The sequence below is a fragment of the Tachypleus tridentatus genome, chromosome 6, assembly GCF_004210375.1.
Source record: "Tachypleus tridentatus isolate NWPU-2018 chromosome 6, ASM421037v1, whole genome shotgun sequence".
Taxonomy (NCBI): domain Eukaryota; kingdom Metazoa; phylum Arthropoda; class Merostomata; order Xiphosura; family Limulidae; genus Tachypleus; species Tachypleus tridentatus.
Genome location: NC_134830.1, coordinates 123,332,245 through 123,467,478, shown reverse-complemented (window position 1 = coordinate 123,467,478; position 135,234 = coordinate 123,332,245). Strand labels below are relative to the sequence as shown.

Below are 135,234 nucleotides of genomic sequence, written 5' to 3'. Positions count from 1 at the left end.
ATTTTTAACCAATATACATGTTAAGGAATGAAGAAAAACTGGATCGGGTTCGTTTATCTGTATTAATACATGGCGGCGATAATTTAATACAAATTATATAAAACAATTAAATATATTAAAGATTCTAGTATTACAGAATTAATAATATGTACATTTTATAAACACGACTGTTATTATGATGGCTGGAATTCAAGTTACAATTTTGATAATATCCAAACACAAAATAATATAACAAAAAAAAAAACATTTAAGGTTATTTATGACAGTAATAGCATGTTACTCGTATGTAACATATGACAAGTGCATTGTATACAATAAAACAATTTTCGTTAAGGCATCATATGTTTATTCAATAGTACAAACAATCTCTTACGCAGTGGTGGATCCGATGATAAATTAGGCTTCATAAATTTATTCTATGTTAATATTTTTTTGTTTCTACGGCAGTTTGATAAAAATAAGTATGTGGAGGTTTTATATTAGAAGTCAATAACAACTGAAAATGTAACGGCTAACGTTCTGTGTAGTTTTTAAGGCTTAACTTTCAATTTTATTTAAAATGAAAAGTAATGAAAACTTCAAATATTTTAACCAAACCAAAAAAACTAGTACTGTTTAATTTATTAGGTAATCTCTCAATGCGTGAAAGTTCCATGTAAAGGAGTTAATTTTGTTTTTAACCATGTAAAAACATTTATTTAACCAATATTGCCATCTTAATATTCAAAATATTTCAACACAAACTGTTATACGGTTATCATATTTTAATTCGTAGCATCTTTACCATGACGACTTCAGAAACATCTGACGTGCTTCTTCTGTACCTGATCGTTTATTAGAGAAATATTTTGATCAGGAAGGGAAGAGTAAAATAACAAGTACAATACAGAAAGAAAATACACCAGAGAACGATTTAATTAAAACTGTTGTTTAGTGATAAGAAATGATTTTTAAAATAATACACTTTATTTTACTATAATTTGAATGTTCAGATATAATACATGTTTAATCCATGTGTATTTAAAGATTTCAACATTAACTACATGAAAATATCACTATTTTGTGTAATACATTCTGAGAAACACTACCTATGTTTGTTGGCCCATGACCTCTTTAAATTACATTTATGTTTTCTTTTGTTTGAAGTATATTGACCAATGTTATCTTAAAACAGTGTAGTCGATTCTTAAGAGTTCTATTTAACTAAAAACTTAATTCCAAGATATAACAAAAAGAAAAATATTTCCATGATGTATAAAAAGTTCAGCATAGAACAATTAAAAACATACTTCAAAAATACACCACACCTGAGAATACTTATAATTATCTACTATCAGAATGTTAGTTATTCTACTGATATAACTGTACATGACATAAACAACAATAACTGAAAGATGGTTAATCAATGTCTGTGCATTAGTACAGCAAAACAATCAGTTAATCCATGGTACACCATTCTCATTTCTCTAATGGACTGTTACCTACTACAGACATGGTAGGTGAATGTTTAACTACATCTCTGTTATTCATGAGACTTGAAATGGGCCAGTGTGTAACTTATGCAGGAATATTAATCCATCAACATAGATTTCAGTTTTGAAAACACAGCATCTGATGCATCATTTTCCATTTGAAGGAAACCTAGGAAGAAAATAGTAAATTTCAAAGCTGATACTTTCTGATAGGTATTGTCTCACACAGCTGTTGGCAATTATATAGGAATTTTAATGTTCTGGTCCATTCACACATTAGACGTATAAGTTTAAAACAAAAGTTGATACAAACTTATTTAATTCTCCAATTCTTAACTCATGTAAACTCAGTCGTGTAGGTGTGGCCGCTGTTGGTCTTTTATACCCTAAGTTTAACATTATCAAGTGTACATTAATGGTAATTGACCATGTAATTACCAACCAGAATTCTTTCCTTATAGCTAGTTATCTAGTATCAAACATACAGATCAATCATGTTATACCACCCATAATCCTTTCCTTACAGCTGGTTTTCTAGTATCAAACATACATATCAATCATATAATACCACTCATAACTCTTTCCTTACAACTTTTTTGTACTACGGCAATGGTTTGTAAGATTCCCTTACAGCTTGATAGTAATATTCTAAAAAAATGTAGCAGCTGGAAATCTTGTAAAGACATGACAAACTAATAGAGAACATTTTAAAATTTTCTTAAAGTCATCTGGATGTATGGGATTTCAAAGTTTCAGTTGGTCTCCAGAACCATGTTGAATCTAGGAACCCATGGAATTCTTGGAAAATTCCTGCAAAACCATATCAACAGCTGTTTTACCATCATGTTTGAAATTACATACTAATGTTTGTTCTGTGGACATAGTAAGTAATAATGGTTGTAACTAAAGAGATACAGAAAAAACCAACTACTTACCTGAATCTAGCAAGTTGGACAGGCTTGTGTGTATCATTATTAACCCTCATTTTATTTCCCTTTGTATTTTTTTTTTACAAGTTAGTTTAGATGTTGCTAATTAAAGAAAGAATTAGTATAGAAGATAAAACATAATTCCAATCTACAAGTAGCCAAATATTTATTTGAAATACGTGAAAACTCAGTAAAAAATAAATTATATATAATGGTATCTGAAAAAACAGAACTTAATTGCTATTATATATTTTATCTTTTGGGAATCAAAGAGATAGGTCCTTTTGTATTGGACATACAAAATTTGTGATTCACCCCAACATTATGAAACTTTTGCAGGATGTAGCATATAGTGAGATACAATTACAGTTTACAAACTTACTTCAATCAACATATTTTGTGTTATATACTATTACTTATATCTCAGTCAACAGGTTTTGTGTTATACAGTACTACCTATACATCAATCAACAGGTTTTGTGTTATATAATAATTCCTACATATTAATCAACAGGTTTTGTGTTACATAATATTATCTACACATCAGTCAACAGATTTTATGTTATATTATATTACCTACATATCAGTCAACATATTTTGTATTATATGATATTACCTACATATCAATCAACATATTTTGTGTTACATAACATTACCTACACATCAAACAACATATTTTGTGTTATGTGATATTATCTACATGTTAATCAACATGTTTTGTGTTATATAATATTATCCATATTTCAAACAATATATTGCACATCATTCTAACCAATTATTTGCTAAAGTAAATAAACAGCCATCTTTACTAAAGTATAAATGTTCACATCACCCTACTATATTTCAGTAGTTTTGATCTATAAATAACAGATTACACCAGCATATATAAAGTAAACAAACCTGGTGATGTAGGGTCTGTTGGACCTGTTTGTGAACAGTGTAACATCTTGATGTTGAACCATGGTCCAATGTGGTAAGAAATTGTAACATTCTAATTTAATATTATCGTAAGTTACATTAAGATACAAAACTTCTTCCATGATTACTTATTTGTCTGCTTTAAGTAATAAAAATAAATAAGCAAGAACATGCATAAGAATTTACTTTAGAATCAAACCCTATCTTTATACTGGCTGGAAATGTAAATATTTCTTCAAAACAGACTTACAGTTGTTGATCAGTGGAAACTTAAGACTGAATTTTTAATTTATCAAATTTATACATATATGTCCGTCATGTTGATGTTATTTTGTAACTTAACAAATTACTATTATCATACAAAGATGACCCATATTTAGTTTATTATCAACAGTGGGAACAAACCTTTTACAGTTTAATGCAATTTGGTAAATGTATAATTTTCTTTGTTTTCCTCAGTTCCATAATTTACAGCTTTAATAATCAGTTTATGAACAAGCTTTTGTATTGATACACCACATTAATCAGATTATAAACAAAAAGTTTGTACCCATATGCAATGTTAACTAGTTTGTATACAAATGTGTGTACCGATACATTACATTAACCAGTTTATGTACAAAGAGTATGTACTGGTACACTACACTACATTAACCACTTTTTGAACAAATGTGTGCATGGATACACTCCATTAACCAGTTTATTAACAAATGTGTGCACTGATACACTATATTAACCAGTTAATGAACAAATGGGTGTACTGATACACTACACTAATCAGTTTATGAACAAATATGTGCACTGATACACTACGTTATGTACAAAGACTATGTACTGATATGCCACATTAACCAATATATGAACAAAAGTGTGTACCAATACACTACATGTTATCATGTTTGTCTTATAGTTTAATTTAACAGTTTGAGTAACATACTAACTCTAACTTTTCAGCCTTCTGAAGCAAATACCTTCTTGGCATTTACTCACTGTTCCTGTTCATTTATTCTAAATGTGTCTAGTCTCAGTACTTTATAAGATTTTTCTTTTTAACAGAATTGTCCTTTAGAGGTTGTTCAGGTGATATCTGGAGGTTACTCTCTCATTTATGTTGTAATGAAATGACCAGTCATGTGGGTAGCACATATCACTCTTGAAAAATGGTATGCTTTTTCAGAATTGAGGAATGTTATACTGTAGTTAGACAGGTACCTGAACAGAGAACAGCCACCTTAATGAAAATCATTATTTTATATTTGTTTGATACTTCTGTCCACTCTTCTAGCATATTTTAGTCATAAAGTTAAAATTTAAAGTTTAAAAGAGAACTTTCATTTTAACAGATGTTTTGCATTTGTGGCTTCTTCAAGGCTAGTCTGGTGTGTAAAGGTTTTTTCTTACATTTACTATCAAAATGTGTACAGTTCTTCAATATGCCCTACAAATTCTGAAATACTGTTTCATTTTATGTTAATGCTGTTAATAAAACAATGAAGAATTATTCCTTATTTGATATCTTGATCAAATCTCCAGTTATATCTGGTTTAAACTGTGGTTATTTCTGTCTCACCACAAAAGTACTGGACATCTTTTTAAAGAAAATAATAATAAGTTCACCCTGAAGAAATAACTTGTACCTAGTGAAAGACTTAGGATATAGGGATCTTTCTTAACAGGAAACATTAGGCTATGGGGACATTTCTTATTCAGTGATTTGATCTAAGTTTTGATTTCCATGATTTTTTTGCATTGTGAAATTTCTAAGTACATAAGCTGTAACTGTTAGATTTGAGCATTTATGTTATTAATAGTGACAATGAATTCTACCAAGTAGCTTTGAAAAGAATGCCACATGTGTGAAGTTGAATGGGAGTTTCTGTCATTGAACTAAATGACTGATCTTCTGATCAAAGAGTAATTAAAAAAATTTAATCTTATTTATTTTGACAAATTTATTTTAAAAAAAGACGTTTGTAGCATACATATGAAACAGCATTTGATTTGGATTTAATATCTGTAATTCTCGAGAGGATATTAATGCTCAAATTTACATCACCAGATAGATTGTTTTATTTTACATTAATATACATCTCTAGGTAGAATGCTCCATTTGATATTGATATACACCCATAGTTAGAAGTTTTTATTTTACATTAATATATGTCAAAAGTTAGAATGCTTTATTTTATAAGAATATACATCCCTAGTTAGAATGTTTTATTTCATATTAATATACATCACTAGGTAGATTGTTTTATTCTATATTTATATACATTCATGGTTAGAATATTCCATTTTATATTAATATACATCCATAGTTAAAATGCCCAGTTTTATATTAATATACTTCCATAGTTAGTATGTTTTATTTTACGTTAATATATATCCCTTGTTAGAATGTTCTATTTTCCTCTTGTTAGAATGTTCTATTTTATATTAATCCCTAGTTATAATGTTTTATTTGATAACAATACGTATCCCTAGTTAGATTGTTTTAGATTAAAGTGTTCCATTATATATTAATATATGTCTTAGAATGCTCCATTGTATATAATATACATCAATACTTACATTGCTAAGTTTGATATTAATATGCATTCATAGTTAAAATGTTGTATTTTGTATCAATGTACATCTCTAGTAAGATTATTTTACTTTATATCAATATACATCTATAGTTAGAATGTTCTTTTTATATTAATATACTTCCATACTTAGAATGTTGTACTTCACATGAATATAATCCTTAGTTAGAATGATTTATTTTATATTAGTATACATACATAGTAAGAATGGTTTATTTTATATTAATATACATCCGTAGTTAGAATGTTTATTTTATATTATTATTCATCGATACTCAGAATGTTCTACTTTAGATTTATATACATCCCTAATTATGTTTTATTTCATATTAATATATGTTTCTAGTAAGATTGTTTTATTTCATATTAATATATGTCTCTAGTAAGATTGTTTTATTTTATATTAATATACATAAATAATTATAATTCCCTATTTTATATTAATATACAGCCATAGATAAATTGATTTATTTTATGTTAATACACATCTATAATTACAATGTTTATTTCATAGTGAAATACATATTTAATTAGAATGTTTTATTTCATATCAATATACATCCCTAGGTAGATTGTTTTATTTTATATTAATATTCATCCACAGTTGGAATTTTTTATTTGATATTAACATACATTCTGAGTTAGTATTATCTATTTTATATTAATATACTTCCATGGTCAGAATGTTTTACTGAATATTAATATAATCCATAGTTTGAATGTATAATTTTATAAAAATATACATTCACAGTTAGAATGTTCCGTTTTATATTAATTTACATCCCTAGTTATAATGCTGTATTTTATTTTAATATACAATTATAGCTAGAATGTTTTAATATATTAATATACATCCATAGTTAGAAGGTTCCATTTTAAGTTAATATACATCCATAGTAATAATGTTTTATTTTACATTAATATATATCTGTAGTTAGAATGTTTATTTTATATTATTATACATCGATACTTAGAATGTTCTACTATATTAATATACATCTCTAGTTATAATGCCTTATTTGATATTAATATATATCCCTAGTTAGAATGTTTTATTTTATATTAATATTCATCCACGATTAAATTTTTTTATTTCATATTAATATACATTCAGAGTTAGAATTATCCATTTTATATTAATATACTTCCATGTTAGAATGTTTTATTTTATACTAATATACATCTCTAATTTTGGCTCGGCATGGCCAAGCGTGTTAAGGCGTGCGACTCGTAATCCGAGGGTCGGGGGTTCTAACTATTAATATGAAAAGTTGTTACATTAAATCCTCATAAAAACTATTAACAGAAAAACACGGTTATATGGAAGATTATTGATATAACAATAATTATTATGGTAAATCGCTGGTTTTAATTAACACTTTTTACAGTACTCATAGTCCGAGGGTTGCGAGTTCGAATCCCTGTTATACCAAACATGTTCTCCCTTTCAGTCGTGAGGACGTTATAATGTTACGGTCAATCCCATTATTCGTTGGTAAAAGAGTAGCCCAAGAGTTGGCGGTGGGTCGTGATGACTAGCTGCCTTCCCTCTAGTCTTACACTGCTAAATTAGCCCTCGTGTAGTTAGAATGTTTCATTTTATATTAATGTACATCCATGGTAAGAATGTTTTATTTCACATTTATGTACATCCCCCGTTAGAATGTTTTAGTCTATATAAATATACATCTATAGTTAGAATGTTTTATTTTATATTAGTATACATTCATAGTTAGAATGTTTTTAATTTATATTAATATACATTCACAGTTACATGTTCCCTTTTATATTAATATGGCGCAGATAGCCTAGCTGTTTGTGCTATAAAACACAAAATTAACCAACCAATCAACTTATATTAATGTAATCCCTAGATGGAACATATTATTTTATATTGCTATACATCCATAGTTAAGTTAGAATGCTTTATACAATATAATAATATACATCCCTAGTTAGATTGTTTTGTTTTATATTAATATGCATTCATATGATAGTGTACTTGAAATTTTGTTTCAAAACTTTTGTTTTATCAGGAAGAGTTAAATTATCTGTTTAACTTCCATCAAGCGAATTTAGCGACAAAGAACTTGTTTCATGACAAGCGCGTCCCGAAGCACATGAGCCAAGAAGTTAGCCCTAATGTAGATCTCAGTTCGAAGTGTAGAATCATTTTGCCTAGTGCACAAATGTACTTTTTATGTGAGTGATGCAGCTGCTTAATTTGGAGATTGGATTTTTTGTGCATAAATTATATATTTTGTTAGGCCACTCTGATGTGTAGGAATGAGTGACCTGATAAAGTTTATCTTCATACACTTCTCATACTCTCAAACTGTAGACAGTATATTTTCATTAACTTCTACCACGCATTTTAGTAAAATTACAGAACACCAAACACGCAATAATTGTATCGTGCAGCCAAAACTAACTTGAGACACGCGGCACACAGCGTGTTATTTACAGGAACTAGCGAACTGAGATTTTCAGCAATTTATTTTTACTTTTATTTTTCCTTCCATGTATTGTTTTAATTTTTTCGTGTAAATTTCCTCTCAGTTTACTTACCTGACGTTCCAAATTTCAGAAACATCTGAAGTTCTTCAGGTTTTTCATCTTCCACGAATCAATTTGAACAGAATTTTGAAAAAAATAATAATAATTAAACTTCGATTTTTCATGAAACTTGGTAAACATTTAACATACGATTTTTGTCTGTAGAAACTTTTGTGCAAACCAAACACGTTTATCTGTTACATTGAAATAAAAACGGCAATTGTCATACAATAAATGCCGCCCCGACCTGCACGACAAACAGTTTTGAAAATACTTACAGATATTCCCCTGACCTCAACTTAAAAAAAAACAAAAAAAAAACGGCTGTTATCCAGCTTTTAAAGAATCTCGATTCTGGGAATTACAAATGAAATAAATATCAACTCTCACGCGATTTTGATCGATCTCAATTGAGTGCTGGACATTTCCTTCTACAACCTAAATCCTGTCTTTTCACGACGTCACTTTACATATCTGTAAATAACGTATTTATTGTACTATATCACTTTGAATATATATATTCTTCATATAGGTTTCGTTGATCACGGAACAATGTAAACGTATCCATAACAACCACTTGCGTATTCAGCTTTTTTAAAACGTAGTGATATCTAAACCAAAAACAGTTGAGCTGTAAAGAAAAAGACGGCAACTAAAAGATGTGAAAAACATGGCAACCAAGCCAGTGTACTTATGTTTTGGATACAAGTAAAGATTTCTAACAATGACAGTTGAAGCAGGGTTGCCAGATGATTTTCTTAGATTTTACCAAGTTAAATAAAAACATATAACTAACTTCATCTTACTAAAAACTTCGTGTTTTTTTCTTCTTCATTGATATACTATTTAGTTTCCTTCATTCTTTTGCACAGTTTTTCAGACGGTTGTCATTCTTTACACGTATTTTCTAAAAGAATTCTGCCATATAACAAGGCATTTACTGTTTTCATAGTTAGCCGGGAATGATTTTTTACCTGAAGAATGAGGCAATTACGGTAAGTTTATCATTAATTTGTAGATAATTGGGAAACGAAATTTATCTCCACATTTTTCTTGAGAAATATAATACCAATATTTCTCTGGTTCTGAAATTTCATTCTCTTGCAAAGTTAACTCTCGACATTCTCTTTTAATATCTTCATACTCTTTTTTTCCTCAGTAATATTAGGAAAATTAATGGCGAATGGGATAATTGAATGTGGTTGTCGTTGAGATACATTTTTGGATCTAAAGCTTCAAATAGCTGTAAATACGTGGACGTACCAGATGATACAAACCGTTTGTACATTTCCTTGATTTGTTTGACATAAAAATTCAATGTCTTAAGCTGAAATTCTTCGAGTTCTTTGGTTTGGAAGAATATTCTAGAAAGATACTTTCAGTTCTTGCTCTACGATATAGTTCACTTAAGGGAAAGTAAATTCAAGGATCATTAATGTTAACCTTCGATATATCTCAACTTTCAGTACTTCTCTTTTAATAAAATTACCAAGGATACTTTTCGCACTATTGTTGATGAAGGCACGTAGCCTATGAATTCTGAAGCTATCAGCTTAAAACTCTAAATTTATTTACATACGGCATAAGAAGTTAGAAATGCGAAGTACATTGTCACAATTGGATTCTGTAAACCTTCTAGTATTTTAGATGCCAAAGTCATCCTATCTTCTAATGCCGCTGAAATAAAAAAAAATATGACAAGTGTTGGCCACTGATTCAGTAGTCTTTCTACCATTTGCTGAAGTGATAACCATCGAGTACAGCTATGATGTGAAATCTTTTTAAGATCAGTCTGGATAAATTCCTGAAATTATACATATTCAGATAATCACTTCAGGCTGTTTAACAAATATGAATAAATATTTCTTGTCAGCTCCTCTAAGGAAGTTGGAAGTTCAGAACATGCACATAAATGCATTGAATGGCATACACAACCTTGTACAAAGAGATGTGGCACTTTCTGTTTTAAGACTTTGAACACCACTTTTTGACCCCACCATTACACTTGCATTATCACTTATATAGCCTATCAATTTTTTTAATGGGATTCCTTTTTTATTTAAATTTACTATAGAATTGTAAATGTCTTGGGTAGTACAGCAATTGATTTCCAAAAGAGTTAAAACTTGTCAACTGTTTTTGAATATGGTTATCATAAAATCTAGCTGTTAGAACAATTTTTTGTACTTTCATCAATAATTAATGAAAATTTAATGTTATTTAATTGTGCAATAATAATTTCCAAGTATTCCTCACCAATGACATTGCAAAAATTAACTGTTCCTTCTGTTCTTACACATCTAATTCCCTTAGCAATTTTAGAATCAGGACATGCATTAGATAGAAAGCCTTGAAGGTGATCTAGTATTAAAATAAGAAGATTGTGTTCTGCCACAAAGCACACATGTTCAATTCAGTAGAAGCCACTTGAGACATGCTATATGAAGTAGAAGGCCGTAAGAAATCAGTTACTTTAGAAGTCTGGGCACTTGCTTTAATATTTTTCACTGTAAAGATGTTTCTCAAGTATGAAAACACTCCCAGATAAGTCACAACTCCATATTTTACAAAATGACTTATTTAAGTTTTTCGAACTTGACTAAAACAACTAAAATTAGGATCATTAAGCCTATTTTGTGGCAACTGTCGTTTCTGTTCGTAACTAGGCTTATGCAGGCTTACTTTCTTGCATGGACTTTCTACAAAATCACTATCCTCATCGCTCCTTTTCTCAGCCATTATGATCTGTGAGTTAGGTTAAATGTAAATTAAATAAAGTTATAAAAGGTAAGCCAAATACAAATTTAAAATTCAATAATGCATTACACTGTAAACAGATACTGATACTTACGAGTCACAACTCATGAATCATAACAATAGATACAGTATATGAAAACAAGACTAAAAGAGCCACCGGTGGATCATCATTGTCTGAAATTATCTTGCGCCTACGCAATGAACCCTTATAAAGAATATTCAAACATTTAGACACAAAACTCGCCATTATAAAACATTCTCACAAGATCAAATTTCACGTAAAGGAGACAAGAAATTTGAAAATCTTTTATTAGCAAAATTTACCATATTTCATAAAGGTTTTACCAAACAGGAGTCTAACACATTGTTTACCTCAATTCAATTTGGCTCTAAGTGAAACATTGAGGATGTTTTACCTCAATTTAATACTTTCAGTCTTATGAACAACATTACTACACTGGCAAAACCTATAAGTTTTCGTTTCTTTTTTTCCTTGGCCAACTTTTTACAGCTGATATGTTTTTCGTTTAGAAACTTTAGATAGTTATCAAACTCGCGAGTTGTTATTGTTTATACGGAGGCTTTGTTTGGATGAAAGCGTATCAAATATACTCGACCTAGTGGGTAATCCAAGTCTTGAACGTCAGATTCATGTGGAGGAATATCGCGAAATTTCTTGTTTTTAGTAGTAACTTATCTTTTCACATTACATGTAGGTTTGTTTCTAGTTTTGTGAATGTGTTGCTACGGAGAAAAATTGATCAAGTGATTGAAATACAAAGTTATGATGGAACAAACTCACAAATAAATTTTTATTTAATAAAATTCGCTATACAAAATGTCTTCTGTTAACGGATATATATATATATATATATATATACTGTACATGGAAAATAGTTTTTACTTTTATGTTACATTTTTACAGAAAGCATTTGTATAGTAGACTGCCTTACGATGGGTGAAACTTTATGGCCCAGTTACCTTACATCTATGTATTCGTAACTTATCTTACATCACATTATGTAGGAATAAAGTCGATTTCCTTAAATAAAATACTGGTTAAATCATGTTGAAGTAACTTACTAAGTATACTTGGCAAGCCACAGGAAAGATCTTATTAAGCCTACAATTCGTTATGTTTCTTTCCAGTTTTACGTAAGGTTAATAAAATATTCTAGGAAAAAAAAACACTTTCTAAATTTCAAAAAACAAATGATGTATCGTATAATTAACAGGTCTAGACAATTAATATAACAGAAACTTGATAATATGATAATTGCTACTTGACACAGGAAAAAGTTAGTCTTCCTAGGTATTGTTTTTATATATTTTCTAATACGCGTTAACAATTAGTTATTTTCAAATACTAACATCTATACAATACTTAAGACCGATTTTTGATTAATAAATGGAGTTCTCAGACATACTACTATGTGATTCTTAGGCCTAGCTTCAGTATGTTCCTATTAAGAAAAATTACCTTGTATTAAACCACAGATATAATGGTTCGTTAAAATTCCAAGAAAACCTTCATCTGTAGGAATAAAAACTAAAACACTATCACTTGATCATGCATGGTGTGCTTGTTTTACTATTATTAAAACATAAACAGAACAGTTAACGAGTCAAGATGTCGTAATGCTGGTACTAACTGCGTCAGCAAGTGCTGAACTACGCCCTAATCACATGAATTGTTTTCCTCGCATCGCAGTTCGAGAAAGAAAAGGCAGTGATTTTACAGCTACATAGGCAGCCATATACATTGTATATTAAGTACAAATATCAAGATTTAGAATGTTATCCTCTCCACATTGGTCGCAGTTCGTGTACTTGCTGACGCAATCTTCAACCATTAGTTGAGCATATAAACGATTTTTTTTTAACTATACTAAAATTACCTGTTGAATCATATTACAATGAACAATCCTGACAATATTTAGTTCCTGGGTCGTTATCACAAATGTAAGTGCAGTCTGTTTAAATATGGAAATTGATGATTTTATAACGGTTTGTACGATTAATGGTCCCTAATTCCAAAACTTTTACTCTAGGCCAATTTCTAAACTCAACGAATTTTGTCATTCACTTCCTGGAAGCTTACCACAAAATCTTATTGAACTAGGCTTAGCTTTCCATTTAGAAATGAGGGATCATCATAAAATATAATGCAATTCTAACTTCACTCGCTTGAAGTAGACCTGCATTTAACTGGAGACAAAAGCTGTTAAATGTTCGAATCCAAGGTATGAGTACCGAGGATCCATAACAAAACTTTCCCATCCTATTCTATCTACACGAGAGACAGTTTCTTTACAACCTCCGCGCAACAACCGAGGGATATTTTCAATAAATGAATGATGACGTGGAAAGTCGAAGTGGTCACAGCTGTCATTCCCGTAACTTTCTGCCGTACAGCTGACGTCAGCATCCGACAAAAAATACTGTTGGTTTTCTACCCCACAGCTGTCGTCAGAGTCCGACAAAAACTCCTGATTCTTTCCATCATATAAAACACAAATACTTCCGTTCTCACCAATTCGGTAAGACACTTCACCTGGGTCAACCCACATAGTAAGCTCGTAGGGAAAGAGGTTTTTCAGACTATTTTCTTTAAGACCACATGACATACCCGCTTTACCAATCACCGGGTCCATTTTGTGGTTGATCCGCAAGCATCGATAGCCTGAACCCTTGAAAGCGTTATTTGGAAACCAATGTTGTTGATAGTGTTCGGTTAGCAGCTTCTCCATTTGAATGTTAAATAAACGAAGTTGACTGGCATCCAGAATCTTTCCCAGCCGGAGAAGATTAGTTAAAAATTCTGCAGCAGTCTGGACTTCCCTCTTCATGGTTTACACTTTTGCAAATACTAGACAACGTGAAGTAACTTGGTATATGACAGTACAACTTGATATCACAGAACCCAAAATAGAATCTTAATCGAGATGTGACTTCCCAATCCTCTTCTTCCCTCTCTCACGATCACCTACACACAACAGAGGTTATTCTAAGCTTCGGTTTATCTGCTCTCTTGAACGTATATTGACGTCAGAGATGGGAATTTTTTCCTATGACGTTAAAGTAAGTCAACCAATCAATGTTTGGGTAGCTTACCCTCACTGAGCGCTAAATAAACTCTATGTTATGATTGGTTAGAATGATCACGCGAGATATTGTACAAGTTTTCTTTGTGAGGGAACTTACGTAATCAAATTTCAGGAATAGTGATCAGACACACAGTAGAAGTGGTGAGTGACGGAAGGTGAAGGAAATTTCAACCACTTGAAATAGAAAATAACGAACAAATATATCATGGATGAAAAAGTAACAAAACACACCTTATATTATTGTAACTATAATCAGAAATTTAGAATTTCGAAAAAGTATATACAATATATATCAGAGTGAGAAATAAGTACTAAAAATAATATATCATTGAATAGTACAGATGATATACAATGTGGATTAATAAGTTTCAATCTGTAATACTGTTGATGATATCCAATACGGCTTCATAAGCTTCAAACTGCAATAGTATAGACGATATCCTACGTTATTTCAAACTAGTAATACTGTGGATTATATCCAACATAGTTTCATAAGCTTCAAACTAGTAATAATATGGATGATATCCAATATGGCTTCATAAGCTTCAAACTAGTAATAGTGTGGATGATATCCAACATAGTTTCATAAGCTTCAAACTAGTAATAGTGTGGATAATATCCAACATAGTTTCATAAGCTTGAAACTAGTAATAGCATGGATGGTATCCAACATAGTTTCATAAACTTCATACCAGTAACAGCATGGATGATATCCAACATAATTTCATAAGCTTCAAACAATTAATAGTATGGATGATATCCAACATAGTTTCATAAGCTTCAAACTGTAATAATATGGATGATATCCAACATGACTTCATGAGCTTTAAACTAGTAATAGTGTGGATGATATCCTACCTTATTTCATAAGTTTAAAACTGTAGTAATATAGATGATATCCAACATGGCTTCATAAGCTTCAAACTAGTAATAGTGTGGATGATATTAAACATAGTTTCATAAGCTTCAAACTGTAATAATATGGATGATATCCAACATGACTTCATGAGCTTGAAACTGTAATAATATAGATGATATCCAACATGACTTCATGAGCTTGAAACTGTAATAATATAGATGATATCCAACATGACTTCATGAGCTTCAAACTGTAATAGTATGGATGATATCAAACATAGTTTCATAAGTTTGAAACTAGTAAGAGTATGGATGATATCCAACATAATTTCATAAGCTTCAAAGTGTAATAATATGGATGATATCCAACATGACTTCATGAGCTTTAAACTAGTAATAGTGTGAATGATATCCTACCTTATTTCATAAGTTTAAAACTGTAATAATATAGATGATATCCAACATGGCTTCATAAGCTTCAAACTAGTAATATTGTGGATGATATCCAACACAGTTTCATAAGTTTGAAACTAGTAAGAGTATGGATTATATCCAATACAGTTTCATAAGCTTCAAACTGTAATAGTATGGATGATATCCAACATAGTTTCATAAGTTTGAATTTAGTAAGAGTATGGATGATATCCAACATAGTTTCATAAGCTTGAAACTAGTAATAGTGTGGATGATATCCAACATAGTTTCATAAGCTTCAAACTGTAATAATATGGATGATATCCAACATGACTTCATGAGCTTTAAACTAGTAATAGTGTGGATGATATCCTACCTTATTTCATAAGTTTAAAACTGTAGTAATATAGATGATATCCAACATGGCTTCATAAGCTTCAAACTGTAATGGTATGGATGATATCGAACATAGTTTCATAAGTTTGAAACTAGTAATGGTATGGATGATATTCAGCATAGTTTCATAAGCTTGAAACTAGTAATAATGTGGAGGATATGCAATATAGTTTCATAAACTTCAAACTAGTAATAGCATGGATGATATCCAACATAATTTCATAAGCTTCAAACGCTAATAGTATGGATGATATCCAACATAGTTTCATAAATTGTATAGGTCTATTTTGCCGATTCGTAGCATGTTTGTGTAGCTAGCATATATTTCCCAGTGTTTTTCGTTGCAGTTAATTCGTTATTATAAGCGAGTTCTACTCATTAAGATACTTTCTTTCTACGCATAAAATAATTTAAACATATATTTTATTCTCGCTCAAATCCACACTAAAATTAGGAAAAACCGAAAATCCTGGCTACAAATAGTTGTTAAATGTGTGTAGTTATAGTGGATGAAAAAGAAACATTTTAATTAAAGATGAGTCAAGGTTTCCCCTGTCCTTCTGATACTGCACAAATGATGAAAGTGTTTTTGTCATTTTTATGTTTTGTCATGCCTTCGTTTTCAACACGTTAAGGTGTCTTATTATTTTGTTTCTCCAGCATGCAGCTGTTTAAATCTAAATACACGAGGAACAGAACGTGTTTACAACCAGATGGTTAAATATAGCCGTATCGAATGGTAACTATGCTACCAACTACCTGGCCTCTATAAGTGAAGAAACACCAGAACTCGTATGCCTGGATAATACAATCGATCACAAGTCACACTAAATCACAAAAGAACAACAGCACTAATTGACATCAGACTTCGATCGCCTGTGAGACTTTTCGGTGTAATCATCTCGTCACCGAAGAACAACTTTATCAGAATGTCTGATGATGTAACATAAGTCCGCTTACTAGAGTTGTTAGTAACACAGATAACACAAGAAAGTATATAACAGTGTAAATAACAGATAACACAAGAAAGTATATAACAGTGTAAATAGCACAGATAACACTAGGAAGTATATAACAGTGTAAATAACAGATAACACTAGAAAGTATATAACAGTGTAAATAACACAGATAACACTAGGAAGTATATAACAGTGTAAATAACACAGATAACACTAGGAAGTATATAACAGTGTAAATAACACAGATAACACTAGGAAGTATATAACAGTGTAAATAACACAGATAACACTAGGAAGTATATAACAGTGTAAATAACAGATAACACTAGGAAGTATATAACAGTGTAAATAACACAGATAACACTAGGAAGTATATAACAGTGCAAATAACACAGATAACACTAGGAAGTATATAACAGTGTAAATAACACAGATAACACTAGGAAGTATATAACAGTGCAAATAACACAGATAACACTAGGAAGTATATAACAGTGTAAATAACACAGATAACACTAGGAAGTATATAACAGTGTAAATAACACAGATAACACTAGGAAGTATATAACAGTGTAAATAACACAGATAACACTAGGAAGTATATAACAGTGTAAATAACAGATAACACTAGGAAGTATATAACAATGTAAATAACACAGATAACACTAGGAAGTATATAACAGTGCAAATAACACAGATAACACTACGAAGTATATAACAGTGTAAATAACACAGATAACACTAGGAAGTATATAACAGTGTAAATAACACAGATAACACTAGGAAGTATATAACAGTGTAAGAAAAATAAATTATTTCAATTTATACCCAAATTGTAGACACGACCCCCATCATGTGGACATATGGCTTTATGTCACCAATAAGACCAATAGCTCTGTTTTGACCCCATCGTGTAGACATGTTGATTTATGTCACCATTAACAGCAATAACTCTGTTTTGACCCCCATCATATGACTTAATGTTACCGTTAATAAAAAATAATCCTGTTTTGATACCCATCATGTGGACATGTCAACACTAACAACGTTAACTTTCTTCACGACGAGAAACCCACATGAAATAAAAATATGGTATGAGTATTAACACTTTTATAGATAAGCAGAGAACAACGTTTCGAACCCCCTAGGTCATGTAACAACTATGTTATGTCAGTTTACAAAATGCACTTCAAGAATTGTTACATGTAACAACTATACATTATAGCAGTTTACAATATACACTTTAAGAATTCTTCCATGTAACCAGTATACATTATATCAGTTTAGAAGATACACTTTAACAATTGTTACGTGTAACATATGTATGTTATGTCAATTTAAAAGATGCACTTCAAGAATTGTTACATGTAACAATTATGTCTCATAGCAGTTTACAAAATACAATTCAAGAATTCTTACACGTGACAACTATAAGTTACAGCAGTTTACAAGATACACTGGAATAATTGTTATATGTAACAACTGTATGTTGTATCAGTTTACAAGATACACTTCAAGAATTGTTACCTGTACCAACTATATGTTATGTTACTTTATAAGATACACTTCAAGAATTGTTACCTGTAACAACTATATGTCACGTTAGGTTACAAGATACAGTTCAAAAATTGGTACATGCAACAAATATATGTCATGTCAGTTTACAAGATACAGTTCAATAATTGGTTCATGTAACAACTATATGTTATCGTAGTTTACAAGATATCCTTCAAGAATTCTTATATGTGACAACTATAAATTATAGCGGTTTACAAGATACACTGGAAGAATTGTTACATATAACAACTATATGTTATGCTAGTTTACAAAATACACTTCAAGAATTGCTATAAATATACGTTATAGCACTTTACAAGATACATTTTAAGAAATGTTACATGTAACAACTGTGTGTTATATCAGTTTGTAAAATACACTTCAAGAATTGTTAAATGTAACAACTATACATTATATCAGTTTACAAGATATACTTCAAGAATTGTTACATGTAACAATTATATATTATATCAGTTTACAAGATACTCTTCTAGAATTGATAAATGTAACAACTATATGATATAGCAGTTTACAAGATACACTTCAATAATTGTTACATGTAACAACTACATGTTACATCATTTTACAAGGTACACTCCAAAAAGTGTTAAATGTAACAGCTATGTGTTATATCAGTTTATAAGAAATTCTTCAGTAACTGTTACTACTAAGAACTATATGTTGTAGAAGATCAGATACACTTGAAGAATATTTAGATGTGACATCAATACGTTATATCGGTTTACAAGATATATTTAGAGAATTGTTACATGTAACAACTACATGTTACATGATTTTACCCGATACACTTCAAAAATTGTTACATGTCACAACTATACGTTATAGAAGTTTACAAGATACATTTCAAGAATTGTCAGGCAACAACTGTATTTTATGTCAGTTTAGTGATGGAGATTCTTAAATTTTAGAATGGTTATAGAGATATCCTTTTAATAGAGAATTATTTATGTGTATTTAATACAACTTAGGTGATGTAATAAATCAAAGATTTGAAGTTCGACAAAAAGCGTTTCTTGAACTACAAAATGGATTCCTAAGTATCTTTGGTGAAGCGTTGAAGTTAATAGGTCATGAACTTTAACAAACATCTTCAGAGGTTTCATAGTTTCTTCCCTGAATCTGTAAACGAGAATCTTTTTTGAAGATAAGCTTTATCTCATTTGTTTAACCAACAAAGAGATAATACGTAGATCATTTCCATGGAAAAAGGAAGAATGATATTCCCAGGGTAGAATGGCTACATTTTGTCATTGTTTTCACTGATCTGAAACATGCCCCAAGGAAATGATGACGTCAAAGGTTCATTTATTTCTGAGTATGTAGGACTGACAGAGAAGTTGTACGTTTTATTCAAAAGGTGAATACAAAAGCGTAATACATAGAAAGACGTTTTAGAAAGTGATTTACATATAGATATGTAGCGATTAGGCTTAACTCTCTTCATGAAGTGTCTCTGCGTGGGTAACAGATAAATAACTCCACCACTTATCTCACTAGTTAACTGTACAAAAGTTTATTCTTATTAATGTTTTGACGGAACCATTTATTTTCTAAATTTCAATTGAAAGCATTTTGGAGCTAACTTGTTTTTATATACAAACAATGAAACACTTAAATTACACAGTTGAGTGTCTATGTATAACAATGTTGTACAACTTGAATTGCAAGAGAAGGTTCCTTATGTGATAGTTTAAGCTAGGCCTAGGTTTCATCTGAAGGATAAGAAAATGCTCCTTCACCTGTGAAATAATTTTACCAATTAGCTTGAACTACTGGGGTTGACATCACATTGCATTCACTTAACCGAACAATGCTTGAAATGTCCAAAAAACTGGAGTTGAAGTGTTCCTTACTGAACAATGATTAACCTTCCCATAAAGTTAGGATTAGAATGTTCTTTTCATAAACGATCTCTACTTTTCTAATACTCGATTCAACTTAATCGCCCTCACATAAAGGGCAGCGGAATTAATAAATAACACGTAGACTGTTGAGAAAACTGGTCACGATCTACCGGGTGTTCAGAAAGTCACTGTGCACTTAACACTGTACACTTATTAACATACAAAACTGCACACTGACTTTCAGTGACCTGAAATATTCTTAATTCTTAGTAAATGCGTGAACATAAACTGGCGGTGGATAGAGTCAGTTGGTTATGGTGTTTAGTTTTATCTTGAACATTTGTGAACCTGTGTACGTTAGATCATCACTTGTGGCTTCGTGACGTCTTAGTTCAGTGGCCTGAGTTGACGTCGTTGCTGACGGTTTTATTGGCAGTAGAATCAATAAAGCTGGTCAAGTATAAATTATGTTTTTAAACTGATTTTAGTTTTAACTCTCTGATGATATGACATTAGATATTTCTCAAGGTTTTCTTTACAATGAAAAGAAATAAAACTGTTCACGTGGATATATAATCCGGTGTAGGAGGAGTTTCTCTCTGCTGACAAAAAACATAAAGAGAAGAGAAAGAGTTGATGGTGTATTAAAGACCAACAAATTTAAATTCAATATTTGATAAATTTATCTAATTGTTCTTAAGTTGGTGAATATTACAAATATAGTATCAACATAACGAATGTGAAAAAGAAACGGTTTGAACTCAATAGGACTATTACTCAGCGAATTATTTTCATGAAAATGGCAGTCATTACTGGCACTAAGCTGATTCTACCAATTTGTTCATAAAATTCATCAATAAACTGAAAAATAAGGTTTTATGGTATAACGTTTCTAGCCAAAACATTCAACGTCTTTGAAAAAAAGATTAACAGCGTCGTCTAGTGGAAAGTTACAAAACAGAGATTCAATATCTTGACTGGCTAAATAAACATCTTCATGAAACCATAAATTCATTATATTATGAGAAAATTCAAAGCTATATCTCACTGTTTAACTATTAAATTAATTAAAACTTATTTCTAAATCTTAGGTAATATGCGCGTACACAGTGGGGGCGACTCCCACTTTTTCGTAATACAAAACATTGTACAAAAAAGCTATTTTATGGTAATAAACGTGTTTTTTTTTATTACAAAACATTAGCATTATTTGACTCTTATATGATGGCCAATGATTAATATATCTAATATCCTATTGCTCTACATAGTTATTTAAATTAGTGATATAATGTAACAGTTATTAACTAATTTATATATGTAAATAGTATAGTACGTTACTATAATAAAACATTGGTTCTTTCATCGGATGTTGTGTTATGTGAATAATTATGCAACTGTTTAAAGCCACATTTTATGCAAAATTATTTCCAGACAGTTTATTTGTCGCTTAATTTACATAAACATTTATGTAGATGTGTGTTAATATAATATTTATAATATACTATACTTCTATTAGCCTAATCATGATGCTTTTTAAGTTATGAGCAAAAAACCGCTCGGGATGCAGGGGTACGAACACTTTCTGTCATAACTGTATTAGTCAACTCTAGATTATGAAGTTCATAAGTGTTTAGGCGTCGCTTACTGAACAAAGTACATAATTTTGTCATCTTTTCAATTTTCAACCTTAGCGACCAAGACCAAATATAAGTCCAAGATGCAGCAAAAAGCAAAGAAACAAAGTTACAAGTGACAGTGAGAATAAACAAGCCAAATTTTATAATTTTTAAGCCTAACTGGCAACTTTCATAATACAACTTGCCAGTATTATTCAGTAACTCCCTGATAAAGCCCATCACAGAATGTTTGAAAAACACTTTTTTTCACAAAGAACAGTCAACATGCTGGTCTGGGGTCCTCACAAGAATTATGAAAAATATATGCTATGAGACTGAATCTGGAAATAATTATGCAACTGTTTAAAGCCACATTTTATGCAAAATTTCAGTAAATAGGCTAATAACAATATCAGGTTATACTATTGTTGTTAGGCAACATTACATAAAGCCCAGTGTTGTAATGTATGTTACCAAAATATATATATATATATATATAAGAAGTTAATATAAGTAATTTTTACAAATAATTATTATATGAATATACTACCATTTATTTCATGAATAATCTTAATTTTGATTGGCTCACAAAGAAAATTAATGATTTGACTGCTTCGATCGCACTTTTGAGCCTCTTTGTGATCAAAATTGATATAACAAAAAATATTTATTTCAGTTAGTAGCATCATGATAGTATGATGAACAGACAAACACTTTGAAAGGAACTACAACCATAATATTTTGCTAGGCTTGATGCACATTATCTATCAATGTGTTTTAAACGACTACTGAATACCTCTGTGTATCGTCTGGAGATTTCCGTACTTCTTGTGTTTGTTCAATGAACAGTTACCTTCCATTTCAAATCAGTTTTCGAAGACTTAACGCTTTAAGGGTGCAGGAAATACTTGATATTTAACCAATATACATGTTAAGGAATGAAGAAAAACTGGATCGGGTTCGTTTATCTGTATTAATACATGGCGGCGATAATTTAATACAAATTATATAAAACAATTAAATATATTAAAGATTCTAGTATTACAGAATTAATAATATGTACATTTTATAAACACGACTGTTATTATGATGGCTGGAATTCAAGTTACAATTTTCATAATATCCAAACACAAAATAATATAACAAAAAAAAAAACATTTAAGGTTATTTATGACAGTAATAGCATGTTACTCGTATGTAACATATGACAAGTGCATTGTATACAATAAAACAATTTTCGTTAAGGCATCATATGTTTATTCAATAGTACAAACAATCTCTTACGCAGTGGTGGATCCGATGATAAATTAGGCTTTATAAATTTATTCCATGTTATTATTTTTTTGTTTCTACGGCAGTTTGATAAAAATAGGTATGTGGAGGTTTTATATTAGAAGTCAATAACAACTGAAAATGTAACGGCTAACGTTCTGTGTAGTTTTTAAGGCTTAACTTTCAATTTTATTTAAAATGAAAAAATAATGAAAACTTCAAATATTTTAACCAAACCAAAAAAACTAGTACTGTTTAATTTATTAAGTAATCTCTCAATGCGTGAAAGTTCCATGTAAAGGAGTTAATTTTGTTTTTAACCATGTAAAAACATTTATTTGACCAATATTGCCATTCCAGAGCTGATATAACCATCTTAATATTCAAAATATTTCAACACAAACTGTTATATGGTTATCATTTTTAATTCGTAGCATCTTTACCATGACGACTTCAGAAACATCTGACGTGCTTTTTCTGTACCTGATCGTTTATTAGAGAAATATTTTGATCAGGAAGGGAAGAGTAAAATAACAAGTACAATACAGAAAGAAAATACACCAGAGAACGATTTAATTAAAACTGTTGTTTAGTGATAAGAAATGATTTTTAAAATAATACACTTTATTTTACTATAATTTGAATGTTCAGATATAATACATGCTTAATCCATGTGTATTTAAAGATTTCAACATTAACTACATGAAAATATCACTATTTTGTGCAATACATTCTGAGAAACACTGTACCTATGTTTGTTGGCCCATGACCTCTTTAAATTACATTTATGTTTTCTTGTGTTTAAAGTATATTGACCAATTTTATCTTAAAAACAGTGTAGTAGATTCTTAAGATTTCTATATAACTAAAAACTTAATTCCAAGATATAACAAAAAGAAAAAATATTTCCATGATTTATAAAATGTTTAGTATAGAACAAGTAAAAACACACTTTTAAGATATACCAGACATTCTGTACAGAACAATTAAAAACACACTTTTAAGATATACCAGACATTCTGTACAGAACAATTAAAAACATACTTTAACGATATACCAGACATTCTGTACAGAACAATTAAAAACATACTTTAAAGATATACCAGACATTCTGTACAGAACAATTAAAAACATACTTTAAAGATATACCAGACATTCTGTACAGAACAATTAAAAACATACTTTAAAGATATACCAGACATTCTGTACAGAACAATTAAAAACATACTTTAAAGATATACCAGACATTCCGTACAGAACAATTAAAAACATACTTTAAAGATATACCAGACATCCTGTACAGTACAATTAAAAACATACTTTAAAGATATACCAGACATCCTGTACAGTACAATTAAAAACATACTTTAACGATATACCAGACATCCTGTACAGTACAATTAAAAACATACTTTAACGATATACCAGACATTCTGTACAGAACAATTAAAAACATACTTTAAAGATATACCAGACATTCTGTACAGAACAATTAAAAACATACTTTAAAGATATACCAGACATCCTGTACAGTACAATTAAAAACATACTTTAAAGATATACTACACTTCCATTAAAGAACAATTAGAAACACACTTCCAGTACACAACAATTAAAACCACACTTCCATTACACAATTAAAACTATACTTTCATTCACAAGAATTAAAATCACACTTCTGTTACACAACAATTAAAACCATACTTCCCTTACACAACGACACAGTTTCATTCACAAGAATTAAATCCATACTTCCTTTCAAATATAATGAAAAATGTATTTCCTTGATTATTTAAAAACAAAATATATTCATCTTAATGTAAAGTAGAAACAGGTCAGTAAAAAACATTTATTCTTTAATGTTGTCACCAACAGGAAGTTTACTTTTATACCAAATTTTATACTATTACTTAAGAAATAGAATGTGAACTTTAGTAGTTACATTAGTAAATAGTTGTCACCATGTGGGTTGCACAATATCTTTCTTATTACTTCAATTCTGCTATTGATTAGACAGTAAAAACACTTCAGTAATGTGAGCAATTGTGTTATCAATTAGACAATAGTAACACTTCAATAACAAGTGATAATCAACTGTTATCAATTAGACTGTAGTAACACTTCAGTAACAAGTGATAGTCAACTGTTATGAATTAGACTGTAGCAACACTGCAGTAACAAGTGATGATCAACTGGTATTGATTAGATTGTAGTTACACTTCAGTAGTAAGAGGTAATCAATTGTCTTATCAATTAGACTGTAGTAACATTTCAGTAACAAGAGATTATCAACTGTGTTACCAATTAGACTGTAGTAACATTTCAGTAACAAGTGATAATCAACTGTTATGAATTAAATTGTAGTAACACTGCAGTAATAAGATATTCAACTGTCTTATGAATTAGACTGTAGTAACTTCAGTAATAAGAGATAATCAACTGTCTTATCAATTTGACTGTAGTAACATTTCAGTAATAAGAGATAATCAACTGTTATCAATTGGACTGTAGTAACATTTCAGTAATAAGAGATAATCTTATCAGTTATATATAGTGTTTCTGTTATAAAAAAAATTAAAACTCTTTAATAGTTAAATTTAGTAAATGCATCATTTATAAAAACACCTGAGAATACTTATAATTATCTACTATCAGAATGTTAGTTATTCTACTGATATAACTGTACATGACATAAAAAACAATAACTGAAAGATGGTTAATCAATGTTTGTGCATTAGTACAGCAAAACAATCAGTTAATCCATGTTACACCATTCTCATTTCTCTAATGGACTGTTACATGCTACAGACATGGTAGGTGAAAGTTTAACTACATCTCTGTTATTCATGAGACTTGTAATGGGCCAGTGTGTAACTTATGCAGGAATATTAATCCATCAACATAGATTTCAGTTTTGAAAACACAGCATCTAATGCATCATGTTCCATTTGAAGGGAACCTAGGAAGAAAATAGTAAATTTCAAAGCTGTTACTTTCTGATAGGTATTGTCTCACACAGCTGTTGGCAATTATATAGGAATTTTAATGTTCTGGTCCATTCACACATTAGACATATAAGTTTAAAACAAAAGTTGATACAAACTTATTTAATTCTCCAATTCTTAACTCAATCATGTAGGTGTGGCTGCTGTTGGTCTTTTTGCACTCTAAGTTTAACTTGTGCTTAATAAAAAACCCTCACAAGATAATAAATATAATATGAACTTAAATAAACAACACTAACAACACTGAAACATTGTCAAATGTGCATTAACAGTATTTAGCTAAACAATACTGAAACAATATCAAGTGTACATTAATAGTATTTAACTAAACAACACTGAAATATTATCCAGTGTACATTAATGGTACTTAATTAAACAACACTGAAACATTATCAAACATGCATTAATGGTAATTGACCATGTAATACCAACCAGAATTCTTTCCTTACAGCTGGTTATCTAGTATAAAAATTACATAACCATGTAATACCACCCACAATGTTTTCCTTATAACTAGTTATCTGGTATCAAACATACATATCAACCATGTAATAACATCCACAATATTTTCCTTAGAGCTAGTTTTCTAGTATCAAACGTACATATCAACCATGTAATACTACCCACCACCCTTCCTTACAGCTGGTTTTCTAGTATCAAACATACATATCAACCATGTAATAAATATCACCCATAATTCTTTTCTTACAACTGTTTTGTACTATGGTAACGGTTTGTAAGGTTCCCTTACAGCTTGATAGTAATATTCTAAAAAAGTGTAGCAGCTGGAAACTTTGTGAAGACCTCACAAACTAATAGAGAACTTTTGAAAATTTTCTTACTGTCATCTGGATGTATGGCATTCCAAAGTTTCAGTTGGTCCCTACTGTCACTGACCTATAAAAGGTTAATAATGAATAAGAAACATAAACTTCAGCATGTTTTCAAATATTTTTTTATTGTGTATATTGTATTTAGAATACAAAGTACAGAAATTAATTTTATCTACAAATTAATAACATGAAACACATTTAAGTTTTCTATAACAATAAAAAAATCATAGAAAACCTTACTAGAAAATCTGTTTTGCACTTACTGCTGTTTGTACTTTAAATCGTTTGAATTATAAAAGCAGTGCACAATACAAGATATTTTGTTTATAGCACAATAAAGTATTATTAATCATAATAGATATACCTCACCTCCATTACTACTGAATAAGTAAATAAATGAACATATTTGCTATGGAGATATGTATCAACATATGCACATATTAAATGGACAAATATAAATAGACCCATCTACACTGAAAACAGATAAACCTCAGATGCACTTCTGTCTGTTTTATACACAGACAAACATTTAATGAGTCAATATGTCAGGAATGTGAAGTTTTGATGAAGGATATTTATTAGTTACAGAAATGATAACTATATTTATGAAGTTATTCATAACATCATTAATAATAATTATTTGTACATTGAGAAAGCTAATTTCATGTTGTAGGTAATTTATATAAACTACCTTGTCTTTATCTATGTTGTAGATAATTTATAAAGTGTACCTTGCTTTTATCTCGTGTTGTAGGTAATTTATAACTCTACCTTGTCTTTATCTATGTTGTAGGTAATTTATAAAGTCTACCTTGTCTTTATCTATGTTACAGGTAATTTATAAAGTCTACCTTGTCTTTATCTCATGTAGGTAATTTATAAAGTCTCCCTTGTAAGTGATGTCGAGAAAACCCAAACGAGCCGTTTTTGCATATATAAAAGTCTACCTTGTCTTTATCTATTTTGTAGGTAATTTATAAAGTCTACCTTGTCTTTATCTATTTTGTAGGTAATTTATAAAGTATACCTTGTCTTTATCTATGCTGTAGGTAATTTATAAAGTCTACCTTGTTTTTATCTATGTTGTAGGTAATTTATAAAGTCTACCTTTACTTTATCTATGTTACAGCTAATTTATAAAGTCTACCTTGTCTTTATTTATGTTACAGGTAATTTATAAAAAAAATCTGGTTCTGTAAAACTTCTGTCAGTAGGTACTGTATGCAGGTACTGAAACTTTAGTATCTGGTTCTGCAAACCTTTTGTTACCAAGTACTATATGTAGGTATTCAAAGCTTTAGGATCTGGTTCTGCAAACTTTCCATCACCAGATTCTGTAAACCTTTTGTCAATAGATACAGTACGTAGGTACTGAAATTTTAGGTTTTGGCCATGTAAACCTTCTGTCATTAGATACTGTAGGTAGGTACTGAAACTTTAGCATCTGCTTCTGTAAACCTTCTGTCAATAGATACTGTATGTATGTAGACACGGACACTTTAGGATCTAGTTCTATAAACCTTCTGTCAGGAGATACTGTATGTGGAAGATTAGATTTATCATTTTCAAAAGTAACACAATCAAGATGGATTACTAAGAATAAATCTTTTTTTTTACCAAGTTTTTCATATGATACTAAATCATCAGCAACAAAGTCACACATATCTGATATTTTAACACACTAATTAAGTCTTTCCTCGATCAATGTAAAAAATGTGATAAAAATTCCTTACACCTTTTGTTGTCATTGTTTTCATATTTATCTTCAACTTCCAAGTTATCAACTAATGGTAACAAACCATCAGTATAAGAAAATGACTTATTTTTAATGATGGAGTTTGATGGAGTTCCTGTATCAATAATAGCCTTCATATTAATAAAAATATTTTTTTTTATTTCCTTCAAACGTCCTGTTAAAGGGGTAGATTATGGATATGTTAATGTATTATATAATATTAATGTGTAATGTGATGTTAATGTATGATACAATGATAATATATAACAGATTTACATGTCACAAAATATCATTAACTGTTATTCGATAACTCAGTTATTTACATAAAAGATATCCTTACCAGTTCTTTGACAACTGATTTTGTGAGGTTTCTGAGCTCTTCTTGGGTAGTGATTCCCTGTTGATATTTAGAAAATTAATATTTAGATAATGCTGAGACAAATATCTAGTTGCTTACAGATAAATTTCTGTGGGATTTCCAGAAATGTTAATTATATAACGTATATTAATTACACATATTTATACAGACTTGACTGAGCAATCATCCATAAAGAAATATAACAATTTATGTTTCAAATAGTATTTATCAGTGTAAGTAGGATATTGTTTTATATTGACATTTATGATTATGTTGTTCACACAGGTATGTCACTCTGTGTAAGTTTTGTAGAAATAAGATCTGTATCAATAATATCAGTTTAGGTTTTTTTGTTAAGATTTCCTAAAAACTGTTGTTGTTTTAAAATTGTCACTCTATATCTTCTGTTGAGATATTCCATTAATTTTTTGAATAGAGAGGAATAAATCAAAGACAAACTAATTACAAAATCTTCCATTCTATAATTATATTTACTATCATCATTAATAACTATTATAAAATGTACAAAAATACATTCACCTTTCTTGCAAGAGAAGGTGCTATACAGTCCAAGTTCAGATCTTCTAGAAACTCCAGGAGTGAAGAGTCAACTCCATAGAACTGGACTCCATGGAGTGAAGTGAAAGAGGCTCCATAATTGTCTTTGATAAATAATCTCCAGAACTGTGCTGAATCTAGGAACCCATGGAATTCTTGGAGAATTCCTGCAAAACCATATCAACTGCTGTTTTACCATTGTGTTTGAAATCACATTCTAATGTGTTTGTTCTGTGGACATAGTAAGTAATGATGGGTGTAACTAAAGAGACACAGAAAAACCAACTACTTACTGGTTAACTAAATCTAGCAAGTTGGACAGGCTTGTGTGTATCATTATTAACTCTCATTTGTTTTTTTTATATATATATTACAAGTTAGCTTAGGTGTTGCTGCTATTTAAAGAAGGAATTAGTACAGAAGATAAAACATAATTCCAATCTAAAACAAGCCAAATATTAATTTGAAATACACAAAGACTCTGTAAAAAATAAATTATACGTAATAGTATAAAAAAAACAGAACTTAATGTTAATCATTATTACATATTTTATCTTTTCAGAATAAAAGAGATAGGTCATTTTCTATTTGACATACAAAATTTATGATCCACCCCAACATTATAAAACTTTTGCAGGATGTAACATATAGTGAGATACAATTACAGTTTACAAACTTACTTCAATCAACAGATTTTGTGTTATATACTATTACTTATACCTCAGTCAACAGGTTTTGTGTTATATAATACTACCTTACACATCAATCAACATATTTTGTGTTATATAACATTACCTTCACATCAATCAACAGGTTTTGTGTTAGAAAATATTACACATCAATCAACAGATTTTATGTTATATAATATTACCTACATATCAATCAACATATTTTGTGTTACATAATATTACCTACACATCAATTAATATATTTTGTGTTATATGACATTACCTACACATCAATCAATATATTTTGTGTTATATGACATTACCTACACATCAACCAACATGTTTTGTATTATATAATATTATCCATATTTCAAATGATAAATTGCACATGATTCTAACAAATTATTTGCTAAAGTAAATGAACAGCCATCTTTACTAAAGTGTGAATGTTCACATCATCCTACTATATTTCAGTAGTTTTAATCTATAAATAACAGATTACACCAGCTTATATAAAGTAAACAAACCTGGTGATGTAGGGTCTGTTGGACCTGTTCGTGAACAGTGTAACATCTTTATGTTGAACCATGGTCCCCTGTGGTAAGAAAATGCAACATTCTAATCTCACACCATCATAAGTTACATTAAGATACAAAACTTCATCCATGGTTATTTATTTGTCTGCTTTAAATAGTAAAAATAAATAAGCAACAACATGCATAAGAGTTTACTTTGGAATCAAACCCTATACTGGCTGTGAACGTAAATATTTCTTCAAAACACTGACAATTGTTGATCAGTGGAAACTTAAGACTGAATTTTTAATTTATCAAATTTATACATACATGTCCGTCATGTTGATGTTATTTTGTAACTTAACAAATTACTATTATCATACAAAGATGACCCATATTTAGTTTATCATCAACAGTGGGAACAAACCTTTTACAGTTCAATGCAATTTGGTAAATGTACAATTTTCTTTGTTTTCCTCAGTTCCATAATTTACAGCTTTAATAATCAGTTTATGAACAAGCTTTTGTATTGATACACCACATTAATCAGATTATAAACAAAAAGTTTGTACCCATATGCAATGTTAACCAGTTTGTATACAAATGTGTGTACTGATACACTACATTAACCAGTTTATGTACAAAGAGTATGTACTGATACACTACACTACATTGACCACTTTATGAACAAATGTGTGCACTGATACACTACATTAACCAGTTTATGAACAAATGTGTGTACTGATACACTACATTAACCAGTTTATGTACAAGGAGTGTACTGATACATTATGTTAACCAGTCTATGAACAAAAGTGTGTACTGATACACTAACCAGTTTATGAATAAAAGTGTGTACTGATACACTAACCAGTTTATGAATAAGTGTGTACTGATACACTACAGTACTCAGTTTATGAAAAAATATGTACACTGATACAATACATTAACCAGTTTGTGAACAAATGTGTGTACTGATACACTACACTAATCAGTTTATAAACAAATGTGTGTACCGATACACTACATTACCCAGATTATGAACAAATGTGTGTACTGATACACTACATTAACCAGTTTATGAATAAAAGTGTGTGCCAATACACTACATACTGTTATGTTTGTCTTATAGTTTAATTTAACAGTTTGAGTAACATACTTACTCTAACTTTTCAGCCTTCTGAAGCAAACACCTTCTTGGCATTTGTTCACTGTTCCTGTGAAGAAAGAAATCTTTAATATTTTCTAAGAGGAAGAAAATGTTCTAAATTAAAGTATTCAGAAGAACAAAACTTCATCTCAACGTTTCTCACAGGAATTTGTTAAATGGAAAACTGATGGATCAGGCTGTATGCAACTATGGGAATGAGAACTCAATCATTAATGGAGAAAACTAACTGCAAGGGCAGTGCAGGATGTGACACATTCTGGCAGACAGCTATTAACTTCAGCTGTGAGTGAATTACCATTGCTGTTAAAGTATTGTAGAAGTTGAGTAAAGGTAAATGTTTTTATATTGATATGATAAGTACCTTTGTTCAGGACTATAACTTTGAGCAATGGAAAATAATTTCTTTATTTCAGCTAAAATTCTTGAAGCATTTAGTGAAGGATAGGATGTTTTTAAGTTAATCTGAGAATGTTGAGTGATGGTGCTGCAATTCATGAATTAAACTAATTATTTTTGAAGCTTGACACACTTAAAAGATGTTGTAAATTATAACTAATATATTTATATTTTACAAGTAATACTAACATAAATATTAGGGACTGTCCCAATTTATTTAAAAAGATAGTTTAAAACGAGAAGACTGCAATCAAGAAATAAACGTCAACTTTTAAATGCCCAAATCTTTGGTAATCATCAGATGGAGAATAACTTTTCAATGTCCTAATCTTTGGTAATCATTATACTTAGAGTAATCATAACACTGTTTATAGTGGTTATAACATGAAGTGTAACAAAAGCTTCAAACTCTTTATCAAGGTTGTTTTATCTCTCTGTGACATTTACCTAAGTTTATCTTTCATATGTATAATGAAAGTTATTACATGTCATATTCTCTACTGGTATAATAACAACCAGTATTTGTTGATGAAAAATATTTCTTTAAAGTGTGACAACTAGGCATTCTTTGTATAACTGTGATTTATCAAAACACAAACACATACATGGTGTAATAATTGGTTAATGAAAGGAAGAGAAAAGTGCACACATGTTACCTTATTAACACAAATCAATGCAAACATATGGAAAACGTACCAACCAAATATGCCAATACCAGAAAGTGTAAATGGTCGACCTAAGTCAAAAACAACCCACGAGGAGTGTGTGCTTGGTGTAATCCACATAGAGGAAGAATTATCTAGGAAAACATACCTATTGTGAATACAAAATTCTTCAATAAAATGTAATTACATAAACTAACAGCTTAAATGAAAACACAAATAAATAAAAATAAACTTAAAGGTTTAAGCACCCTTGTAAAAGAAACAAACTACATTCTTTAGAGTTTCAATTATATTTTTTCTTTCTTTTCCATATACATTTTTAGGTCAACAAGATATTTTTTTCATAAATATTTTTATATAAACACGGAATCTCTCTGTCAACCATGTACTAAGAAGTATTTTTGGGTAGCAGGACAAGAAAAGATAAATTACAGTAACTGTTTATGGAGGTGTTGCATACACCATTGAAAAGTCCCAAATCTACTGTATCTAAGTACATAATCCACAAAATACTAACCTATTTCAACTGGAAATTATAAAAGACAAAGGATTTGAAGGGGTTACACCACTTTACTAGTAACAGTCATACATACAAGTTGATAATTCTTGTTTTGTTTGAGGTGACAGTCTTTGACTTTCTGATATCTCAGATGGCTAGTGCTACTATTATTCTTGTTATCACCAAACCTACTGCTACTGCCTGTGATGTCACAGCACTTAATATATAGTTTTCAGATGATGTTTTTATTACTTAACGGCTGTTTCTGTATGTTTCTTTTTCAGGAAGCAATAAATGAAACACTTCTTGGGCAAATTGACAGACAAATCTGTTTCAAGAAGAGCTGTATAATTACATAAGCCATGGCTGCATTTTACATATTCATTGATGTTCACGTGCTTGTTGACAATGACTTGGAGTTACCTGCTGAAGACATACTGGGCTCTGATAGATGAAACAATTGCCAAAGAATAAAGTTCACATAGCAGACCCATTAGCTACAAAACAATGGATAAAGTTCATTAACTATGGGGTTTCTGTTAATTATGTGGCCAGCATTGTTCTGGTCAATTTGTAAACTGTAATTATATCTCACTATATGTTAAACCCTACAAAGATTTCACAAAGTCTGGTAAATTATAGATTTTGTACATCCAATGCAGAGAAACCTATCTCTCTGGTTCCCAAAAGAAAAAAATATTTAAGCTATAGCTTAGTTTTCAGTCCCAAAACATTGAACAGCAAAACATTAACATAGCCACACAAGATGGAGGAACTTTGACAAATTAAGTTAATAATGCAATAATCTATAACACTAGAGATTACAAAAATAACAGTAACTAAGTTACCATAGAAGATCTTGACAGCAATAACAACAAATAAGTTTGACAGTGAGGAGAGTCAATGCAGCAGTGACAGTAACTAAGGTTCAACAGTAAAGAGAAGCAAGACAGAATTGGCAGTAACTAAGGTTCAACAGTAAGGAGAGTCAAGACAGCAGTGACAGTTACTAAGGTTCGACAGTAAGGACAGTCAAGACAGCAGTTAAAGTAACTAAAGCTTGACAGTAAGGAGGGTCAAGGCAGCAGTGACAATAACTGAGATTTGTCAGTAAGGAGAGGCAAGACAGCATTGACAGTAATTAAGGTTCAACAGTTAAGACAGTCAAGGCAGCAGAGGTAGTTACTAAAGTTTGACAGTAAGGAGAAGCAAGACAGCATTGGCAGTAACCAAGGTTTGACAGAAAGGAGAGTCAAGGCAGCATTGACAGTAACTGAGGTTTGACAGTATGGAGAGTCAAGGCAGCATTGACAGTAACTGAGGTTTGACAGTATGGAGAGTCAAGGCAGCATTGACAGTAACTAAGGTTTGACAGTAAGGAGAGTCAAGGCAGCATTGACAGTAGCTGTGGTTTGATTGTAAGGAGAGGCAAGACAGCATTGACAATAACTATGGTTTGATAGTAAGAAGAGTCAAAGCAGCTGTGACAGTAACTAAGGTTTGACAGTTAGAAGAGAGAGTAATATACATAATACAGTGTTTTACCATCAAGAAGGTTCGTGTGAGGATAAGCTGATGACCAAACACTGCAGTAACTAGGATGACACAGAGTCCACTCTTGTTGGGTCTTCAGTAAAGGGTATAAACCTAAGGAAGAAAACAAAAGTATCAGCAGGATTTATTGTAGCAACAAAAAAAAAGTTTTTGATAACCAAATACGTGTTCTTTTGACAATATACTGTAAAGATGTATTTGATGTCTTTCTACTGGTCTAGCAACTTTCTTGATTGTTAAATATCTAATCTATGTTACTATGGCTACATTTTTACCTTTATTCAATTAATAAACAAATATTAATCTAATCATCTAACACATGATACTCTTGTAAGTTTTCCTCATTGTTCAAACATTCAACTCATTGTAATCTAACGTTTCCTCTTTGATTGATCATTCAACCCATAGAAGTCTATAAGCTTTTTGTCTTTGTTTGATCATTTGGCCCATGGTAACTTAGTAACCATTTTCTCTTTGGCTATTTGTCCATTCCATGTTGATTACTTTTACTATGATGTAGTGATAAATATGTGCACTATACAGTGATAATGAAGGATTAAGGGGATATATGACATAGGGAAGTAATTAAATTATGGTAAAGCTGTAAGCATTTCATTAAAGCAGTGTCTTTTTACATTTTCTACAAAGGTAAAGTGGTAATTTTGCTCTAATAGGAGAGATGGTCAATAACATTTAATCTAATTTCTTGATGACCTCAAATCAAAACTGTATTCTTCTAAGGGTACCATTTCTTAGTACTATTCAAACATATTTCTTGATATTCTGAAGTAGAGAATATCCTAAATGTATCTAGTTTCAATACTAATTAAACTTACTTCTTGATACCAGGTAGTGGGGACCTTATTCTAAGTGTATCTAGTCTCAGTACTATATAAGCATATTTCTTTTTAACAGAATTGTCCTTCAGTGGTTGTTCAGGTGATATCTAGAGGTTACTTTCTCATTTATGTTGTAATGAAACAACCAGTCATGTGGGTAGCACATATTACTCTTGAAAAATGGTATGCTTTTCCAGAATTGAGGAATGTTATACTGTAGTTAGACAGGTACCTGAACAGAGAACACCCACCTTAATGAAAATCATTATTTTATATTTGTTTGATACTTCTGTCCACTCTTCTAGCATATTTTAGTCATAAAGTTAAAATTTAAAGTTTAAAAGAGAACTTTCATTTTAACAGATGTTTTGCATTTGTGGCTTCTTCAAGGCTAGTCTGGTGTGTAAAGGTTTTTTCTTACATTTACTATCAAAATGTGTACAGTTCTTCAATATGCCCTACAAATTCTGAAATACTGTTTCATTTTATGTTAATGCTGTTAATAAAACAATGAAGAATTATTCCTTATTTGATATCTTGATCAAATCTCCAGTTATCTGGCAGATATATCTGGTTTAAACTGTGGTTGGTTCAGTTTCACCACAAAAGTACTGGATATCTTTTTAAAAGAAAATAATAATAAGTTAACTCTGAAAAAATAACTTGTACCTAGTGAAAGACTTAGGATATAGGGATCTTTCTTAACAGGAAACATTAGGCTATGGGGACATTTCTTATTCTGTGATTTGATCTAAGTTTTGATTTCCATGATTTTTTTGCATTGTGAAATTTCTAAGTACATAAGCTGTAACTGTTAGATTTGAGCATTTATGTTATTAATAGTGACAATGAATTCTACCAAGTAGCTTTGAAAAGAATGCCACATGTGTGAAGTTGAATGGGAGTTTCTGTCATTGAACTAAATGACTGATCTTCTGACCAAAGAGTAATTTAAAAAAATCGTAATCTTACTTTTACAACCTTAACAAATTTATTTAAAAAAAAGGCGTTTATAACATACATATGAAACAATTACTTGATTTAGATTTAAGATCAGTAATTCTTGAGAAGATATTAATGCTCAAATGCATAATTATTGTGATCTTACATACAGCCTGTTAGCACCACACTAGAAAGTAAACATGAAGCATTTAATATTAAAAATTATCTAGTTAGAAACACATGACACACTGAAGAAGAACAATGTATAAATAAAATTAAACTGACCTTTTTCATTTGCTGATATTATATCAAGATATTTAGGTTTCAGTTTTGGTTTATCTTTCCACTCTGAGAAAATAAGAAGACAGGTTCTAAGTCTACAATATACTACAATAATTAATATTATTAAATATTCTGGTCTACAAAACACTACATAATAATTAGTATTATTAAATCTCCTGGTCTACAATCCACCACAAACTGAGATAGAATTGTTAATATTATTTCTTCATTTATAAAAGACCTTTATTTTCAGTAAAAAATAAAAACATTTCTGATTCTGAAGTTTCCATCAAACTGTATAAAGACAGTGGTTGTTCTAATTTTAATAAAACATTGTTACCATCAAAAAACTTCAAAAAGTGATCTGTTCTGTTTGCAGGATAACTGGCCAAAATAGATTTGGGAGTCTGAAAAGAAGAAACAAAACAGAAATAAATTTTTACATACTAAACTAAATTTATACAAGTCATTTTACAAAAGTTTTACCTTGTATGTAAAACTACTGGAGCAAATAGTTATATTTATGTATTACACTTTCATACATTAACATCAGATTCCTTTCTTATATATCTCAGACTCTTGAACCAGATTGTTATGTCTATATATTACACTCTCATCCATGGATTTCCATCAGTCATAGTAGAATGTTTTTTATATTAATATAATCCATAGTTAGAATGTTTTATTTGATATTAATATTTATTCATAGTTAGAATTATCCATTTTATATTGATATACTTCTTTAGTTAGAATGTTTTATTATATATCAATATAATCCATATCATCCATGATTTACATCAGTTATAGTAAAATGACAGAAGTAAATAATGAACTTTCACAGGTTGATTTTAAAGTGATTATAATTATAATGATCAATCAAAAAATCCTTACTAATAATGCTATACTAAATACTGGTTAAGGCTAATCTTTTGTTCCTATTTCTCCTTCATACTTCTCTTATATAGCTATTTATTGCCATTAGAATTTAATCTTAAGTTACAATTAATGTTGAGTGCTCTCTGAGATGTTAGGGAAAAGAATATCTGCCACACGAATATGATTACATTTCAATTATGTCACTCCTGCTATAACAGAACCATAACTTACCTCCAGGTTGTTGTTAAGTCTGACTGTATCTCCATCATATTGAATCAGTAAAGAAGTTACATCATATCTTCACACATAAAAAATAGTAATTCTTTGTGAAAGTAATACTTCATTTTCTATTAGTTAGATATAAAGCAGATTTTAATAATAAGAGAGTTTTATATAAATTTGAAGTAGATTCCTACAGTACGACAATTTTATACAAATTTAGTTAGACTAAAGCAGATTCTTACAATAAGACAGTTTTATACATATTTAGTTAGATTAAAGCAGATTCCTACAAGAAGATAGTTTTATACAAATTTTGTTAGATTAAAGCAAAATCGAACAATGCGACAGTTTTATTCACATTTAGTTAAATTAATGCATTTTTATACAATAATATATGCAGAACTATTTATTTAATGTTTTCATTCATCTGCTACTTGACAGAACTCTTTGTTTAATGTTTTCAACCACCATTTATTTTACAAAAATAATTTTTAATGTTTTCATTCATCTGTTACTTCACAAAATGTTTGAAGTCACAAACCTTGTTCATTCTCACCTCAAGTATCTACATGATTCATGAAGCCCTGAAGTTCCAACATATGGATCAACGTGGCTGGGATCCATACCATAATCCAGCATTAGCTGCACTGTGTCCTTGTGACCACGGATGCAAGCATCAACAAATGCACGGTTAGCTTTACGAAAGGATGGTTCATAGTCAAGCAGTAAAGCAACAGCATCTATGTTAGCAGAACCATATTCTGATAGTTAGCACATGGTAACAAACTAAAAACAAAGAACAGTAAAGTGTGATTATCTTACAAAAAGTGTTAGTGCTACTAAAATATTAGAACTCAACAAACACAACAAAGAGACCTGTGAACCAATATGAAACATTAGCCTAACTAAAATAAAATTTATAAAGTAACTGAAAAAATACAACAAAAAGACCACTAAGACAGCAAGTGTTTAATAATATCCTGCAGCTGTATTTATGCAAGATAAATATTGAAGAAAGATGATGGACAGCAGGTTTTTAATAATATTCTGCAGCTGCAGCTGTATTTATGGAAAATAAATATTGAAAACATATAACGGACAACAGGTTTTCATAATATTCTTTAGCTGTATTTATATAAGATAAATATTGAAGAAAGATGATGGATAGAAGGTTTTTATGATATTCTATAGCTATGTATCTTACATTTATCTTACCTGCTGTCCATCATCTTTCTTCAATATTTATCTTAAAGAAATACAGCTAAAGAATATTATAAAAACCTGCTGTCCATCATCTTTTTATAATATTCTTTAGCTGTATTTATTTAAGATAAATATTGAAGAAAGATGATGGACAGCAGGCTTTTATAATATTCTTTAGTTGTATTTATGTAAGATAAGTATTGAAGAAAGATGATGGACAGCAGGTTTTAACATTATTCTTTAGCTGTATTTATGTAAGATAAATATTGAAGAAAGATGATGGATAGAAGGTTTTTATAATATTCTATAGCTGTATTTATGTAAGATAAATATTGAAGAAAGATGATGGACAGCAGGTTTCAATAATATTCTTTAGTTGTATTTATGTAAGATAAGTATTGAAGAAAGATGATGGATAGAAGGTTTTTATAATATTCTATAGCTGTATTTATGTAAGATAAATATTGAAGAAAGATGATGGATAGAAGGTTTTTATGATATTCTATAGCTGTATTTATGTAAGATAAATATTGAAGAAAGATGATGGACAGCAGGTTTTAACATTATTCTTTAGCTGTATTTATGTAAGATAAATATTGAAGAAAGATGATGGATAGAAGGTTTTTATGATATTCTATAGCTGTATTTATGTAAGATAAATATTGAAGAAAGATGATGGACAGCAGGTTTTCATAATATTCTTTAGCTGTGTTTATGGAAGGTAAATATTGAAGAAAGATGATGTACAGCAGGTTTGTATTGTATTCTTTAGCTGTATTTATATAAGAGATATATCGAAGAAATGTGAGGGACAGCTGTTTTTTCATAGAAATGGATATTTTATTCCCACTTTTTAGAGTACTTTATAACTATTCCTACTGTATTTGAGTTGGGCCTTCATTAACCATCTATGAGATTTGAAAATAAAATAATTCTAACTTTTATAATATCTTTGTGTTATCTGTGTTATTCAAATCATATAAATACTACGCTAATGAAACACCAAACAATCCCACGTATGTACATTTAAAAACAGTGAAGTTATACTTCAACAGAGATTTCTATAATGGTAAGAACAGTAGAGACTCAGAGTCTAGCAGTCAAGGGAAGAATAAAGTAAGATTTCTATTGCACAAGTGCCTTACCAATTCTGTTATACTGAGCTGCCAAGTCAAAGGGTGTCTGTCCTTCCTTGTTTCTGAGAAGAACGTCGGGAGCTGCCTAATTAAACAATAGATGTTTTGGACATTTGTTTCTTTAGTTAACACTCACTTTTAACTTGGATCAATTTATTTAACACTATATATACTAGTCTGGGTCTTCCTTACACACTTGATAAATAAACATCACAATACCACAGAATTCAGTAAATAACAAGTTTTATTACTTGAAAGAAAGCAGCACTCTGTGATTTCTAAAACTAAATGTGAAGAGAGTATGTGAATAAGCTCAAAATTATGAATAAGTTGCATCAGAAAACATCAGCTGTAGAAATAAACTTTGGTAAAAATCAGCTGTCAAATGAATCTTTATTGATCCAATAACTAAACGTCTGTAAAGAAATCAGCTAAGAATAAAATTTAAAAGAAATTATGAAGCAAACTGTGATGCATAGCATAGAAATAGACCTGTGTATTTAATAAAGATCAAAATAAACCTGTATATCTAAGAGAGATCAAAATAAACTTGTCTGTTTAATAAAGGTCAAACAAAACTAGTATCTTTAATATGGGTAAAAGTGAACCTATCTATTTATTAAAGATAAAATAAACTTGACTGTTTAATAAAGATCAAAATAAACTAATCTATTTAATAAAGAACAAAATAAACCTGTCTATCTGATAAAGGCCAAAATAAATTTGTCTGTTTAATAAAGATCAAAATAAACTAATCTATTTAACAAAGGCCAAATAAATTATTCTATTTACTAAGGATCAAAATAACCTTGTCTGTCAAATAAAGGTCAAAATAAATTTGTTGTAAAATAAAGAACAAAATAAACTTGCCTGTCTAATAAAGGTCAAAATAAATTTTCGAGATTAATAAAGGTCAAATAATTTTGTCTATTTAATATAATAAATATAAAAATGAACTTGTCTGTCTAATAAAGGCCAAAATAGATTTGTCACTTTATTAAAGATCAAAATAAGTCTGTCTGTTTAATAATAAAGGTCAAAATAAACTTGTCTGTCTAATAAAGGTCAAAATAAATTTATTTAATAAAGATCAAAATAAATTTGTCTAATAAAGGCATGCAACAATGGATACGTTTATATCTGGTGGACTATTTCGAAAACACCTGGAACGGTAGACCTCATCGACGACGCGCAGGTGGGCGGAAAACCCACCCTTCCCGATTCGCCACTGGAACGTGCGCGAAAGGACAATCGACGCACGAACTATATAATAGAAGGGTGGCATCAAAAAATGAACAAGCTAGTAGGAATCCGAGCTCTTAACCTCTTATAGATTGAACATCTGAAAAAAGAATACCAAATGAATCTAAACCTGGAACAAATGATTGCAGGGCATGAACCGCCAAGGAAGAAGGCAAAGTACGAGACTGTAAATCAAAGAATCCAACGTATACTTAACGAATATCAAGAAAAGGATCTTATTCAATTCCTTCAAGGAATTAGCTACTGTTTTAAACTGTGAACAGATGTGGCAGCATGGCTGTATGATTTTGACTGTGAAAAATGTGGCTACATGGCTGTATGATATACGAGTCTTTTTACTTAAACTGTTATGTTGATATAAATACTTGGCTGGGTAATCATCCGCTGCCAATTTTCCTGAGTGCGAAATTGTCCGCTGCCAACGAGCTCGGCTGTCAAACTGTTGGCTGCCAAGAGTGGGATGTGAAATTGCGGCTGCGAAATGTCGGGATGCCGATGAAAATAAACCTGTCTATTTAATAAAGGTCAAAATAAATTAATCTGTTTAATAAAGGTCAAAATAAGCTTGTCTGTCTAATAAAGGTGAAAATAAATTGTCTGTTTAATAAAGATCAAAATAAATTTGTCTGTTTAATAAAGGTCAAAATAAATTTGTTTAATGAATATAAAAATATACTTCTCTGTCTAATAAAGGTCAAAATAAATTTGCCTCTTTATTAAAGATTAAAATAAAACTGTCTATTTAATAAAGATCAAAATAAACCTGTCTATTTAATAAAAGTCAAAATAAATTTGTCTGTGTAATAAGGATCGAAATAAACTCATCTATCTAATAAAGGTCAAAATAAACTAGTCTGTTTAATAGAAGTCAAAATAAATTTCTCTATTTAATAAAGATGAAAATAAACTTGTGTGTCGAATAAAGGTCAAAATAAATTTGTCCGTCTAATAAAGGTCAAAGTAAATTTGTTTGTCTTATAAAGGTAAAAAAAACGTGTCTATTTAATAAATATCAAAATAAACTTGTCTGTCTAATAAAGGTCAAAATAAATTTATCTATTTAATAAAGATGAAAATAAACTTGTTTGTCGAATAAAGGTGGAAATAAACTAGTCTGTTTGATAAAGATCAAAGTAGAAGTAATATCTACATTTTGTAAGCCTCAACTGTCTGAGTAACTGCATACGTAAGATTATTAGCTCATAAACAATAATACCACACTAATACACACCTTTAACAACTTCAAGAGAACAAACTTGTTTCCATCTGTGCAATTCTGACAGGCAATGTGTGTGGGAGTATTCTTATCATTATTAACGCCATCTACCTGAAAATGTAGCAATAAATCTTGATACAATTCACACTTATTACGGTTGGAATTAAAGAAAACTGATAGCTCATAGTTAAGATGTCTGCTAAACAAACTTAAAGCATTTAAACTTAGGAAATGTTATTAGATTATTTTTGTCTCTTTGGTCCATATTTCAGTGATGATGAAAATATATCCATTTTATGTTCAGCTCAAAGCTTCTTGAGATATAGTTCATACCTTCAGTAATTTAATATATTGTTACATTTAATGATTTTCATAAAACCTCCAACCAAATGTTTAGTATTTTCATAATTTTCTAACATATACTTCACTAAGTAGACAAGATAATGAATTACTTCTGCTCCATTTTCAATCAGTAACTCAAGGAGTTCCGACTTGCCACTGAATGCAGCGATATGAAGAGCTGTGTTTCTACAAGAAAATATGCTGTATATTAAAATATAATGAATATAAAATAACACAGAAAAACACAAATGTGCTTCCTCTAACCAGTCACTAAGTAATAAATTCTACAAAACTAAGCTATTTGAAACAGTTTACCATATCTCTTCCATTAAAACAGGAACTGCCATTTCCTATAATCTGGAAACAGAAATATATATCTACTAGTAAGCTATACCCTCACTGCTTGGAACACATATACATCCTTATACAACAGTTACAATAAAATTTATGTCGTTTATAAGAATGTCTACTCACTATATGAAGACTATTGTTTCACCGGTCACCAATCTGTATGTTTCTGTGTGTGGATACCACTATAATCTATGTATTTGTGATCACATGAAAAGTATTTCTTATACACACAAGCACTGTTAGTTTGGAATTAAGCGCAAAGCTACACAATGGGCTATCTGTGCTCTGCCCACCACAAGTTTTTAGTGGTGTAAGTCCACAGACATACCACTGTGCCACTAGGGAGCCACACACACTGTCTTAAAGGCACACACTCTGGTGACCTTATATCAAATGTCTATTATTTATAAAACCGACAGGACCATTTGGTACTGATTTACCCTCCCATTGGAAGATGTATAAAAGTGCACTTGTTGATGGTGATGTAGCTTCCCAGTGGTTTTAATGGGCTGTACCTTATTGACAGATTCTGTCAACTGTGGTCCAAACAAATATCAGACTGAAGCCTCATTGAGTGATTCTGTCAACTATGGCTTCAACACATCACACTATACCCTAACTGATGGATTCTGTAAACTGCGTTTTCAACAGACATCTCACTGTATCCTAATTGATGGATTCTGTCAACTGTGGTCCAAACAAATATCAGACTGTTCTCTAATTGATGGATTCTGTCAACTGTGGTACAAACAAATACCAAACTGTAGCCTAATTAATATATTCTGTCAACTGTGGTTAAAACAGACATCACAGTATATCTTAATTGACAGATTCTGTCAACTGTTGTCCAAAGTGATATCATATCGTACCCTAATTAATGGATTCTGTCAACTGTTCTCCAGTTAGGTCCTTAAAAATGGACAGTTAATGTATTTCAAAACAGATAAATTCAATCATTACAATATGTAACAAAATTTTTACTTTTTCTTGTTCCTGGGCAGAAAGTTTTATCTCCCAATTGCTTATGCATAAAGGAAATGGAAAAGACCTATTTTTCTCTTCAAACTTTGCTTTTGTGACCTGGGAAATGAAATTTTCAAATTTACCAATTCTCCAGAACATTCCAGGTAGATTCAGTGTTGAGTAGCTGATAGAGAACTTTCTCGAACTTACAATAATTTTCTAGAATGTTGTAAAACTTACAAACTTTTTCTAGAATGTGGTAGAACTTACAAGAATTTTCTAGAATTTGTAGAACTTAAGAGAATTTCCAAGAACCTTTTAGAATTTTCTAGAACTTTCCATAGTATACAGGGGCTCACCACATTAGTTTAGTTCCAGCTACCTAAGTGAACACACAGACCTATCTGATTTTATCAGAGATGGCATCAAGAAGCTTCAAGCATTCTCCATACGCATCCAAAAGCCTCAAAAGCTGTGCTGCTCCATAATGGGAATAAGTGTCCGTCTCTTCCCCTGGCTCATTCAGTGCACCTCAAAGAGGAATGCAACAGCGTGAAGATCTTGCTAGAAGCCTTGAAGTATGAGTGTGACTGGGAGGTTATCGGAGACTTCAAAATGATGGCATTCCTGATGGGTCTCCAAGGAGGCTTTACCAAGTTTCCCTGTTATCTTTGCCTCTGGGACAGCAGGGACACCGCAGCACACTACAACAGGAAGCACTGGCCATAACGGACCTCCAGAAGGTGTTCTTCCCAAAATTGCACATAAAATTTGTTCTTATGAAAAAAATTTGTCACAGCTCTTGATAAGGAGTCTGCAGCCTTCAATTACCTTTGAGACTTCTTCCGTAAGCTGTCTGAGGCAAAGGTCAAAGCTGGTGTCGTCATTGGACCACAAATAAAAAAGATCCTGGAGTGCACAGAATTCCCCAAGAAGCTCAGTAAGAAGGAAAAAAGCTTGGGGCAGCTTTGTCGCAGTGGTTTGGGGCAAAATGGGCCGCAGAATGTCCCTGAAAGTCTGTATCCTTGATGCACATCTTTATAAATTCAAGGAGAACATGGAAGCATACTAAGAGGAGTAAGGCGAGCGTTTCCACCAAGATAAACTGGACTACCAAGGAGCGTATAACGAAAACATAATGGGGACTATATTTGGAGACTGAAACGTGAAAGTGATTTACATTACAGTCGCAAATCGTGAAAAAAAAAACTCACTTCTGAACATTTTTGTACAACTTTAGTATAAATACATGTAAATCTTGATTCATATGTTGTTTTATTCAGACCTTAGGTAAATGAAAACGTGCAAATTTGCCAGTTTTTAAATTGAAAATAGGATAATTTTTAAATGTCATTATCCAGGTCACAAAAGCAAAGTTTGAAGGGAAAAATGGTCATTTTTTGTACTTTTACAACATAAGCAATTAAGAAATAACACATGCTATCCAGGAACAAAATTTGTGTTACATAGTGTTATTCTTCATTTTCCTTACTAAATCCAATGTGTAATAACATATAAGCAATTTAATCACATATAAGTTAGAAAGTTTCATTTTACATTAAAGTACCTAAAAGGTGAACATAACAAAATGTTTAAGGACAGGAAGGGACCTGTTGGTCCATTCGGATGTCCCACTCTCTAAACTAAACTATTAACTTTCAAAAATATTAAAGCCAGATTTTATCATTAATTCACACATCTATCAATCTTTCTTTAAAACTCATTCAAATTCACTGAGTCTACATCTGAAGGCAAACCATTCCATCCATAAACCACCCTATTTGAAACATTAAATTGCCTAAATCTACATTTGTGTCCCCTAGCTCTATGACGTTCAATGTTAAGTACAAAACTTTTGATACATCAACATTATCATTTTTTTTTTACAATTTTAAATACTTCAATCAGGTCCCTTCTAACTTTTCTTCATTCAAGATGAAACAATCTCTCCTCCTATGACAACCCATAAATCCAGGAGCCATTCTAATAACTATCCTCTAAACCCTTTCCAAACATTCAACGTCTTTACCAGGGAAAGGAGCCCAAGACTGAGCACAGTACCACAAACGTGGCCTAACCAGTGCCCTGTACATATAAATTATAACCTCTTTAGATTTTTATTCAATATTTCTATAAATACAACCTAAAATTTTATTTCTCCTACCACAAGCAACATTAATGTAACTTACAGATTAGAATGTTCCATTTTATATTAATATACATCCATAGTTACAATGTTCCATTTTAGATTAATATACACCCATGGTCAGAATGTTCCATTTTATATTAATAAACATCAATAGTTAGAATGTTTTATTTTATATTAATATACATCCATACCTTAAACGTTTTATTCTATATCAATATAGATCCATAGTTAGAATATACAATTTATATTAATACGCCAACCTAGTTAAAACGTTTTATTGTATATTAATATACATACATAGTTAGAAAGTTTTATTTTATATTAAGATACATTCTTAGTTAGGATGTTACATTTTACATTAATATACATCCATACTTAGAATATTTTATTCTATATCAATATAGATCCATAGTTACACCCTTGTGCAAATTAATTGACACAAATGGTCATTTTACAATATTTTCAGCATGGCGGCCGGTGTAGGCTCGCTGGACCCGCTGATTTCCTTTAATAGTCATTTTTTCACAAAGACGACGTCATTAGCTGTGTTTTGCAGTACGGTCTATTTTTGGGATATATGACGAAATTTTGAGGAATATTACGTCATTCAAAATTGCGTTAGAAGGACGAGGAGACCAGTCAAAAAACAATTTCTTACCAACTCAATGAAGAAAAAACGGTATCAGTGGGGTCTGAAATACAAGAACTGGAAGCAAGAACAATGGAGGAAGGTGTTATTCAGTGACGAGACTCATTTCTTCGTACAGGGTCAAAGAAGTCTGCATGTTAGCAGATCTCCAGGTAAGAAACTTCGAGAATTTCACACCAGTCAGTTCGTTAAACATCCCTTGAAGAACATGTTTTAGGACTTTTTCAGCTACTATGGCGTCGGAAGCTTACATATCGTAGAAGGTATGATGCGAGGACCACAGTACATCGAAGTTTTGCAGAAAAGAGTCGTTCCAGAATTGAAAAAGAGATTTCCAGATGGATCTGGCATTTTTCAGCAAGATCTGGCTCCGTGCCACACATCAAAACTTGTGAAGAATTTTATGACTACAACGTGAATAAAGGTGCTGGACTGGACTGGAAACTCTCCGGATTTAAATCCTATTAAAAATCTTTGGGCGATTTGTAAAGAAAGACTTCGGGGAAAGACTGTACTACGAAAGATAAGCTAATTGAGGCCACAATTGAGGTGTGGTAACGCGATCCAAAAATTAGTAAAGATTGCAGTCAACTCGTGGACTCGATGCCAAAGAATTAATGCTCTTCTGAAAAATAAAGGCGGTCATATCATGTATTAATTTGAGAGTAATTTCTGGATTCTCAGAAATAAAATGCAAAAAATTGAAAAAATCGTAATTTTCTGTGTTGTTTGAATTAATTTGCACAAGGGTGTAGAATGTTTTCTTTTCTATTAATATACATCCATCATGAGAATGATTCATTATATATTAATATAAACCCCTAGTTACATTATTTTATTTTATATTAATATAAATCTATAGTTAGAATGTTTGATTTTATATTAATATACGGTCCTAGATGGAATGTTTTATTTTATGTTAACATATATCCCTAGTTAAAAATATTTAATTTTATATTAATATATATTCATAGTTAGAATTTTCCATTTTACATTAATATACATCCACAGCCAGAATGCTCCATACTATATTAATATACATCCATAGTTAGAATGTTTATATCATATTTATATACATCCCTAGTTAGATGGTTTTTATATGCATTTATAGTTAGAATGTTTTACTTTATATTAATATACATCCAGAGTTAGAATATTTTATTTTATATTAATATATTATCAATAGTTAGAATGTTTCATTTTACGCTAATAAACTTTGATAGCTAGAATGTTTTAATTTATCTTAATATACATCCATAGTTACAATGCTTTATTTTACATTAATATACATTCATGAATAAAATTTTCTATTTTATATTAATATACATTCATAGATAGAATGCTCTACCTTATAATAATACAATCCATAGTTACATTGTTTTATATTACATTAATATACATTCATAGTTAAAATGTTTTAATTTATGTTAATATTTATTCAGAGTTAAAATGTTCTATTTTATATTAATATACATCCATAGTTACATTGTTTTTTATACTAATATACATTCATAGTTAGAATGTTATATTTCCTATTAATATAGAGCAATAGTAAGAATGTTTAATTATAAATTAATAAAAACCACTAGTTAGATTGTCCTGTTTTATATTAATATATACCCCTAATTAAAATATTTTATATTAATATACAACCACAGCAAGAACGTTTAATTCGATATTAAAATACACCCTTAGTTAGAATGTTTAATTTTTTATTAATTTACATCCATAGTTCGAATGTTATATTTTATATCAATATACATTCATAGTTAGAATATTCCATTTTATATTAATATACATCCATAGTTAGAATGCTTTATGGAAAATTAATATAATCCTATAGTTAGAATGTTTTATTTGGTAATAATATACCTTCACAAATAAAAATTCTAATTTATATTAATATACCACCCTAGTTAAAACTTTTTATTTTATATTAATATACATCCATAGTAGGAATGTTTTATTGTATATTAATATACACATTCCATGTTCTAAAGTTTTGTTTTATGCTGATATACATACATAGAAAGTTTTATTTTTTATTAAGATACATTTATAGTTAGAATGTTACCTTTTACATTAATATACATCCATACTTAGAATGTTTTATTCTATATCTGTATAGATCCATAGTGAAAATGTTTCCTTTTCTATAAATATAATCCACAGTGAGAATGTTTCATTATATATTAATATAAACCCCGAGTTAATGTTTTTTATTTTATATTAATATAAACCTATAGTTAGAGTGTTTGATTTTATATTAATATACATCCTTGGATAAAATGTTTTATTTTATGTAAACATATATCCCTAGTTAGAATGTTTAAGTTTATATTAATATACATTCATTGTTAAAATTTTCCATTTTATATTAATACATATCCATAGTTAGAATGCTCCATATTATACTAATATACATCCAAAGTTAGAATGTTTTATTTTATGTTAATATACACCCCTACTACGAATATTTAATTGTATATTAACATACACAACTAGTTAGAATGTTTTATTATATATTAACACACACACATCATTGGAATATTTTATTAAATATTAACACACATACATCGTTAGAATATTTTATTAAATAGTAATACACATTCATAGTTAGAAAGATACATTTTATATCCATATACATCTATACTTAGAATGCTTTATTCCTTATCAAAATACATCTACAGATAAAATGTTTTATTTTATATTGATATACACTTCTAGTTAGAAATGTTTATTTTATATTAATTTGTTTGTTTTGGAATTTCGCACAAAGCTACTCGAGGGCTATCTGTGCTAGCCGTGTAATTTAGCCGTGTAAGACTAGAGGGAAGGCAGCTAGTCATCACCACCCACCGCCAACTCTTGGGCTACTCTTGTATCAACGAATAGTGGGATTGACCGCACATTATAACGCCCCCACGGCTGGGAGGGCGAACATATTTGGCGTGACTCGGGCGCGAACCCGGGACCCTCAGATTACGAAGCGCACGCCTTAACGCGCTAGGCCATGTCGGGCCTTTTATATTAGTATAAATCAATATTTATAATGTTCCATTTTACATTAATACGCATCCATAATTGTACTGTTTTATTATATATTAATATACATCCATAGTTAGAATGTTTTATTTGATATTCATATACATCCACATTTTCTTTCATGTTAATATACATCCATAGCTAGAATGTTTTATGGGAAATTAATAGTTAGAATTTCTTATTTTATACTAATATATCTTCACAGTGAGAAATATTTAATTTATATTAATATATCACCCTACTTAAAACGTTTTATTTTATATTAATATACATCCATAGTAAGAATGTTTCATTGTATATCAATATACACCCCAAGTAAGAATGTTTTGTTTATCTACTAACATACATACATTGTTAGAAAGTTTTATTTTATATTAAGATACATTAATATTTAAAATATTACTTTTTATATTAATATACATCCATACTTAGAATGTTTTGTTCTATATCAATATAGATCCGTAGTTGAAACGTGTTATTTTCTATTAATATGCATCCATAGTGAGAATGCTTTATTTTATATTAATATACATGTATAGTTGGAATGTTTTAACTTTATATTAATATATATCCAGAGTTAGAATGTTTTATTTTATATTAATATACATCCCCAATTACAATATTTTATTCTATATCAAAATACATCTATAATTAATATGTTTTATTTTAAGCTAATTTACTTTGATAGTTAGAATGTTTTAATTTATATTAATGTACATCCATAGTTAGAATATTTTATTCCATTTCAATATACATCTTTAGATAAAATGTTTTCTTTTACGCTAACATACTTTAATATTTAGAATTTTTTATTATACTCTAATATGCACTGATAGTTAAAATGTATTAGCTTATATTAATATACATCCATACTTATATATATTTTATTCTATATTAAAATACATTCATATTTGGAATGTTCCATTTTATAGTAATATACATTAATAGTTAGAATGTTCCATTTTATTTGAATATATATTCATAACGCGAATGTTTTATTTTATATTAATATACATCTCCAGTTAGAATATTTTATTCAATATCAATATACACCTATAGTTAGAATGTTTTAATTTTTATCTAATATACATCCATAATTAGAATAGTTTATTCCATATCAATATATATAGTTAGAATAATTTATTTTACGCTAATATACTTTATTAGTTAGAATACTTTAATTTATGTTTACATACATCCATAGCTAGAATACTTTATTTTCTCTAATATACATTCATAGTTAAAATGTTCTATGTTATATAAATATAATCCATTGTTATAATGTCTTATTTTATATTAATATACATTCATAGTTAAAATGTTGTATTTTATAATTTTTTTATTTATTTAGTAGTTTTATTTCATACTAATACAGAATCATAATTAGATGGTTTTATTTTACATTAATATACATCCAATATAAAACATTTTCTTTCATATTAATATACCTCCCTAGTTAGAATGTTTTAAGGGAAATTAATATACTCCTATAGTTAAAATGTTTTATTTGATACTTATATACCTTCACAGTTACAGTGTTAATTTATATTAATATACCACATTAGTTAAAACGTTTTATTTTATATAAATATATATCCATAACAAGAATGTTTTATTGTGTATTAATATACACCATCAGTTCGAAAATTTTGTTTTTACTGATATACATACTTAGTTAGAAAGTTATACTTTATATTAAGATACATCCATACTTATAATGTTTTATTCCAATGCAATATACATCTATAGTTCGAATGTTTTATTTTATTCTAATATTGTTTAATAGTTAAAATGTTTTAATTTATATTAATATACATACCTAGATAGAATGTTTTATTTTATACCAATATACTTCCATAGTTAAAATGCCTTATTTTACACTAATATACATTCGTAGTTAAAACGTTTTATTTTATATTAATATACCTTCATAGATAGAATGTTCTATCTTATATTAATATAATGAATACTTACATTGTTTTATTTCATATTAATATACATCCCTAGTTAAATGATTGTTTTATATTAATATGCATTCACAGATAGAATGCTTTATTTTATATTAATATACATCCATAGGTAGAAGGTTTTATTTTATACTAATACACAATAATAATTAGATTGTTTTACTATAAATTAATATAATTCATAGTTAGAATATTTTCTGTCATATTAATATACCTCCCAAACAGAATGTTTTATGGGAAATTAATATACTCCTTTTGTTAGAATGTTTAATTTTATGTTAATATACATTGATAGTTAGAATATTCCAATTTATATTAATATACATCCATAATCAGAAGGCTTCATATTATATTAATATACATCCATCGTTAGAATGTTTATATCATATTAATATACATCTCTAGTCACATGGTTTTGTTTTATATTAATATGCATTCATAGTTAGAATATTTTACTTTATATTAATATTGATCAATAGATAGAATGTCTTATTTTATATAAATATGTATCCATAATTAAAATAGTTTATTCTATATTAATATGGATCTATAGTTAAAATGTTTTATTTTACGCTAATATGTTTTGATAGTTAGGATGTTTTAATTTATATAAATATACATCCATAGTTAGAATGCTTTATTTTACTCTAATATACATTCATAGTTAAAATGTGCTATCTTATATTAATATAATCCATAGCTATATTGTTTTATTTTAGATTAATATACGTTCATAGTTAAAATGTCTTAATTTATAATAATATACATTCATAGTCAGAAGGCTCCATTTTATGTTAATATATATCCATAGTTATAATGTTTTATTTTATATTAATACTCATCCATACTTAGTTTGTTTTATGATATATTAATCCACATAAATAGCTAGAATATTTTATTAGATATTAATATATATCCATTCTGAGAATATTTTCTTTCATATTAATATACATCGTTAGCTAGAATGCTTTTTACTAATATACTTTCACAGTTAGAAAATTTAAATTTATATTAGTATACAATCCTAGTTCAATCATTTTATTTTATATCAATATAAATCTATAGTTAGAATGTTTGATTTTATATTAATATATCTCCCTAGATAGAATGATTTATTTCATGATAATATACATCCCTAGTTGAAATGTTTTATTTTATATTAATATGCATTCATAATTAGAATGTTTTAATTTATATTAATATACATCCCCAGTTAGTATATTTTATTCTATATCAATATACATCTATAGTTAGAATGTTTTATTTTATGCTAATATACTTTAATAGTTAGAACGTTTTATTTTAAGCTAATATACATTGATAGTTAGAGTATGTGTGTTTTTCTTATTGCAAAGCCACATTAGGCTATCTGCTGATGATAGTTAGAATGTTCTATCTTATATTAATACAATCCATAGTTATATTATTTTTTTGATATTAATATACATTCATAATTAGAATATTATATTTTATCATAATATACATCTCTAGTTACAATGTTTTATTTACATTAATATGTATCCATAGTTAGAATAGTTTATTCTATATTAATATAGATCTACTGTTAGAATGTTTTATTTTACGCTAATATACTTTAAGAGTTAGAATGTTTTAATTTATATAAATATAGATGCATAGTTAGAAAGTAACATTTTATATTCATATACATCCATACTTAGAATGCTTTATTCTCTATCAATATACATCTACAGAAAGAATGTTTTATTTTATATTAATATGCACTTCTAGTTAGAATTTTTTATTAATATACAACCACAGTAAAAATATGTTTAAATCTATATTAATATACTTTGACAGTGAGAATATTCCATTTCATATTACTATAAATCAATATTTATAATGTTCCATTTTACATTAATATATATCCATAATTACATTGTTTTATTATATATTAATATAATCCATAGTTAGAATGTTTTATTTGATATTCATATACATCTATATTTTCTTTCATGTTAATATACATCCGTAGCTAGAATGTTGTATGGGAAATTAATATACTCCTATAGTTAGAATTTTTTATTTTACACTAATATATCTTCACAATGAGAAATTTTTAATTTATATCAATATACCACCCAAGTTAAAACGCTTTATTTCATATTAATATACATCCACAGTAAGAATGTTTCATTGTATATTCATATACAACCCAAGTAAGAATGTTTTGTTTTCTACTGATATACATACATTGCTAGAATGTTTTAGTTTATATTAAGATACATTCATACTTAGAATGTTACCTTGCATATTAATATACACATTCCAAGTTCTAAAGTTTTGTTTTCTACTGATATACCTACATAGTTAGAAAGGTTTATTTTATACTGAGACACATTCATAGTAAGAATATTACATTTTATATTAATATACATCCATACTTAGAATGTTTGATTCTTTATCAATATATATCCAGAGTGAGAATGTTTTATTACATATTGATATAAACCCCTAGTTAGGTTGTTTTATTTTATATTAATACAAATGTACAGTTAGAATGTTTGATTTTATATTAATATACGTCTCTAGATAGAATGTTTAATTTTATATTAATACACATTCATAGATAGAATATTCCATTTGATATTAATATACATCCGTAATCAAAATGCTCCATATTATATTAATATGTTTTCGTAGTTAGAATGTTTTACTTTATATTAATATACACCCCTAGTAAGAATGTTTTATTGTATATTAATATACATCCCCAGTTAGAATATTTCATTGTATGTCAATATACATCTATAGTTAGAATGTTTTATTTTACGCTAATATACTTTGATTTTTGTTTGTTTGTTTTGAATTAAGCACAAAGCTACACAATGGGCTATCTGTGCTCTGCCCACCACGGTTTTTAGTATGTAAGTCTGCAGACATACCAGTGTGCCACTGGGGGTATATACTTTGATAGTTAGAATGCTTTAATTTATATTAATATACATCCATAGTTAGAATATTTTATTCCATATCAATATACATCTATAGTTAGAATGTTTTAATTGACATTAATATACATTCCTCGATAGAATGTTTCATTTTATATTAATATACGTCCATAGTTAGAATGCTTTATTTTACTCAAATATACATTCATAGTTATGTTGTTTTATGTAATATTAATATACTCCTATAATAAAAATGTTTTGTTTTATACTATTCTACTTTCACAGTTAGATATTTTTAATTTATATTAATATACAACCCTAGTTAAAACGTTTTATTTTATATGAATATATGTCCATAGTTAGAATGTTTTATTCTATATTAATATACATCCATAGTTAGAATGTATATTTTCTATTAATATAGATCCATAGTTAGAATGTTTTATTTTCTATTAATATAGATCCATAGTTAGAATGTTTTATTTTCTATTAATATAGATCCATAGTTAGAATGTTTGATTTTATATTAATATACGTACCCAGATAGAATGCTTCATTTCATGTTATTATACACCCATAGTTAAAATGTTTTACTTTATATTAATATGCATTAATAGTTTGAATGTTTGAACTTTATATCAATATACAATCATAATTTGAATGTTTTATTTTATATTAATATACATCCCCAGTCAGAATATTTTATTCTATATCAATATACATCTATAGTTGAAATGTTTTATTTTATGCTAATATACTTTGATAGTTAGAATATTTTAATTTATATTAATATACATCGCTAGTTAGAATGTTTTATATTATATAATATACGTTCATAGTTAGAATATTTTATTCTACATTAATATACATCTATAGTTAGAATGTTTTAATTTATATTAATATACATCCCTAGTTAGTATGTTTTAATTTATATCAATATACATTTCTAGTTAGAGTGTTATTTTATACTAATATACTTTCAGGATTAGAATGTTTTAATTTATATCAATATACATTTCTAGTTAGAGTGTTATTTTATACTAATATACTTTCAGGGTTAGAATGTTTTAATTTATATTAATATACATTCAGAGTCGGAATGTTTTAATTGATGTTAAGGTACATCCATAGTAAGAATTTTCTATTTTATATTTATACACATCCATAGTCATAATGTTTTATTTTATATTAATATACATTCATACTCAGAATGTTTTCTTTCATATTAAGATACATACCTAGTTAGAATGTTTTATTTTATATTAATATGCATCCATAGTTAGAATGTTTTATTTTATACTAATATACACACGTAGTTAGTTTGTTTTATTTTATATTAATATATCTCATACGTTAGTATGTTGTATGCTATATTAATATACACCCTTACTATAAATGTTGCATTTTACATAACGTAACTCACAGATTAGAATGTTTGAGTTGAGTTTTATATTTTTAGGTATTTTAGTAAGACACGTACTTAATATATTATTGTTGTTGTTTTTTACTTTGCTGTCCTAGTTTTATAATCAGGTCACGATTTTCAGTGAACTTCCATTACCTCACGTGGCCAAGTTATGATGTCATTGATTTTATTTCAATATTGAAGTAGTGCTCTTTTCCCAAAAAAAGAAAAATGTCTCAGTCGAACACCGGGTTTTAATAATATCGCTGATAATTTCGTGGTAGGGAAACAAATATATAACAGCATGTACCAGCCATTCCTATTAACCGTAATTTCTTATGCCTTACATGAAAAGTGATAATAGCTGTGCACGTGATATACACACTATTATTTATTGCAGGTATTTGATAGCTATCCAGCTTCATGTGGCACGTGCTAACGCATATTTTATTAAGATATTTCATAAATAAAGTGTACCGCACGAATTAGGGATATTTCCTCGTTAGCTTGTGTTTAACAACTCCGAAAGATACATAGGCGTTCTTAAGAAAGGGCAAGAGCGGAGGAGTATATGCCCACCTTTACACTTCACAAAAATTACGCGTACAATGAGGTAAACTTAACATCGTAGTTAAACAAAGTATTTTTGTAACTTTTATTAAAACTTTACATATTTCTGTGTTTAAGTACACGTAACATGTATGTTTGGTCTGTTGACTTTAAGTATATAACCTGATGTCCTAGACACACGTTTTGTTCTGTGATGGATTTAAGGCTGTGTGGGCACAAGGGCTAATAAATTTGTGGACTCTACATCCCATGTCAATTTACTTAGAATAAAATGATCAATGGGTCCCCATTAGGACTTAGGCCCTGAGGCTGAGCCTCCTCTAACCCCTACCTAAAGATATCACTGGTTTTGCCCTCTCTACCAGTTAAAATATCTCCGTGAACGCCTTCGGAAACATACATATTATTATGTCACTATCTTCGTGTCAGGACAATAGGTCCCAGCACGGCCAGGTGGTTAAGGCACTCCACTCGTAATTCGAGGGTCACGGGTTCGAACCTCTGTCACAGCAAACATGCTTGCCTTTCCTGCCATGGGGGCATTTAATGTGAAGGTGAATCCCACTATTCGTTGGTAAAAGAACAGCCCAAGAGTCGGCGGTGGGTGGTGATGACTAGCTGCCTTACCTCTTTTCTTACACTGCTAAATTAGCCCTCGTGTAGCTTTCCGCGGCCCCCCGCTAGTACAGCGGTATGTCTCCGGATTTACAACGCTAAAATCAGGGGTTCGATTCCCCTCGGTGGGCTGAGCAGATAGCCCTTTGTGGCTTTGCTATATGAAAAACACACACACAGCTTTCCGCGAAATTCAAAAATGATCTCGAGATAATAAACTCCATTACTGAAAGCAGTCTCTGTTAGCTGCTTATTGGATGTACTAATTCGATTTCTTTCGATCAATAGAAAAGCTAATGTCGTGTAACATCATCATATCACACCAGTTTAAAAGTATTTACTATAAATAGCAATATCTTTAACATGACGTTTTTTTAAACACATAGATTGCCCTCTGCTGTTGAATTCCGCAGTTCTAAATAATTTATGAGAGGTTACTTTTTAAATGATATAACAGTTTCAGATATTGTTAGTAAAATCATTGCATTAACTTACCCTTTTGAATCTGTAGCATTTACATTAGCTTCAAAGTGAAGAAGTAATAAACACAAGTCTTGACTCCCTGTATAAATATACATTATATATAGCGACATTGTAGAATAAATAAACACAGGTCCTTTCTGCCGGTAGAAATATACGTTATATATAATGACACCATAGAAGTAATAAACACAGATATTGACTGCATGTAGAAATATACATTATATAAAATAACATCGTAGAAGTACTAAACAGAGGTCTTGACAACCTCTAGAAATATACATTATATGTAATGACATCGTAAAAGTAATAAACACTGGTCTTGACTGCCTTTAGAAATATGCATAATATATAATGAGAATGATGAAGTAGTAAACTCAGATTCTGACTGCCTGTAGAAATATATAAAACATATAATGACATCGTAAAAGAAATAAACACAGGTCTTGACTGTCTCTAGATATATACATTATATATAATGACGTCGTAAAAGTAATAAACACTGGTCTTAACTGCCTTTAGAAATATACATTATATATAATGACATCCTAAAAGTAATAACCACAGATCCTAACTGCTTGTTGAAATATACATAATACAAAATGACATCGTAAAAGTAATAAATAGAGGTCTTGACTGCCTGTAGAAATATACATTATATATAATGACATCGAATATTGGTGTATATCTTGATCGTTCAACAATCTTTAGTAGTATGTTTAAATTTTACAAGTTAGAATGATTTATTTTATATTATTAAAAATCACAATTTAATTTTAAACTCTTTTTAACAGTCAAAATGTAATAGATTTTTGCATTAGTTACAGATAAACTTATAGATCTTAGACTAACATTTACATTCAACAGACCGCCTAATAAGTCCTGGTATTGTGTTAATAGCCTTGTCGGCAGTGGATAATTCAAGTATAGTGTGGTTTAAATATTATCTATATAAATAATATACTGTCAGGAACTTTCCTCGTAAATTTCTCAATGAAGCATTAGAGATCTTTATATCATTTGAAAGGCCTTTGTCTAAGAAGTTTGGTTTGCATATTGACCTTTATATTCAGAATTATCGTACCTGAATTTTGCTCAATCAAACTTTTGAATATAACGGATATGATAACAATGTTGTTGTCACTATATAAAGGTTTGCTTCCATTTCAAATTTTGATTTTTATCGAAGAAGTATTTCACACAAAACACTTTACTTGCTTGTAATTTCCTTAAAATATTAAAATTACTCTGCATACAATTTATAAAGGCCTTTTCGACTTAAGTCTACAATACGCATGCGCAGTTAGTTCCTAAACAAGAAGTTCATTAAGTTGTGAACTCACATTCAGAAGTTTCTGCATATTCAGCTAAGTTTGCTATCATTATAAATTTACATTTTCTTTACTTTACAATAATATAGCTTGCTTCGTTTTAGAGGCTGCTAAACTATCTTTTCGCTACTTTTCTCTTTACCACTGGTTTTACTCTTCGTGCTTGTGAGTTTCTTTGTTTGATCTCATTAAACTATATTATAAATTGAATACTCAAAACTGTTTCATAATCTGTAAACTATTATAAATACCATTACTCTATCGTATACGTTATGTGTAGTTTTATTAAATAAAATTAGATTTATGTGATTTTGTTTGTCTCACCGTGTAAAATTATTTCAAACAGACCAGGATATATCAATCTAACACATAATGCCTACAAAAACATAGCTTAAATGGCGTGCGTGAAAGTGATAAAATAAGGAACACTAAAAAACAAAAAAAACTATTTTAAAACGATATACAATGAATAATCTTATAGTCCATGAATGAAGTAAACTCAGTACTGTAATATCATTCTCACTACTTAGCTCACTAACCATTTAACGTAGCTAGAATAAGAGGTGTTGACCCCGTGTTTGGCTCGTGACAGTTGATGTCCACGTGGGAAACACTTTCTTTCTTTTGTATGTCAAGCAACATATCTTGTTTCTTTTGAAGAGTTTCGTTGTCACCTTTAACTGTAGTATGATGATGGCGCTTGTTGTTGCAAGTTAATAGTTTCTATAAGTAAATAACGTTAATAATTCACGTTGTATTAAGTTTCCATGACAACCAGGCTGTTAAGCCTATTTAGGTTACAGCAATGCATTCGTCAGTGTAAATTTATGAATAAACTAAAATTAATTTAGTAAAAAGGGGTAGAAGAAAGCAAAATTGCTTTAATACAAGAACTGAATACGATAATACATTTTTTTAATTGAATCGTTAACGGAAATATGTTATTAAACTGGAGTAAACTTATAGTTTGAGGAGATGAAAGTATTGAAAATGGAAGACGTTAACTTTTTCTAAAGTCACTCGTCGCACAAGTACAAAACATTTCGATCATTCACTGTAAAAAAAAGAAAAAGTGATTCTTTTGTCTATGACATCTGATAGTCACAAAACAAATGCAGTAAATCCTACTACTAAATTATCAGATCAAATGCCAAATTAATTGTAATTTGAATTCAAAGAAGAAAATATAGGTACGAATATGGATCCTGGTACCCGCTGTGAAATATACTCTGGAAATCGGGTGTTGTTTGGGTAAAAATAAATTTGGAAAAAAAACACAAACTTTTATTAGATTGATCACAGATATTAATATTCTAAGTACATGCGTTGCGTTTCTTCATATCTTACTGACTTGTGTAACTTATTTTAGTATTGAAAACAACGAAATAATATTAAAAACAAAACCTCTTAGACCGAATAGCGTTATTTATGTTCCCACTTTCCCCTGTTACGCAGGCACGATACATGCTGTAATATTTAAAAAAAAAATTCTTTAACATCTTTTATGAATTATTTTGTACGTAAATACTAAAAAGAGGACCTAGATTTTCAAGTCCTGCGGCCTCTAGCAAAAATATAGGTACCGGTCTCTCTACACATACCACGATCTGAATAAATTATATTCTGTAGTTCGGCGCTTCACGCGTGCTAGACAATTATAATTGGAAAACTTGTCAAGTAAGATATTTGTTCTATTTCAAACTTTATTCTTTCGTATAAATCCAAAGTTCTTGCTATAAAAATCAGCTTAGAGCTATTAGTACTCATGAATGTGAGGAATTAGATACATTTCGAGTAAAAATCACAAACGTTTAAATTGACCAATTACTTGGCAGGCTGTGACCAGTACCATCACAGGTTTTGTTTAGTATCCATGGCAGGTTGGGACTAGTATGATCTATTTTTGATTAGTATTCATAGTAGGTTGCGACTAGTACCATCTAATTTTTAATAGTATCCACGGTAGACTGTGACTAGAACCAACCAGGTTTTATTAGTATCCATGGTAGGCTGTGACGAGTATAGTCTAGTTTTGATTAGCATTCATAACAGGCTGTGACTAGTACCATCTAGTTTTGATTAGTACCCACGGTAGGCTGTGATTAATAACATGTTTAAAATAAAAAAATGAAGAGAACAAAAAACAGTAGTTACAACTAAGAAAAATAAGGTAAAAACCAGAAAGATATAAGTCTAGGAGGTTATTTATTAGACATCCACTGTTGAAATATCACCTAACGAAGACCTTAGGTTTGAAACTTAAATAAATAGCATTTTAAGATGGTTGGTTGATTTAGTGTTTTATGGCACAAAGCATCTAGGCTATCTGCGCCAATTCTAGGTTAACAACTTTCTAGTGTTTCCTTTTCTTTTTAATTGAAGCTAATACCTTATCGAATTTTGAGAATTAATCACTTTAGACTGTGACTGGTATTTCGTGGCATGCTCTAACTGGTATTATCTCAACGTTTTCATTATTGTTTATGGTACGCTGTGATTATACGAAATATCCGTAACTAGTATCCAAACTTAAACTTTTTTTAAAACGAGACTGGTTTAACCTTTATTTAAAATAACACAATTACTATGATGAATAAACTGAAATGATGGAAACTGTCTTTTATAAAAAACACAAATATAAAGAACCTGAAGATGAAAGTTTTGTAACCTTGTGCTCTACACTTACGTTTTTTTTTTGCTAAAAGACAGTAGCTGTCCATTTCAGTTTACTTATGAATGCTCTGCCTAAGTAATACATGAAAACACTCAACTGCTAATCAACCTAACAGTTTTTAATTGCATATGTTACATACACCAACTGTATATAATAAACAATTCAGACCCACTGTTTTCACCTTTTACTGAATCTTCATTTTCAACCTTAGCAGTTATCTTTCTCTAACCCTAAATATTAACTTCGTCTAGCCTCCAGACTTAACACTAGCATTTTTCATTTCCTAACCATAAGGCTCACATTATTTTAATACTAACGATTTTCTCCTAACATTAAGATTACGCCATGGTTCTGTTTCATGTAATCTGACGCTTCACCTTTCTTCAAAGCGAAAAAGAAAAAAGATATACACTAGAAAGTTGTACGTTATTGAATTTGTAATATTGATAGATAAAAGACTACATTTGTAAGTTAAGCCCTGAAAAGTATTATTGTCAAACTGTTATTTGATTACAATAGTTATGAACTGCAGTTTTATGGTGCTATTGTATTTTTATTTCGTTTCAGTATGAAGTATTATACTGCTATTTTGATATCATTATGAATCGCATTAATGTCTTTTAACATGTTTAATAGTTGAAGAATGTTTAATAAAAAAAAGCAGCCATTTTCGTAGAGACGGGAACTGTTTATTTAAAAATTCAACTATGAGATGGAAAGTAAGCTGTGTTAGGTGCCAAGTAATTTATTTCTCACCATATAATTGGATTTGGAGGTCACCTTGCAAGTTGAACCTCTACTTGAAATAATATGAAGTCCAATCTATTATTCAGTTCGCCACATATCACCGACTTTTACCGGTTTCTGGGAATTCTTAATATTTTGCTTAAATAACAGGTTAACTGTACACAGTAAAAAAATTAACTCGAAACGCCAGAAATATAATAATCCTCTGTCTTAGACTGAGCGTAACATAGAGTAATCTGTGATGATCTAATAATGTCTAATTACATCGGTAGAAGAAAGACCGACATTAAGAAAGACATTAAAGAAGACTGACGTTTAGAGCTAGCACTCTTTATAATATCGTATAATTTACAATAACAGTGCATGCGCAGAATTAAAAGAACTTACGTGATTAGTATTTAGAAATTTGAACGTAAAAATTTTAAGCAAAATTATCCCTATTACATAAAAAGTACAAGTCATGAAAAGATAAATAGATTGCGATTAACATTTAAACAAAAATGAAAAATAGAAATCTACAAGAAAGAAAAGTATTAAAACCAGTTGGTTGTAGGGTTCACAGATTGTATGTTAATATCCTTTATAGTCGTTATATTTTGTGAATGTATGTTGGAGCACTAATATAAGTCCAAGAACCGAAAAGTCCTCATGTGCCTGGTTGTTGATGATGAAATGTTTGGCTATGTGTTTGTTTTGGAATTTAATATGGTTTAGATGTTTACGTGCTCGATCTCCGAGTCAAGGGCTTGTTTACCCAACGTATAAACTATAATTCTTTTGCAATTTTTACAATAAACGATACACTGAGTAGTACATGTATTGTCTTATTTCGAAAGTTGTGTTCTTTTCTCATGTGTTGGTAATGCTGTTTATTTGTGACCACGTGACACATCTGTTTTCATGTGTGTCTGGAGTATCATTTGTTTTTGTTTAAGGCTTTTGTGCATGAACTTTATTTTAAGTTTTCTCGTGTATGTAATAAAGAATAGGTTAGTCCTTGAATGGTAGGGTTTTCAGTAAGTACTGTGTAAATATTTGGTACAATATCTTCTTGTTAGTCGGATGGCATGCTAGCACAAGTGAAAAATGAACTATGTAATGATGAAAACGATTGTTTAACCTGTTATTTAATTTTGATATTTTCCTCTCCTATGTTAAGTTGCAAGGGCGTATCTAAGCTATACCACGTTTTCACACACAGTTCAGTTCAGGTTTTTATCCAGTTTGCTCTACAATTTAATCCACCTGTATAACAGTACACTTATTTCTAAAAATCGTTGTATTCCGTACTTAATTTCTAGAGAACACGACATCAGACAACTGTTCATTCTATATGTGGGTGGAAGGAGAGCTTATTGAATTTTAGAAATTAAAAATTCAACAGATAGGGCTGAGGAGAGAGTAATATAGTCGAATACATCATGCAATATACCAATTTGCAAGGCAACAGGTACGCTCATAAAACTAATGCTAACATGTTCCTACACAGCTTCACACGAGATGGCCGACACTGATGGCACGTTGCCAACTAACTTGTTTAGGTCGTCTGGACAAATACCAGGAACTAGAGCTGGCGCGGATAGACATAATACAATTAAATATTAATGTCGACAAATCTGCTTAACAAACTTCCTCACTTCACGAACCTTCGTTTATTAAACATTACAACCCTGTGGTATCATGTCAAATCATTTCGTTTGTTAAACAATACAACACTGTAGTATGAAGTAGAACCCCTTCGTTTGTTAAATGTTACAAAACTGTGGTATCATGTCGACTCCCTTTGTTTGTTATACAATACAGTGAATGACTAACTGAGACATAAGAACGTGCTTTTCAAGGAAAGAACTTATGAGTTGACTAAGTTAGAAACAAACTAAACTTAGATACTCATAATATCTTGTTCAATTTGGATGAAAGTGAAATGTTGATGTCAATATGCTATATTTGCTATGTGAGTATTATGTCATTCCAATGAAGGTGATACGTCTAGGAAAATAAACAATGGTATTTGTTTTAGATGGTATGATGACTGATCACCATGGTGAAGGCGAAACGTCGAGGATAATAAATAATAATACTTACTTTATAGTGTAAAAATTGTGTCATTTTGAGCAAGACAAATGTTGACGGCAAGTAACTATTATCTTAGATAAATAATTTAATGTTTGAAAATGTAACGGGTCTAATTGTTTGCATAATAATTGGTTTTAGTTGATTATCCAGTGCAGCTGTGCTGGACTTGAAATTAATTTCTACTTAATACCACATGAACAATAAATAAACATTTAGACAACTTATGTAAGAGTAATATCATCACGTGATAGCTAAAAATATTCTCTTTTCACCTCAGTCTTGTTTCCAAACAGCTGAATTACTTTGAGACACGAGTCGGACGTTTGTGTCTCAACCTTTAACCGAATCAACACGTTTAGCGTAAAAACCAGGTTTCTCACATGAAAATACAGAACACACATTTAATCGACTGGAAATGTAAATTATAATCTTAATGGAAGATTGTACACTTCCTACACTTATATTTTTTTTAGTAATCAGTGAAGTCACTGAAAAGAAAGTCATTCTTATCGAACTTACGGCAAGGCCTAAAGAAACCTCATAAATAAAATGTTTCTACTATTCACAACAATTCCACTTACTTAGTAACTTTATTGAACCTATATTTCTTTTATCTCTAGTGCCTCTATTCCAGTTTAGCTTAATTTGTGTCTAATGCTCTTGAAACTCCCTCAAACCAAATAATATATATAACTAGAACAAAACAAAAACAAACTGAAACACTGCTCCCTCCATGGATTGTAAAATCCGTTGAACAATCAGTCCTAGTGGGAGTTTCCTAGTTGTAAACTGTAAAAATGTTTGAAGCAAGTCTAATCACACACACACTCACAGATGTTTATTTCCAACACAATATTCTTCGATGTTGATTACTTGCACATGATGTTATGTAGGTTTTCATAGTCAGGATAACTTCTAACATTTCTCTTGCTGAAACTATGTCCATTTGTTGTTTGCATTAATCCAGTTCCTTACCTTTTATCTCTGGAGATAATTTCCAATATTTTAATATTATATTGAATCAGATAGTTGTAGCAGTAGAATCAGTGTCAATTAACATGTCACAAGGTTTCTCATCAATGTATTAATGACTCGTGGACTGGTTTCTTTAAGAGATTACATCGTATTTCAATTGGGACAGCGTGGCTATTCTCACCACGAGGACACTATCTCTTAGGCTTGTAATGAATGGTTGGTTTATCAGTATTAAATTTAATGACCATGTTTCCAAATTAATAAAAATTCCTTGTAAGAACAGTTTTCAACTTCTTACAAACTTTTGCCCAGCTATATATGCATTTTTTAAGTTCACCACTTTCCCTATTGTTTTTGCTTCAGTAACCAGTTGTCTAATTAATCCATTGATTTACTCCAGACCCTCATCAGAGAGGATTGATGTTTTCACACTAATTTATTTATAATGATCTTTTAGTTATTTATTTGTAGTTTTAATTGATTCAAGTCCCATCAACAACTGATTAGATTGCCGTATTTATATACACCTACTTTTGGTTAGCCTAATTCGCATGTCCTCCTTCAGTTTTACAGCTATGATTTGGTCGTGTGCCCAAATATTCATAACTTCGTCTGTCTAATCTGATAAGAGCGGATTAGGCCTTTCCATGTCTTCATATTAGACTTCGTTCTTTCTCCTCACTCTGCTCGAGAAACCCTACTTTGATGTGACATTCTAAATCTGTTTGGAAATTTACTTAATATTGTTAAGGCTGATTTTATGAAATCATTTCAAACTATGCCTTATTTACCTCCCATCAAATTCCATTGTTTTCTTGGTTGGGTCTTGTTGTTGTATTGGATTGCTAACTTCTTTAACTTGATAAAGTACTGTCGTGCCTAAAAAAACCCAAGAAGATTCCGCACTTAAAGGTGGGTAGAGCAGTAACAGTAACAGATGTAAACAAGGTGAGTTCTATTTCACACTGGATGGTGGTTTAGGTTTAATTTTTTTATCAAATACAAAGAGAGGTTTTGCTGATTTGATCCTTCCCTATGCCAGTTCAGTTTCTAGATAATTCTTTCTAGCTTTGATGTTTTTTTGTACTTCACTAATTTTGCTGAAATATTTCCGTACATTTGTAATGGCTTTTTCGATCTTGCTGTTATAACCCTCTGAATGTTTCGTGTGGTAGTTTCAACTTCACTCTGTATATTCTCTATGGTTTATTTAGTCTTGGTTCCAGTTAAATTTATATTATTGTAACTTCTGGAATCCATTTTATGTTTACCAAAATAATCCCACTCTTATAACGGTTTGTGTTATCACGTGTGCATCTTTAGATTATTCAGCAAATGTTAGTCTAGTTCTCTTGAATTTCAATTTAGCTTTTCTAATGTTTCCCGGAAGACTGAAGTTCATTGTAGAAACCAACACAGTGGTTTAACTTGGCAATTTTATTGTAGATATCATACATCAATAACTTCTTTGAAACAAACTCAAAACTCACAAAACTGAATTGATTTAACTTGACGACGTACAAGGAAGCAGTAGACAAAATTTACTAAATCAGTAATTAACGATCTGCTTGTAACCAACTCGCAAATCAAATGCGTAATTTACTCTAGCCTCTTCAAACTGTTTATTTTGTAAAAAGTTTTCTAGGTATTTAACCACGCCTATCGCATTAAGTTACACTTCCTCCCAGACAAACAATACAAAGATCTAAATGAAAAACAAACCATAGCCCACAAAAATATATTCTAACATTTCCAGGCTATGACTATTATTAAAGAAAATTAGGCTCTATGGTGTTATGGCTTGAAAACTAGTTTTATAGGTAACTTCGAGCAATATGACTATATCCTTATTTAATACTGTAATATATTTTTTAAATCATTTTATTGTTCGAAATAGAAGCAGTGGAAACCATTACCTGAACTTTATCAATGTCGTTGTGTTTGACGTGTTTCAGAAGATCGTGATGTCTTCCCATATTTGGCTTTCAACAAGTAATGTGTTTTATCAGAGACCGTAACTTCAGTTAGTACTGTTCATTACTGTCGACGTAGCGTGAATAACACAACCACGTAACGCATTTCGTTACTAAATCAACGAGCACAGTTCAACATCCATCAGTCCAGTCAAAATATAGTTAATCCAACTTACAGTCTAGCCCAAGTTTTTATAATGCAGTTCAAATTTACAGTTCAGCCCAAGTGTTCCTAATAAATAATTTACAGTACTATTATATTCACTATTTTAGTTACTTCACTCTCAAACCAATTATGCACATCACGTGAACCACATCCTAGCAGATTTCCGGCAGGGCAACCTAATCTATAATTCCGGTGATTATATTGTACTTTAATTCAGTATAGGCACAATTATCTAGAGAATACTTCGACATTTGCCCTCACTACATTTCCGCTTGTAGTAAAAGTAACAGTCATTAATATGAGCGCTCGTCACTACCGAAGAACAAACTATTAGTTAGAATATTTTCCAAAGCAAACAGTTTTATCGACTCGTCTATTAAGCTAAAAGTTTCTTCACACACTGGTTATGCACAAAAAAACGTGGACATGTATCAGCAACTGTCACTGTGGTAACGTGTGGGATAAACCAGGAACTTAATATATTCATTTAAAATATCATGTGCTGTCCTCTTTCGTTCAAGTTAGGAACTGAAAGTTTCATGCGTAAATGCTGTGGACATGACAAAATTAACCGCTTAATAATTATTGGGTTGAGGAATAATTCGTGAGCGTTTTTTCAAGTTAAACAAATATATTCATAAATGAAACGCTTTCACAAAATGTTTCATGTCATTTGGTAGATAATTTTTTGCTCTAATAGATGGTGTGTTTGATTTTCATATGTCTTTAATTTTTGCTTTCATTTTCAGCTCATTAAATGGAATGTCAAGTGGACAAAATCGAGCATTTTCGACACCATCTGCTTTTCGCATTTAATTTCTTGCAATTTCGTTTAAAACAATGCATACTATATACCTAGGTATTACATGAAATAAAGTATCATAATAAATGTTTTGGGTGTAATGTGTTCATGTATTGAAGTATTGTATAGTCTTGCATGTAATGCTTGAATTAAATTATTTAAAAACGCTCACGAATTATTCCTCAACCTAATACTAAACTTAGAAGTAGATGACTTTGGAAACGCGAATATTTGCCAATGCTTTTATTCAAACAATTCTTCAATAGTGAGACTAAACAAAGTTGTAGCTACTTACCGCTACGGGTCCAGGTTCAGTTTGCTATGCTGTCATTCATATCTGTTCTCTGCAATATAAACTACTACGCCAGAATAAGTATCATACTATTTGTGAACGAACCAATGCATGACATTAAAATCGTTTTGATCTAACTTCAATGTACGTATTTATACTGAGATCGAATTACTATGACGGACAATTGGGGAAATAAAAGTCCCCTTTCCACTTAACGTTGAGGATAAATCACTGCACATAGAGAGCAATGCCACACACCCGCTCCTTGTCTGATCACAATAAAACACTGTAGTTTCAACATCACTCACAGTGTAATTAAAGTTGTCATGTAGTAAACCATTAACAAGGTAATACCTAGGCTGTAGGGATAGCTCTCTATATCATGGAAAATATGTCCCAATGTGGACACTTCATTGTAAAGCCTTTTAGCCGCTGATTGAAAATACTGACGATTTGTCTGTCTTCCATCAGAAGAGTCAATATTTGTGTAGTTGAGCTAGAAGTTTCTATTCGTATATTCTTATTGTGTTGGATGGAATATTTTTTTCCATCCTAGAAGTCTGGCACTTCAGCATGGCTTGTAGTCAAAGACGTTCTTAGTTAGGTCACCAAGGGCAGTGCAGAGTTTGTTGAGGTCTTTGTAAAGAATGGTTAACAGGGATAATGACATAATAGTTGAAATTTCTGTAAATTGTAGTAAACACATTGTACACCTCACACAACATTAACACCATCAACCACCACCATGTACACTTTACACATTAGATTCACACATCAATGAGCCAATAAAATTGTATGTATTCTTGATTCATGTTACCTAATAATTGAAATCACTATTGACATTAAAGATGTTTTTAACAATTGTTAAGACGTAAAGTTATACATACTTATTATAATTTCGTGGCCCAAAAATATTAAAATTTGAAAAGTCTATTTCCACATGCTGTATATTTGTTCAATTACAAAGGAAGTGTCAAACACCAAATATCACAAACTATCTTACTATGATATATATGTCATAAAAGTATGTTAGTTTGATAGTTTATATCTACACACACACACACACACACATTTTGAAGGAAACGAAGTCACAGCTTTTGTTAGCTAACACGTTATAAAGCACCTTGTTAGATACTGTCTAAATTTAGTGACAGTCTGAGCTCTTTTATAATTATTAAAAAAATTCAAACAATGATTAACTGAATACGTTCTGTGGTTTATTAAAACAATTCTCTTAGAAAATCTGTTAAATGAACACTCAATGTTTTCACTCTGTTTATTAAGTAAACACATACATGTTTTATACAACAAAATGTAAGATACCAGGAATTACAAAATGATATTTACTATTTAAATGGCTATAAAGTATCAAACCTAAATGTAAGTAATGTATTTTCGATATGGAATTTAAACAAAGCTATCTTTGTTTCCATTGCTATATAGTCCAAACACTTTTAACCATATACTTACAGGTGGTTGAGAAACAAGTATATGTGAACCTTTCAAAAGATATTGTAATGATATTACACTATGAATGAAAACGTTCCAACACACGTGTATAAAGTGATGTATGTTATATTGTAGGACTAGCAATAAACTTACCTTGTATATTGATTTTACAAAACACAGAATGAACAAATTAGTCCATACACATACTAGTGTGTATCAATCTACACAAACAACCGATAATAGTAGTACACTACCAGACAAACCAGTACCATAACAGTTTTCGAAGAATATTCATGTTTTGTTCCACAGGACTTAAGATGTTTTCTACTGCTACCGTTTTCAAAAGCTACAACATTTAACACATGTATTACAGAACAGCTAGAAATAATTCAGTTTACAAGACAACTTAACTGGCAAGGCTAATGAAAATAATTCTTTATTATCTATTATATATTAGAAAACATGAAGAGACATCCTCATCACATCAGGAACAGATAAACAGGCACCAGTGAATAACATTACCAAGTCCATCCTTTCTAATTCTGTAATTTGTCCAAAATGAAATTTGGTTACCTCAGGATAAATCTACAGTTTCATCTTGCAATAAGGATGACACTCCAATATTAAGATCTATTACAGTTTCATTTCTTAATGAGAATTAAACAAGTTATTAAACCTAACTATTTACAGTTTTCTCAACCACTGCATCCCATTTGAAAACAAATGACCCATGAAGTACCAAAATATATTTAAAGTATTATTTTTGTATATGTTCCCAAGATTCAGGAGTAAATCACTTGTTAAAGATCTTGTGATAGGTGAGTGAGGACAGCTTAAAGGTTGAATTAAACAATAACGTATGAGAAAAATATTTTGATCATTAGACTTTAATTTTGGTAAACAAAGACAAAGCTTTAAAAATGTTTTCTTTATTATGCAATGAAACTGAAACATGAAAAACTTGGCTTTAACTCCAGGAAAATTTAGATTCCCTTCTCATATTTTAAACAAACGTACCACAAACAGGTTGTCCACATGGCTAATATTTACAGTGATCACTGCATAATTGGTAAAGAAGAGAAAGTGGGTTTACAATGTTGCTGTTAAAAATGCAAATTACACAACCACAAACAAGCATGTACTAGCTAAGATTCAAATACTCTATACACTGTTTTCAAACATATATCTGTCCTTGCTTTAGCTTCATGTAGTTTGTTCTCTCTTTTCCCTGTGAAAAGAAGAAATTAACATTACTCTTTTGAGCATTAATACTTTATTTAATCTGGAGACCTCAGATTTATAACTTAATGATACACCAACTATTAACACACACACACACACCAATTTCTTAGTTGCTTTGGATTTTCACAATAAATTTCATTTACATCTTTGTAAACATTTATAAATATACTTATGTTAAAGTCTGTCAGCAATAAACAGAAACTTTAAATAACCTACAACACAAACATTCTGTGTGTGACAGAACTAAGTGCCATGCATTTTATTGTGCTAAATGCTTCACAATAAACAAAATATCTGACGTCAAACAAGTCCATTTAACATGCCTTTTACTGTTTTACCTTGAGACGTTTCTTCTTCTATCCATTTATGTTATCTGCAACAAAATGATTAAACAGATTACCAAACTCACACCTCAATTACTACAGTTTTCTATTAAAGAATTATCACCAAAGATAAGCTGAACACCAAATCTGACTCTTACCATAGTGCCTCCACCATTAGAGAAGTCCCATGGGACGTCGTATGCAGCATCCCCTGCACGGCTGTCACGAGATACCTCAGACGGAGGAACGTAAGTAAGTCGTTGCTGGTAGCTGACATAGAGTTGTGCTTTTCGACCTGTTAGTGAAACAATGATTTTGATTAATATCCCTGATAAAGAGGTGTTCCACATCCAGGTACTATAAGGTTTGTAAGTCTGGAGTAATGTTCTCTATTAACAAATGTGCTTAAGGTGCCCACCTTCATTATAGTGTGTTTTCTTCAGACAAGCCCAAGCTAGGATGATCACACACAGTATTACTGTAACTGAAGCAACAACAGGAACAACAAAGTACAAGCGGAAGTAGAAAGGTGTTTCTAGTATAACAGGTTCATAACCTGGAACTCTCGCTACGAAGTAAAACAAACAAAGATTGGGGATAAATTTTAAAGTCACTCTGAAGGTAACAATTTAAAAAAAAACTTAAAATTTAAAGTAAATAAAATACAGAATCTAAAACTTTGTATATATAATTTATAGTAATCAAGAAAAAATATCAAACTGTTGGGAATGCATTTGTTTTCCTATAACAAAGGAATTACCTAACACATAACAGAGCCAATGCAATAAAAATTAGTTAACTTCATCTGTGTACTATCAAATAAAAACTTAACAGATCCAAGAACAAGTTATTCAAATGTACTAAACATGCCATCTATAATCACCTGACAAGAGACAAACAATACCTGCACATCTAGTAAAATGTGGGAGTTAATATTTTATTTTCCTTACCATTACCCTCTGTGATCACGACCAATGATGGTGAAAAGTCCCCACGTCCAAACCTGTTGTAAGCTGCTACTCGAACCCCATACCGCTGACCAGGTTCTAAACCTTCAATACAATATTCTTTTATTGTTCCTGGAGCATGAAGTTCATTCTTATTCTGACTGGAGTCTTCATATTCCAACACGTACTCTGTGGACAAAAGGTGTTTTATGTGTATAAATTATAAACCTTTACTACTTTAAATATAATCAAGTAGAAGTTACTTCTCACCATCACTGATTAGCTTCCACTGGATACTATAAATGTAGCAATTTAAAATGGTTGTTAATAACAGGAAAATTTCTATCAAAGATTTTAAAATTACACAAGGAAACTTAGTACATCAATGTACACAGTGAAAATTATATAAAACTAAATATCCATATCAAATTAAACTTTTTTATTGGATTACATAAGAATGAATGTACCAAACACTAAAGTTATACAGAATAAAAAACATTTATTTTGAGATATTCTGATTTTCTTACTGTCAATTTATCTTGGTGGAAAACATTCTTAATCCACTGCCAATGTGCAGCTGATAAATCTTTTTGCTAAAAAACTACTGGAAACATAAAAACATGACAAAAGTTAAAAACAAACACTCATGTGTTTCTTCTCTAGTTCTTATCTATTAATAGAAAAACCAAAGTGGTATTACATTATTGTAAAGCTTTGAATATTTCTGAAAATGTCCATGTGACATTATTAACTTAATAACACAATGTCACAACTTACGTCTCACAGATCCCTGTGTATCGATACGAGGCGACCACATAACAGTGACTGATGTCTGAGAAACATTTTTCACCTTCACTTCAGGGGGTTGAGGGGGATCTAGGTAAATTACATGAGTCAAAGAACAAGCTAACAACAGCTAAACAAATAATTCTTAGAAGTATGAATATTAGCCTAACAGAATCTTAAAAAATTAGTAATGCAAATCATTAACTTAACTTATAATAATTCATGCTACATATAATTCTGCAAACAATAATTTTCCATCCTGCTCTTTGGTTTATTAGTACAAAAACATAATAAAGTTAATTTGACTGCCACAACTTGCACAGTTAGATTAATAGATAGCAGAGGTTTCATTCAGTATACAATGTATTTACTACATTCATAAAAAGGTTCAATAACCTTTACAAGAAAGCCAAATTCATATTCTTGAGAAACTTTACCCACAAACCATTTAATTATGAAGCTGTGCCAGAGTGTTTTCTTCTAGGCTTGAGGAAAAACATTTCCAATGATTAAACCTGTTTTGAATAGTTTATACTCAGGAAGTGAAATCAACATATTCAAGTATAATTAAATACACTGGTCACACTAGACACCTTCCTCCACAAATCAAACAAATTTTACACTTTTACAAATGCAAGTCTTAATCAGTAAAACATTCTTCCATTTCCTCTTACCTCCATTCAGAGTACTGGTAACAAGTTCTTCTGACGGTGGGCCATCTCCTGCATTGTTAAAGGCATTTACAGATACAGAGTATCTTGTAGATGGAAGCAAGTTACGAAGAAGTGTCTTCTCCTCACGCAGGTTAGTTTTAATGACTGTCTCATAAGATAACTGTGATGCCAAACCCTCAACCTTGTAGCCTACATGGTATCCCTTCAGTTGACCATTCCAGGTATCAGTTGGTGGTGGCTGCATGTTTTAAGGTAACAGTATTAGAGGACAACACTCAAAACATGGATAAAGTCATCCTGCATCAGTAAAGATTTTACAAAACTTCCAACAACACTCATTGATAAGATTATCTAACAGTTCTATTGTTAAATTGTTTTGACTAATAGTAAAACTTTTCTAAAAAGAAGTTTAAGAAATTCTTAGAATAAAGTGCTACAAATAAACAGCAATAGAAAATGGCAGCACCTACCTTCCATGAAATCTGTAATGTATGAGAATCCACAGGTTCAACTTCTATGTCAACAGGGGGTGCTTCTGGTTCTGCAATCAAATTATTAAAATACATTCAAACCCACTGGTAACAAACTCCCCTCTTTCACTATACAGTTTAAATCTAACAGTTCCATGTAGCATGTGGAGATTTGAAGCATTGAAAGACCTTGCTCCTTTGAAACCTTAGCATCATTAACAAAGTAATGTCTGTAATGTGAATCTGTGAGTAAAGAAAAGTGATGTTATGATAAGGGTGTAACTGGCAGCTACACATTGAAGGTAAACCCACAAAAGAACCAACTGCAAAATACATTGGTCTGTTGCTGCACTTAATATTGTATACAAGATAATTCCCAAAGGTTTACATATGAACTATACAATGTATGATTCAACAACAGTTACATAAAAACAAACCTACAATAAACTAGTTTTCTAAAAAATAACTAAATTTAACATTTATGCTATACTTAATCTAAATCATAGCATGCACATTAAATTTAAACAGTCATGTATATATAACATCTTCAAGCATCTGTAAAGTTTGGGCAATTTATCTTTCTTCTGGTGATAAAACATTTACATTACATGACATCATTACTTTAACAAGATGCAAACACTGAAGGCAGATCATTGGCAGGAACCTCCCAAGAGTCTCTTTACTCCTCAAGTAATTAAACAAGCACTTGTCAGTCATTTCTCAAATGACTGATGGACTTCAGAAACCAAGTAAAAAGAGCAAATTATTAACATTAGCATATTATTCCAAATCTTGAAGTGAGGATTTAACTACAAAGCTATCACATAAAACCAATTTTACAAAGAAATCCATAAAACGTTGCTATAATGAGGCCTACATAATCTTTCATGTGTCATTACCTCAGATTAACAACAATCCTGAAACTAGTTCTAGACAGTCATCCCTGTATCACAACAGAACATCAACATCCCTGTAAATAGGCTTATATGCCCATCCTTCTTAAGAACCACAATATAAAGATGTTAAAATCAGAATGTGTTTCAGCACTGCTATGTAATATTCTGATATTAATCGTTCAACATCAGCACGTAATATATAGGGTCCCAACATAAATGCATGGTACAGTTTAGTATTTAAATGAGGTTTCTTCAACCAATACACACAAGTACTCTACTTTCTTGCCCACAGAAGCTCCACTCTCACAAATGTACATATGCTATTTACACTAACTCACCTTCTTCTTTGGTTTCAAATGTAACTGGGTCAGATGGATCACCTCTTCCTACTTCATTCTCTGCAAGAAGTCGAACGGTGTATTCACTTCCTGGCTGGAGATCTCGAAGCAGAGTGGATGTTTCTGTGCTGGACAGCATGACTTCATGCAGTTTTCCAGAAACTTCTAAAATAATAAGAATCACAAAGTACTTCTAAAATTATTTCATGAAGTTGTTACAGAGTTATCTCCTGTTCATTTTTGTCACAGAAAATCCACCTAACATGAAGTTCCACTCAAAGTGTTACATTTCTTTCCATAAATTCTAGGAACTCAGAAACTACTGCATCAAACCTAGTGTTCTGGTATATTTGCTTCTAAACATTTGTGGAAATGTGTACATTGTTTATACTTTCAATAATCATTTACTTATGGAAGATTAATCTTTCTCTTCTGTTACTAAACTATCACTAACACTGTTATTCTCTACTTGATAAAGAACCGTTTAAAGTTTTATATTCTGATATTAAACTCTGTGACTGTAACATTGACCGTTATTCTCTACTTGCTAAAGCACTCTTAAAGTTTTAGGAGACTGGTGACAATAGGCTGTCTTAAGCATTTATATTCAGATTATGAAGGATAAAAGACAAGGTTTAATTCATTTAACCAATGATAGATTATATTTTAGCCACTAGAACAATTACAACCCTATTTACAATATTTAAAATACTTTAAAAATATTAATTGCTGAAAAGACCTGTTTTGATATTATAACATATAATAATTAAAATAAATATTACTAATTCAATCACCAAACAAAGTTTTCCAACAAGTGACATACAAAACAATACACAAAGTACTTTAATGAACAAAGACTACATTCTTCAAACTGCTTAAAAAACAAGATTGTCAGTAATGAATATACTGTAATGTATCCAGTCATTTGCTAATTAGATTACTTGACATACAGTATATCTTTGGTAATATAAAACATTAATTAGACAGTTAGGTCAGACATTAAAAACCTGTTACAATTCCTATGGAGTTAATACACTTACTTGAGTTTTTCCAATACATCATTACAAACTGCTTGATTGGAGCACTGACACTTGATGGTGAACCCCATGTCACTCGAGCTGATCTGCTGTTCTTGCTGACAACCCTAACATCTAGTGGGCTTTCAGGTGGTTCTGCATATTGTAAATTAGTACACCTCTGCACTCAGTAAGTACTGTATTTAGTACACCAGTATACTCTGGACATTAAGTTAATACAATTGAGCTTCAAAATTAATAAAAATTATAATACTGAAATATTAATAACTCACACAGTTTTAATCATGTTTCCTACATTTATCAAATTTGTTTATTATCAAACCTCCTCACTCTTACAATGCAAAGGATTAAAGATTTCCTTTTTTTACAATGTAATAGTTTAAGTGAATTAAAGAGCTTCAAGCTATAACCTCATAAAAAATATTACATTTCATTAGCCTCATTTCTTAAAAGTTGGAAAAAACAAAACAGAAAGACAACCAATATCATCACAGCTAATTTATTTCACATTTACAAATATTAGTTTATAATAAATTTATACACAACAGTGACACAGTTGCAATGATAACAAACATTCAGAGATAAAACTACAGTTCACCATCTGTTGCTAGCTGTGGGAAAGTAACTTAAGAGCAAAACAATTATAAAAATAAACAATTAACAATAGCGATTTTCAATGCAGGCATCACAAATATATCATCCTTTAAACAGAGACACAAGACTATCTTAAGTACTGTGTATTTCTAGGACTGTTTATTTTTGTTCTTGACCTCTAAGTATTATACATATGATAACAATACATGCCGAAGTATCTAGAAGCGTATATATTGATATATGAAATGTCTGGATAATTTAATACATTACATGTATGTATACGAGTAAAGAAGTAGTTTTAAAAAATAACTTTACTATTACCTGTGCTTTATGTTTCTAACACCTTTTGTTCCATTATCTTCCTTACCTTGTACCGCCAGTATGGTGACATCTTTTCCACTCCCATAATCATTTTTAACATTACACACATAATTTCCTTGGTCTCCACGTTCAACACTGCTGACCAGTAAGGTAGCTTTCACCCCTTTACCACTTGCTTCCTCGTAAGACTCATACCTGGTCATGTGAGGAGAAAAGTACATCTAGTGGTTGATATGTACACATACCATTACTAAACCTTACATAGTTAAAATAAGTCTTTGCAACTCTTTGTAGGTTAACACTTTTAAAATTATAAATGACGAGTAAAATGAGCAGTGAATTCAAGTCCACAGTTGATTACAGTTAAAAGTCTAGGAAAATGACTGGTAAGATTTCCTTATTCTGCCATAAATATAAGTTATGGTTGTAAGAATCCTACAGTTTGTTTAGTAAAGTTGTAGTAATTATTCTGTTTTTCTTCATCTCCATATCACACTTAAGACCACTTATATGCTATGAAGCAATCACTAACACAGTTAAAGTTAAGTCCATAGCAAGAGCTAATAAGGCACTTTAACACTTGAAATTACAATAGTCTCATCACAGATTACTGTTTAAGTATAAATATGTTAATAAAATTACTAAGCATGAAAGATATGTGAAGACAATGAACAATAAACAAAATCTTAAGATTTCTCAGAAGCAACAAGTAATATTCTGCAAATAAAAGAAATTTGTTTGGTTGAAATTACTTCTAGTACATGCTAAAAACATGCAGTTTATTACCTAGTGGATGGCATGGTCAGTTTTGTCCCATCCTTTGCCCAGGACACAAGAAAAGGTTGTTCTCCACTTATTTCACACTCTATTACAGCTGTTTCTCCTCGTTTTGCCGAAGATCTCATCTGTATGGATGTAACGATAGGTGGAGCTATGGAAATAAATCAGTTGCAGCTTATAAAGAATTACTCAAATCTAAAGTTCTGTGAGAACTATCTATCTTCAATTTTATTAATTCATACAAACTATACATTAAGAACACAAACAGTGTATTTAATGTTGCGAGTTTATGTCACTCTTTTCATCAGTGCTTTGTAAATGTTAAAATGATGATGTAGGTGCCTTTGTTTATCATCAAGTGCGCTAAGTTTATCATTTAACTTTGGTAACCACTTAACATTTCTGTAGTTATTTAGCATGTAATAACACCAGAAACATTTTGATTAACACACAGTTCTGCAGTCACTAGACTGATTAATAACACATGGGTCTGCCCTAACTAGTAAATACCACCTCAAAAATTATGATGTGTTAAGAATATAGTACATCATAAACTATTACATCATTTACTGGTACAAATTATCATACAATTAGTACTACTTGTGGTGTTAACACCAGTACTTTATCAACTTACTCTTTAAACTATTAATCAATGTAACTTGTGAACCAACTGTTAATATTAGTGGTCCTTGTAACATGTCAACTGAGTGCTCACACAATTACTAACACAAACAAAGGGTAAATAGGACTGTGACATGTTAAGTGAGTGCTAACACTAGTATTTCTTGTCACAAGATTGGTGACTACAATAATACATTGATTACTTCTTATACCATATGTCAATCAAGTACTAGTTCAAGTACACATGCTACATATACAAGGCTACCAACCAGTAGAGTTACGACACCTCCTGTACGTTTTTTAAGGCACAGATGCAGAGTTATTACCAAGATCACCATACCATGTACAGAAAGTCGGACAGTTGCCTGAATCCCTTCACCCACTCCATTCTCAGCTCCACACGTGTACACTCCTTCATCTGCTCCCTCCACCATGCTGATGACCAAGGTCCCATTGTCCAAAATAGTCTTCTTCTTGTAGTCACTGCGAATGATGAGGAAATCCTTTGACTGAGTTCCTGTTCAAATGAAAAGCATAGAGAAACTATTCAGAATTGGTTTGGAGTACTGATATTCTCTGATATTTCTTTCTCAGTGAAAATACTTAACTAAGCTTTATGAAACCTATTAAATAGTATCTGGTTTTCAGCTAAAAGAATCACATAATTTGATTTAGTTTTGTTTTTCTTATTGATTCTAATGTCCTGAAATTCCACTGATAAAATGTAATATGTACTTTTATATAAGTGAATCATTTCCATTGGAATCAGGTCACATCTTGTTGTACAACTGCTGGCTATAGACTTTTTTAGCCCAATCACAATTTGAATGTTATCAAATCATTCTGAGAATTTAGGGCCCAGACTTTGGGTTAAGAACTTACTTTCTTCAGAGACATTTTATTGATACAGATTTCATTCCATACTTTTTGGAAGAAGGTTCACTGGTTTATGAGAATATTGCTGAATTAATACCAATGCTAGTAAGTTAGGGTCTATGGACAAAGTGACTTGTGACTGTTCATTGATTCCTCCTAAAGAAGCTGAAAAGATGTTCTCCATCACAATGGTAATATATATGTTATTCATACAATTCACTTAAAGGAAACATACAAGAATCTTGCACTTCTTGATATGAGCAATTAGAATGAATATGATTACTTTAAAGTTCTTTGTATGTTGTTGAGTCAACAATCAGTTGATACAAAGTTTCCATGTTGTTTTCATGTGAACTGGACCAGCAGAGCATGAAATTAGCACCAGATAAAGAAGCAACAGCCACTGTGAAATCAGCCTGATACCAGGATTGAAAAACATTGAACATGAAAGTTTGGTTGACAAAGAAAGTCCTATTACCTACACTTAACATAAAACTGAGTTTGATGAAGCAGTTCATAAAAATCTTAGATAAACATGACAACTCTTTCAAGCATCAAGCTGTGTAATTCTTAGCTGTTTCAGAAGCAAACTTTAAAGTACAAATTCTTGTTGGGCCTCAGATTAGGAAACTGACTTTGGATGAACAGTTCAAAAGGACAATGAGGAAAGTTGACAAAGAAGTATGGATTTCCTTTAAGGATGTTACTGACAAATTTTTTGGAAACAACAAGGACCCAAATTACATAAATATTGTCAATAATATGCTCCATAAATTTAAAGAGTTGGGTTTTAATATGAGCTTGAAAGTTTGTTTCTCAGACTTGCACATTGGTTATTTCCCTGAAAATCTTCATGGTGTCAGCAAAGAACAAGGGAAAGAAGTTTCATTGAAACATAAAAATGGAAAGGAGATATCAGGTATGGTAGAACATCAGCACAGCAGCTAATTACTGCTGGGCATTGAAATGAAATGCTCCATATGCAACACATGAAAGACCGCATCATCTAATCTGAGACAAAAAGACGTAGATTTCACAAAATCAGAATGAATGAGAATACGTACTCAATGTTTTACCCTTTTATTCATAAACCTAATAAAAATGTTAGTGTGGTAAAGAAAACAATTTAAACAAAATAATAATTTGATCTAAGTACAAGGTTCTTTTACTTCCAATTTATAATAATCCTTATGTCATTAAACAAAATATTTTTGAAATGTGTAGATAAATTATGTAAAGTTTATTACTAAAACAAAAAATTATTTTGAAGTTTAAATTTGCAGACCTGTGTTAAGATTCATATATTTCTTTTTAAACTTTATTTTTACGACTGCAGTAATCATTACCTCTGGTTTTAAATAAACAAATTACTGCATAAACTGGAAAACCTTCATGGGTGACTTAAAGACCAGACATCTCAAATTGGTATCAGATCAGGTAAAGTAACAATATTCTTGGTTGAACTTACTTTATATTTAATACATATACATTCTTTTCAATAACTTTAAAAAATAATATTCAATAAACTGGGATATGAGTCATGTATGAGTCACTACAATATTCTGCCATCACCACCATTCTCAAAACCTAACCAATCTTAGCAATGTAATACAGGTCTGTTCTGCGTTTTCTATCCTCTTGTGTTTTCCAAAAATCCAGTTAGGAAAAAGATTAACACTTAAAACTAACAATCATACAACTTCCTGGACATTATATACTACTTTCCCCATAGATGAACTGATCAAAGGTGAAGAATAGTCATGCTCTATAGCTCAACAAAGAGAACAGATTATGGGTATATTCCTGCACAAGCTTGCATTTGTTAGTGCTACTGCTTTTTTGTTTTTTTTTTATTTAAACCAGCTGTATCCCTGAAGCTTGGCTCTGTTAGTGCTACTGTTTTTTTATTTAAAGCAGCTGTGTCCCTGAAGCTTGGCTCTGTTAGTGCTACTGTTTTTTATTTAACCCAGCTGTATCCCTGAAGCTTGGCTCTGTTAGTGCCACTGCTTTTTTATTTAACCCAGCTGTATCCCTGAAGCTTGGCTCTGTTAGTGCTACTGTTTTTTTATTTAACCCAGCTGTGTCCCTGAAGCCTGTTTTTGTTTACACCAGCTATATCCCTGTAAATTACTTTTAAAGATGAGGTTTTCAGACCAACAGAATCTTAATATAAACTTACTCTGAAGTATTAACAATATCATTTGTAATCAGCTAATACTATTTGATGTTATGTATTTCCACAAGTATTTTTACTTTAAAACCTTTTCTGTAGCTAAAAAGTGATTGTAGTTCATGTTAGAGTACTGCTACCATCTTAACTACAATTATATGAGATTCACAACAACAGCAACACATTTCAAGATATCATTACAGAGAAGGAAAGATATCTTGATACAATTCTGATTACTAGGTTCAGTACTTAAACCTACACTGAATTGGGACAATTTACTTAAAACATATTTTTAACCAACTAACAATCAGGTTATTTTTTAACACCACCACAGATATATGATTTAAGGAGAAACATACACAAGTCACATATGTATGCTATCTGGATCATAATATTAAACCATATTAGTCACACACTACTATGGATGCATATTAATTACACACTAATGTTCATGCACATAAACCATGTTAAATATGTATACTTGAACAGTGCTTGTTTTTAATTTCCACAGTATTTAGACACAACAAACTTACAAAAATTGGATATTGTGAAATGAATCAGTGAAGGTTATCCTTCTGGTATAATGAGCACATGTGAAAAAGCAACAAAATACATCTAATTCTACATTCTGTTCTCTGTACACTAACTGTATTCGTACATTAGTGTAAAACTCTTATTTAGGTTCATAGAAACCTACCGTAAGCCTTCTTCCATGTAATAACAGGTTTTGGGTAACCACCAATTCCACAGTGAAGACTCGTTGTTTTTCCCAACACTGCTTCAGAATCCTTTGGTTGTTCCTTCCAAAAAGGTGGTGCTGCAAGAGGTGGAAACAGAATAAAACAAAAGTACCAATATTTAACTAAGAGAGTTCTCCTTACATCAAGTGTCTGGGTTACTTTTGGACATGTTTAATTACACTGTGATAAGCCAACAAAACTTAATGAATATTTAATATAAACATCAATTCCTTAAAACTGACTTTAGTTTGAGCATACATGAAACAGGAATAGCAAATTATATTTAACTGTATCACAGTAGAAATGTTTAAAAATAGTATTTCACATTGTCAACAACGTTCAACTATCAGGTCATCCCACAAGTAATGCCAGAAAAATTAATACAGAAAGTATTAACGTTTTGAGTTTAAAAAAGGCAACAGTGTAGCAGAAACTACATGAAACATTCACGGTGTAGAGTCTCTCAATGAAAGAAAATGTTGAAGTTGGTTTCAGAAGTTCAGATCAGTTGATTACAGCTTGAGTGATGCTCTACGTTCAGGTCATCTTGTTGAGTTTAATGATGACTTGTTGCTGGCTGCACTTGATGAATATTCTGCTGTAACAGTTGAGGAACTAGCACAGAATCATAATTCAACCCATTCAACAGTTTAAGAGCTTCAAAAGGTGTAAAAGCTTGGAAAATGAGTCCCTCATGATTTGACAGAAGCCAAGCTCAGAGCAAGATGGACATTTACACTTCTCTGCACTCTCCTCATGAACGTAACTCACCTTTTTTGGACAGGTTAGTGACTGAACATGAAAAATGGATACTTTATACAAATGTTATGTGCTGCAGACAATGGCTCAGTGCAGGTAAACTGGCTAAAGTACAGCCCAAAATGGACCTCCACTCTAGGAAAGTTTTGTTAAGTAATTTGATGAGATATTGTTGGTCTGATCCACTTTAAGTTGCTGCCACTCAATGAAACAATTACTCTGACATCTATTGCCAACATTAGAGCATTTGAATGTTGTACTGAATGAAAAGAGGCCTGCTTTGATCAATCGTAAAATTGTTGTCTTACAACAGGATAATGCACAGCCCCATACAGCAAGGATCACATCTGCAAAGATTGTAGAGCTAGACTGGGAAAAACTTCCATATTTTCCTTATTCTCCAGACATTGCTCCATCTGATTATCATTTATTCTGAAGTTTGCAGAACAATCTTGATGGAAAAGAGCTTGAAACACATGAAGGTGTCAAAACTACCCACTCTACATTCTTTTCCTCCAAACCCCAAGAATTTTATAGAAGTGGCATTCAGAAGCTTGTGAATTGTTGACAGGAAGTAATTAATAATAATGGAACATACATTATTGATTAAATAACATTAAAAGCATTTGAAATGCTCTCTCTTTTTCTGAATCTAAAATCGAACATTACTTACAGGATGACCTGATAGTATCTTTAAAGTGTGACATAAGAAAATCCTGATTAATAATTTGAAAATATACTCCAATTTATATCCTACTTCAACTATTTGAAAGAGTTTAAGTTTTGGATCATTACTCCAAATAAATTACAAACAAAAACTAAAAACAATCAACACAACAGGCAGCTAACACAAAAGTACTGACACAGTACTAAAACACTAATACTATTCAAACTATATTTTACTTGTTTGTACACTAACCAGTCTATACCATCAGCTCAATAACTTAACTTTTTTTCTTACAAAGCATGAAGTGGGAGAAACAATTGAATCTTACTTATAATTTTTGAAGCAACATTTCTTCAAAGACATGTTTTACAAACCACTTTTAGTAGAACATTTCATGTTGTAAGCTAACAACTAATTTATTATTATTACAGGATACTAAAATGGATGCAACATGTGAATCATTTATTATAGAACCAAGTTTAAATCACAAACTGTCACTTGTACCTTGAGTGTCTCATATTATTTTTATTGTACCCATACCAGTAGTCTTGAAAATACATTTATTACTTTAAGTGGGTTTCTTGTCATCACAAACAAAAAAACTTGTACAGCAGTTGTATCCGTTAGGCTGTAGTTAATTCTACGACTGATCTATAATAACAGTGCTTATAAAATAGATCGATTATGGATATTTAAATATAAAAACTATATATTAACACCTTGCAATATTTCTTTATGGTATGTTTTTCTTCTGGTATCAAGTGCATCATTAGGAAAACATGTCTCTACAGTAAAGAGAATATCACTCAAGAAAGATCTGTTGTTGGTAGAATATTGCAAAGTGATTACTGTTTATAATAAAAATGGAAAAATTAAATTTACAGTTATAACAAAGGGCAGGTTTTAACCTTTGACAGTACAATTTTTTATAATTACTGATGGCTCATTATAACTACTAGTTTCTATTTGTTTTTAAAACCTTTTATTTTACAGGTAATTATAAAAATATTCACATGTAATTTAAAAATACATTCTGTGTACATTATTGCTCAGGTACACACATTTGATACTATGTCTGATACTCATATAAAGAACTGCAGCTAACTTAAGCAAACCAAATCTTCTCATAGTCACCATTCCAAACAGTTGTAGTATATTTAACATGAGGTTTCTGATTCGTCAAACATAAATTATCAAAATATACAACAGCACAGCAACACTAACTATTTAACAAGAAAATAAATAAAAACCTTCAACTATAACAATTTATAAACTATTAGTGTCAAATGTTGATACCTATTTAACCAGGACAGTTATACATCAAGTACGACAGTTAGTAGACTTTACTGACTTAACATAAGATCAGTTTAACAGTCTGATCCAATGATTGATGAAGCTGTTACATACAAGGTTTGGTAGTTGTATAGATAAATAAATTTAAGTCAAGTAATGAGAATCACACAAATCAAAAGCTTGAAATTTTCACATAAATGGTATTAAATTTGTCACTACTATTCAGACATCAGTTAGTAGTTTCCGTGAAAAATAAAAAGTCAGACACTTCTTAAATTACACCTGACAAAGTTTTAGATGTTGAAAGCTATTTCCAAGCATTTCTCTAGAGAATAAAACCTCTGAAGTCAGCCCTAATTAGAACAAGTAACAACTCCAACTACCTACCTATTTATGTAGTCAACACAAGCCATTACAAAATACACTTGGATCTTTATTTACAATAAACCAACATTTACGTAAGCAGCAAATACACGAGTCACTAGAGAATACACTTGGATCTTTATTTACAATAAACCAACATTTACATAAACATTAAATACACGAGTCACTAGAGAATACACTTGAATCTTATTTACAATAAACCAACATTTACGTAAACAGTAAATACACGAGTCACTACAGAATACACTTGGATCTTTATTTATAATAAACTCACATTTACGTAAACAGTAAATACACAAGTCACTACAGAATACACTACAGTGCTGCATTCAACATAGCTCACAAATCTATATTTAGACATGTTCTTTTAATATTTACTTTTAAATTAAGAAATTAACTCATACATAACATTAAAGTTTGAATTATATACTACAATTTGATTGAAAACTTACTGACAAATTTGTAATATTGTATTCAATATTTTATTGAACTACAAGTCAACAAATATAATGACATGGACTTTGACCAATCACAAAAGGGTTAACAGATGTAAAAAGGCTCAATATACAAGAGATGCTGCCTATGAACAATACATTCATTACATAATTATTTGGTACATCTTTAAGAACTACAGCATTAAATGAAATTATCATATTTCATACACTTTCATTCATCATTGTATGTTGTCTGGTATTATTGATTAACTGTAGGGTGAAAATACACGATATTCTAACGTTATTAGAAACACTTTAAGCCTATTTTGTGTTATCCAATGTTATACATGTACAAGTTATATTGCCTGATAGTGAGAAACAATTACTAACTATCAAAAATGATCCACTTACTAAGTTCAGAAATAATTAATTTATGACATTGTAATAAATATCTTATGTACAAAATTCAATTCAGTTAAAAAACAAAAAGGAAAAGCATATTTTAACAGACAAATCCCACTGGCTTCTGGCAACTCGTCTGCAAAACTATTTTCCTACCTTCTACCAGTAACTTGGCTGTAAAACTTGTTTCTCCAGCAGTGTTTTTAGCAACACATGTGTAATTGCTTACATCTTCTCCACTAAGATTCTTTATCTGCAGTTGTGAAGAGTCTAATTGGGAGAGTATCTCTACCTTGTTTGCCACTTCCACAAGAGGCCCACTATTTTTATACCACATAAATTTAACTGGCAAGGTGCCTTCAGATAAACTGCAAAGAACATTAACACGAGTACGCAGTTCAGCATTTGTTGGGAAGGTGAAAGGTTGAATTCTTGGAAAATCTGTTGGAGAAAAACCAGTATTATTTAGCTGATCAAAAACATTAGTCCTAACTTACAGAGTGAAGTTAATGAATCAGTGTTAAAATAGTGTATCTACACTTAGAAACACGTTTTAAAGATGTCATATTCTGTCTTAATACCTAACTTGAATAAAAACAATCACCAAAACACATTTTAAATAATTAATAAAATTCAATAATATATTGAAATTAAATCACTTCTCAGCAATAAATAAAACTGTATAATGTAAATTGAACAAATACTTTTGGGCATACACAAAGGTACAGAGGTATGACTAACTACGGTACCACATACTACTACCTTAAGCTAACTGAGAGTAACTATGGCACCAGAAACTAGCACCTTAAACTAATTAAGAATAACTACAGTACCTGTAACTAGTACCTTATGTTGAGGTATGACTAACTACAGCACTACAGGCTGGTACCTAGGTTGAAGTACGACTAACTACCGTAACACAAACCTTAAGCTGACTAACAACAACTTGACACACACTTACCTAAACATCCAACCAGCTTCAGTACCGCATTAAGAATTGTCAAACTACCAAAATAACACAGAATCCCCGCCATTATGTGACGTCAGACTGCGCATACGCAAAACTCGGTATACCGAAACGTATGGGTTACTGAAGAGGGCAAGGGAAAAAACTTCAAACAATTGTAGTCTCTCTTTCAACTTATTTATTAATGGTAGCTTGTGTCACTTTATAAAAAAATATAAATAACCTAAAGCACTATATATATATCGTTTATCTATCAAACAGGGAAACAACTATGTACGATCCAAACAATCGTCATAAAACTAATAATCGGAAGGTACGACTGCAGCGCTATATAGTGGCACCTATATAATTCGTGGACGCACATTAAAAACGCACATAAAAGTTGAATGCCATTAAAAACAAAATTACCGTTGTTTTAAAGTGCCGATATGTCATATTTGCCGTTGTTTTACGTTACATACAATAAAAGTACGTAAATTCCCAGTACAAGTTCCCCACCTCGTACATTTAATGAAGCCGTGAAACCATCCTGATCTACAAGACTGAGCTATCGTATAGTTTCCATTATTGGGGGCTTCCAAACTCTCGATCTCCAACACACTAAACGTCTGGTGTTTTGAAACGAGGTTTCCAGTGTCTTGTTATCTTTGTACCAGGAAAAGTAAAGGGCTGAGATTCAGAGGTAATAGCACACGTCATGTGAACTGATGTTCCTAACCATGGTATCTCTGGAAAGCTGAAAGCTTGAATTTCAGGAGGGTTTGCTGGGAAATATTGAAATAAACAATATTTAAATATATACGAAATTTATAACTGAGTTTTATAACCTAGCTTTGTAATTTAAACTAATTAGTTACCATAACACAACTCTTACCATCCTTAATGTTCAACGTTCAAATCTAACAGTACAGGGTGGCCCGTAAGTTCCTACCCATCCATATATCTTATGTATCCAGTTAATTACTGACTCTTCCACACCAGCACATGACTCTCTACGTTTAACTGGTCTTCCTGAACGAGATGCATCCTTAATATTGCCAGTTTCAAACAATCTGCTCTCCCAAAACAAGAAACAAATTTATAATACATGCGTAATTGAATATAACATAATAACATATGGATGGGTAGGGACTTACGAGCCACCCTGTAGACAAGCAGCCGAGTTTGTTAAGCCTAGTTTAAAGACAAGTTATGAATAAAAAAAAAAACTACCAACAAACAATGGTTATAGGCCTCTTATCAATATTATTTACGTTACAATTAACCTACACGTTCACACGTATTAGATCCTCTCTTGTAACTGTTTAGAGAAGCAAGATCTTTAGTGAGACAAAGATATCCTACCTTTCACTGTGACAAAAGTACTGATAAACAATCCTAAGTTAAGGAAGATCAATCCAGCCGCCATTTTCTGATGTCGTGAAAACCAGCAGAACACAGAATATGGAGAATTAAACAATGGTTTTTGGTCAAAAGTTTAATTATTTCTATAAATAAGCCTCAGAAAATTACGCAGCAACGTACACATTAAGCCTAAATGTACTACGCCAACTCATTTCGTTGAATAGTGAACGCCAAGCAAAAACGTCTCGCAAAGCAAGTAAAACGACAGCAGCGGCAACATTTGTTTAGTTTATTACAATAATAAAGTTTATCAAAATTTTGCGTGAAAGATGTCTTTATTTTTCCACGTTTATATTCAGTTTTATATGCCTATATAGACATATCCACACATAAGAGGGCGTTAATGCACATCTTCCAATAATAATAAAAATGTTAGAAAATACTGTCACTACAAACGAATCACTACTAAACATTCTCTACTCACACGTATCAGTTGTAAGTGTTATAACAAACAAACCTTCTATAATTAGCTGCGAGGTGACGCTGTTTTTACCATCTTGGTTGGTTACTTCGCAAGTGTAGTTCCCAATGTTCGAAGTGGACACCTTAAGAATCCCTAGTTTGCTCGTGTATTTGTCCGTCTTTTCAATTTCAATATGTTGTCCAGCATGCAATTCCTTTCCCTCTTTGAACCAGACAAATAATAAAGGGGGATTTCCTCGGTGAACTGTACAAAAAACACGAACTTTTTCCCCAAGTCTAACGTTTTTCGGAAATGAAAATGGCGAAATAACAGGAAACTCTAAAAGATAAATAATTTATTAAACAGCCAGATTTCCAATCAGCACAAATGTTTAGCACACTTCTGTCTGTATTAATGTTAATTACTATCTTACTACATGAGACGTTAAACCAACACATACAATTTTATTTGTGGCATCACACAACAACGTAACCAAACACTCAAGTTTTTATTTAAAACCTCTATCTTTTATTTAAAAGTTTTATTCACGGAAACTATTAAATAAACGAAATGTTGTAATAACATACCTCCACCATCGCTATATCGGATAAATACCAAGTCGATGAAACATAGAATGAAAAAGTTCGTTTTAATCCTCATGGTGAAGTCTGAAGGAATCACATCACCAGTTGGGTGAAGATAGAAGCAAAATGGCGGCAACCTTGTATAAAACGTTCCAAGTCAATTACCAAAATGGCTCTCGGCTAAAGGTACAAAATCCTGGAAGAAAGGTAAACAGAAGAGGACATCATAATAGTATTACTGTAATTAAAATCTCTTAAAACATTTTTTTTTATCGTAGGTATTTCCAATATCATGAATTAACTTACCCGGATCTTAACAGAAGAAACGACAACTGACGACCACGGATTTATGGGAGAAGGGAAACAATGTTTGAAGCGCCATCTGTGTGTAATGTCCTTAAAATAGTGATAATTTTATTACTGATGATATACTAAGTGTTTCAAAAAGAATATGTTTGCTTTGTTAACTGTGTGAAAGGTTAAGCCTAGAGTAGTGGCGTCATTAACTGATTACATACACTGAAATTCGAAAGAAGTATTACACCTGAACTCATTTTGTCAAAAAAAAGGTTTTATTTAAAATAAAAATTGACAATAATTGATAGACAACTGCTACAAATAATACACAAAGAAAGTACAGAAAATACGATGTTTTGTACAAGTTCGATGAATGAGAAACGTGGGTGTCATGTTTTGATAATTTCATACAGTATTTTCTTTTGCTAAACCTAACAAACAACAATGGAACATGTTCAGTTCGTTGGAAACTCGCGCCAAACACGTCGAATCAGACTGAGACTTCTTGCTTGTAAATCGCTACTATACAATTAAAGTTGTTTTAGTGGAGCAAACACGATATCGTATTGAATGGTATGGGAATGTTGACCAAACATCTGGATATTTGGAAGTGATGAGTCCAAAGAAATTGGCCAATCACTATACAGTGTTCACGAGAAATAGAACCCAACTTTTATTAAATATAACAAACAATGAATAAATAATAAAACATTAAAAACCTGGCTTACCTTTTATCACAAGTTGGGTGGTGTAGCTGTCTTCTCCGGCCGCGTTACTGGCAGTACAAGTATAGTTACCCATATCGCGTCCATCTACATTTTTTATAATTATATTTGAAACTGCGGCAAAACTTAACAACTCAATTTTTTCGTTCACTTCCACCAACTGTATCTCGTCTCGCTTCCACACAAAATCCACAGGTATAGATCCCCTTGAGAGTCCACATACTACAGCGATCTGGGTCCTGAGTTCAACGTTTCTGGGAAACTGAAATGGCAGTATCTTTGGGGGATCTAGTAAAAACAAACAAATGGTACACCTAAAAGAAGGCTAGTCTTTATATGTTATAATTTGAAGACATTCGCTGTCACGATTCGTAACATTAACTTGCACAGCCATGTTACAAAATTAATTTTACAATAATGGTTTTAACTTAAGTTCTCTACAAATATCGTACACCAGTTTTCTTCAATAACATTTCATACTTTCACGTAGTGTTGACCCGAGAGCTCTTAACGCATGTGTAGTTTTATATTACACTATTTTAAAGAGTAATACTTTAAGCTCATGTATGCTTTAAGACTTAAATGTAAAAATGAAATGCTTATATAATTTGATGACTTACCAAGAGACGAACCGAATTCATTTAGGCCTAGAAGAAATACTAAACATATCCAGTGGTTCAATCGAGACATCTGATGACGTAAGAAAATGTAGTTCTTGATGGCTGGAAGCGACTATAAAATGGCGTCAAATTTATTTTTACGCGGTCACGAACGTTTAAGCTGAACAAACTATACCGTTAAAAACTTCTGGTTAGAAAACAAAAACTAAAATAAATATTTTTCACTTAAAAGATAAACAATCCACTAATGTAGTACTACAAAATTATCTTTCGTGGACTACTGACAAAGCCTTCATACAAATATTTTAAGACTTTAACTAGACATAAAGTGCCACATAGTGTCGAAAACCTTAAGATGTCAACAGTATTCGCAACTTATATTTTTTATTAATATTACTAACATATGCTTAAAACTATTTTAAAAACCATATTTTTCTCTGCTAGGTTAAACGTTTTAGGTAATTTACCCCAACTTGAAAGTTTATTAAAGCCATAATTCTTCATAATGACCACTGGTTGTTTCAAAACATTACCAGTCTTTGTGTTTCAAAATACAACAGAAACAAATAACACGATAATTTTGTTTGTTGCTGAATTTCATACAAAGCCTCTTCGAGAGCTAACTACACTAGCCCCCACTAATTTCGAATTGACAGTCTAAAAGGAAGGCAAATTGTCAAGAACACTCACCGCCAACTCTTGAATACCCTTACTAACTGAAAGTAGGATTGACATTCCATTATAATGCCCCTACAATTGAAACGGCAAGCATGTTCAGTGAAGTAATTCATTCCGAGTATAGTGCCCTAACCCCAGGCCACGAGACAGGTTTTAAAATAACGAGAAAAACCATAACAATAATACACTTGTAAATAAAAATGTATGGCTACTATAATCAATTGGTAATATGATCAATGTGGATTAGGAAAATGGATATTTGATATAAACAAACGAAAATATTTGAAAGTAGTCATAGTACATAGATCAATAATAATAAATCATTCCACTAATTAAAATTGTATAATAAAAATAAAGGTGTAACTTTTCAGTGTTTTTAATAAAATGAATTTTTTTTAAAAATTAGAACGAATAGACTTGCCTAACAGTACTAGTAAAACTATCTTTCACAACTATACATTTTACTGTTAACTTAACAGATCAGTTATTCTCCAGGCTTTGATAAGGAACATCGAGGTGTAGAATATTTACTTAAGATAGATAAACTTAGCAAAGAAACTGATCATGTGATTAGAATTCATGATGACGAGAAACCCATTTGAAGTAAAAATATTAACCAGAAGATGACCTAAGACGGTTTAAGCCGTTGTTCTGTACTTTATTTTAATTAAATATTTCAATACCTATACCAACAGTCTTTATAATGTCATTAGAGCTGTATATTTTGAAGTATATCAATCGTAGCGCCATTTAATGATATTAATATTACTATGCACAGTATTTATTTCGGGTTTGATTTGTCTTGAATTTCGTGTAAAGCTACACGAGAGCTATCTATGATAGCTGTCCACAATTTAGCAGTGAGAGGAAAGGCATCTGTTAAACACTACCAGCCGTCAACTCTTATGCTACTCCCTGTTCGGACAGGGATTCGAACCCGCAACCGTCAAGCTGCAAGTGAAACAACCCCACTTTTCCTTTAGGTTTATGGTTGACAATCACATTAATTTGATTTGTCTGGTGTTGAAGATTTTTCCGACAGATTAACGACCACACCTCGTCCGTTGTTAACATCATATATTGGAAATACTGATATAGATTATTCACGTGTCAATAAATGTGCCAGAGACTGAATTAAACCAATCGCTTGTCCAACGTTTTTTAAAGTGGGGTCCAGAAATCACGTCCGAATTTTACAAAAATATTTTAATTATCATTTATATAATAAAAATACATTTAAATATTGTCATTTAATGAGCTCATCTTACACTTACACTAACCACCCTCAGGTTGCGATATTGTACATTTTGATGTCATGACGAAGTATGTTTATCTTTACAAGCTTTCCTCGTGAAATAACTATTATAACATGGATAGTACGATAAATGTAGAAAAAATAATACAGACTTCAATAAACATTACGGTTTTATAAATGGTTACGTTTATTGGTTAAGGGTTACAGAACTAGATGAAAGATAATCAGCTAGAGTTCCTACCTTTAGTGATCAGCTGAGAGACGTAACTGTCTTCGCCAGCGTCGTTTTTGGCGACACATGTATAGTTACCAATATCACTGCCTTCCAAATCTTTTATTTTTAACGTTGAAACATCAGCATATGTTACTAATTCGATTTTATCCTCTGATGGGCTAAGTTTTTTCCCATTTTTTTCCCAAGTAAACTTGACTGGTGGTGAACCTTTGGAAAGTCCACATAAGACGACAACTTGGGCACCAAACTCCACGTTCAGGAAGTGGAACGGTAAAATATCCGGTGGTTCTGTAATGAAGTAGGTTTAGATAAAAACGAATCCCTTATAACTTATCTAACGAACATAAAGATAGACAAATAGCAATGTTATTTATACAATACTTAATTAGTGGCCTATTGTTGAACTAAGCCTGATAAAACCTCTCTGTCTTCAAAAACTAGAGAAGAAATACTTATAGCCAGAATATAAACTCTACAATTACACCAGGATTAATCGTAGTAAATTTGTAATGACGCCATCTGTTGAATATAAAATGGACTGATTAATTAAAGTAACAAATCATTTATTTAATAAAATACTAAACCTAAAAATACAATCAGAACAACAACCATACCTGAAAGGTTTACAGGAACTAGACCATAATTCACGATATGAATCAGCAAAGCAAGTGTTAACCTCATTTCTTGACTCAAGTTATAGAGGCAAAACCTACTCCAGAAATAAAACAAAATGTCGTCGAGAAAGCATAAAGGAATTCAAGATAAACACCTGGAAGACTTATCAAATCTTCTCAGCCAATATTATACGATATACAAGATAATAAGAGTGGCAAATACTCACATATTATAGAATAAAATACTTATTTTTAAAAATACAGTGATCGCTATAACAGGGTAACTAATTAACACAGTGATTTCTACCTTCTTCTCCAGTTATTACAGAAAGCAGCAAAAGCGCCACGTAGCGGCAAATAATCATAGCGGTTTATATACTTCTATGAAAATATATTTCAAATAATTTTATAATTGCTTTACAACACAAGTATTAAGAGTTTACAAGTACTAAATTATTTTATCATACACAGGTAACTTAAGTCAGTGGATATTGGAACTAGTGATGAACGTGAGTTTGTCCAAAGACGCTACAAAAATTTTCATTTACAACAATTTTTCCAGACAAACTTTTATACTTTGTTTTAAAACAGTTATACGAAAATGTGGAAAATATCAAATTTACTAAAAGTAAATACTAGAACATGTACACACGTCTGCTACTCTGACTTCCATAAAACACATGATAAATATTACTTATGATTCTTTATTGTGAAACTTACGGCCATAGTTCATACAGAAAGCTCAAAGAATAAAACATAACCAAAAATAAACTAATACCTAGATATTCAACACAGGACCTTGTTAAAAAACTGCTCAATATCTAATATCGGTCTTTATTAACGACAAACATATTTAAGATGGACAAAACGAGTAGAACAAAGATGAATGGTTTTTCATAATCTTTAACTGGCATATTGTACATCATAAAAATCAGAATCCAGGCAGACAAGTGGTCAATGTTAAAGAAAGTTTCTAAAGGTTGATGGTGATTATACAGCGTTTGGTAAAACTGGTCGAAAACAATCTAAAAATAGAGCGGAAGGGCTTGATGGATAAACAGGTTTTTTTGTTCAATCAATGCTACTAATTTTTAAGAATGTTTTTTTTTTTTTTTGCCATTACAGTCAAACAATTATACCGTATTTACAGACCTGGATGATACCACGTAAGATGAAGGATAGGCCTAATATAAAGTGGGTCTCTTACCTCGGACTAATAGTGGTGCTGTATAGCCATCTTCACCAAAATAATTTTTCGCTATACAACTGTAATTACCAATATCAGAAGCGTGAAGCGAACTGATTTCCAACATTGAAAATGTATCATGGGTGAACAAATGTCCCATATCTTTTGGAACGTCAAGAACTTCTTCATTCTTTTTCCAAGTAAAATCCACAGGTAAAGAGCCCCTGGTGAGACTGCAGTGCATGTTAACCCTGGTACCAAGCTTCAAATTTGACGGAAAATTAAACGGTTGTATCTTGGGGCTATCTAGAACCAGAAATTAAACATATTTAACGTAAAATTTTGTTCGAGCCGACAACGGGTGAAAATTTCACAAAAATAGTACTAGCAGTATCTAATATGAATAAAGGTGAACATTTATCATTAAGATTTCGTTATTGAATATATGGAAGCGAATAAACTATGTAATCTAATATTATAAGCTAACACCTTTTGTTTCATTCTTTGCTTACCTGTTGCACGCACTGCGATGACTACACCAAGAAAAATCCACGAGGTTAATTTCGCCGCCATTTGCACATGAAGACGATGACGTCACAACTTGGCGACACCAATTCCACACAAACAAAAATCTATGTTGCCTCAAAGATACTTAAGTTAATAAAACATACCTGTTGACATCTGTCAAAGATTAACACTCAAACCTACAAGGGATTTCAGATTTATCATTTGCCAACATATATCCAAATGCACAAAATAACTAATGCTAGTGAAAAAACCCTGAGACTAAGCTTGGAGTACTTGTCACTGTACACAAAAGATCAGCAATTACAAAGCGCCATCTACCGTACATGAATTTTGAGCTAAACATTTTTTTTCTCTAAAGAATACTGAAGATGAAGATAGGAAATTCAAAAACTCAATATGTACAAAACTATTTGAAGTTATCCATTACCCTACAACAAGTTCAGGCTTAACATGAAGTTAATAAGTTCAAGATTCATCCTTAACTATATATTTAATAATAACTAGATGTTAATGCATAAGACAGATAAACAATTTTCAGTACAGCTTAATAAGATTTATCTAAATGCGCCACCATACGGTAAATGCGTAAACTAACGTCCTTACACAGATACTTAGCCTAAGCCTATTTTTTGCGTATGGAACCAGCTTCAACACTGAGCAAGAGTAAAAAAAAGGTAAAATTCAAAAATCGAAAACATAAAAACAGAAAAAGAACGATTTACGAATTAGTTAAGATCACAACTTACTGTCAACAGCCACTCAACTTAACTGTAACTTAAACCGATCTATATTTTATTAGATTAAAGTTTAATCAGCTTAATTCCTTGCAGTCCAAGTATCTTCCCACATCCGGGAACTACAAGTTTTGGTAACACACCTAAGATTTTTCTCTTCCATTGATTAACTTCGACATGTCCAATAATACATCCATCACTGAAAAGGCTTAGAATTATAACATATTTATAAATAATTTCCTTAAAATTATCAACGTACACCAATCTCTTACAAAACAAAACCAATAACTTTACTTACTGTGTCCTGAAATGGGAAGATGGTGTGAAAGAAAATATGCTGATAAAATTGGGTTTTGACATGTGGCACGTAACCCAAAACAAAACTAGTCCACTGGGATACAGAACATAGTGCTAACAGAAAATATATACGAGCATAACCAGCGCCTACTAGTGACAAACTAAGAAATTATAATGAACTTCAAAGTCCAGAGTAGTCTATACGACACAATCAAAACTACAGAACAAAAACACGGTACTTAATATTAAAATAGTCTAATGGAACACGATACATACATTACTGTATTTAAAATACGAGTGAGTCGGTGTTATAACTTGATAATAAACTGTTCGCGATCTATTTAGTATTTATATATAAAAGAGGAACAGTCAGAGTTGGAGTCAGATAATTTAACTTCACTAGCCTTACCTTCCAATAATAGGCTAGAGGTAAAAACGTCTTCTCCAAAATAATTTCTAGCAATACACGTATAGTTTCCAATGTCCGAAGAATCTAGTCTTTGGATTTCAAGAACAGTAGAGCCATCTGGCGTCAAGATATGAATTTTACCATTTACTGATTTAAGTGCTCTTCCATTCTTCTTCCAAGTGAAGTCGATCGGTCTTGTTCCTTTGGAGAGACCACAGTATACACTGGTTTGTGCTCCTAGTTCTACTTCCAATGGAAATGTGAAAGGTTGAATTCTGGGAGGTTCTCCTGAGAACACTACAAAAAGAAAATTTGAAAATGACTTACAAAGCAACTTAAAAATTGAAAAGATTCATATATAATAATAACCTACCTGTGAGTAGTCTGAAGAACAAAGAGCAAGCAAAAAACAAGTGTCTCGCGAAACTAAGTCTTTCTGTCGCCATTGGTTGACGTGAAGTCACAACATCCGCAATACAAAGTACTTCGAGGGCTCTCAAGAAGAAATCTCTGTTCTAGTTTAATTAGAAGAAATATACAAATATACTAGTTATATGTCACAATACGATGTCAAACCGTACACCAACTTATAACACTTGAGTTTAGAGACCATAGATTTCCTTATAGACACAGGGACGCCATTTATAAGCACAGCAATGATGCAGTCGGAAAATCAGAACGCCCCCTAGTGTTAAACTGTTGAAATTCATTAAAAATAAAATCAATTCAGAATTGTTATATTTCTTATTGCAGGTTACCTCAGCTGAAGAATATTATAATGTAGAAATACTGTAGGTTTTAGTTTGACAAGGGAATGTTTCTGACACGAATTAGTTTGTCAATGGTCGATCAGCTAAACGTCAACTACCAGCGTAACATACATTTATTAGAGTAACAATAAAGCTGTAGAAACGGCTATTGCCAAATAACCATCCATGTTGGTTTTAGCCGATACACTTGAGGAATGGTAAATGGTTATCAGTGACCACTGTTCAATCTAGAACTACCTTCGTCTGAGCAAATAATGATTTTACTCTTAACACACACGCCTCCAAAATACAATATTAGTTTAATTTCCAATCTGGGATGCAACAAGTTAACTTCTAAAACAGAACTGAGATGTGCAAGAAATAATGGGAAGAAACTATTCAGAACGTCTTCAGTACACAATGTTTTATTTACCGAGGTGAACTACAAGGGAAGAAACTATTCAGAACGTCTTCAGTACACAATGTTTTATTTACCGAGGTGAACTACAAGGGAAGAAACTGTTCAGAACGTCTTCAGTACACAATGTTTTATTTACCGAGGTGAACTACAAGGGAAGAAACTGTTCAGAACGACCTTATGCACCTACCCCTTTTACTACTAACAGTGCCGGATAGCTATCTTCACCAGTGGTGTTCCTAACGGCACAACTATAATTACCCGTATGGTCGGAAGTAGGTGACTTTATTTCTAACATCAGAAACGTTTCTTGTCTGATGAGTTGAAAACATTTTCTGAAGAGAGAATTTCCTGACCATTCTTCTTTCAAGTAAAACTAACTGGTAACGTCCCTCTTGATAACACGCACGTGAGACGAACTTGTGATCCCAGGTGGACACTTAGCGGGAAAATGAATAACTGAATCATTGGAGGATCTGTAACTGAAACAATACTTTGTTAATTTTGTTTCCTGATTAAATAACAAACACATTAGCCTAAGTTTGAGGATCAAGGAAAACCCTAAAATAAAAAGTATCTTTAATACTTTAACTTGTGTATTAATTGCAAGACATAACCGTTAATTCTTCGTGAATGGAATTTTCATTCACCACAAACAACCGTCGAAAAAGGAAACGACTATCAAATGGTTGAACATGTTTTATTCCTAAACAAACGTTAAGCCTAAGTATAGCATATTACATAATGTTTAAACCTGAAGAAAAATATATCCTAGTATTGCTGTTAAATTTAAACAAAAAATACCCTAATTACTATCAATCCTAAACACAGAATATCAGATAAGGTTTAAATAATTTCTAACCCGAAGATATCACAAAAGATGCGCAATAAATGTAGAATATTATAAACGTGGCACTAAAGAGAGACGCCATTGTTAGCTTATAAAATAAACGCTACAAAGCTATGTTATAATTTCGATATTATTAATTCCCCGTGTTAGCAAAGCAAGCTCATTTCTTTAAATTAACTGATAAAAACATTGTTAACAACGTACGAAAGAGTCAACCTGAAAGTTATTTTCGATATCTTATTATGTCCAAAGATAGCCATACAAATACTTCGTTCCTTTTCTAGCTATGACGTCAAATAACGAACTCTGACAGCGCCACATTGTGACAACTAATGAAAAATAAAGTTTGAAATTTTAAACCCAACAAACTATACACTGCAGGCCAAAACCTTAAGGCCAATGAACATAAAGAAAAAATATGCATTTTACGTTGTTAGACTCAACAACTTGTTTGAGTAGAGCTTCGAAAGATGAAAATAAAAAAAAATAGCATTTAATAGGGAAAATGTGAACACTATGAAATTAGTCTAAATACTAGCTGGTAAAAAGTTTAAGACCATATTGAAACGAAGCGTTTATCGGTAAACACCTAACGAAATTTAGTCATTTGTGTTCAAGCATTAGCGTTGCCAACATCTCTCACTCACATCTCCTGTGTTACATTGGATAAAAAACATGGCAAAAGTTCAAAAGTTGACAGAGTTTGAACGTGGCAGAATTGTCGAGCTGCAAAAGCAAGGTCTCTCTCAACGTGCCATCGTTGGTTAGATTGGGCGTAGTAAAACTGCTGCTGCAAATTTCTTAAAAAACCCTGAGGGATACGGAACGAGAATTTCAAGTGGTCGGCCCAAGAAAATTTCGCTGGCGTTGAGCAGGAGGATTCGACGGGATGTCAGACAAGACACCAACCGATCGTCGAACCAGATTAAGGCCCTTACGGACGCAGGATGCAGCTCAAGAACAATAAGACGGCATCTACGAGAGAAAGGCTTTAAAAACCGTAAACGTCTTCAAAGGCCTCTCCTCCTTCCACACCACGAAACAGCTCAGTTAAACTTTGCTGAGAAGCACCAAGCACGAGACATAGAAAAGTGGAAGAAAAAAATAACCTAAATGATCAAGATGGCTTCCAACGTTACTGGCACGAAAAGGATATCCCACCGGATATTTTCTACACGACACAGTGGAATAAGTTCATCATGATCTGGGATGCTTTCTCCTTCCATGGAACAATGAAGCTCCAGGTTATACAGGAGCTGGCTACACTGGGATGTTGGAGAGAGCATCCTTATTGACTGAAGGCTCTCGATTGTGTGGAGATGATTGGATCTTTCAGCAGGACAACGCTGCAATGCACAATGCCCGCAAGACAAAGGACTTTTTCATGGCGAATAACGTGATTCTTTTGGACCATCCAGCGTGTTCGCCCGAACTGAATTCCACTGAAAATGTTTGGGGGTGGGTGGCAAGGAAAGAGTATAGAAATGGACGTCAATTTCAAACAGTGCATGATCTTCGTGAAGCCATCTTCACCACTTGGAATTACATTCCAGCCAGCCTTCTGCAAACGTTTATATCGACCATATCAATGCAAATGTTTGAATTTATTCGCAATGACGGCCGCGCAACTCACTACTGAGACGTCTTGTTGAGCATTTCCTACCATGTTTAGGACTTATTTTTGGCATGGTCTTAAACTTTTGACCAGCTAGTATTTAGGCTAATTTTATAGTGTTTACATTTTCCCTATTAAATGCTGAAAAAGTTTTTTATTTTTATTTTCCCTTTTCTTATTTTCATCTTTCGAAGCTCTACTTAAATAAGTGGTAGAGTCTAACAACGCAAAATGCATATTTTTTCTTTATGTTCATTGGCCTTGAGATTTCGGCCAGCAGTGTACTTACTTCATACGTAATAGTTAACAAAATATAAAGATTCGAACTAACAGAAAATAGCGTCCATCTGAACTCGAAATCTTATGCCAATTAGCTCTGGTGTGAAACAGCAAAAATGTAAGCAGTCGTACGTGAAACAATAAAAAGTAGTCTTATGCGAACTAGCAAAAGGTAGGTAGTATTATGTGCTTTCATTAAAAATAAAAGCAAACCCAAGGCCCCATTTTCCAACCATAGTTTATGCCTACTTCTCATCGTTGGTGGTAATTAATTTTCTGATTTCTAGGACTAAACGCCCTCTGGCGAAAGTAAACAGATGTTTATGTTTTTCTGTTTTTTGTGTGTGATAGCCTAGCTTTTATGTAAAAAACTTTAACAAGCATCAGACAATACACAAATTAGATTTATTTAAAAATATTTCTTGCGAAGAACAAATCTACACAGTTAACTATCTTTACCGGGTTTTTAGGCCCAATTGTTAACGTTATAAAAAGCCTCATAATTACCACAGAATCACAGAACAAAAACAAAACAAACAAAATCAGCTAATACTAAATATTCTATGGAGTACAACATAAAAATACAAAAATGTAATATTCGATAACAATACCAGTTTTTTCTAAAAGTGCAATAGTTAAGTTAACCACGCCAATTACAATATTAGTTTTACAGAAAATCGGTGGCCTTGTTCTAAATCATTACAGCTACTCTAAATATATATAGACTTTTAAAGTGGTACATTAACTAACCGAATTATTTATGTAAAATATTAATATGAAAACAAGACTGATGTTGTAAAAATAAACTTACCCAGTGACGTAATTTCAAATTTGGTTCAGTTTTTCTTGGGAATCTCGGGCCAATGTTGTATTTCTGACATATATATAGTATCGTGACGTCTCTGTACATGGTCGCTGATTTGACGTTCCGACACGAGATAAATGAACAATGTTTTCAAGAAAATTCTGTACACCATCAGAAACAACTACACGTAAATCAATGTCATTGATCACTTTTATTAGAATAAATGTTAGTTTAAAAAGGAAAAAACCATACATGCGACTACAGAGCCACATAGCGGTTCTAATTGGGCATGAAAATTAGTTTATATAATAACTAAGGTAAAACTGGCATGCAATTACAGAGCCACATAGTAGTGCATTTGTTCAACTGGCAGTTCCTAAGCAAAGTTAATAAAATAAACTGACATATACAACGTTTCAATGACATAATTTATTGTATAAACATAAAAGTAAGAATACAAAACTAAAAACACTATAGATGTTCCAGTGGGACGTGTTTCGCCATCTTCAGGAGACAAGAAAGACAAAAATAACTGATTTATATACCGTGTAAGTGTACAATTTGGATTTTGTACAGTGATGACAGTTACAAAGCTGTCTTCTAAAGATTTATTTGAGTAGTACCAGAACCACCTAAATCTCCATCTAAAATCATTTTGTTTTTAACAATTTCTAACAATCTTATGTTTAATTCACTTTTTGTAATTATTTAAGTACACTGTCTCAATCAATAATTAGTGAAAATTGTTATTGGTTCTGACAAGGTGGAATCATTCGTTTTTAATCTATCAACATAATTTGTGTGCTTAACTGTATGTTTCAATTTTTATGTCTTTGTATAACATAACTTAAAAGCTACTACTACAATTGGAGCAAGTGTGTCTGACATTGTACAGAGCCATCTATTGTCATTACATCAGATTAATATGAGTAGACATGAAATTCCGTACAGGCCCATCTGATACTGATATTAAACCAGAAGAGATCCACCCATCCACTGGATGAACTAGTTTACATGAAGAGAGGTTACAACAAATTCTGACTAGTGGGTTTGGGTTTACCTCTGAAAACAAGAGATGCAGTTGTTTTAGCAGAACCCGCCAGATTCTCCACGTGGCACGTGTAATTCCCAACGTCGTTTGTTGTGACGTGTTTTATCACAAGTAAACTTGCACGTTCATTTAAAGTACTAGTTTCAATTTCTGGTTCTCTCAGCAAATGGCGGCCATCTTTCGTCCAGGAGAACTCCACTGGTAGAGATCCTTTCTTGAGATTACAGAAAACTTGAACAGTCCCGTTTATTTCGACATCTTTTGGAACGTGGATTGGATGGAGTACCGGTAATTCTAAAGATAAAATGATGGAATAAACTAAAACTAGCCACTTATCTTTCGGTTCATTTACATTAAAGGCAGTAAGAGTGAGTGAAAATATATATTTACTCCACATGTTTTTATATTATATTAGAGCAAAACGTACCACACAATCCTGATCCAACGATGAACCACAATATCGTAACACTTCTCATCCAAATTAATTTAGTCGCCATTTGCAGTTGTGTGACGTCACGAGGACACGTCTCTGATAAAGAAAGGCAAGCCTTCTGCTACAGCTTCATAATGTTAACCTCGGTCGATAGGTTCTATGAACCCTAAATAGTTCACTAAAATGGTTGAATTACACCTGTCAGTTCGAAAACTAAAGCGTTCATAAACATTTAGGCTTCACCACATCAAAACTGGTCTCCACAAGTAGCCATTATACCCTTCAACTGTAAATTCATATGCGACTGCAGCGCCACATAGTAGTGTTTGATATATAATAATGATAATAATATATTCAATGACAAATAAATGGTAAATACTTGTGGTATCATCACGTTTTGCGGTGTTTTGTAAACGAAAATACACATAAATGGGCAATTTCAACGTTAAAACGTTCAAGATGATAGAGAAACCAGTAAACCCAGTACATACAGGTTCGAACAATGTGAACCCTGCAACAGGGTACACAGACAAATGATTCCAATGATGTAAAGGGCTTGCAGTTTGTGGCATAATATGCAGGTCTTGCGTTAGAACATCATTGAACGTGCTCACTCTTTCAGTCGTGTGGATGTTATAATATGACGCTTATTTCCGCTATTCGTTGGTAAAAGGAACTCAATGGCTGGTGGTAACAGATTATGGTGTTCACTAGCCACCATCCGTCTAACCTATCACGGATGACTAGGGCAAAAAGCCCTGGAGTAGATTTGCTCGACATTCAAAAACAAATGAACTGTGTGAAATTTGTGGCTAATTTGATGTTACATACTTAAAATTACAAATACAGTAAATTATTTCTACCTAGAACACACTGTACACACTGCAGCTGTTTACAATAATCTTACTGAATATCAGTGATAACACCAAATCTCATTACCCTACCTGTTACAACCAACCGGGAGGTAAAACTGTCTTCACCTTCCCTGTTTCTGACGCTACAAGTGTAGTTAGCTACGTCACCAACATCTAAATGCTTTATCTCCAACATAACAAAACCATCGTCTTTCAGAAATCGTATTTTGTCTGGAACTGGGTTCAATGCGGCTCCGTTTTTCTTCCAAGTGAACCTGACGGGTAAGGACCCTTTCTGAAGACCGCAGGTCACACGAGTTTGGGTTCCTATCTCCAGATTATCCGGAAATACAAACGGTTGGATCTTGGGTGGATCTGAAGCTAATGTTAATTAGATGATGAATTTAAAGTTTTATTGTTGGAATAATTTTAATAATTGAATAATGAAACTGAAAACAAGATTAACCAATTAAAACGTATCGACGTCTACAAAAACACAATATTTAAAATAATTATGCTGAAAGAATTTGTAATAACTTACCTTTTGATATCACCAGGTTAAGAACGACGATTTGTACAAAGGTCCATAGTACTATTTCATGTTTTACAGCCATTTTATTGCATGAAATGTGGCGGGCGTCACAGTATTTTGCGCCTGCGCGTCAATGTCCACTTGAAAAGGCCTTTTTATGCAGTCTTAAGAGGCACTATTAAAGTTACGAAAGCGTTTTCAATGCTTTACGACTAGTATTTACAAAATTAAGAAAACCATTTAAATATAGAAAATATGCACATACATAACCTTAAAAGATCAGAAAACCATTAAATAACTCAACTAATATTAGAAGTATGTCACCTCGTCTATGCTATCAAACACTGAACAGCATAGCCTACAACACCACACAGTGGTGAAACTAAGAAATCAAGATCTAACGTAAAATTAAGAAAAGAAATGGTGCTAAATAAGAGAAAACGAAATCACAATATTTTAACAAGTCCACTGACCAAGGTAACTTGAAACCAACAGAAATTCACTCATGTTTGAAAACCAAAGATATTTTACACGTGATTTACGAAGACAAAATTTTAATTCTCTTTTAGCAAAAAGTAACAAATTCCGGTTTAAATAAAGAGTTCCTTAACTTCCAATTTTTTAATAATAATGATATACAGATTCTCTACAAAGAACATAATTCATCTTTGGTAACTATGGATAACAAGAAAACAATGAGCTAGTTTTGTTTATGTTATTATGTTCAAAGAAAACCACTACTGGCAAACAGAAAACGTTCATTCGGGAACACGTGCTGATGTCACAAACCTGAAACAACGAGATTGGCTGTGAAACTATCTGTTCCAATGCGATTGGTCGCCAAGCACGTATAGTTTCCAATGTCTTCTGCATAGATGCTGTGAATCATTAAGTAGCTGGACATGTCATTCCAAGAACCTATTTCTATATGTTTTCCATCAAGGATCGGTCGGTCGTCTTTACTCCAGGAGAAAGAAACAGGTACACTTCCCTTGTTTAAGTTACAAACCATCTGGACTCTACCTCCTAAGTCCACTTTCTCTGGAAAGCCAAACGAATGAAGCTTTGGAACTCCCCCTGAAGGAGAAATTAGACAACCTTTGGTATAGAAATATACATCTTATACTATGGTGCTTGAAACTATGATATAAAAATAATTCGAACGACGGTACAATCAAAACAGTCCCAAGAAGCACTCACAAGTAGAATCATCACACACCTTATACTCGCCACTGGAAATCTGGGATATCTAGTAAAAATAGAACGATCAAAGAGTCATAATGGTAACTGGAAGCTAACCTTATTCGAAATATTTAAGTTAAATAAAGAAGACATTCTAAAAGTTAACTGTATTCTTGTTAAAACTCTAATTTTCACTCACCTTCAGACAACGTAGCAAGTTGTAATACTGTTAGTAGCACCTCAACTATTACATAGCGTAATATTCGCTTCATGTTTGACGCCATCGTCCAGAAGTTTCGTCGTTAGAAAATGTCAGGCAAGCCTAAGTGTTTCGAACGCCGTAAGAAGTATAAATCTTTCGAAATGCGAACAAAAAGTACGGAAATATTGATTCTAATTAACTTAATGACATAAAAATATTATATTTTTTACAAGTTTTGCCATTGATCCTTCACATACATTCTACCGACATTGTTGAGCACTAATGTAGCAACACCAGCGCCTCGTAGCGATAATCTTGAATATTTTAGCAAACAATCAAAATTTGTAAAATGACACGAATGTGAAAATAAATGAATAAATATAAAATAAAATTCAGTTACCCAAATTTTCCTAAAATGTAAATGTTTTATTAAGAGACTCAGACTAAAGTGTGATAAAATAATCATTTAAAAGTACTTGTTATTGGATGAATCGTTTTATTTGGAAGTGAGAGAAACCAACTAAACCATAGAATAGCCCTAAATACCTCATTAAATTACACCAACGTAACTTATTACAATACGTAACTATCACAAGTGACGTCAATTACTAGTTACGTATTTTAATATATAAGATATGAAATATTTATTAATTATACAGAAAGGACCGATAATATTGATTAATATTCACCCTAAACTAAAAACTTTAGGGCCAAATGTTTAGGTGAATAATATGGTTGATTTTGGGTCGCCCTGTGTTACACTAAAATAAAGTCCCTTCTGAACATGGAATAAGAGAAAAGTAAAACATGTCTACTAAATATAACTAGTGTTTAAAGGGTTAACCAATCAGATCAAACCAAAAGATGTATGCAGACTTGATAAAAAACACACACTACATTAATATCTTACACATATCTGGAATGACCAGTCTAGCGGTATGATTATCACACCTTTCTGACGGCTTACATACCTGGAATGACCAGTTGAGCGGTATGATTATCAGACCCAATATAATTTTGGACTGCACATGTATAGTTCCCCAAATTCAAAGCAGACACGCTGTTAATAATAAGAAAACTAGAATGTTCATTAAACATCCCAGTTTTGATTCCGTCCACAGCGCTGACTGGCTGGCCATCCTTTGTCCACGTGAATTTTACAGGAAGATGCCCTTTGTTCAAACTGCACACTACTTGTACGCGTCTTCCAAGTTCGACATTTTTTGGAAAATTAAAGGAAAAAAGCGTAGGTGATTCTGTAGAGAGAGACGATCGTTCTGTTTTAGTGTTAGAGCAACAGAAGAAACGTAGCAAGTACCATTAATCTAAAACACTAAATATGTCTGGAAATTGACAAATTTATTAAAAATAAATACGCCACTTAACGTCTCGCTTCGATTTATTGCTATCAGTCATACAATTTAGGCTTAGAGATCCATGTAAAACGAGCGATAAAACAACTCATCTTTAGAGATATTCACACATATACATACACACACACTACATAATTGTTACCGTACTGTTAATACATAAATGTATGGCTTTAAAAATAAAGTGTTAACAGAGAATCTCACCTGGAGATAACGTTGAAGAGTTGGTGGTTAACAAAATCAAGCCAATGATAGAAGATAATTTACGCGCCATATCTTTACGCCTTTCCTGAAGTCTTAAACCGGATATGATGAATATTTACACAAGATTACGCCTCCCAGGGTAGGCCCTATTTCCGGTTTCTTACACCACCTTGTGGTTTCCAAAAACTATCAGATAAATGTCTTCCTCCGAATTACTATGCCTAAAGAATATGTACAGAAGTACTCAATCTGTGACAATGTTTTACGTACACGAATGGTCTTCTCTTTATCGGCCTCACGACATTACATTCTCTCCTGGAAATAAAGCGCCACGTGGTGGTTATTTTAATTACAACATAATATCAGGAAAAAATATTGAAACTACAGAATTATAATAAAGATCTTTGAAACAAACCAGAAAGAAGAACAATAGATTTAAATAAAAGTATCGAAATGCCTTTAACCTAATTATTGTTACGTCAAACAGATACGAGGAAAATATACAGGTTTTAATAAAATAAATCAAGTGTTCTTTACGATTTCAAGCTGCTGAAATGCCCTAAGGCCAAGGACTGTATTACTGTGCCTTATTACATACCTGGTACCAACTGTAAACCATACTAAACTCTAAACAATTCGAGAACAAATAATCTGTTCATCATTTAAAAAATTCCTGACATAAGGGGAAAGTCACATAGAATAAACGAAAATTTAACAAGGTTAAAACTAAGTAACTAATGTTGAAATAATCTTTCACCAATGAAAGAAAAAATAAACAACAAATGTTGATCTTAAGCTTAGAAAAATGGCCGCCAGTTTCAATTCACGTAAGCTAAGTGTGATAAAGATATCAAATGGAAGTTCATAAAGACTTAAATAAAAATCAAAGTTAACTTGTAGGAATTTTATGGTCGTTGTTCATGTCAAAACATGACTCCTCAGGGTTAATCCCAAGCAGAGGAATTCATTTTTTTTTTTATCAAGAAGTCTGTTTCGTTCCAAAGATAAGGTTAACAGATAAGCTATAAAAATAAATATTTAGTATTAGTTTTGGTTGTTGTTTGTTTAAAATTTCGCGCTATCTCACAGTCTCTAACCTAGCGGTCGTGGAAAGCAGTTAAGTCATCACCACTCATCGCTAACTGTTGAGATACTATTTCATCAAAGAACAGAGGGACTTACCTTCACATTAAAACGCCTCCATGAATGTACGGGAAAGCATGTTCAGTGACAGAGATTTGAAACAGCGACCAACAGATTGCCAGTCGAACGCTCTAATCACTAATCTTGCTCGAAATAAGTAACCAATGTTGACACATAACAAAGATCCTTTTAATTTAAAATTTACAGAAAAAAACCCATTCAATAGAACTTTCTAATACGAATTTTAGAAAACTTTTACACATTAACTCTATCGACGAATAAAAGAAAATATTTATTTCAGTTCAACGGTACAGGTAATGAAGTTCTTTATTTTGTATTTCAAGTCAAATATAAAATGTGCAACAATGCAGACGGAGATGACTTGTCTTCAGAGTATGTCGATTAGTATACTGACATCAAATACACCACCACCATTTCTTCACGTCTGTTTTATAGAGATTCCATAGAGAACCCGATGTCGTGTTGTCCCTTAAACAAAACACGCGAAATTGCAGACATCGAGAATACTTCAAAGATAATTCACTCGATCAAGGTTCAAATTCCGCAAAAACAAACCTATCTGATATTTATGAAGTTACTTGGGCCAATAAACATCCACTTATAACTTATAAATACTTAAAAAAGAGAGAGAAGCTTAGTTTTAATAAAAGCCATCCACGACTAGAGTTTAAAACACTTATCATGGATTGTTTTTTGCATGAGTCTTAAAATTATATCAAAAAAATAAAATTGAAAACACTCATCACATCGTATTGCTGAATGAACGTTGTTTCGTGTTTGATTACGTAATCCGGGACTTATAATTTATATAAAGATTGTAGCTTTCTGGTAGCACAGGCACGCCCTCTCGTGTTTAGACTTGTTTTAACTTACCTTCTATCAGCAGCTGTGCTGTGTACTCGTCTTTTCCATCGTCATTCTCAGCAATACATGTGTAATTTCCAACATCCGAAGAATCCAGATCTTTAATCTCCATCACAACGAAGCCATCAAGTGATCCTATATAATACTTGTCTTTTGATGGTGTTAATATTTGGCCATTTTTCTTCCAGCTAAAGTTCACAGATGGCGCTCTCTCAAATAATCCACACATTGTTCGGATAAGGCTGCCAAGAGCTACATTTTTCGGAAACTCAAATGGCTGAATTCTAGGAGGAACTGGGAAAAGATAATTACACCATAAAGGTACCACAAGCTGATAAAAAATATCTGAATAACATCTTAATTATTATTTAGAACATGGTACTTACACAAAACATTATCAGGCTAAACCTACGAATAAAACAAACAATACAAGTGGTTGGTTCTCCACCAATTATCATTTGTTTTGGACATTAAAATACTATATGTGATAAAGAACATTGAACAAGGTGAATACTGTCGTATGAAACTAAAACAGTAGCTCAAGATAAAAGTGAAATAAAACAATACTTAGTAGTTACTTACCTGAGGAAACTGAGATTAATCCTCTAACAAAAACCACAAAGGCTACAAAGGTTCGAAGCTGACGTACCATTTGATGACGTTCACTGTTCTGACGACAGAAAATTGAGTTTACGAAAAATGGCGTCAATACACAGAAGGAATTATGTTACCCTAAAACCAAATTTCAATGTATGAAACACGACCATATAATTGTTTGAACACTAAAATCGTTACCTATTCGTCCCTGAAGGTCACATGGAACACTTAATACATAATAATATAATATTTTATACACACAGACACTTAATTTCAAAGCACTTCTTTATACAGTTAGATCCAAACGACAAAACAAACGATACCAAGCCTTATCACAGCGCCACCTTTCGAACACACATTTCTAGATGCTATATTAAGAAACGACTACAAAAATTTCACATAGAATAAAATAAAACCGTTTTTTTAATAAATTCTGAATTAGGCTTAGCATGAACTCTTATATTGTGAAAATTACCACAACAGAAAACTACAATATCTACAATTTAAATCAAATGAATATTTACCTTGCTTACATGAATTATTTTAAAATATTTCATTATGCGATTACATGGAACTAGCGTAGTTCTCGTAAGTGTGAAATCAAATAAAAAGTAAGATGTCATATTAGTTAATAAACCAATGAACGTTTTTCATACCATATTGTTTGTTTTTGTTTTTGAATTTCGCACAAAGCTACTCGAGGGCTATCTGTGCTAGCCGTCCCTAATTTAGTAGTGTAAGACTAGAGGGAAGGCAGCTAGTCATCACCACCCACCACCAAATCTTGGGCTACTCTTTTACCAACGAATAGTGAGATTGACCGTCACATTATAACGTCCCCACGGCCGAAAGGGCGAGCATGTTTGGCGCGACGGGGATGCGAACCCGCGACCCTCAGATTACGAGTCGCACGCCTTAACACGCTTGGCCACACATCATATTCTTCACGTGATGTGATTGGTTGACACTGATATTTCTTACTGCAATATTTATCGTTCTGTCATCAGATATCTGGAATCCAGAAAGCTCTCCTTAGGGAAAAATACTAAACGACGTCGAAAAACAAAACAAAACATATCTACCTCCTATTTTATGCAGATTAAACTGTGAGGTGAGTCTTAGATTTTTATTTGAAACACAGGTTAGTTAGATGTTCAAATGTTTTTATAGTCGTTTTTAGATGTGTCTGTTGGATGAAGTAATCCAGGACTTATTATAACTTACATAAAGATTCCAGCTTTCTGGTACTGAAGGTATGCCCTCTAGTGTTTAAACTTGTTTTAACTTACCTTCTATCAGCATCTGTGCTGTGTACTCGTCTTTTCCATCGTCATTCTCAGCAATACATGTGTAATTCCCAACATTCGAAGAATTCAGATCTTTAATCTCCATCACAACGAAGCCATCATGTGACCCTATATAATACTTGACTTTTGATGGTGTTAATATTTGTCCATTTTTCTTTCAGGTGAAGTTCACAGATGGCGCTCTCTTAAATATCTCTCTTAATCTACACATTGTTCAGATAAGGCTGCCAAGAGCTTCATTTTTCGGAAACTCAAATGGTTGAATTCTAGGAGGAACTGGGAAAAGATAATTACACCATAAAGGTACAACAAGCTGATAAAAATATCTGAATAACATCTTAATTATTATTTAGAACGTGATACTTTAAAAAAACATAATTATGAAGCTGAGCCTATGATGAAAACAAATAATAAAAGTGGTTGGCTCTTCAGCAATTATAATTTGTTTTGAACATTAAAATACTATAATTACTGGAGAATGTTAAACAGAGTGAATAGGATATGAAACTAAAACAGTAGCTCAAGATAAAAGTGAAATAAAACAATATTTAGTACTTACTTACCTGAGGAAACTGAAATTAATCCTCTAACAAAGGCCACAAAGGTTCATGAGGTTCACTGTCCTGACGACGGAAAATCGAGTTTACGAAAAATGGCGTCAATACACAGAAGGAATTAAGTTACCCTAAAACCAAATCTGAATGTATGAAACACGACCATATAACTGTCTGAACCATGAAATCGTTACCTATTCGTCCCTGAAGATCACATGGAGCATTTAATACATAATAATACAATATTTTATACACACAGACACACTTATAATTTCAAAGCGCTTCTTTGTACAGTTACATCCAAACGATAAATGAAATGATACCAAGCCTTATCACAGTGCTACCTTTCGAACACACATTTCTAGAAGCTATATTAAGAAACTACTATATTCATGTGGTGTTTGTAATATTCTTTATTTGTTAAAAAATACAATATTTCAAACGTATATTTCTAACATAATACGACGAAAATAAGCCACATTTTGTATTTTCACTGTTTTTAGTTAGAAACAACTTTCAAAAATTCACTTGTGTCGAAAAATATCAAATAGGATAACAAAACAGTTACCCATAAAAATCTGAATTAGGCTTAGCATGAGCTTCTATCTTGTAAAAATTATCACAACAGAAAACGACAACATCTACAATTTATTCAAATGAATTATTTTAGAGTATCAAATGTTGCGATTACAGGAAATTAACGTAGTTCTGTTAACTGTGAAATCAAATAAAAAGTAATACGTCATATTAGTGAAACCAATGAACGTGATGTGGTTATTTGGCTGACCCTGACGTATTTCTTACCACAATATTAAACTACGTTGGAAACAAAAAAATGCATCAATCACCTACTTTATTGCAGATTAAGCTGTGAGAAGAGTCTTAGATTTTTCTTTGGAAGACGGAGGAATTGATGGGTTTATTACTCAGATGTTCAAGTGTCTTTAGGTTTATCTGTTCAAGTGGCAGAACACCATAAACTAGGAAGTACTGACTTAAACTTTACGTTATCAAATTTTAGGCTTAGGAATTTTAGGTGCAGACGTGTTTTTAATATTTTCTGCTCTCTCTATTTCAGTTAGAGTTATAAATTTGTGCAATGATTCCCTTGACGGTGTGTTATTTAATCTATATATAATCTGTTGTTTTATTGCTTGTTACAATGCGGAATTTATTTCATAATAATAAGAAAAATTGAAATAAAACTATTCGAACTAATAAGTTACTGCTGAAAAATAAAATGGTAAGAAATTTATACTTTTGTTTTAATTATCACACAAATATAGCCTTTAATTAAAGACGGAATTTGAAACCACCGACCTGGAATAACTAACTGAGCAGTGTGACTATCCGACCCTTCTCTGTTTGTCACTACACACGTGTAGTTTCCCATTTTCTCCGCAGTCATGTCATCAACTACAAGGTAACTAGAGCGTTCATTCAATAGTCCTGTTTTCATTCCCGTTCCTTCATTGATTGGTCTGCCATCTTTCTTCCAGATGAACTTCACGGGATAATTTCCTTTGTTCAGGTTGCACAATACCTGTACGCTCACTCCCAGGTCCGCGTCTTTTGGAAAATCGAAGGGATGAAGCGATGGTGGTTCTGCTATAAAAATATTTAAGTTGAAAAATAATCTATTCGCTGCAGAGGAAAAGAGGTTTGAGACATATCGTTGATCTACAGTACTGTGTGATCAAACTACGTGGATACACTTATGGCAATATATCTGTACGATACTACAAGATAGTCGACTGCCCTGGTGTTTGGTCAACTATATCGAAAATAATCTTTACATAAATAGCGCTGTCTTACTAGTAATATACTTTATATAAGTTTAGTGTGTTTATACACATAGTAATTACAAGTGAAAATAATTATCTCTTCACACAAACCATTAGTTAGGCCTCACTTGAAATTCTGTTTATAATTTGGTCTCATAATCTGCAAAATATTTCCTTATTGACAAGAGTTGAAAGGCAGAATACTAGGATTGTTCCGGTGATGAGAGGCTTATCTTATAAACGGATACTTTAAGTTATTTTAATTTGTTTCCTCTTGAAAAAAATTATTAAAGTTTACAAAATTAGGTTAAATGTCTCTGATTTTTGTGCTGAATTCTGAAGAACTGCAATAAGAGGAAAGAAGATTAATTGGAAGAGACAGATTTGGCTCCAGTTAAGACAATTTTATTTTTCTAACAATATGGTTTTTCACTTAAGTCGCCAACATTTGTGGAATACATTTTATATAAGTTTATGGAGCTAATTATGATATATCCTCAAAGAAATAAAGGTTGGATTTTAATTTTTACATTTCTGATTGGTGGGTGTGCAAAGACTACCTTAATGAACCAAATGGTCCATATTCATGCGTACACTGTGTGATATATATTGGAAAGAGCACATCTTAACTGCGCATGCTATCCAAGTCGAATTTTTCAGAGCCTCATGAAGTGGATGTGAAGTAAAATATTTTTCACGTTACTTTAGAATTATTCAAATACAAATTCACATTTTTAAAGAGCTATATCGTGTGCTAGATATCGTTATATGGTTTTCAATTTTGTTTACAATAATCAAAAATTGTATCTCATGTTGTTTTTACTTACTCTCAAAAAATTGTGAAACATTATAAGATAAATATAAACAGCCCCTCTACAATAATACTATAAACTTCAATAATACTACCAAATACCTCCTTTCCAAAATAACCTTGTATACTTCATAAATCACTTATCTTTGTAAGATAACGTTACCATCCATGAGTTTTTATAGTAGTCTGTCTCTGAATCTTTATCAGTACACGAATATTCTTTTTCATCCAATCAGGCAAAACTGAACATAGTATTTCATGCGTAGCTTAACTAGTAATTATATAAAGACAATTACCTCTGTTTGACTTGTAACAAATACATCCTCAAATCCTATCAGCACCAAGGAACGGTTTTGTTGTCTTGAATGGGTTATCCACAACTGTGCCAAAATTATTTCTTCCAATCACGCTATTCAGCAGTCTTCCACTTATATTAAACGTTTAATTGAAATTGTAATAATTCACGCGTGTTACGTGAGTTTCAGTATATTTAAATATATTTCAAAATTTTTATATATATTCCTATCATTCTGTAACATCCTCAATAGAGACAGAAATGCTCAAGTTATAGTCCTCAGTAAACTATGTTAAGTATGTAATAAAAATAATCTTAGTATAAACAAGAAAACTTATGGTACTTAACTAGTAACAAGAGCCCAGTCTACTAACAATACCAATATTATCTTCCTTTTCACCTAACCACCCAATAATTAAATTAACGGGTCTTTCTCCAACCCCTCTCGATGAGCTATTCATGCCCAATATTTTGTGACACCTTCTAGAAACTTGTCGATTTTAATGTAGTTTATAATACCAGTTTCTTACCTTGTCTTTTATCTGAAGTTAAGCACTTACCTCCTGTGAAAACTACAGATGTAACAAGCAAAATAATCACGGAACAACAAACTATATCTCCTGCCATTTTGTGATGGTCGGTTATTTCCCGTTAGCCTTTGCGTTTTGTGGGGTTGGCTTGGCTACTAGAAGTCCTTGAAATGGTTGCGTTTGATAGAATAGCAAATAACGTTTAAATAATAACTGAAATATATATGAACTACTTGCTTAACTATTATAGAATTCCAGAAGGTTTGATTTAAGTCACGAAATACTAAAAAACCTTTTTTAAGCCTTAGACCTTGTCATTATATCACACTATCCAGTTACAGATGTACTTACGATGCTTAAATCTACATGAATAGTGTGTTTAAAGCGCCATACAACGGTAGCTTAAAAATGAAACACTAAATACTGTCTCCTATCAATTAGCCAGTTTCAACGTATAGAAAATTTTGTTGTAATACAATTATACATGAAGTTTTACTTTAAAGTAAAAAAAAACAACTATGTGTTTTATAATCACACAAAAACTTTTTTTCCTGATATGCTTACAGAAAATGTCTTGGCTAGTTTAAATGTGTTTAGTATTAATTATAAATGATTTGAAAACCTTATGGTTCACATTACTTAGAATGTGAGTTAATATGTTTTATTACAAGCATGCTCAGTCACCTCCTTGCAACGTGTTCGAAAGGCACGAAAACAACTTTTCCCTACTTTTTATAATTCTTTTCAACGACGAAATTCTTAAACTTCCCGCCCTTTTCTCAACGTGGTGAATTCTTAGAACTAATTCCCACTATATTCCTTTCAGTTCAATCAAATACGTCTTAGTTGCATAGTGCACTGTTAGACCTAAAATTATTATATGGGCTTGTTATTAACATGAATAACGCATACGATAAACTAAATATGACAGTTATACTTTCATTATACTACTCTATGGCAATAACCAAAACATAAACCAAACTTTTTTACGTAAAATAAAATTATGAATTATTGAACTCTATTCGTACAGGCCTCTTTACAGGCATACACATAGTAGCATGGGACAAATAGCGCCACCCAGCGGGTGGTTATAATTTGTAAAAAAAAAAAAAATGTTTGGATAATTTTATCCGTATGTCTTTCGGACATGTTCATCAAATATCAGAAATGGAATGCAATACACATGTATTTCGTAGCCACATTTATGTTTATTACAAAATAGCGAACCACGTGGTTTACTGTTAACACTATTAAAATTCCATCAATTTAGAATAAAATCCATTCATTAAACAAAGAAATTTATAAATGATTTCTGCTCCTATTAGTTGAAATCCATGTAGTGAACCACATAATTTCTGCTCTTATTAGTGAAAATCCCTGTTTTAAATCAAGGACTTTATAAATGATTTCTGTTACTATTAGTGAAAATACATGTATTGAACCAAGGACTTTATAAATGATTTCTGCTCTTATTGGTGAAAATCCACGTATTGAACTAAGAACTTTATAAATGAAATATATATGACCATAGTAGCTCATTAGATTATATGGCTAGACTTGGATACGTTTGTAGTCATGTTGTTTGCCATTAAACAGATTTTAAAGCTAAGCCATAAATGCCGAAACTGTTTCTGACAACAAGATCGTGAAAGATTGAATACAAACCAACTTAAAACCATTATTCTGGGAAAGATAAAACCAAAATTAGTCAACGTATGTATCAGCCTACTGAAAAAAAACATTCTCTCAAGCTATGAAATCTAGCAGGAGTAAGCCAACTATTACGTAAAATTTCAGCTCAATATAGCCCAATATTAGTCTCACAAAAGTACTAAATTGTACTTAATGAATTTTCAGAAACGAAAATTGTTTTGACACGTCAAAGGAAGAGTTTTTGCAGTGTTTTAAAGAAGTGACTGAAGACGTCGAAGTACCTGAATAATTGTTTAAGAATAGAGAAATAGTGAGGTAAAGAATGGTAGATGACAGTATCTGGTTATAAAGTAATCTGTTACACATCACTTGACATTCTTATTAATAACGTTTTGGTACCTCCATGTCAATAAATTTACTCCAACAAAATGGAATGTCACCATGAACATTTTGCTTCAACAAGACATACGCAGGTTATATCAGAACAACGTGACACTTCAGAAGTAAAACAAAGAGACAGGGCCTGGAATAGCCTACTAGCTAAGGCGCTTTACTTGCAATCTACGGGTCTTGGGTTTCAATCCTATCACCAAACATGCTCACTCTTCCAGCTTTGTGGGCGTTATAGGTGACAGTCAATCCAGTTTTTCGTCAGTAAAGAGTAACTTTAGAATTGGTAATTGGTGGTATTAACTAGCTTCCTTTTTTTTACACTGTCACTACTAAACTAAAAACGGTTAGCAGAGATAGTCCAAACTTTGTGTGAAATCCAATAGTGATAATACCATGAGTTGTAAGTTTTGTGGAGAAGGTTGTGTAGAAATTAAGCTTCCATATAAAAATATGGATGATCATTCTTGCTTTTACAAACTGGGTGATGAACTTTGATGAACGTATAGAACTAGACCTAGTGATGAACTTAAACTGATAAACATATTGAACCACACTTAGTGATGAACTTAGACTGATGAACATATAGATGTTATGACTGCTTAGACACAAAATAGTAGGGAAACTAATTTAAACATAACAACAGTATGGTCATGAAAATCACATTTTAACCCTGTTCTGTAGGTCAAGTCACCTGTTAGTAAGAATCATACCTTTAACACCGTTCTGCATTTTAAGGCATCTGTTGGTAAAAATAATATTTTTAACACTGTTCTGTATCTCAAGTCATTTGTCTGTGAGAATCATACCTTTAACACTGTTCTGTATGTTAAGTCATCTGTTGGTAAGAATCACATCTTTAACACTGTCCTGTATATCAAGTCATCTCTGGTTATTTGTAAGAAGAGTTAACTAGCGGGATCCTTGACAGTTCTGGTTATTTGTAATAAGAGTTAATTAGCGACATCCTTGACGGTTCTTTTTATTTGTAAGAACAGTTAACCAGCGACATTCTTGACAGTTCTTGTTATTTGTAAGAAGAGTTAACTAGCGACATCCTTGACAGTTCTGGTTATTTGCAAAAGAGTTAACTAGAGACGTCCTTGACGGTTCTGTTTATTTGTAAGAAGAGTTAAGTCGCGACATCCTTGACAATTCTGATTATTTGTAAGAAGAGTTAACTAGCGATATCCTTGATGGTTCTGGTGATTTTAAATATCGCACAAAAGGCTGACTCCTTTGGATGACTTTCTAAAATATTTTGGTGAAATGTTTCTCTCCAACCAGGGTAATGGAAACATTTTTTATTTCCTACAACAACCAAAAGATGGCGATAAAGTGAAATTTAAGACATTTCAATAAATTCATACATACCTAGCCCCACCTAGCGTGTAAGCAGTATGTTTGAGAGTATATAACGCAAAAAATCTGGTTTAGATACCCGTGGTGAGCACGACATAGGTAGCCAATAGCAAACATACCAATAATGTGAAATTTTAAAAGACCAGATACCTTACAGTTACGACAGAAAGTGTTCGTACACCTGCGTCGTGAGTAGTTCTTTCCTCATAACTTTAAAAGTATCATGATAAGGATATTGAAAGTACAGTATATTATAAATATTATACTAACACACATCTACATAAATTTTTTTATGTAAATTGAACTACAAATAAACTTTTTATAAACAAATAACCAAACATAGAAGGGGCAGAAAGTGTTCGTGCGTCTACTTTAATGGTCAGTTGTGTAGCCTTTCAGGTGAATTACTTGGCGCAATCTCTCCTCATAGCCCTCCATGATTGTTTGACAGTACTCGACTGGTATTTTCTTCCATTCTTCTTTACAGAAGGCCTCCAACTCTTGCAAGTTTTTCAGATGACGGTGATTAACCCTGGTCTTCAACTCATCCCAAAAGTTTTCAATTGGGTCGAGATCGGGTGACTGCGATGGCCACTCCAGAACGCTTATATGGTTCCTCTGCAACCAGGATTGCACATATTTCGATGTGTGCTTAGGGTCATTGTCGTGCTGGAAGATCCAACGACGCCCAAGCCGCAAGTTCCGAGCATCATTCTTGATATAAGTGCTTAAAATATCAACGTACTCTTCATTTTTCATGATTCCGTTGACGCAGTGAAGCCTGCCTACACCAGAAGAGCTGAAGGAACCTCAGAGCATGATTGAGCCACCTCCGTGTTTAACTGTAAGGACAGTGTTCTTTGGAAGATTTTGTTCCCCCCTTCTTACGGAAAATATTGCGAACATCATTGTGGCCGAAAAGCTCGATTTTAGTCTTGTCTGACCAAAGAATACTCTTCCAATAGGTGAAGGATTCATCTACATGCTTTCTTGCATACCTTAATCGTGCTTCTAAATGAACAGGCTTTAAATATGGAGTTCTACGAGAACGGCATGCTTTAAACCCAGAAGAGCGTAACATGTTCGTAGCTGTAGAGGTGCTTACTTCAATCCCAGTTTCCCTTACCAGTTTCTGTATGTCATTACGTGTTTAACGAGGGTTCCTACTAACTTCTCTGAGAACCTTCCTCTTGGTTCTCTCTGGAATTTTGGTGGGGCGTCCGGAACGAGGGAGGTTAGCAATTGATCCTGTAAGATTAAACTTGGCAATTATGCTATGAACAGTAGATTTCGGCGCATTAAGTTGTGTAGCAATACCGGAAAAAGACACACGAGACTTATATTTTCCAATAATTCGGTGTTTTAAATCACTGAACAGTTATTTTTTGTTCGCCATGATGACCAAGCAGATTATGATGGAGACGGCGTTAAATTGCCAGAAGTAAATTTTTTGCTGGCTAAATTCCAATAATTATGAACCCAGTGTCTAGTTCTGGAACGTTACAATGTAGTTTATTCGCCAAACTAAACAAAATTTTTACGGGGATATCAGTTTTTTTCACACGTTTTGAAATGTACGAACACTTTCTGCTTCTCCTATTTTTGGTTATTTCTTTATAAACAGTTTATTTGTCGTTCAATTTACATAAAATTTATGTAAATGTGTGTTAGTATAATACTTATAATATATTATACGTCTATTAACCTAATCATGATACTTTTCAAGTTTTGAGCAAAACACTACTCGGGACGCAGGGGTACGAACACTTTTTGTCATAAGTGTAGAAGCTAACAATCGTCATGAAAGGTTCGGATTAGTTATTTGTTTTAATAATTTTCTTTTTTATTTTCAAAGCATTCTCGTTTAAGTATCGTTTTTATTAGGTTTCTTTGGTTTGAATTTCGCGTAAAACTACTCGAAGTCTGTCAACGTTAGTCATTCCTAATTTAGCAGAGATAAACAAGAAAGAAAGCAAGTAATTTTCACTTATTTTCAACTCTTGGGCTACTGTTTTACCAACGAATAGTATGATTAACCTTGGCGTAATAAAGCCCCCACGGCTGAAAGGAAAAGGATTCGAAGCCGCGATTCGCAGCTTGTAAATTGAGAGCTCCAAACCATCAGACCACGTCAAGTGTTGTTTTAGTAGGCCTACTGGACCTATTGTATGAACAGACGTGTTCTCATAATACATAAACATGTATATTGTATGAACTAGCTATCTTCTAATAGTAATAGTAGATGACCTAAAAGTGAAGACCCGCAACCCTATACACTAAAAAACGTTCTCTCAGGCCTGTTTTATGGTTCAGTCTACAGTGAATTAGTGGATTATTTATGCCAATACTGGCTAAGATAACTACCATCACCTACTTACGCTAAAAAATTCTTGATACAAATTCTAGTAGTGAACCTTAATCGCCGCTTCCAGCAACAAAGTATGCCTAACGCTTCAACGCCGTATAACTTTAGGCTCACAAATTTTGTTGTGCATACTGGAATCATTTACAAATTAGAATAAAAGTTAAAAAAACTACTTTTACACTCCATATAAGTATAAAAGAATATATTTTTAATTAAACCAACGTTTCGCCTTTGCGGCTTCTTACAAAAAACAAACAAACCCAACAACAAACAAACTTATAAATATTTAAAGTTATGTATTTGTTAAAATATAGATGTAGGAAATTAGTGGAAAAAAATTATGTTTTGCATTTTCAAAACATGTTATACTATTTCTTGACGCGTTATTTCTGTTTTGATGAAATTTATTTGATCCCATAAACGTATTTCATCAGATGCAGTCTCTTAATTTACTCTGTTTTATATTAATCCTGTAGCATCAGAAGATTTTCTGCTGGCATTTAAAAACAATAAAATTAAGATAATCTTTGCTAGAAATATTTGTGTTTTATATTTTGAATTTAACGTTGTGAGATATATTGATTCAATTTAGTTTATTTGAAAATAAAACTCTTTGAACAACCCCAAAGTCGCGCCTAACGATAATCCAAAATGGTGCATACCACTGGGGCAAAGAGATCTCAGTCTTTAAGATATGCAAATATTTAACATGGTATACGTGTTTTTATAGGACGAAGTACAATGAATGTGTAATGACTTTGTACGTTGATGGTACACTTGGATGGGTTTTGAATAAATATCGTTGTTATCCTGGAATGTCTAATACACAACCTTCTAATGAAGAGGATGACAATAGTGAATTATTACTGCATCTTAGAATTAATATATCGGCTACAGGAAAACGTAGTTTAAAAAAAAAAGGAACCACAGTAATTACAAAAAGAAAAACACACTACAAAATATGTCGTCCTTCATTGTTTCCAACTCGTGAACTCTTTATTATATATATATATGTATATATATATGTATATAGCCAGACAACATTTCAACTTGTTCAGTGATGACGAGAAAACCCACTTGTAGAGAAAAATATATATGTAAAAACGGCTGGTTTTGGGGTTGAGAAAAATGTTTTTATGAAGCGGAACGAACAACGTTTCGACCTTCCTCGGTCATTGTCAGGTTCATAAAGAAAGAAAGAGGTAACTGACCCATAGCTGACCACATATTTGAAGGGGGTTGTGTAACTGAGTGTAGGAATGTAGAGGGCTTGCTTAGATGTTTGATTATATTTCTATTAATATAGGTATAAAGGTGTTCCTTTGTATTGGTTTATTTTGGGCTTGAGTTGTTGTATTAGTAAGGCTTCTTTAATTTTGCGTTTGCTCATGTTTATTTCTTTATTTAGTATTTGGGCGTTTTCTATGGTTATGTTGTGTTTATTCGATTTGCAGTGTTCGAAAACGTGTGAAGGTGACTTTTTGTGTTCTTTGAATCTGGTTTTCATTTTCCTACTTGTTTCTCCAATATAGAAGTCGTGGCAGTTATCACATTGTATGTTATAAATAATGTTGGTGTGGTGTTTGTCAGTGTAAGTTTTACGTAGTATAAACCTTAGTTTTGTGCCTGGTTTTTGAATAAATTTGGTATTAACTGGAATGTCATATTTTGTTACTAGTTTTTGCCAAATGTTGGTTATTTGTCTGCTGATATCGGGAATATATGGTATGCAGCAGTATATGGTTTCGTGATTTTTTAATTCGTGAGATATATTTACTTTTGTTAGTTGATTTTGCTTTTTGTCTAGGTGTGTGTGTGTATAATGTTTTTTATGGTTTGTGGAGGAAACTTATTGATGTTGATGAAGTATTGTTTTATTTTGTCTAATTAGTCGTTAATTTTATCTGGTGAGCATAGTTTTATGGCTGTGTTTATTTGGTTTATTAGTATGTATATTTTTTGTTTTGTTTCATGTGCTGAGTCCCAAGTAATGTATAGTCCAGTATGGGTGATTTTGCGGTGGATTTCTGTTTTAAATTGTGTATCGGTTCTTGTAATTTTGAGGTTAAGAAACGATATTTGATTGCTTTCTACCTGTTCACATGTGAAGTTAATGTTGGAATGTATAGAATTAATGTGATTGAAAAAAATTAAGTGTGTGTTCTGCAGGTGTGAATCCCGCAATCGTGTCTTCTACATATCTGTAGCAGTATAGTGGTGGATGTAATGGTGTGTTAATTGCTTATGTTTCAACTTGTATCATAAAAATATTGGCTAGAACTGGTGATACTGGGTTGCCCATGCTTCGGCCATTTGTTTGTATATAGTTGTGGTTGTTGAACATGAAGCTTGTCTTCATCGTGGTGAATTCTATGAGGGTTGCTGGGAATGTCTATTGATGGGTTACGGTCTCGGATATAGAGTTCTAAAACTATCTTGCAGGCTTCAGCGGTTGGAACTTCTGTAAAGAGGGATATAACATGTTATAACAAAGACATTAACACGTTTAAGTTAGATGTGCCAAACAGTTTTAGGCAACAAGGATTAACACGTGTAGAATTAACAATAACTGTGGTTTTATAAATGTTCATAAGAGTTAATTCCATGTACCAAATGATTTAATAATTTACAACATACAAGTAACTATAATAACGTCATTAAAATTATTATATTGACATTAGAGAGGATACATATTTATACTTATGTTTGCAAATCTTTGACTGACATAGAAATACTACTTGACAGAGGGATATCACACGAATGATTCATTAAGAGGAACAAAGAATAACTTTTGTTCACTTTGTTTTACGTGTCTCGGACTAAAGGTCTGGTTATGGAATTATAAAGAGAAAGAACTTGAACCACATTCACCAAAAGAGGTGTGAATGTGTTCCGTGTTAACAGAAGGAACTTAGTTCATGTGTTTAAATATTCAGTTTGAATTTCTGATAAAATACTAATTTCTTCATTCTTTTGTTTTAAAGAAATACAGAAACCAATATATGTTCATAGAATCACTTAATTTTTAGCCTTAGTATTTTTTGCACTCAGTTAAACGATTATTTCTTATCTCCTATTTGTTACCAATACAGACTTTGAGCAAGCTAGCATTCTACAAAATTAGTCTTAGCCTAAGGCTAGAAAATTAACAGTTTCCGACTGGCTTAACCCCAACTTTCAGCCCACAGGGTTCTCGAGATAACACAACTAGTTTCAACTCGATCAAAGCAGTTTTACCCCCTGGACTGTTTCAGATAAATTTTAGGAAGGGATAAAAATTTTGAGAAGCTTGAATGGCTACAAAGAAAATATTATTTATAATTTATTACAGCAGCCAACGTAATAGAAATATAAAAAGGCTGTGTGCTTAACTTATAAATAAACACATTCTAGACACCCGTTTCTAAACTTTATTTAATATAAATTCCACCAAGCTTGGTTCTATGGTGTAAAAACCCTGAACTCTGTTGTTCGAAAGTTTCAAGGTTAATCAAACTAAATTCGTATAATAATACTATCTGATGTGACATTTGTAGAAACTATAGTCTGTGTTGTAATAACATACTGTGATAAAGTGGCATATATTATTACTATTTAACCGTTGTCTGTATAGTTATAACACACAATAATAAAATGGTATTTACTGGTATTTAATTGTTATTTGTATGGTTAGACACACGGTAATGTGGTGTTTACTGGTATTTAACTGTTATTTGTGGGTTATACACATGGTAATGTGGTAGTTATTACTTTGTAACTGTGGTTTGTAAAGTGCTATAAAACTTTGTTTCTGAACGTTAGGTTCTTTAAGTTTTTCTTGTTGTAATTTAACTCATTTATACGTTAGATTCTTTTGATTGATTGGAGTCCGGTCCCAATGTTTTTTCTTAACTTACACCCAAGAACTGATTAGTGCGTTAATATTGAATTCTTTAAAGTTTCAGTTTTTCTCGTTTTTGAATTACGTGAGTGTTAGGGGTGACGAAATTACAGAACAGATTAGGAAATAGTACGCCAGTACTAGATCAGTAAATAGGACCTCATGTTGCAGGATATAGTCTTATAGTTCTGTAACAAAAGTGTTACGTTTTACCGACTTCATTTGATGAAATGTGGGAATTATTTAGTTAAGATTCATCATAATTATTTTAGGGTCTTCATGAGTCCAGATAGGACTTTTTCTAACCTTTTAACAGTTTGCTATGGAATAGATATAATTTACTTTGTTTTGTTAACTTTTCTGTTTTGTTTGTTTTCAACTTCGCGCAAAGCTACATTAGAACTATCTGAGTTATTCATCCCTAATATTGAAGTGATAAATTAGAGGGAAGGCAGCTAGTCAACGTCATCCACTACCAATTACTGGTTTACGCTTCATCAATGAATGATGAGATTGCCCGTAACAATATAACAACCACTACGACTGCAAAAAATCGAACATGTTCAGTGATAGGTTTCGATCCTACAACCCACAGTTAGCGAATCGAGACTGCTCTAATCTCCAGATTTTAGAAAACCATAATTTTTTGTTTCTAACCTACACTGAATGTTAATAAGTTAAATACTTTCTCGAAATTGAAACATTCCCAGATAATAAACACTTTAATCACGGGTTTTATCAACTACACTGGATGACTAAAACATGCAGCAGAAACAGTTTTATGGCGATCAAGTTATAGAGGTCAATATAACATACATAACTAGCTCAGGCCACAAAACTGCTCAACCCATCTATACACCAGTTTATAAACAAATCTGGGAGAGTGTGTAGTAATGCTTATTTGTCTTTATTTGATATCATCCACGAGTTCAGCGTGCTTCCACCCAGATTCGACCTGGATATTGATCAGATCTGAGCGTTTATCCAATAATCAATCACAAAGAAGGTTAGTAGTTGGCCAAAGGTCAATACGTTACTTAGAAAATTCTTGTTTTGCGCAAGGCTACACAGTGCCTATCTGTGCTAATTGTATCTAATTTTGAACAGACAGACTAAACGGACTACAGCTGGTAAAAGAAAAGTTCTAACTCGTGGGCTTCTCTTATTGTATAAAAAGATTTCATCGTCACTTTAGCGACGGGTCACGGGTCAAAGCCCATATCATGTCGTTTGTTGACTTGCATTCAATATGTTATTGAACTGTAATATTATGAATTTATGTCAATACGTTTTTTATCAAATTGTAGATTATAATTCACACTTTAGAGTTAAATATGAGTTAATTTCTTAATTTAAAAGTAAGTATTAAAAACATGTCATTATATATTTTAGCGAGTCATGTGATATGTTGAATGCAGCACTGTTTGAAATTAGATGTTTGTGATGTCAAAATACTAAGTCTATAGTTTTGTACAAATTAGAAACTTAAATTACCAATATTAACAAGCTAGAATATAAAACAAGAACCTTGTATCTTGTCTGTGGCTTATGTACTGAATCAAACACTGTGGCCCTGTTCAATTCTTTATATTTCTGGAAACGGTCCCTTGTACTCTTACTACAGTATATGATATGTGAATAACCATTTAATAGCTTATAATGTCCCTTTTGTGGTTTTCTCGGCCATTTTAACCTGTGAAAAGGCTACCATATTCTTTCGATCCAAGATTTCAAAGATGTAGTCTTTATTCTGCTCATTTTCATTTTTTTTTTAAATCTAAAGACATCTTAGTTACTAAGCTTAATAAATTACAGTGGAAGTCTATGGTATCAGTGTAGTTATTTATGATTTTTTGTTTATTCAGCTGTATATATAAAACCTAAAAAAGTTTGTTTGATATTCTACATGTGCAAAATTTTAAAAGACTTAGCAATATATGTCCAGCAATAACCAAGTACAAAGGTCGTAGCAAGAAGAGATAATTGTTTGCTTTACTTCTAGATGTATTGTTCTATGTTTTAAAAAAAATAAGTTTAACAATTTATTTCTAAATAGTAATAATATAAATATAAATATATGTATATATATAATATGTAATAATTGAAATTTAACAATATATTACAAAATACTGGTCCGCTGGAACACAGCCAAGACAGGGAAGACTAAAGGTCAGTTTTATATTACTGGATACATAACATATCACGTCAATGCAAGTAATGTAATGCTAGTTAGGTATGACTAGAAGGCCAATATAATAATAAATATATATATAAGCATACAATTTTATGAGACTTAAGTTACTGAAAATAAACAATTACATTTTTGTGTCACGATATGTAGTCATTCTAGCAAGAAAAAAGCATAATTTATATCTATTTTCTAATTTTTTATGATGGTTACGAGGCTGGTCAAGTGACAGACACCACATAGTTAGAGTATATAAAATAATATAAAATATAAAGTCTTACTAAAAATAAACATTTGAAATGTTTTTAGAAGGTTTTAGAGATTACACAAATATTTGAAATTTTTGGGACGAATAGTAGTTTTTAATCATAACATGAAATTACTTTGAACTCAGACTAATAACGAAACAGACTTTATTTTCTTAAACAAATCTTTAGTAAAATATTTCATTAAAAAATCTGATTTTCTCGATATACAAAAGTTGTAATCTTTACTAAAGGTATAGCAAATTTTGTGAAGATATATAGGTTTAATCAAAAGATATAGTGGAAATACTTATGTGTGCAAATGTGGAGATGAACTTGTGTATGCTATACCGAGCCTGTAGCGAAAACGTCTCCAGAATGTGAAATACTTTTTTAGAGCAAGGGAAAGCGAACCGTGAACCTTCGAATTCACCGTCTTGCACATTTGTCATAGTCCAAGCCAGGCAGGATCGCGAAAGAAAAATACGAGAAAATGTCTGAGAAAGAGTAAATTAAAAGGAGAATGTAGTGTACAGTTTATAAACTAAAACAAAACGTGGCAGGTATTTAGTTTTAAAGAAAGATGAACTTCCCAACTGGGTGTTCAGGAATATTTAAATCCCCCTTCGCCCCGCTCGTGATAGAATTTGATATAAGCATTGGGGGCTTAGGTTAAATTTTCTTCGGGCTTGTTATTATTTCACTTGATGGATGTTGAAGCAGTAAGAGTAGTTTCAGAGAAAAGCAAACGCGAAAGTCCGGCCAGTCCAAGATCAGTGGCTGAGGACTGGAAAGAAGCAAGCCAACGAGATATCAACTCAAACACCCCGTGTTCAGGGGCGGGGTAGCTGGGATCTATAAATCCTAGTGCTTGAGTACCCCGAGAAAACCCACCTTCACAGACAGGGTGCCGAATTAATTTACCCTGATTATAAACGAATCATTTTAGTGGTCACTTATAAGCACAAGCTTTTTCATTTTATAAAGAGAACGGTTATTGTGAACGTAGGTTATTCAGCACACAAAGAGAACGGTTACTGTGAACGTAGTTTATCATCACATAAAGAGAACAGTTACTGTGAATGTAGTTTATCATCACACAAAGGAAACGGTTATTATGAATGTCGTTTATCATCACATAAAGAAACGATTATTATGAATGCCGTTTATCATCACATAAAGAGAACGGTTACTGTGAATGTAGTTTATCATCACATAAAGAGAACGGTTATTATGAGCGTAGTTTATTATCACATAAAGAGAACGGTTATTGTCAACATAGTTTATTCACCACATAAAGAGAACGGTTACTGTGAACGTAGTTTATTATCACATAAAAAGAACGGTTATTATGAACGTAGTTTATCTTCACATCAAGAGAACGGTTATTATGAACATAGTTTATCTTCACATCAAGAGAACGGTTATTATGAACGTGGTTTATCATCACATAAAGAGAACGGTTATTATGAACGTAGTTCATTCACCACATAAATAGAACGGTTACTGTGAACGTAAAGAACATAAAGAGAACGGTTATTATGAACGTAGTTTACTCATCACATGAATAGAACGGTTACTGTGAACGTAGTTTATCATCACATAAAGAGAACGGTTATTATAAACATAGTTTATCATCACTATCATCATGAGGACTAATAACGATTATTGTTAAAGATTAGCAAGGGAATGCTAAATAAACAAGTAAGTTTATTTGTGAGTATCTATTGAAGCGTTGTTTGTGATGTTAGGCACACCAGTTAACATGAGCTATTGACAACAGCTATTTATTAAAGAAATAAATTGATTTGTTATCGTTAAGTGGACTAGACATTGCATTATTTCTAGCAACATAATAATACGTTACAAGTAAAACAATATAATTTTTTTACATAATACATGCCTACTTTACATTCTACTTACATATGTAAATTCAATTTATAATGTTATACTCTAGAACTTTAAATCTTTACTAAATATTAACTGTATCGTTTGTTCGTGTAGTTATATAGTTTGAAAGGAAATACAACGATAAATAATTTCACATTAAATAATTAAAAAACAAAACAGATACCTACATTGTCTGGAAATAATAACGTACTACAAAGATGTTTTGTAACTCTGGATATTTCAAGCATAGATGGCGTTGTTTATATGTAAATAATTATGCCTTAACTGTTTTCAGAAGATGTTGTCATAAGACACCGAAACATGTGTAGTATTATTATAATTACACGGAAAGTATGTTTACAATTACTGTTCATAGTGTAAAGTTTAGTATTATATGTAATTTTATTATCATGCTCTGGATTTCGTCCTGCAAGGTTTAATACTATATATTCTTTTATTATATTGTTCTGGACTTCATGATACAACGTTAAATACTTTATATTGTTTTATTATCTTGTTTTGGATTTCATATTGCAAGGTTTAATGCCACATTTTGTTTTATTATCTCATCCTGGATTTCGTATTGAAAGGTTAATACTATATGCTGTATTATTAACATGTTCTGGATTAAATCCTGCAAGGTGTTAGAGTATATCTGGCTTTATTGGTTTTTTTCTGGATTTGATCCTGGTACGTTTAATACAAAATAGTGTTTCATTATCTTGTTTCCGATTTCATGTTCCAAGGTTTAATACTATATGTTGTTTTATTATCTTGTTTCAGGATTTCTTCAGGCAATGTTTAATATCACATTGTGTTTTATTATCTTGCTGTGGACTTCATGCTGCAAGGTTTAATATTACATATTGTTTTATTATCTTATTCTTGATTTCATATTGCAAGGTTTAATACTATATAATTTCTTATTATCTTGTTCTAGATTTCATGTTGCAAGGTATAATAGTGTATAGTGTTTTATTATATTGTTCTTGATTAAATATTGCAAGGTGTTAGTGTATATATTGTTTTATTATCTTGTTCTGGATTTCATCCTGCGTAGTTTAATATTATATGATGTTTTATTATATTGTTCTGGAGTTAATGTTTGAAGGTATAAAACTACAGTGTTTCATTATCTTGTTCTGGACTTCATGCTGCAAGGTTTGATATTACATATTGTTTTATTATCTTGTTCAGGACTTCATGCCGCAAAGCTTAATATTATTTTTGTTTTATTATCTTATTCTGGATTTCATGTGCAAGGTATAATACTATATAGTGTTTTATTATCTTTTTTTTTGGATTAAATCCTGCAAGATGTTATAGTATATGTTGTTTTATTATATTGTTCTGAATTTAATCATGCAAGATTTAGTATAATGTTGTATTTCATTATCATTTTCTAGGCTTCATGCTGTAAGATTGAATGCTATATAATGTTTTATAATTTTGTTTTGGATTAACACCTGCAAGGTTTAATACAATATATTGTTTTATTATCTTGTTCAGGACTTCATGTTGGAAGATTTAATATTAGATATTGTTTTATTATCTTGTTCTTAATTTCATGTGAAAAGTATAATACTATATAGTATTTTATGATCTTTTTCTGGATTAAATCCTACAAGGTGTTATAGCATATTTTGTTTTATTATATTGTTCGGGATTTCATTATGCAAGATTTAATATTATATTTTGTTTTGTTATCTTGTTTTAGGCTTCATGCTGCAAGGTTTAATACTATATAGTGGTTTATTATCTTGTTCTGGATTAACTCCTGCAAGGTATAATACTATATATTGTTTTATTATCCTTTCTGGATTTTACGCTGCAGTAATTATTAATATATATTGTTTTATTGTCTTGTTCTGTATTTCATTTTGCAACTGTTATAGCTGTATTGTATTTTATTATCTTTTTCTAGATTCCATCCTTCAAGGTTTAATACTATACATTGTTTAATCACCTTGTTATGGTATACAAGCTGAAAAGTTTAATACTATATATTGTTTTGTTATCTAGTTCTTGGTTTCATTCTGAAAGGTTTAATACCATGACATCACTGAATACCATGTATTGTTTAATTATAATTTTATTGATTTCATGTTGCAAGGTTTAATACTTAATGTTGTTTTATTATCTTGTTGTGGATTTCATTTTTAATACTACAAATTGTTTTATTGTCTTGTACTGGACCTCATTTTACAACGTTTAATACTACATAGCGTTTTATCATATTATTCTTGACTTTGTGTTGCAAGGTTTAATAATATACATTGTTTTATTATGTTGTACTGGACTTCAAGTACAACGTTTGTAACTTTATATTGTTTTATTATCTTGTTCTAGATTTAATACTGGTAGGTTTAATGCTACAAATTGTTTGTGTTGTTCTGGATCTCGTGTTGCAAGGTTTAATACTGTATAGTGTGTTGTTATCTTGGTTTGGATTTCTTCGTGCAAGGTTTAATGCTACATAAATTTTTATTATTTTATTCTGGATTTCATGTTGAGAGGTCTAATACAACATATGTATATGTTTTTTATTGTCTTGTTCTGGATTTCATCGTGCAAGGCTTAGTGCTATATATTTTTTGTTATCTTAATCTGAATTTTATGTTTCACGTTTAATACTTTATATTGTTTTATTATCTTATTATGGGTTTATTGTTGCAAGGATTAATGCTATATAGTTTATATTATCTTCTTCTGAATTTCATGTGCAAGGTATAATACTATATAATGTTTTATTTTTTTTGTTCTTAATTGAATGCTGCAAGTTGTTACATTATATGTTGTTTATTATCTGATTTTGGATTCCATCCTGCAAGGTTTAATACTATATATTTGTTCTTATCTTAATTTGGATTTCATGTTGCAAGGTTTAATACTTTTTGATGTTGAAACTGTGTAGAATGGACGGCAACTGCCTCTTGTGGAGACAAAAGTGTAGAGGATGAGGTTTGGAATGTCTTCCGCCTTTCGTCTTGAAGCTGGTGTGATTGTAGGAGTTGACGGTATTTTTAGTGTCCTAGTGGATTGTAGAGAGCGTGTTGTGATTGGTTGGATTATCACTGTTTTCCATTGGAGTAGAGCTTTCCTATAGATTCAACCAATGGCAGTCACAGGTTTCTCACCTCCATTCCTGAATCTATTAAGTGAAGGTTTAATAGTGTTAATATAAAATTACTCTACGATTTTTATTGTCTTCCAGAATTTGTCTGTGTCGATGATTCTAGATTTCTCCCAGTTTATTCTGTGTCGAGTTGACGTGGCGTGCTATGCAATGGTTGAATTTTGTGTTTTTATGAGTCTTGTAGTGTCTTCATGTTCTTTTATTGTTGTCGCGAGTTTACTTTCGGTTTCTCCAATGTATGTGTTGTAGCAGGAACACGTAATTTCATGGATGACGTCTTTGAGATTCATTTTGGTAGGTCGCTGTTTTTTTCTTTTTTTACCAGAACGGACCTTAAGGTGTTGTAGGATTTCCACTGGACTTCTATGTTGAATTTTTAGGCTATGTGTTTGAGTTTTTCACTGAAATGTTGTAGGTATGGTAGGTAAATGGTGGTAACGTTCTGATCTTTTCTTTCTGTCGTGGTCTTCTTTAAAGAGTTTTTGATGAAGAAAGAGGTGTAACCAATCTGTTTAAAACTCTTTATGATCTTCTGGCGTTCTTCTTCTATGGATGTCTTATCGCAAATGTTTTCTGCTCTCTTGTTTAGGCGTTGGATTATAGAAGTCCGGTGGAAATCCTACACGTACACGAAAACAGACTGGCTCATTTTCAACGCTTTACTAGATTCTTATCTACCACACAAAATTGAATATGCTAACAATAAAATAGTATAACACAACTATGTTAAGCAAGTAACTGAAGCCATACACATGGCCATTAAAAACACAATTCCAGAAACAAGGAAAAAACACTCATATAATCAATGGGCTTTAACACTGGAAATTAATGCAGTAATAATCAAACGCAGGCAGTTAA

At 31.4% G+C, this 135,234-nt stretch overlaps 3 protein-coding genes, 1 long non-coding RNA gene and 1 pseudogene across 21 annotated transcripts; 1 reads left to right on the top strand and 4 right to left on the bottom strand.

Moving 5' to 3' along the window:
- Positions 1 to 912: 912 nt before the first annotated feature.
- Positions 913 to 14,239, bottom strand: LOC143253532 (protein BTG2 pseudogene; annotated as a pseudogene). 2 transcript variants are annotated; one of them, XR_013029686.1, is made up of 3 exons: positions 12,698 to 14,239; positions 8,473 to 8,520; positions 913 to 1,641 (listed from the first exon to the last, which is right to left on the bottom strand). The product of XR_013029686.1 is annotated as a protein BTG2 pseudogene, transcript variant X2 (transcript). The 2 variants fall into 2 exon arrangements; XR_013029685.1 differs by lacking the exon at positions 8,473 to 8,520.
- An 8,736-nt stretch (positions 14,240 to 22,975) lies between these two features.
- On the top strand, positions 22,976 to 37,631 carry LOC143253531 (uncharacterized). Its single transcript, XR_013029684.1, has 3 exons — positions 22,976 to 23,361; positions 32,110 to 32,434; positions 33,949 to 37,631. It is a non-coding gene; the product is annotated as an uncharacterized LOC143253531 (long non-coding RNA).
- LOC143253528 (uncharacterized) lies at positions 23,833 to 70,775 on the bottom strand. Of its 2 annotated transcripts, none has more exons than XM_076507560.1 (18): positions 68,362 to 70,775; positions 60,513 to 60,696; positions 58,658 to 58,724; positions 43,650 to 43,725; positions 43,213 to 43,308; positions 40,728 to 40,803; positions 38,936 to 39,119; positions 38,389 to 38,455; positions 37,622 to 37,688; positions 37,285 to 37,347; positions 35,210 to 35,311; positions 33,197 to 33,299; positions 32,097 to 32,150; positions 30,946 to 31,013; positions 29,733 to 29,917; positions 29,175 to 29,231; positions 27,109 to 27,163; positions 23,833 to 26,220 (listed from the first exon to the last, which is right to left on the bottom strand). In XM_076507560.1, exons 1-18 carry the CDS (start codon positions 68,419 to 68,421, stop codon positions 26,150 to 26,152), a joined length of 1,635 nt encoding a protein of 544 aa, XP_076363675.1. In that variant the 5' UTR covers positions 68,422 to 70,775; the 3' UTR covers positions 23,833 to 26,149. The 2 variants fall into 2 exon arrangements, with proteins under 2 accessions (XP_076363675.1, XP_076363674.1); XM_076507559.1 differs by lacking the exon at positions 68,362 to 70,775 and adding an exon at positions 65,743 to 67,732.
- A 165-nt stretch (positions 70,776 to 70,940) lies between these two features.
- LOC143253526 (cell adhesion molecule Dscam1-like) lies at positions 70,941 to 108,897 on the bottom strand. Of its 14 annotated transcripts, none has more exons than XM_076507546.1 (23): positions 108,759 to 108,897; positions 107,785 to 107,907; positions 107,193 to 107,480; positions 105,962 to 106,252; positions 104,594 to 104,878; positions 103,540 to 103,643; positions 99,191 to 99,332; positions 98,818 to 99,114; positions 96,871 to 97,155; positions 83,900 to 84,019; positions 80,497 to 80,673; positions 79,542 to 79,686; positions 78,802 to 78,950; positions 77,844 to 77,975; positions 76,804 to 76,968; positions 75,570 to 75,640; positions 75,100 to 75,337; positions 74,417 to 74,515; positions 73,643 to 73,828; positions 73,111 to 73,260; positions 72,851 to 72,987; positions 72,693 to 72,742; positions 70,941 to 72,355 (listed from the first exon to the last, which is right to left on the bottom strand). In XM_076507546.1, the coding sequence occupies exons 2-22, from the start codon at positions 107,867 to 107,869 to the stop codon at positions 72,734 to 72,736; spliced, it is 3,555 nt and encodes a 1,184-aa protein (XP_076363661.1). In that variant the 5' UTR covers positions 107,870 to 107,907; positions 108,759 to 108,897; the 3' UTR covers positions 70,941 to 72,355; positions 72,693 to 72,733. The 14 variants fall into 14 exon arrangements, with proteins under 14 accessions (XP_076363661.1, XP_076363660.1, XP_076363659.1 ...); XM_076507545.1 differs by having other exon boundaries at positions 72,708 to 72,742; XM_076507544.1 differs by lacking the exon at positions 72,693 to 72,742.
- A 533-nt stretch (positions 108,898 to 109,430) lies between these two features.
- Positions 109,431 to 112,330, bottom strand: LOC143253529 (neural cell adhesion molecule 1-like). 2 transcript variants are annotated; one of them, XM_076507562.1, is made up of 3 exons: positions 111,972 to 112,330; positions 111,399 to 111,683; positions 109,431 to 109,676 (listed from the first exon to the last, which is right to left on the bottom strand). In XM_076507562.1, exons 1-3 carry the CDS (start codon positions 112,039 to 112,041, stop codon positions 109,657 to 109,659), a joined length of 375 nt encoding a protein of 124 aa, XP_076363677.1. In that variant the 5' UTR covers positions 112,042 to 112,330; the 3' UTR covers positions 109,431 to 109,656. The 2 variants fall into 2 exon arrangements, with proteins under 2 accessions (XP_076363677.1, XP_076363676.1); XM_076507561.1 differs by lacking the exon at positions 109,431 to 109,676 and adding an exon at positions 110,776 to 110,993.
- Between the last annotated feature and the right edge of the window lie 22,904 nt (positions 112,331 to 135,234).

Bases quoted from the DNA above. Each gene is read 5' to 3' on its own strand.
- LOC143253528 (XM_076507559.1), bottom strand. From the start codon at position 65,871: ATGTGTGTTCTGTATTTTCATGTGAGAAACCTGGTTTTTACGCTAAAC. The intron at 43,726-58,657 runs GTAAGTTAATGC...ATTTTCTTGTAG, and splicing joins AATGCTACAGATTCAAAAGG to AAACACAGCTCTTCATATCG. The intron at 32,151-33,196 runs GTACGTTTTCCA...CTTTCTTCACAG, and splicing joins GGTATTGGCATATTTGGTTG to GAACAGTGAACAAATGCCAA.
- LOC143253526 (XM_076507544.1), bottom strand. From the start codon at position 107,869: ATGGCGTCAAACATGAAGCGAATATTACGCTATGTAATAGTTGAGGTG. The intron at 79,687-80,496 runs GTATGGTGATCT...TTATTTCCATAG, and splicing joins TGTCCGACTTTCTGTACATG to CTCCACCTATCGTTACATCC. The intron at 73,261-73,642 runs GTAAGGAAAATA...TTTACTTCGTAG, and splicing joins CGTGATCACAGAGGGTAATG to CGAGAGTTCCAGGTTATGAA.
- LOC143253529 (XM_076507561.1), bottom strand. From the start codon at position 112,041: ATGGTACGTCAGCTTCGAACCTTTGTAGCCTTTGTGGTTTTTGTTAGA. The intron at 111,684-111,971 runs GTAAGTAACTAC...ATCTTTTCCCAG, and splicing joins ATTAATCTCAGTTTCCTCAG to TTCCTCCTAGAATTCAGCCA. The intron at 110,994-111,398 runs GTAAGTTAAAAC...GTTTTGTTTAAG, and splicing joins AGCACAGCTGCTGATAGAAG to GGACAACACGACATCGGGTT.